This window comes from Mustela erminea, chromosome 7 (assembly GCF_009829155.1).
Source record: "Mustela erminea isolate mMusErm1 chromosome 7, mMusErm1.Pri, whole genome shotgun sequence".
Classification (NCBI taxonomy): Eukaryota; Metazoa; Chordata; class Mammalia; order Carnivora; family Mustelidae; genus Mustela; species Mustela erminea.
Window position 1 is genome coordinate 79,926,608 of NC_045620.1, and position 132,787 is coordinate 80,059,394.

At 45.0% G+C, this 132,787-nt stretch overlaps 1 protein-coding gene and 1 long non-coding RNA gene across 11 annotated transcripts; both read right to left on the minus strand.

Annotated features, from left to right (window-relative positions):
- Positions 1-1,899: 1,899 nt before the first annotated feature.
- On the minus strand, positions 1,900-104,348 carry BCL11A (BAF chromatin remodeling complex subunit BCL11A). 10 transcript variants are annotated; one of them, XM_032352206.1, is made up of 6 exons: positions 103,240-103,319; positions 102,575-102,752; positions 95,312-95,641; positions 17,672-17,773; positions 10,276-12,170; positions 1,900-2,410 (listed from the first exon to the last, which is right to left on the minus strand). In XM_032352206.1, the coding sequence occupies exons 2-6, from the start codon at positions 102,627-102,629 to the stop codon at positions 2,309-2,311; spliced, it is 2,484 nt and encodes an 827-aa protein (XP_032208097.1). In that variant the 5' UTR covers positions 102,630-102,752; positions 103,240-103,319; the 3' UTR covers positions 1,900-2,308. The 10 variants fall into 10 exon arrangements, with proteins under 10 accessions (XP_032208097.1, XP_032208102.1, XP_032208100.1 ...); XM_032352211.1 differs by having other exon boundaries at positions 12,028-12,170; positions 103,240-103,258; XM_032352204.1 differs by having other exon boundaries at positions 2,330-2,410; positions 10,148-12,170.
- A 22,347-nt stretch (positions 104,349-126,695) lies between these two features.
- Positions 126,696-131,198, minus strand: LOC116595623. Its single transcript, XR_004287778.1, has 3 exons — positions 131,053-131,198; positions 127,969-128,076; positions 126,696-127,533 (listed from the first exon to the last, which is right to left on the minus strand). It is a non-coding gene; the product is annotated as an uncharacterized LOC116595623 (long non-coding RNA).
- Between the last annotated feature and the right edge of the window lie 1,589 nt (positions 131,199-132,787).

A 132,787-nucleotide genomic window follows, 5' to 3' on the forward strand; every position in this document is an offset into this window, starting at 1 on the left:
CTTTTAGAGATAGCCATGTATTTTTAATGGATCCAATTATTTATAATTACCCAGTAATTTATAATTATCCATTACTTTCTAACTCTGAGAAGAAAAAAGAGGTAGAGGCAGAAATGTAGACCAGAAATGGAAGTGGAGTGAACACCGAGTGCAGTTACCAAGGCCGACGTTGTTCAAAAAAAATCTTGATTATTTGTTCTGTCTCAGTCCAAAGGGTTTCCCTTTGGAAATGGTGTCGCTTTTTCGAAGTATCAGCAAGGAGCTTAGCACTTTCAGGGAGGATGCTGTCACAGAATCCCTATTGGTCTCAGGTTTCAACAACACAAAAGCAGAGGATGGGGCAGGGAGAGAGTTTCTCTAGGAAATAATTCATGTCTGGAAGACCCAGCCCACCTAGGTGAGAGGAACTTAACTCATCAAGGCCACCTAGTCAATCAGGGTTGTTTATCTGTCATGGAAAAGACACGGGAAAGATGGCAAGGAAGGACCCTTGCTCCAAGCTCCTCCTGCAGTGCCCAGAGCTGTTGGTAGGAAGGGACAATTTTGTGTGACGTGACGTTTGGACATTCTTGACTCTGTGTGTGTGTGCCATACGTGTGTGCATTTATGAACATTTATGACTTGTGTGCTAACACGGGGAGACAGTCTCTTTGATCAGTTATAGAGTTCAGTGAAATCAGCTCTGGACTAGACACCAGAACACCTGGCTTCCCTCCCTCCCCCTCATCGTCCTGGCCTCCGGCAGGCCCTCAACCCTGGCAAGCCTTAGTCTCCTCACCTCTTCCACGAAGTGGAAGTTGTGAGATCTGTCCCGACGAGGATCAGATGAAATAATGTTCATGAGAGCACTGTATGAAGTAGAAGGCAGTACACTACTATAAGAAGTCATTATTTATGATGAATAAGCAGGAAAGAATCCAGATGCCAATTATTTTGCTATCTTCTCACTAGGCTAGGTAATCTAGCCAGAGGGTGGTGAGTGGGTAAGATTTTCCCCACTTACATTCACAGCCAATATGTAAATCTATAATACACAGGTGTCTGAGTTCTATTATTTATAAACCTATTTTAATATGCTATATTGTTTCTAGTTCTCTTCTGGTTCTCCAGGCAATGGAAAACACCCAATTGAGAAAAGTTCTTTTACAAATTAACTGGACCAGAAGGGATTTTTATCACCTGTTTGTAGACCTGACTTATTTGTGTCACTAATTTCTGAGGAATGGATGTCATGATCATAACCATGTGTTCTGATGTGAACCTCCTTCCTCCCCCACTTTCCCCCCCACACCCCCGTATAAAATCTGCCCCAAATTTCCTGACACAGTAATGTAAGTAATAAAGAAGTTTTATGTGTGTTTGTCTGTCTGTATTAAGATATATTTACTAAATGTTTGGGAACCTGAAATTAGAATATTTAATAAGCCACTACTGACATTTATCACCTTCTTTGGGATTTACCACTAACACAGTGACGGTATCTTTCTTGAGCTAAATTAAAAGACAAATTCAAATCCTGCATGGTAGCCACCAAAAGCATATATTTGAAAAACAGAATTCAGCGTGCCATATTATGCATTATTTAATGGTATGCAAATTATAAGTCAGACAGTTAGGAAAACCACACTTCAGCATTAATAAACAGCAACACTACTACTACATTAATTATGATATTGCTATGATTTATTCCCAAGTTTTGCATTTTGATTCTCCTTGAAAATTTATGCCATCTGATAAGCAGTAACCTCTTTCCCCTCCTACACCTCCTACCCATTCCTCAAATCTGTTCTTTCTACCCACCCAATGGATGTCTGCAGGAAACGGGTACAGAAACACAAAGTCATAAGCAGCTGCATTGTCTTATAAGCATTAATAATTAAAGAACAAGCAAACACCACCTAAAGCTCCAACATTTATTGTGTCAATGTTAAGCACACTTTTTAAAAGACAACATAGAATGTATAGAAACAAGGGGTTGGGGGACTCATGCTCATTTCCACAATACGGGTAATTAGGTTGGCTGGTTTCAAAAGGGCCAGGACGCTGCTCGGGACAGCGATGGTCCAGGGGCCCTCTGTAATGGGACTGATTCACTGTTCCAATGTGGGTCTGTTTTTTTGTTTTTACTTTTTATTAAAAAATATAAATAAAATGGCACTGCAGGCCCGGGCAGGGAGGACTCTGCAGGACTCTGTCTTCGCACAACGGCTTCTTGGAGGCTACTGTCAGAAAACATCACAAACTAGCAGGATGACAGACCACGCAGATGTCGGCTGGGCGGCACGCGTCCACCCCGCCCCTGGGGGCTTCAAATTTTCTCAGAACTTAAGGGCTCTCGAGCTTCCATCCGAAAACTGCCACACATCTTGAGCTCTCTGGGTACTACGCCGAATGGGGGTGTGTGAAGAACCTAGAAAGAGGTTGGAGACAGAGGAGGGGAAAAAAAAAAGTACAGGTGTGACTTGGCCCAGTGATTTTCTGTTCTCTAACTAGCTTTTTAAAACTATAACTTAAATCCACCACAGGTTGAGCCACTGGCATCTTAAACATGATTTCAAACTCAGTCCCCTCCCCCACCACATCTCTGACCTCTCTGAGTGCCTTTCCCATGCCTCCCTCCCTGCCTTCCCCACCAGGGACCCAGGCCCGCTACCCGCTTGTATGATAGTCCTAATAAACTCGGGACACACCTGGAAGGAAACACTTTCCCTTATGACTGAGAAAACTGAGTAGGAAACAGTCCTTTGGTTGAGGAGAACAGGGGAGGGAGGGGGGGAAGGGGACATTTCCTTAAAATAATAATAAAATTATAAAGAAACAGAAACTCAAAATTGATGTAAAAGCAGCACAACGAAAACATGAAATGTCATCAAGTTCAACGTCAAAGCAGCCAACGATTTACAAGAGGCGAACAAATCTCTGAAGAGAAAACCAGAACCCAAAATAGTTGCTCCCAAATTGCACCAAAAACTGCCTGTAGTTTCTTTCAAACATGCAGTTTTCTTTTCCTTTTTTTTTTCTTTTTGGTAAGGGGGAAAGGCAATGGTGAAGGGAAGAAGGGAGTGGTTATTTTCCTCCGGGGTTCCTCCCTTGCTGTGTACATTGACTTGAAGCAGCAGAACTGGGAGTCCGGATGTGCCGAGGAAGAGGGCTACCACTGTGGCATTCCAGGGCTCGTTGCCATGGCGACCTGAAGCCTGGGCCTGGGGCCTCCTCTCCCCCGACTTGGCGCCGCAGGAGGCCCAGGGTCTGGAGCTCAGCTGCTCTCCTGAATTCCCCCCGCGCAGTGGAGACCCGGACTGAGGGGCCTCCTGTGTCCAGGTGGGCTGATACCCCCATCGAACCCCTTTGTCCGACCTGCTACCAGTACTGAAAACCCTAACAGACAAAATACAGCATGGACATGTACCACGCTCACCATTATTGAAAAGCACAGCCCCCTATGGGTTTGGGGGTGGGGGGGTGGGTCCTGCGTTAGAGGATTGACTTTGGGGAAATCGTTTAATTTGCCTTTTCTGCTGAATCACAAGGACCTGATATGCGCTCCCTTTAAGTAGTCTTTGCCACTTTTACAGAAAGGAAAAACAGTATTTGGATCAACCACTGGAATTGTGTGTTCAGGCAAGTTTAGGTTCTTAAGCACAATGACCCACGTGAACTGAACTGGTCTCCTTTCCTGTTTGCAAGGGAGGAATTAATCGCATCCCATGACCATAGATGACACTGGGAAACAGAGAGAGAGAGAGAAACAGACCCATCCCCCTAAAGGCTGATTCACTGGCCATGTGTTTTACTAAATGAAACAGAGGGCTAATGGGATAACAAGATGACAGTAAGCAAAAGTGCACACCCAACAACCCATGTCTACCATTTGCAGCTACAGCAGCCCTGAAATAACTGTACATAATCCCAATTCTGGCTATGTGTCCTGATGTCCATTTCTCTAAACATGGGTTCATTTATTCTTAATTGGAAAAGCTGCAGGGCCTTAAGAGACACTTAGGAAAATTTGCTAAGTGCCTTGTGCCTTTTTTAAAAGTTAACAGTCTTTTAAAGGACATTTTTCCAAGCAGGTTTAAAGAATACTGCCAATCCCATCCTCATACTGGCAAAATTCCCACATTTCTTTCTTTTTCTTTTTCTTTTCTTTTTTTTTTAATGGGAAGTTGTCTGAAAAAGAAAAGAGAATGGGATGGGTACATTCTTGAACACACCAGGCCCGGGGACGATGGAGCAACAGAATCATAATGAAGAACACACGACTACAACACAGTCATAAGAAATCATGTTTGTGTGTGCGTACAGAGGGCAAAAGAGGCTTTAAAAAAAAAAAAAAAAGAAAACGCCGTATTTCCTCCCTCACGCTCTGAGCTGAAAGTGTTCAAAAGCAGGACAGGATGGGGCCTGAGGCTCCTCAACTCCTTTTCAGGAAAGCCTGAAATATCCCAGTTTACAAACTTTCAACAAACTTTTAGTGTCTGTGAATAAACCACCTCATTTCCTTATTTCTCCAAATGAAATGATATCTAACCCCCACTGCCGCTTCCTTTCAAATTCTCACTTCAAACATTATGAACATACACAGTACGTACTTATTACATATACAAAAATGGTATTTAAATAAACAGTCCTATCACAGAATGCCCTGGGAAAAACTCAACGACTTCACACTTCCTGCCACGGCTGGTACAAATGAAGAACCAAGTGTTCTGAGCCACCTTTAAAATGTATTGGCTTCAGTCCTTTTGTAGGTCCTAAACAAAGAGAGGGTAGGAAATGGTCTCGGGATAGAGGTAATCCATGCACTGGGAGGGTTTCTAAGTTAAAATCTGTGCGAAGTAGTATTTGCGGTACTCCTGTTTATTAAGTTGTTCTCCAAAGGAAGACAAAAGGGAGCACTTAAGCATTAAGAGTTCAGGTATGTAGAGAACATTCCATCAACACATCGGGGGTTTCACATAAACTGGAGAACTATGAAAAATGTTAACATCCTTAGTATTTCCTCATTTTAAAAAAATCGGGAATTTATCCTCTGTTGGAAATGTTTTTTTGTTATTTTGCATTAATGTTTTTAATTTTGGGGTCCCGGATACAGATGTAATTTTTAAGTTATATTCCTGTTGCCTAGATTTTCAGACTCCTATTGTTCACTCAGCTTCAGAAGTTAGATTTTATAAGAGGGCTTCACTAAGCCAGGAGACTAAGTACCCTGAAGAACGTGTCTCCCAATAAATTTATTTAACTTCGGGACCATGTAAATCAAACATAATCTGTGATTTATCACCAGATGTTTGCACCCCTCCCCATTTCCCATTTGATTGAAGAAATTTGAACATACAAGTAAGTATACAGTATCCACCATTAATTCTGTCTGTCAGGATGCAAAACCCAATTATGCTAAGAGCATCATATACTGAAAAATTAAAACGAACACCGTATATAAAACCTGCACAGCTGCACTCCTGGCTCCTAATAAAAGAGTAATAGGGACACACAGCGGTTTTATGGACATTTAATATGGTGAAGCAGAAGTCATCACATCTAAAACTGGCATGGCCCTGGGGAATATTTCTATCCTGACTAGTACTGTGGATTCAGTTGTGAAGTAACCTAATTCAAAACACAAAAATCGCCTCTCAGTTCACTGCCAATTACCAAGTCCTGCAAGATACGTCCATCTCTATCTATCCCAGCCCCTATTCCCAGCCCCAGACAGACCCTCTCTTCCAGGGTTCCTCTCTGCCTCCACTCCTTAATTCCCACCCAAACTGGCTTTAAAAAAATACACCTCCTTTCTGTGCATTTTAGAAGGATAAAACTATTCTTGCCTCAGATCAAAGGCATTACATGAAAAGGCCACCTCACAGGCACCAGGGCATAAGAACTGAGCAACAAAAATGCTACCACAAGAAGACAACAGAACAGCTTTTGTTTTGGTTTTTACAAAAAGAAGAACAACGTTGTATCCATTCATCTACACTGGGAACAGGGAGACAGGATCAGAGAAGTCTGTGCTTTAATAAAGCAAATAGATGCTGCAGGTTGCAGTATTTGTAAAACTGACAACACAGATTTCTAAGGAGAGCTTTTTTTTTTTTTTTAAATTTTAAATAAGGGACCTAACCTGCTTTCCAAAGACTATGTTTCAATTCATAAATCTGTTGGTTGGGCAAATGATCACTGAAGGTACTTCCCCCCTCATTTGCTATCAGCCAGGAACACAATATTAAAACACCTAAAAGATCTGTCCCATCTTTGGTCCCTAGGACCTCAGAATCACAAGGCAAACACCATCAATCTCAGGAAATCAGTGGCTGATTCCACAGATTAGCCACATCTGGCTAAACTACTGTTTACTTCTCTCTCTCTCTCTCTCTCTCTCTCTCTCTCTGTCTTGTTAACCTGATGCTTTTGTTTCTGGATTTTTATGGGGGGGAAGTGAGGTTATTTTTGGTATGAATTAAGACTCATATGGAAACGAAAGAGCTGATTTAAAAAAAAAAAAAGCTTTTTTACATTATGTTCTAAGATAGGGCAGGGAAGGGAGAATAGAAAAAGAACTTTCAGACAACAAGAACAGCAAAAAATCCAAAAGAAATAAAAGTTTAAGATGCTATTACCAGTAAATTTTTCATTTATATCTGAATGAATTATTGTTAAGTGATGAAGGGAAAGTTTTTAACATCAGACTGAAAACACTTTCCATTTCTTGAAAATTATTCTAGAACTATAAAATCTAAAAACTATTTCCATGTTTTGAGACATGTCTATTTTAATATAGTAAGCACTTTATGTTCCTTTAGGGTATAATACACGCATCAAAATGCCCATAGAAATAATCCTGAAAAAGACTGACTGGCCTTCTCTTAAAACCTGTTATTTTCTTGAAAGTAATTTACAGAGTGTGTCAAATGAGGACACAAGAAGCTTACATTGTGTACTTTAATTTTTTTTATTTTTTTCAATAAAGGGACAAAATGGGTGTATGAACAGGTTAATGCAGACAACTGCCAAAAAAACACAGACAGTGGTTTTTCCAATAGAACTTAACAAAGACCAGAAACAAATACAATAAAAAGCCAGGTTGTAATGACCTTTGGTCATCCAAATAAAAAAAAATAAAAACAAAGAAAAATAAAAGATCAAATTAAGTGCCTCTGTTTTGAACAGGGCACGTAAGCAATAATAAATAGTGACTCCCATAGTAAAAGATAAAATTTCAAGTTACGACAAACAGCTTTCATTACAGGAATAGAAAAGGCCAATAACAAAATATTCTGCATTGCCATTTACAAAAAAGTATTGACTAAAGCGGGCTTTCTCTTTAATATGCTTTGCATATGAAATTCTTTCCAATCTAAATATAAAGCACCATTTAGTTTTTGGCAATGAAAAAAACTGCAAAACATTGTTTTTGTTTTTTTTTTCCTTTTTTTTTTCTTTCTTTCTTTTACTGCATATGAAGGTAAGATGCTGGAATGTAGGGTGATAGAAGGAAAGGGACAAAAAGCACACTACATAACAAACCAACGTTATTAGCTTGCAGTACTGCATACAGTATGGCAGCAGGAAAAAGGAACAAAAAAGGATATGTACAACCCCTATGACAGCCATCCGTGTGACATTCTAGCAGGCTCCCCCAAACCGCCATTATATGGCTTCTCATCTGTACAATGTCACACTTTTTTGTTTGTCTCTTCTTTTTTTTTTTTTTTGAAGCATACAAATAATTTGCACTATATTATCCTGCCAAATTAAAAAAATATACTGTGGCAGCCTGTCTTTTTTTTTTTTTCCACTACCAAAAAAGGTACATTGATACCTTTTAAGAGAACAAGCAACAGTTAAAAATACAAGCTTCAATATAAATACTATAGTGCCTAACACTAGATGAACATTTAATTCAAATACCATTCTAGAAATACAGAAAAAAGACCATAAATGTGTTTTAGCATAGGAATCAACATGAGTGTGCATTTTCCTATATTTAAGTACTATATAATCTTAAACCTTTCCCCAATGTATGTTTTTTTACAACCTGAAGAGCGGTGTGTATCCAAGGCATAGAATTTCCACTACCATTTTTAAATGGATAACAAGTCTTGTAACACCACCAAGACAATGGAACCCTAAAATGCAGTTCCCCCCTAAACATAATGAAGTGTTTTTTAAAAAAATTTTTTTCTTAACATTTATATTTAAAAAAGTTTTGTACAAAAAAATCCTTGCACTGTAGAAGCGAAAGCAATCATTCATTTCTATGTTAAGTGTATTCTGTTTTCCATTCACAGCGCTTGCAATGTTGAGTCCGAGTAAGTAAGCTCATTAGTCAAGTAAATGGCTGGCAAAGGTTTTTTTTAGTTTTTTTTTTTAAAAAATGCTCATCAATGAGATTGTGTTCAATTTTTTTTTTCAGCATTCTTGCAACTTTTCCCTTAAGTATAGACCTGTAAACTGGGAAAATTGTACAGTGCACTTAATTGTCCTATCTGAGCAGGTTTATTTTATACTCAACCTCTGTATCTCTGATTAGAGAAAAGATACAGATATTACAGGCAGAGTCAAGTGCTATTTGAACACCAACTGGGGCAGATGCTAGCTTAATAAAAAAGAAAAAATTAAAAAAATAAAATAAAAACAATGAATCCTCTTCCATGTTAACACAAATAGCACACAGTGTATGGAAAAGAAATGAAGTACAACTTTTAGGGAGCACAGACATATATACTGCTACTCTTAAAATTCTTTCTCTTCTTTTTTAAGAATGTCACATTTAAACACAAGTCTTAAGAATTCATAGTTAATCATCATTGTATCAATATTAGCTTATACACCTGTTCTAGTTTAAAATGGCAAATAGTACCACATTGTGCTAAAAGATCACATATTTTTTTTTCCTGTTACCCTCTGTCAAACCTTATCGTCAGTCTCTTGTTTTTAATATGGTCTACGAGGTCTTAAAGTTTATCGTTTGATTGTCCCTTTGACAACCAAATAGATCTGGATCTATTTCTTTTGGTGCCAGAATTTTCTTAAACAGACATTATTTAAAACAAGTTATCTTCATAAAATGAATTCCTTACTAATGCATTTAATTGTATTCCAGGGCTTTTGCACGTTGCACATTCAATCTAATCATCATTTAAAAAAAATAAAACTTTGGGCAAAACAGCCCGTTTCTTTTAAGCTCTCACCAGGAGCAAAATAGCATTTATACTGGTATAATCAGTTTTGCTTATAAGATTAAACTAAAGGGAGAATGATGATTAACTAGGACATAATGGGTCATATTTTTAGGTAGCCATTGTTGTGAGAAATACAATATAGAATTATATGCTAGGTCCTAAGGTTTCTTACCTCACCCAATGCTGAATTAAGCTACAAGTTTATAACAAGTAGAAAGAACCATCAACGTGGTTTTCATAGATCCAAGGCACTCTTATTTTAAAACCAAATGATAGGATAAACTTGTTTTGTTTTTCTGTTAATTTGTCAATTCAAGGCCTTTTTTTTTTCCTTTCCAATTGATACATTTAACCCTTTAGAGACAGACATTTAGCTCATAGAGATTTCGTTTCAGTGCTGTCCATTCTGTCTGTAGAGGGTTAACCCAAAGACTGTTTTTCCTCCTCACGTTATAAAATAAAACTGTACATGATATGTATTACAGAATGTATGCAGCATGGTCTTTTTCTCTCTCTCTCTCTTTTTCTCTCAGAACGGAACTGGAAACAGCAACATGTTTGCTCAGCAACGAATCGGGGACAATTTAAAATAGCCATAACATACCATACATGCTGTCTAAGTTTAAAAAAAAAAAAACATACACAACATGTAAATTATTGCACAAGAGAAAGGCTCAAAGTTTGCGTAAAATGCAATAGTATTGCCCCATACAGATCATGCATTCAAACGGTGAGAACATAAAGGAAAAAAAGAAAAAGAAAAAAGAAAAAGAAAAAAAAACAGGTGTGCTGGTGACAAGCACTCTCATATTCTTAGCTTCCGTTACTTCTGTTTGTTTGTTTGTTTAATCACATGGGACTAGAAAAAAATCCTACGGGGGAGTGGGGCTGGAGGGCGATGGGGGAGGGGGTGGTGAAAAAAGGAAGTGTCAGGTGGGAGTGAGGGAGGGGTATTAATATACCTCTATTCAGTTTTTATATCATTATTCAACACTCGATCACTGTGCCATTTTTTCATGTGTTTCTCCAGGGTACTGTACACGCTAAAAGGCATCTTACAAATTTCACATTTGTAAACGTCCTTCCCCACCTGGCCATGCGTTTTCATGTGCCTGGTGAGCTTGCTACTCTGGGCACAGGCATAGTTGCACAGCTCGCATTTATAAGGCCTTTCGCCCGTGTGGCTTCTCCTGTGGACAGTGAGATTGCTACAGTTCTTGAAGACTTTCCCACAGTACTCACAAGTGTCGCTGCGTCTGCCCTCTTTTGAGCTGGGCCTGCCCGGGCCCGGACCACTAATATGGGGCGTGCTCCCTCCACTTCCCGTGCCGCTGCGCCCCGAGATCCCTCCGTCCAGCTCCCCGGGCGGCGTGGAGAAGCGCAAGCTCCCGTTCTCCGAGGAGTGCTCCGACGAGGAGGCGAAAGGCGATTGTCTGGAGTCTCCGAAGCTAAGGAAGGGATCTTTGAGCTGCCTGGAGGCCGCGTAGCCAGCGAGCCACTGCGAGTACACGTTCTCCGTGTTGGGCATCGCGGCCGGGGGCAAGTCGAACTCCTTCTCGAGCTTGATGCGCTTGGAGAAGGGGCTCAGCGAGCTGGGGCTGCCCAGCAGCAGCTTTTTGGACAGGCCCCCCGAGGCCGACTCGCCCGGGGAGCAGCCGCGGCCGTTAACAGTGCCATCGTCTATGCGGTCCGACTCGCCGGCCACCGAGTCTTCGTCGCAAGTGTCCCTGTGGCCCTCGGCCTCGGCCAGGTGGCCGCGCTTATGTTTCTCGCCCAGGACCTGGTGGAAGGCCTCGCTGAAGTGCTGCATGGAGCTGAGCACCATGCCCTGCATGACATCAGGCAGGGCGCGGCCCTCGTCGCCCACGCCCACCACCGCGCCCCGCGAGCTGTTCTCGTGGTGGCGCGCCGCCTCCAGGCTCAGCCCGAAGCCGTAGTCCACCCTCTCGCTCTCCGTCAGCTCCTCCTCCTCCTCTTCCTCCTCTTCTTCCTCTTCTTCGTCGTCCTCCTCTTCCTCCTCGTCCCCATTCTCCGGGATCAGGTTGGGGTCGTTCTCGCTCTTGAATTTGGCCACCACAGACTTGAGCGCGCTGCTGGCGCTGCCCACCAGGTCGCTGGTGCCGGGTTCCGGGGAGCTGGCGGTGGAGAGGCCGTCGTCGGACTTGACCGTCATAGGGGACGACTTGTGCATGTGCGTCTTCATGTGGCGCTTCAGCTTGCTGGCCTGCGTGCACGCGTGGTCGCACAGGTTGCACTTGTAGGGCTTCTCGCCCGTGTGGCTGCGCCGGTGCACCACGAGGTTGCTCTGAAATTTGAACGTCTTGCCGCAGAACTCGCATGACTTGGACTTGACCGGGGGCTGGGAGGGAGGAGGGGCGGATTGCAGAGGAGGGAGGGGGGGCGTCGCCAGGAAGGGCGGCTTGCTACCTGGCTGGAATGGTTGCAGTAACCTTTGCATAGGGCTGGGCCGGCCTGGGGACAGCGGTGGGCTAGACGTGTTCCCTGCCAGCTCTCTAAGTCTCCTAGAGAAATCCATGGCGGGAGGCTCCATAGCCATTGGATTCAACCGCAGCACCCTGTCAAAGGCACTCGGGTGATGGGTGGCCAGGGCCATCTCTTCCGCCCCCAGGCGCTCTATGCGGTGGGGGTCCAAGTGATGTCTCGGTGGTGGACTAAACAGGGGGGGAGTGGGTGGAAAGCGCCCTTCGGCCAGGCCGGAAGCCTCTCTCGATACTGATCCTGGTATTCTTAGCAGGTTAAAGGGGTTATTGTCTGCAATATGAATCCCATGGAGAGGTGGCTGGGAAGGACATTCTGCACCTAGTCCTGAAGGGATACCAACCCGCGGGGTCAGGGGACTTCCGTGTTCGCTTTCTAAGTAGATTCTTAATCCATGAGTGTTCTGTGCGTGTTGCAAGAGAAACCATGCACTGGTGAATGGCTGTTTGCAAGTTGTACATGTGTAGCTGCTGGGCTCATCTTTACCTGCAAAATAATACAACACCAACATCAATGTTTCATCACAGAGGAGTGCATTAGCAATTGCTTCTTTATGTTTCACCTCCAGCCTTCCCTGCCCCCAGCCCTCAACCCGAAAGGCCTAAGCCCTCACTGACCTATTCTTCTGCGAGCCTACATTGGTGCCTGGCACATCTGGTGACTGAGGCCCAATAAATATTTGTCCAATCAATCTTTCTGCCATTTCATTCAGTTCTAAGAATTTTAAATCCAATCTCCAAATCAGAAGAATCTGGACCAATTCAAGCTTGGGAATGAGGATCCCTACATTGTAGGGAATCTCAGCAAACATCTGAGCTTTCCAGTCCTTTGCCAGCTGTGGTTTGGGGCAAGCTACTTCATCTCTGTGACTCCGTTTCCTCATTTGTTAAAGGAGGCACTTGGACAAGGTGACCTAAGGGAAACTTCCCTGCTTCCTAAATCCTATCGTTCTATTCTCCCCTGGGTGGCAGGTGAACTTTCTAAAGAGGCAATCATTTCATAGAGATATCAAAAAAGAGAAGGTCAACTCATTACAATTCTCTGTGGGCCTAGAGATGCTTTTAATCTTAGCCGGAAACACACTAATTGTTGATATTGTTAAAAATGAGAAGATATGCATAAAGTAATTCCGTGGAAGAGAGGCTAGCGACATTCTCACCTCCCAGCCTGCGTGAGGATCAGTGAGTCCCAGTTCTGGTTCCACAACTCCCTACAGGGACTCCCCTTTTTATCTCAAGGGACAGTGCAAAAATCTCAAAAGAGAAATTTAATTCGGATTTAACCAACAGGCTGGATCACATCTTTAAGAATTGTCCCCCAGTCAAACAAATGCGAGTCTGGAGAAGTTAGGAGGAGTGGCCGGTGCCAACTTAAGCAGACACAGCATCCTAGTTGAAGAACAGTTAAAGCAGCCAGCACCATGACGGGCAGCAGGCTGAGAAATGCTACACTAGCCTCCTCCTCATTATTTTGAGAGGCTAACAACGTGAACCAAATTATACAACATCCTGCGCCCTCGGCTGAGCCTCAGCTCCAGTTGAGAAAGAAACAGAAAGATACAGTTCAGCTAGTCAACTCTTTGGCCAGTAGCCAAGCCGTCTGGAGAGGGGCCCTGCTTAAGTCACATTATTTCTCTCTCGCTGAAAAGAACCCGAGAGTGGTAAATGCCACTTTGGCAAAGAGGGGCCAGCTTGACTTCACAATCATTCATTTCTGGAGATAGCTAAATTTAAAAATATATATACACCAAGGGAGTAACTAACAGTTTACCAGTCAACGACAGCATTAAAAAGGGCACAAATGTTGGTGGCCAAAGGACAAGGATGAGAAAAATAGATAACTTCCCAGGGATTCCAAAAAAGGCGTGCGTAAAACACAAGCAAGGAATAAACTTGAGCCCGTCTTTTTTTTTTTTTTTTTTTTTAAGATTTTATTTATTTATCTGACAGACAGAGATCATAAGTAGGCACAGAGGCAGTCAGAGAGAGAGGAGGAAGCAGTGCGGGGCTCCATCCCAGGACCCTGGGATCATGACCCAGGACCCTGGGATCATGACCTGAGCGAAGGCAGAGGCTTTAATCCACTGAGCCACCTAGGCACCCTGAGCCAGTCTTTTAAAAGGGGGACTAGACGAATCGCTTAAGGCCCCCAGCTAGTATGTGTCAGTAACTTTTTTTTTAAAGCAAAAAATCCACCATGAAGCTAAAGAGTGGGAATAAGAAAATTAATCAGTTATGATTCCTCCATTTAGCAAGTCAGAAAGAAAAGCTGGCAGGGTCTTCTCAGGAGCCCCAAACACTTGGATTCCAAAACAAGCCAGCCCTGCTCAAGCACTTGTCTGAATAATGGACTCCCTGCCCTGACCTTGTAATTTACTTTACAATGCATTTATAATCTCACTCAATATATCCCACTCCTGGGTAAATCTCTTTAACAAGATTAGATGATAAGATACCAAAATTAGGTTTCCAACATTTGCCTAATGTGGAGGGAGAAAAAAAAAGGCAGAAAGATTTTGAAAGAAAACGCTGACATTAGTATCACATTATCTGCCTATTTTTGTTTGCCTCCTCTCTTCAAAGGGAAATAAAAAGCATCATTGAGAGTATTTTCATAAATTTTTTGTTGTTGTTGAACAATGACTTGGGTCCTAAATAGGCAGGAAAAAACCGATCTGGTTCCAACTAATGTGACCCTCTGTGGCTTTCTCCTTTGCCTCCCTAGGACTCTGTGTTATTATCATACATTTGGCCTGACAATCCAAACTGGATAAGTAAAAAGGAGATTTGTCAGCTGGAACAAGTCCTTAACACTTTCATCACTCCAAATGCCTTAAAATCATATCTTAGATTATAATATTCGATTGAAACTCAGGATTGGACCCATGATTAGCAATGCCAGTTTCGCACACACCATGAACGGGAAGGCCACTGGTGAGTGCCGAAAGGTATCTGGCACAGCTCCAAGGATCTCACCTGCACCCTCCCCAAAAGGCTTAAAGGGGAATCGTCTGTTTGATTTTGCTCTCTGAACTTCCTAAAATTTTGCTTTCAGAGCCAGTGATGTGCTCATGCTCCAGTATGTTCACACCATACTGTTACCCTCTCTTCTCATACATCAGGTCAGAGAAGATGGCATTTCATCTTATAATGAGCATACAACATACAGTTTTCACTATCGCGTTGTAGTATTCCTATCAACTAGATATTCTAGATTGTGAGGGCAGCTAGTGTAATCATAATGTCAATGAGAAGGGCTGTTACGAATGAGACTAAAGATTACCTCAAAAGAGCTGCTTTGAAACTGGTAATTATTACCAGCCCACTAATAGCAAATGATGCATTACAGTTTCACCATATAATCTGTGTTTCACTCGGCTCACACCAGTGCACCATATTATATTACGGTGCTCACAGATTCTCAATTCCTAAACTGCAGTCATCAATAAATGTGTTACTTGCCATAATTTGTGAAATTACTTTGTTCATAACATCTTTGATGGTTTATAAAGACCAGAATTGATTTCCTGCGTGGCAAAATTAGGACTACATTGATTTATTGACGTGTAAAATATAATAATATTCTTCATTTACTCTGACGAAAATCAACTTCTCAATTTGAGAGCCTCATTGGGCATTCACGGGGATTGTTTTGATTTAGAGCAATAAGTGGAGACCTGGCCCCCAGCGCAGGAACTCCAGGCAGCAAACAGTTAAAATCGGCTATTAGCTCACCTACCAGCTGTTATTTTATTTCATTTTACTATATAGGAAGGAATAACCCCATTTTTAGTTTGCCACCAATGCTAAAGAGACCTGTGATCTCAGCCTCAGGATTTAGAAGAACAAGGTCTGACACCAGGGCTCAGAACTAGTCATTTCTTTGGCCCTTAGGTTTCCTATCTGTAAAATGAGCATAAAAACAGTACCTGACAGAACTATGAGGCTTAGATGACAGATGCTTATAAAAGCCACATGTAAGCTACCTGGACCAAGGTGAACATGAGTTTTCCTTACTCCCAGCCTTGATGAGTTCCCTAGCATGATGACCGACCAGGTCGCATGCCCAGAAGGGCTTCCAGAAGAAGGCTGGAATCCAGAATCCAGGCCTCACCTCAGGCCCAGCAGAGGCCTTGGCTAGAGGGCAGCAGGTGGGGGCCACATTAGGGCCCACGACTGTGCTCCACCAGCAGGGAAGCCACAAGGTAAGGGCTAAGTGCTCTGAAAGCCAAGGGGGCAGCTAGTTAAGGCAGCTGAGTGGCCTGGGGGTCAGCTTTGCTCCACAGCTTTCTGGAGTTCCACAACCCATCTCCATATACATTGTTTGGTCACTCCTAAAACTGGTCCTGCCAGCATGGGCACCAGCAATCTAGGCACCCTCCCTTTGCGGGAAGATGGGGAGAAGACAAGGGCTCTGTATCAGGCTCCTAGCTTGCACCCCTCGAACCCAACTCCCTGCCCTTAGGAGGGTCAGTGGAAGAGAGAGAGGATGGAACTGTTTCCCAGGCCATCAGCCAGTGGCCACTCAGCCTCACCCTCCTCTCCACCACCCCAGTCCCCTCTTTCCCCTTCCCTCCACGGGTGGTTCTGTTCCCACGGCCCAGTGCGGGGCCCCAGGCACCCCCAGCCAAACGAGGAGCGCTCTCCCCACCCAGTCAGCATGTAGGGACTGGAAACCATGAGTCCAACCCCCTAAACTCTACAGTCTGTGACCTAAGCCAGCCTTAGGCCCAGCCTGGTGTTGGGGAGGGGGTGGCAGAAGTGGTGTTTTAACCCCTCCACCGCCCAGCCCTCGGGACTGGAGGACTTGTGAAATTCACACAATGAGTCCTTGTTACCTAGGATTACCTAGGAGTTAACAAAACAAACAACTGGCTTCCAATTTGGTCTCAGGGCGCAAGCCCTGCCCTGCAGACACCATTCACTGGATGGTTAGGTCTACCTTACGTCTCCCACCGAATAACCAGGCCCCTCTCTAGCTGAACACCTGCAGCATCTTGTTCTTTTCTTTCCATGACACACTCCCCGTTTCCTTTCTTCTGTCTACAACAGGTTAGTTTTCACACACTTTCCAAGTAAAAATAATATTCCTTAACTAAAGATTAGATGCCACACTTCTTTTTTTCAGGAAGCTGCTTTCTTGTGTTCCGGGTAGAATCAACCCCCACCCCCATCTGACTTTGTAGCCATGCATGACTCATATCATTTGTTACTCCATAGAAAAGCAAACTGAATTACCTTTTAAAACAACATATTTTCAAACACATTTTCACCAACATACAAATCTACATTTCAGAAAAATTTCCCCACCATAAAATTGGTTTGAACAAGTACATGGTATTAGTGGTAGTGATGTGGGTGACGGTGGACTCTTTGAATTTAAGCAACAAGGCTGTGCATTTGTCTCTAAAACTAGGAGAAAAATAAGTAGAAATTGCATATGTATGCACATATATAATGCACCATGTGGATATACAAATATACCATGCTTCAATACACATGGAAATGCACATATAACACACATGAGCACAGCTCTAAAGTAACTCTACATTGACTTCTTTTGGTTCTGGCCTCTGCTAACACGGACTCCATGGAATAAATTCCAAATCCTAAATGAGGCCATGCAAGCAAATGTCCAGCAATAAAATGGGGCCTGAACACACAGATGGTATATGGTCACCAGCAGTGGAGACAGCTAAGACCCTGGGGAGGCCACCTCCCTCGCCCTCCACCCCCCTACCTCCCCCTACCCCCAGGGATGAACTGCTGTCAGTTCTGTCTCCAGTGAGGAAAGGGGAGGAGGAAAAAGGGAGGTGGTGTGGATTGGGGCGGGAGAGAGGGTACCAGTGAGTAATGGAATAATGCAGATGAGAATGCCAATCTGTTTTGAAAGTAACTCTTTTCAGTACTTAAAAAGTAAGGGTAATTTCCAGAAACTCTCAGCTTTATACACACGGACATTTGTAGAAGAAATAATGCTCAACTTACAAATACCCTGCGGGGCATATTCTGCACTCATCCCGGGCGTGGGGATTAGAGCTCCGTGTGCAGAACGAGGGGAGGACAGGCCCCTCCAGTGCAGAAGTTTATCTGTGAAAGAAACCCAAAATCAAGCACTAAAGCTACAAACAATGTGCATCGTAAACCACAGGATATCACATTTCAATTCCATTAAAATAGATTAACATCATTACAACAGCCTTGCAGATAGTTAACAGGCCCAAGGCCTGCATCAAACAAACAGCGATGAAGTTATTTCCACAATTTTGTTTTGTTTTTGATTTTGGTCTTTTTAGACAAAAGAAAAGGGGTTTGTTTTAATGGGGGGGGGGTTGGTCTTTGGTTCCTTTGCTTCTTATTGCTTGTTTATTGTCTTACAATAAGAGACATGTAAATAGCAAGGGGAAAATTGGTAATACTGGGGGTAGACTGCAAAAGGGAGGGGATTTATCTGCAAGGCTGGTTTACATGCATATATTTACTATAAAAGACAAGCCCAAACAAAAAACAATATGTAAGTAGGAAATAAGTGGATCTGTGAATCATTCCTTCTAGAATAGAGAGGCCCATTCTGTCTTCCCTGTCCCATTGCTCCCTCTTCCCAAGCTGTGCTTAGGACAGCGCCTTCAAAGACAGGGAAATCGTGGGCATTGTGGACTTGGTTGGGCAAGAATCTAGAATAGACTCTTCTCTAAAATCGCATCAATGGAATACCCCACATAGACACGGCTTCTTACAACACAAAGCAGTGGAGAATAAAGATTAGACTTCTGGGGTCCAAATAACTTTGGCCAAGTCCACATCTTGAGAGTGAGGAATCCTACTCTTACGTGACAAGGAGAGAACCAAGCACCCAGAAAAAGTGGCCCACCTTCTCCATTCTACTGCACTTGGTCGCTCTCTGGCGAGGAGAAAAGACTTCTCACACTAATAAACATAAATCTAGCAGTAAATCAAGCATTTCTAGCCCTGAGACTTTTGTGAGAAAAGAAATATTTGGTTTGTGCGACCTGGGGATTACATGGTTTATGTGGTAAGTTCCTAGTTTTTCCAAGTCCACCTTGAGCCAACCAAGCATGGAGAGGTCAACCTTGAGACAGAGTGTAGATCGATGGAGCAGGAGATACTCAGTGTGTTCTAGAGGCTGGGAGGTTGTGATGATTGGGGGAGGAGGGAGAGAAGAAAAACAGACTTTGATGGTGAGTAAACAGAGTATGTTTTCCATTAGCTTAATATTAAGAGCACTTAAAAGTGTTGTTGTTAGACTCTAGGATAGCAGGTCTCAAGTGTAAAATACATCCTGTTCTCCTTATAGAGATTCACGCTGCCAAGAACAGCCAGGGCAGTCAGCACAAGGCTCCCTTTCATGGGGAGCCCAGTGGGTAACAATGGCGTGGTGCTCGTGGAAGATCTTATACTCTGTTGTTACCAGGCCTGCAAAGGGGGGGCTGCTCTTGGAGACCATCTCCAGAGACATATCCTCCGCTCTAACTCCAAACAAAATAAATACCACAAAATGAACCCATGAAAAGTGCAAAGACTGGACTTAAAAAAAAAAGTAAGTCTTCATTTGATCGTTTATATTATAAACAGGGTATTGAGAGTAGAGGGTAAAATTCACTGCAGATTTAGTCATTGTGTTTTTCAAAAGAAGTCTGAGAACCCATCTTTGCACTTGCTCTTGCCTTTAGCCATTTCCTAAATTTGCTCAGCATGAGACTAAGATGGAAATCCTTTCCTTAGGAGACCCACACAACTGAGGTAGCTCTGTGACCCTGGCAAAAATGCAGCATGGGACCTGGACCCCTGCCCGGGGACAGTCTGATTTCAAACTCTCTGCCACTTCCTCTGAGAAGAGCCCTGAGGTGCCTTGATAGGCCTCCAGCAAGAAATGGGAGGGCTCTTTGCCTAATCTAGGTCTGACCACTCACATTTACCTTCGGTTGGCAAACCTGTCTACAGACTCGTCAGCCCTGAGCAAGCTGAGCTTCTGGGGGCAGCAGCCTGGTCCACTCTTCCACAAGGCCAGGCCATGTGGCAAAGCAAGGGCTCGTCAAGGACAGTATCTGGGTATCTGGCACCACAACCCTGCTTTTGGCTTTTGAATTCTAAGAAACCTTCAAGATCCTCAAGTCTATGCCTTCATTTTACAGATGGGGAAACTGAGGCCTTGAGAAATTAAGTGGCTGGCCCACAGCTACGCTGACGGTTGAAGTGAAGATCGGAATCGTCTCCTGACTTCCCATCCTGTGCTCTTTTCTGGGATATCCATCCAGCTCTTCCCCGGGTTCCCGCCCAAGAAGTGCCCGTGTGGGGGGCTCCCTTTCTCCTGACCCGTTAAGAGAAAGAATTTCTCCTAACAATGTCTTGGGAGAAAGTCCAACCCAAAGGTGCTCAGTGGGCCTTTTGAAGGTCCAAATAAAACTGACTGAGCTTTAAAATTGGAAACCGACACCTGATCTGCTTCCTGAGCCTCTTAGCTTCCCATGCCCCCACCCCGCACCCCCACACACACCCGCCCCAACCCAGATCTCTCTGCTTTCACCCTCTATCACTGCTTCCCCTGCAGAACTAGCCAGCTAAAGAGAGACAAACTGTTCCTATCAGCCTAACAAGCTATTGACACTGCCTTTCGGAGAGACCCATCCTTGCATTTCTCTTTCTCCAGGAAGAGTGTCAAAACAAAGGCAGTGGGGAACCCCAGCTGACTCTGCAGCCTCTCCCACTGAACACATTCCCCTTGGTAAGTAGACGGCAGTTCTCACTGGAACTGAAAATGCTAAATTGTTAATCGCCTCCCTAGGGTTTAACTTTTTGCAATGATTTCAACATGTTTTAGGCAAAGTCTCACAATGAATGCTTCTAAGCATTGCACTCAACGAGCAGGTCTACCTGCCTGAGCCACCCCTGGCTGAAGGCCTTTGCTCTTCATTTTCCCCAGGGAGTGGTGGGCTAGAAAGTGGGCAGTCTGGCTATTCTCTCTTTCGATTCCTTGGTGGCACTCTCAGGGCAGCAGTTCCAGACTGGAGGCCCAATATCAGCATTCCCTGGGAGCCCGTTGGAAATGCAAATTCTCAGGCCCACCTCAGACTCACTGAATAAACACCTGGGGGTGGGGGCCGGGCAGCAATCGATGTTGAACAACTCCTCCAGGTGATATGTGGGCACAGTTCCAGTTTAATCCTGCTGTCCTAGGACGAGGGAGGCATGGAAGCTGGAAGCATGTTCTTCTGGCAGAGAGCCAGAATGGCTACGAGACTATCGTCTCTTCTGTCTGGGACTCACCTCCTTTAGAACAGTCAAAAACAGAGCAAGCTTGGGACATAGCTAAGAATCCCTTCATGTGGAATCTCAGGGTCACCCTTCTTCAGTGACAGGACAGAGAACAGATCCAAGCTTTCCATCCAACAGGGAATGCTCTTTGCACAAGACAACATCCAGACTGGTTTATGTCTGACAGATGGTGTCCTCACCACTTCCACCAAAGCTGAAATGTTTGAGAAAGCAGCTGTGGCACACGGCAGGGACAGAGTTAGGAGCTGGGCTGTTTCCTTGTCTGGACTCACACATGTAATGTGTTGCCCTCTTCCGGATCAGTCTTTTCAAATGCCTGTATGCTTCTGGCAAAAGGTGTGTTAACCTGTTCTGGTTCACAAAGTTCTCTAGAGACCCAGCATTTCCACTTGGGGCCTTGGAAATGCCTTATGCATTGTTAAGTTGCAATGTGTCTTTACGGCTGAATAAAAAATAATGAATCTTATTTTTCAGGTCTCATTAAAAATCTGCAGTAAATTGGGAATGGTTTTGATTTAATGTTTTACACTGGTCACTTTACATTTCTATATACAATGGGTACCAACTTTGGATGCAGAGCTCTCTCAGCCCTGTGGGATGTCCCTGGAATTTAAGGTCCTTAAATCAAGTTCTAGGTTTCCTCAAGAGCATCTCAAAGACTCCTTTATTATTGCCATGCTGTTTGTTTCTGAAATTAATCACTGGGTATGAAATGCAGCCACACTATAGTCTCCTCATCGACAAGTAATACTGCTGATCTACAAAGGAGCCCAAACAGCTAAGTACAAAGCATCATCTACAACATGCCTGATGACTTTCTGGTGGCCAAGCTTTATCAGGAATTAAACCCCCAGGCCTCTCTAGCGGTGTACACGGATGTATAGATATGTGATATTTACTATAATGTATACACATGTATATGTTTCCTTTCTTGAACGTATGTTTTGTTTTTCTTTTAAAGAGATTTTATTTATTTATTTGACAGAGAAAGAGAGACGGGCACAAGCAGGCGCAGTGGCAGGCAGGAGAAGGAGAAGCAGGCTCCCTACCAAGAAGACAGCCCAATGCCGGGCTCCATCCCAGGACCCTGGGATCAAGCTGAAGGCAGAAACTCAACTGACTGAGCCATCCAGGTATCTTTTGAACATACGTTTTTAGAAAACTTCTCTGTTTTTCCAACTAGGTAGGGCACAAAGGGAACAGAGTTGTCCCCATGTAGAATGGGTTACCTTGGGAAGCTGTTACTTCCCATTCACTCTGGATATTGAAGAAAAGAATGACATGGGGCACCGGGGTGGTTCAGTGTGTTAAGCTTCTGCCTTCAGCTCAGGGAGTGATCCCAGGGTCTTGGGATTGAGCCCTGCATCAGGCTCCCTGCTCTTCGGGAAGCCTGCTTCTCCCTCTCACACTCTCCCTGCTTGTGTTTCCTCTCTCGCTGTCTCTCTCTGTCAAATAAATAAATAAAACCTTTAAAAAAAAAAAAAAAGAAAAGAAAACGAAAAGAATGACAGCCCACCATGATGGGGAGGGAATCTCGATATTGGGTGATAGGCTGAAATAAAGGACCCTGACCCTCTGTTCCAGTTCCAAAATTCTCCAATCCCCTCTTCCCCCAGCCAACTTACCGACTACATTTAAAAATTCATCCTGAAAGTTTAGACGGATTGCTGAATGAACCAATTCCAGTTCTATCAATATTAGTGGATCCAAATAATAAAAGTAACAGTAGGGCCGCTAGTCTGGGACAGGGGCTTCTTTAACTGGAAAGCAAATCTACTAAACGTCTTTCTAGCTCTTGACCTTCCGTTTACAATAGATACCAGCTCCTCTCTGAGATTCTGTGACTTATCACAGTATTATAGAGCAAACATTAGCTATGTCGGTGTCTTGAGTCATGTCAGTCTAAACTGACAATGTGCCAGGTTTATCATCGCTAACAGACTTCTTAATTAACCTTCTGATATTGTCAAAATTGCATTCCCTTTTGTTCTAGAAATGAGCATTTTCCACGAGCATTTTTTCCACCATTGCTTTTTTTACGAGCTGAGGTTTTACCAAATTGTGATGCTCTCTAAAAAGTGTATCCTGTACAGGGGTGCCTGGGTGGGTCACGGGTTAAAGCCTCTGCCTTCGGCTCAGGTCACCATCCCAGGATCCTGGGATCGAGCCCCGCACTGGGTTCTCTGCTCTGTAGGGAGCCTGCTTCCTACTTTCTCTCTGGCTGCCTCTCTGCCTACTTGTGATCTCTGTCAAATAAATAAATAAAATCTTTAAAAAAAAATGTATCCTGTACAAATGAAAGCAAGCAGGAATTCTAGAGATATCACACTGAACAGAATGTCTCTGCTGAAACTTACTCATGATCTCTACGTTCCTTGATACTTCATCACTGACTTCATTTCATCAATTATACATGAAAAACTCTTCTTTTTTGACCAATTCTATACTCTTAGCTGAGCTCTGACTATCTAAAAACTAACTTCACCTTTTGAGTTCTTACCGTAGGAACTCACTGAACGAGGGGAGGAGAGATGCCACTTTCCATGCCCCTTTATCTATAAAAATGCAAAAAATGCGAGCTACCAATCTGTCAGGCCTAAACAAAATTTCTGCAGTCTGTGTCTTTAACATAAGCAAAGCATATAATTCAAAAAAGAAAAAAAAAAAAGAGCTTGCTTTTCTGAAGAATAACGAAACCAAAGACATTGTGCTCCATCTTTGTGTTGAAATGCAGATTTCCCACTAAAAGGCAAATCCTTCATTTCAAAAGGTTGAATAGGATGGTACTTAAAAAAAGAATTCCAGCTGGTTAAATTTAGGGTGTTGAAAAAAGTGCACTCCAATAATATTCTTTGGCTCTGGGCCCAAAGTATTTTCACTTGATTGTGAATTAGATAAATTTTTATTACACTTCAGGCTTTTGCCTTAGAATGGTGGAACTTATCAAGGAGACTGGAAGGGCAGCTATATAAAGACAAATTGTCTTAGGACTTTTTTTTTCCCTTTGTTTAACTGCGTACCTCACTGCGCAAAATGTGTCATCCAGGTTAATTCCATTCATTCATTCTTCCATGCATTCATTCAACAACTATTTACTGAGGGCCTGTGAGGCCCAAAGCAATGGGCCAGCGTCTGCCGGTTAACACAAAGAAAACCCAGACACAGACTTCCCGAGGCAGCCTTCCACTAGTAGAGAAGATAAGGCCTGGACAGAAATCGCTCCACTCCCATGCAGAAAGTGTGTCATGAGAGAGCCACAGATAAACTGCTATAAAAATTCAAAGGAAGAGAAATTACTTCCACTTGAAAGGGAGGAGAGCGGCTTTCAGGCAGAGGTAACTTACGAACTGTACCTGGAGAGCCAAGAGGAAGGACCTTCTAGACAAAAGCAAAAGTAGGTATAGGTGCTCTGAGGAGCAAAGGCCAAGGTGTGCACAGAGCAAATGGGGGCCCAACAGGTAGTTACATTGAAATCAAAATATTGTACACCGATCCGTTGAGTTGGCGACAGAGGATCTGCTCATCTAAATAAACTCTCTGAGGACTTCTGCAAAGTCTTCAGCTTTGACAAGTTCATACTTCCAAATATCACCTTTTCTTCTTCTTCTTCTTTTTTTTTTTTAAAGATTTTATTTATTTATTTGAGAGAGAGACAGTGAGAGAGAGCATGAGTAAGGAGAAGGGCAGAGAGAGAAGCAGACTCCCTGTGGAGCTGGGAGCCTGATGCGGGACTCGATCCCGGGACTCCAGGATCATGACCTGAGCGGAAGGCAGTTGTCCAACCAACTGAGCCACCCAGGCATCCCCAAATATCACATTTTCTTAAAAGAAGCGACACAGCCCTGCGAACGCTTGTGAAACTCTTCACGGAAGTTCGCCTGTCCTGTTTTGTCCCCGCCCCCCACCTCCATTTTTCTCCCCTGATGAATGGTGGGTGGTCCACTGAGGCAGAATTCACTGTTTCATTTCTCTGAGTCAGACAAACAAGTGTTGATAGCCACGTTCTTCTTGGTGGTATTGCCTCCCTGGCTTAAATAATCTATATCAGATGTATCATTGGCAATTTAAGATGGGCTTGTACTTGCAAACACATTTGCAACAAATGACTGTGCAAGAAGTGTGGAGATTTTCATACCCTGCTTTGTCTCTTCAATCACCGACTTGACCTTCCCTCCAAATTTCCCCCTTTCTTCTCTTCAAAGCCACAGGGAAGGCTGGGTCCTTTCACACTCCCCCACCCCCTGCTCTGAGTCCTTCTTTGAGCATTTTGTTTGTCTGGGGTGGAGTGTCCGTGCATGTGTGCGGGCGGGCGTGCGTTTGCACATGTGCACAGGTAGTTTTGCTTTTACCTGGGGTCTTTCTCAGGTTATTTGGGAGAATAGGAGAACTACTTTTAAAGATGCCCAGGCCCATGAGCTGCACTGACCCTCACTCTCAGATTCTTCTCTTCCTTTAGGACGTCAGGGATTCGCTCCTCTGGAGAGGCTGCTGGCATGAAGTCAGGAATCCAGAGTCTTCGATCCCCACTCTGCCACTCACCAGTGGTGCATGACCTTGGCAAATCCCTTCCCCTTTCTGACCCGAAGTGTTCTTGTCCTTAAAAAGAGCAGACTGGATCCGATGGAGGACTCCCTCCAGTTTCCCAGGCCAGTCAGTCTCTCTGAGACCAGATGTAGTAGAGGAGTTTGGGATGCAGTGAAGAGACCGTCTATGGGCCATCCTAAACACTGGCCAGGATGAGCCTGTGCCCCTCATGCCCTTGCAGGGACTAGCAAGAACCTACACACCAGTGTGGGCTGGGTTCAGCTGCCAGCCTAATTCTTCGGCTCAGAAGGTAGGTCTGGTTGTGGATTTCAGCTTCCTGGGACACAATCTTGCCAGGCTCACCTGTCTAAGCTTCAAGGAGGAAACCTAGGTGGGTCCAGAGCCAAAGAGACTGAAGGTCACAGAGAACCAGGAAAAAACTTTCCACAAACTCAGGCTAAATGTCAAGGGAAAAGGTCTCAGCTGTCCGTGCCAGACGGCCAGTGGCAAAGCTCGGCCTCACGCCAGAGCCTGGCACCCACAGCTCGCGAGGGCACACACAGAACTCTAGGAGAGCCAGAGTCCTCTCCCAGCCACCTCAAACCAGGGCAGCAAGGCCCCAGGGTCCAATGGTCCCTGCCTTCAACCAATGTGAAGGTTTCCTGGAAAGCCATGTGTAAAGTGAGTTTCTGTAAACGGAATCGCATTTGCTAACCAACATAATTTCAGAGATGTTTCATCACCCTTCCAGGCCCATCGAAAATTGGCAGGGCTTCTAACATTTTACCTTTTAAGTGCTTCTTCCTCCACCCCCTCCCCAACCTCTCTGTCAAGTAGTTAATGATCTGTAAACAAACACTTTAAATTCAGTGGGGGAGCTCACTATTTAAAGGAACCCTGTGGCGAAACCTTTTGAAAAGTTAACAATCTTTTCTGTAATGTGAAAAATCACCCTCTAATTTATCAGTTGCCATTGATGAGATTTTGTGGGTATTGGGCTTCCTTAAGGTGGGGCTCAGTGCAATACCTCTGTGGTGAGAAGGGGGCAGTGATCCAAGGAGCTGCCCTGAATTCCTTTCTGTCACCCAAACTGTCCAACTTCCCACAAATACACTCACAGACACCACTCATGCCCCCCCCCCACACACACACAGGATAAATGAAGAAAAGGATGGAAAATCATGGTCCCAGACACCTGGATAGCCTTGAAAACCACACTTGAGTTTCTCCTGACTTCAGTATTAGGTGCCTGAGAAGGGTGGAATGAACACTTTGCACTGAAGGGAGGGAAAGGCATTTGGGCCAGGAAGATGGATCCAATGAAACTGACCATTTGCTCAGCAAACGTTTAATTCTGATAACACCAGCCAGAGCAGAAGACTTGTCTATCAAAGCCGGCAGAACACGCAACTCCCAAATTACTCTAAAGAGGCCACCCCCAGCCTTTTTATCTGTGTCAGTTCACGGCAAACATAATTTCTGCCTCCACACCACCATTTTCATCAGTCTCAAGAAAATACCAGAATAAACTTTAAAAAACCCTAGGCTTGGCATTTATAAAGAGACCCTTGATGTTTTCAGGTGTTCTTGGGTGCTGTGGAGGTGGAGGTCAACAGGCTGGGGCAGTGAGGCGCTGGAGAGACGAGGGAGGGCATAGGCATGGTTGACCACCCACGGAGCTGGAGAATTTTCTAGTCTTATCTTCCAGGGCTGATCTGTGCAGCCATTCAAAGGAACGGGGCCCCAAAGGACAGGCAGCCCCAGGAAGGCTGTGTCAAGCCTCCCAGCCTGGCCCTTCTTAAGAAAGGATATCCTTCTTCCCAAAGCATCCTCCTCACATTCTGGCCCTATGGTAATCCTGTGGGATGAGGGAAGGTGTTATCCTCACCTCCTCAAGGAGAAAGCAGAAGGTGCCAAAAGCATCCTGCTGCAGGTCATGAAGGCAGGGCTGGAGCTCAGAGTCCAGTCCACCTTTCTGGGGACCAAGCTTTGCCCCTCATCGGCACTTACCTCAGGAGCCCTCGAGGTGAGCCAAGGCAGGGTGTGTTGTCTAGACACAAGTCTTAATGCCATTTACAGGCAATCACTTGCCTTCCTGGGACTATAAAGTGATGTGTGTGTGTGTGTGTGTGTGTGTGTGTGTGTGCTCACCTGCGTTTCAGGCAGTGGGGAAGGCATAATCTTCAGGTCAAAGGCTCTGTGACAATCTTGGCCAAGAGATTCTTAGAACCAGAACTGGCCATTCTCCAGAATTAAAACCTATTATGTCCTATGGTTAATACAGAAGTGCTCGGAAATTATGAGAACTAATTTAAGGCTTCAAAGCTCTACAAACTAAAAAGAAAAAAAAAATGGTCTAGCAGGTCAGGCTCTGACATTTCTTCAGGAACAAAACTAGGCTGCCCTCTCGCCTGAGGTGAGATTGAATCAAGAAGGGTTCTGGTCCTGTGAGGCCAGGCCTCATCCCAAGGCAGCTAGTCCTTCTTTCAGAAACAGGCCTCTGCCCGCCCACAAGCTCCTCCAACTTCTGCTACCATCTTTCTCAGTCCCTCAGCACCTTCCCTCCTTCTGGGCACAGAGCAGCCAAGCTCTGGCCTCAGCCCTAACCTCCCTGACAGAATCCCACAGAACAAAGGAGAGGAGGACATAGCCTATTTATCTGAGGCCTATTTTCTTGGCTTCCTAGTCATTTTCCTGGCTTTTTCCCCAATTTCTAATCCTTCATTTATACCACTAACCAACCTGGAAAGAATTTCCTGAATAAAAAAGAGATGCCCACATGTATCATCTACACTCATTCAAGAGTTCCCAATCCAGCCACAGGGTGGGTGTTGCTAGCTGTTCTTGGCTTTACTAATTCTGTTGATTCAGCAAGGGTAACACCCAGAGTTATCAGACACCTCCAAGCTCTTCAAACCAAGAACGCACCATCTCAACTCCTTTCTACCCAGTGAACGGGTTCTCTTGGGGCCTCAGCCAGTGGAGACCTGGCCTCCCTGGGCAAAGGGGCCACAATCCCCTGTCCCTATTCCATAAGGATCAAGGGGGGCCTATAGGGGTCCAACACTACAAGGGAGACCCTGGAATCGTTTCGTTGGAATGTCTCTAAGACGGCTGGGGAGATGAGGTCTGAGAGGGTTCGCTTTCCCAGCTGCGCTCTGTTTCCTGGGGGTCCCAACCATGAGACTGACCTAGAGCCACCAGTGTCAGGATCTCTTCTGTCTACCAAGAACGGAGACACTCCACTCTCCTTAACAAGCCCCTCAGGCTGAAATCCTTTTACTTCCAGAGCCTCAACTTTCGACTGCTGGGTAGAAAGCCCCCTCTGTCATGGGCCCACAGATCTCCGCCGCGATGGTGCTCAAACCTTGTCAGGCGGTGGGGAGTGTGGACAGCAGGGCTGACGCAGTTTCAAAGAGGCCGACCAGGCAAGAACCGTCCTGTACTCCTGCCCCAGCTCTAACGCAATAAAATGTCTTTTATCAGTGTAATTCAAGGCAAAGAGTCAAGGGTCTGTCACCATTTTAAAGAGGCTTATTACATGGCCACAAAAATTTGCCTCAGGCTCAAACCTGGCATGTAAGGTATCAGCGTGGGACAGGTTCTTTTGATTTGATTTTATTTTCTTACAAAATCTGAAAATGAAACGCTTCTGTCCCTCCCTTCCACCAACCGTTTTTTGATTTATGGGGAGGAGGAAAGAAATCTGAAGTTGACAGGTTGGGACAACTCCACTCAGCTTTCTCACTCAAAAGCTGCTTTTGTTCAACCATACTTTGCATTTATGGCCCGAGGCTCTTGGCTGACACAGGCTGGCTCCTCAGTGTGAGAGGGCTGTGGACTTCCCCAGGAGGAGGCCCCACTGAGATTAGGGGGGGGGGGGGCTCCTGCACCTAGGGCTGGGGGCACGGGCAGACACTCACAAAGGGCCCTGGATAGACAATGGAGGGGATGACAAAGGCTATGCCATTCCTCCATCTTCAGCTCTGCACTGCATTTCTCCTGGGCCCAGAGTCCCCCGTGATCATCATGCATCCACCGGCACGGGCTCCTCCACTAAACTCCCAGACTTGTGAGAACCAAGACGGTATTGTCCACCTCTCATGGCCCGACACTATCCCAGGCAGAGAAAAGCCTCTTAATAAACAGTCAGAACCTGAGCACTGCTCAGTGGACTTTTCTTCATGTTAGGGAACCCTTTATTCTCCACGAGCTGGCCGGAAGGAGCTGCACAGAGCCAGCAGCGACCAGGGGAACCTTCCCTCCCTGAGGTCACTCCAGTAAATGATTCACTAACCAAGGAACCTCCAGGTCAGCCTTGACCTGGGAGATGATTACAGCCCCTTGAAGGTGGCTGCTGGCCCATCAGTTCACTGTACAATTTTGGCAATCTCTAATTGTATATTTACTCAATGGTTGTTATGGACAATCAGGTTAATAATTCACCTTCCAAATGCCATATAATCACACAGTTAGAAGAGTTACAATCAATGTCAGATTTTCTTAAGTCTTCTAATGAACTGGCCCCAATTACCTAATCTGGGTCCCTTTCCTTTCCCTCTCTCAAATTTTTTTTTTTTTTTTTTAGTAATCTCCCACACTTTCCTCTATTCTCATCCCCCACCTACACCCCTATCTTTCTGCCCCAAGAGAAAGAACAGTGTGAAGTTCTTCAGTTCAAATAATTCTATTTAGAACCCATGGTTTTGCTACACTAAAAGGGCTTAAAAACCAGGCTAGGAAGCTGGCCATGGAAGGTGCAGAAAAGGCTGGCAGGCTGATCTCAGCTGCCTCCCCGTCTCAGATGCAGGAGAACACCTGCAGCCGCCCACACCTCATCACCCATGAGTTGCACCATATCCTGGCGCGGCCCCACGGAGGCCTGGGAAAGAAAGAATGCAAAGGCCTGCTGCGCTCCGTGAGGCCCCAGGCTCCCCAGCCCAAGGCCTGGCAAGGGCTGTGGCATGTGAAACCATGGCTGTGGGCTTCAGAGACAGCCCCACAGATTCCCTGCCTACCCACAGGCCTATGCCCCCACCTCGGCTTGGGACATACTAGAGGGCAAAAAGAAAGAAACGTGCACCCTTACAATAAAAATAGAGCAGGAATCCCAAGAACAGGGCAGACATTCAGACCCCAGGGCCTCGTCTCCATCACTCAAGAGCTAAACCAGGCCCTTCACCCCTTTGTTCTGTGGCTTTAATACAGTATACCTCACCCACCACAAGCAGATGACCCGCTTTCAAAGGCCAACGCAATATCTGTCCTCTCACAAAAGGGCAGTGTGGTCAGCTGACCTGACTCACCAAGCTACACGCTGCGGGGCCTGGCAGGGAAACCCAGGCAAGGCCAGGGTCCTGGAGTACAGCCAGTGAGGGTGGAGAGGGGACCAAGGTGACAGGTCTGTCCACTGCCCACTCCTGGCCAACACTGATTGCAGCATGGACAGTGTTTCTTCTCTGTTTCAATGGGTTGTGACTTTTTTAAAGTTTTCTGGGTTTGGGGTTTTTTTTTTGGATGGTCCACCCCCTCCATCTTTCTCTTTCCTATAAGTGCACACAACCCAGGGTTCCAGTGTTTTTTAAAAGGTGCTTTTTTTGCCCCCACAGATGAGATTCACACCCACCTACCTTCCTTCCTTTCTTCTTCCCTTCCTTCTTCTTTTTTTTTTTTTTTTTTTTAAGTAGGCCCCACACCCAGCACAGACCTCAATGTGGGACTCGAACTCACAACTGCTAGATCAAGACCTGAGTCAAGATCAAAAGTGGACCATGAATGACAGAGCGACCCAGGTACCCCGAGATTAATTTCTTAACAGACCCCCAAGGTGTTGTGGACTCATAAGAGCTCAGCATGCTTGTATAGGAAGTGGACTGGGAAAAACCCTTCCAGCCAGCCCACCATGCTTGTTCTCTAACTCACAAAATCCACCTAGATACAAAGAGCATCCCTGCAGCCTCCAGGTGTTGTAGGAATGGGGATGGCCTAACGTCTCCCAGCAGAGGGCTTGGCTGTCGCTTTCAGATGGAACGTCTTATTCATCAGGGGCACTCCTGACACCCAGAATTAGGGTCAGACTCTTAAGGGGAACATTTGGGACAATTTTGTCTACAGAGCTTAGTTTGGTTGGAGTTTTTGTGTTGTTCGTTCAGGTTGTGGTCTCTTTTCCTCCATAAAAAAATAAATCAATTTGAAGCTGTATTTGTTTCCTGTTCGTGGAGCGGACAGAAGGAGGGTGTGCAGGGGAGGAGGAGTGGGGAGAAGGCTGATAGATGAAGCAGGGCCGAGAATATCCGGAATTGGAGAAAAGTGAGAAAGGGAGATTTTTCTTGGCTTCCAAAGAGTTGTAATTTCTACCGCCACTGCTTAGATCTTGGGCACCAGGCAGAGAGAGTGGGAAAAGGGGCATGTGACAACTTCGCCACAAATCAGGATTTGGCATTTAAATCCACAGGAAGCAAGAAGAATAGAGGGACTTCTTATTTATAGATTTGCAGATGAACTGAATGAGATAACCAGAATGCACTTCTCGTGTATCTGAAGGAGCAATTCCATTTTCAGACTTGGAAAGTTTCCCATAATTGAGTATCACCCGACCCCGGCAGCACACTGCCTCCCAAGGTTAAGATCAGCTTCCTGAAAACCAGGCAGAAGGCTTCGGCTCTGGTGGTAGCTCAACCGTCGTACTTTGAAGGACAGGTTGGTACCACACTACATTTAACTGGATTCAGTTCATCTGATTATACAGTGCCTTGCTTTCTGGAATATGTAATCATCTCTTTCTGATGACATTTTAAATATCCAACTAGACAAATAATTGCAGCAATAATTGATAGCAGAGTCAAGCTGTAAGATCACTGATTGGCAGAGTCCCCACTGAAACAAATCTTTCTTTCACACATTACAGGAATGATGTTTAAATCTAACTTTTGCTGATAAATGCTCAAAATCTGATTTACTGATAAAGACACTGCAAGAAAACCTGCACGTCAGCCTGTGATTATTCTGTAAGCTGTTTGAGAAGAATCAGGCCGCGTGATTTATGTTATTTTATTTCCCATGAACAATTGCAAGGACGGTATGGGTAGTTTGGGGGAGTCCACACAAGCCAAAGAACTACCACCCCAAATGCAGCCCTTCCCGAACCATGGCAGTCAGCCATCAAGGTTTATGGCCCTCTCCTCTTCCAGTGGATATCCCATGGTAGAGAAATGGTCTTGCAAGGGGAGCACCCACAGAGGAAGGCATACAAATGAGCCACGCCACTCAGGCCTCTGAAAGCTGCTTTAAATCAATCAATGCCTCCGACTGGGGTTCAAATACCCTGGCCCTGTGCAAAGACCCGACTCTTTGCACAGGGCCAGGGTCAGGAGGCCTGATCTCAGATGAACACCAAGCTATCTCGGGCAAGTCCTCGGGTACAGCTGCCCCTAGTCAGTTTCTCCATCCAAGCTGAGAACCCTAATCAACTGTCATCTATAGTATGTGTTTTGATTGTAATGTTCAAGTTGGTCTGGTTTGTGGCACCGTGTTCAACAATTCAGACCCCGCAGATTACGTGATGGTCAGAAATAACTTGCAGAAGATGCTTGTCTCTGGGGGACATCAAATGAATGAGCTGGTTTATTAGCAGACACAGATTACAGTCAGGAGAAGCTAAAACAGAGGATGTATCTGAATGCTTCAGCTAGCAACAAAGGCAAGAATTCGGGAATGGGATCTGAGCGTTTGCCCCAAGCACTGGCGTGAGAATTTCTTTTCATTTCCCGCCCCCCCTCTTTTCTTTCCTTCTTGTTCTTTCTTTCTTCCCTCCCTTCTTTCTTTCTTCCTTTTCAGGGCAGAGGGTTGCATCCCCCTCCCCCGCCCCGAAACTGAACCATTATAAGCAAGTTCACCTCACAGCTTCTGTTAAAAATCAGAAGCTTGTTAGATGTAATGATGATCCGCGCCGTGACACTTACGGCATCTGAGGGGGCTTGTCGAACAGCTTTCCTGTAATTTAGAGCTCCCCTGTTAATTAGAAAGCCCTCAGATTTTCTGCAAATGCAGGTCACTATCGACAGCTCACGCTTTTGATGCTTTGCCTGTGACAGTTGTTGGGCTGCCCTTCCAGGAGCTGGCAGGGTTGTCCAAACTCTGACAGTGTCAGAGAATTTAGTCACCATGGCCGCTTTGCAGGAAGTTACATGCAAGGTGACTGTCCCCACACAGTGTCTCCCCACAGCCAGCAAGCCTGACGAAATCTGCATTCACATTCAGCTAAAAATAGCTCAGATTTCAATCCTCTTTCCCACCTGTCTCTTTGCCTTCTCTCTTCCCCTTCTCTTTTCCACCTCTCATCTCTCTTCCTTCCATACTCACTAGCATCTCCCTTCTGTCACCTTTCATCCCGTTACCCCCACCACACACACACACACACACACACACACACACACACACACAGCAGGGTCCTCTGCTATTGAAAATGGTCACATTCACAGAAAGGGAAGTAGGTTTTACAGATAAACCAGGTTGCTTTTTATTGAAATTGCAGTGATTGTGGAACAGAAACTACCTCCTCCAACCTTCTTTTAAAAAAAATTTCTTTTTTTTTTTTTTTTTTTTTGGTGCTGGTCAGCAGCTGCACCTGGTAAGGTGGTGGTCTAGTCTGTACTTTCAGCCTGGCTCACAGGTTTTTTCTTAATGGAAGGGGGACTTTGAAGGGGGAGGAAAAAAAGAAGAGGAAGCAAGGAAAAGTTAACAACTCAAGCAAAAATGCATATGGGGCTGAGGTTTTATGCCCTGATCACCATTCCAATGAAAGACCTCAAAATTATAGGCATTCTCACTTAGGAATAGCTTCTTATAGGATGTGTGCTGGGGTGGACAAGGGGATGGGTGACGCGTCCATGATCATGTATATATAAATCTGTGTTTACTTCATCAAGTTCATATAAATGTCATCATGTTTAGGCCAAAAGGAAATGCTCTGTGGCACTTGCCTAAGACTCGGTCAACAACAAGAACAGTATGTAAGTCAAAATAGGCAATATAAAAACAATTTGCACACCCCCACCAAGAACAAGGGCCAACCCTAGAAAAACAAGCTGTCCCTTGCTTGCCACTATTCCCACGTTGACTTCAAGTTTGATACTGGGCCCAGTTCCCTAAGAAGACCCAATTCTTCCTTGAGGTCCTGCAAACAAACGCGGGCAGCTAAGGGTAATGGGAACCTGGCCTTGCAAGTTGCTGGCTTCTGAAGCGCAGTGAGACGGGATGGGGTGGGATATGCCACCAGCTAGACCGATGAATTCACACAGCCCCCGAATTAGCTAAAGTCACCGCGACCCGGCAGGGTGGAGCAAGGCAACCCCAGCAAGATTCCCAAGGACAGCATCCTCGACAGCCACAGTGGGCCGCTAACCCCAAAGGGGCCCATGTCTCTTCCCACATCCTGCTGCTGTCCGGTTGGCCAGCGGCTTCCAGACACCAGCCCCAGGAAAACCCTCAGTGTCATTAAAGCCAACTGACAAAACAGGATCGTGTGAGCCAGGGCAGATTCCCTATTCCATTACACACCGCCTGTGAGGAAAAAATAAGAAAAAATCTAGACCCATAAAACAACGTGGCAAGTGGCAAAAACCAATCAACTCATTTCAAAAGATGAACCCTTTGTCCAACGTCACCAAGCTGCCGACTATGAGGCTCCTACGAAGCTGTCCCAGCAACCTAGAAATAAGAGACAACGCTTGCTATTCTGAGCTGAGAAGTGAAGTGCCTTCCACTCGGGACTCTCAAACGTGGTCTATAAATACCAGCACCGCCCCTTTGTGAGCCACCAGCTGAGCTCAACCCAGAGAAGGCAAGTGTTTCCCTAAGGTCACACAGCAATTCCAGGCCTTCCAGACAGACACCCTCGCCCAACAGATGGCTTTGTCTTCTCTTGGAAATAGATATTGCTACATCTGATCCCCATTTTCAACAAGACAGGGAATGAGGCTGCACATTTTAGTATTTCCTCTACTTTCTCCAACCTCCTGATCCCCACCCCCACCCACCCACCCCCAGCAACATACAAGGTCTGTTTAGTATTTTTAGGGCTCTGTTTCCATATCTATTCAAAGTTTCTAACACTCCTGTCTGTCGGCAGGTCAATGGGATGGGACAGAGGCAAGCTGTTCTCCATTCTGAAGTGGATTTGACAAAAAGGCTGCTGAAGGTTAAGACATCCTGGGGAGGCTGGTACTGGGGCTTTCAGGGTCACTGCTCTGCAGGTGGATCTTGGCTCATTTCCAGAGAATGACTTGTGATCTGCTCTCTGCCGCACACATCAAATCAAGACACCAACAGCAGCTCTACTGGCCCACGCTGCCCCATTTCGTCTTTGGCAACCATGGCTTCTTCTCACACGATGGAAAAGATGGCGTGCCAAACACGGATGGACCACCGAATGCCCGTATGTGTAGTTAAGTACCAAAGAGAGAAATCCAAGAAACCTCTACTCACTCTACACACACACACACACACACACTTTAAGAAATAATTTCTAAAGACCAACACGTCTTCAATTCATCTGGCCTGAAAAGCCTTGAAACTGCCGCTTTCTACAGATCACCAGCCCTATGGTGGCCTGAGGGTCTCAGGCTTTGAAATCAGTAATGCACAGAAGTCGGTGGGGGTGGGGGAGGCATGACGGATTAGGTGGCAGATGAGAATCAGACAAGTGGAGGCTCCACCCCAACAACAGGATTAGGACTGAAATTTCTTTCAGGAAGAACCTGACACCATTAGACAGTTGACCAAGGCATCACGGGGTGACAGCCAAGCCGCTGGTAGTCACGGACCCACCACGTCCCTTGATGGGATGTTTCCACTCCATGGCCCGGGAATGCCCCTCACAGGCCGACCGAGACTGAGCCCATCTCTGAAAGCTGGCCGCCCCTCTGCCTGCTGCTCACTCCGCCTTTCACGGGTCCGTCCTTTTCTCTGCTAACAGCAATGGAATCAGAACAAATTCATATCTAATTTTGAGATTCTAGTCTATCAGTATCAAAAAGACTCAGGACACTCAAAGCCAGGGCAGACACCCTTTCTCTAAATCTAACTTCTCTATTCAGACATTGCACATTTCCATGAGCACTGAGTCTCCCGGCCTCACGTCCGCTATTTGCCATGGGGCCTCTGCAGCGGCAGCAGGGGGAACACCAGCGCTACACCTCTAAGTGTGTGAAGGTCTAACCTTTTACTCATGTAATGATCTACTTAATATAATATTTTGTCTTTAATCAGAGAAAGAGTAAGATAATTTGATATCCCATAAAACTCCCTAACCTATATTTTGCAAGTCAATTAGCCAGTCCTTTCGCGTTAATGTCACCACATCCCAGGCTGCACCTCTAGCTGGGCTTTGGGGTGTCCACGGCCCACATGCCACACACCAAGAGAGCAAGGAAAAAACTCTGGAGGGAGGCCGTGCGCTGGGCAGTTACCATTTCGTCATCTGCATGGAGATTGGGAAATCATCTCCTCAAATGGAGATTATCTTCCCTTGGGAGCCTTCTGGAGAGCTATAAATAATAGAACATACTAATCAACATTGTATATTAAAAAACGAATACAGAATCAGATCAAGGAAAGACTAAGTTATACTGTTATAAAATGCAAAGCCAAAAAATAAAAAGCAAAAAACCGAAGAGGCATGAGAAAGAAGTGTTAGCTGGTCCCCCTTAAATTTAGCCCTCTTCTCTGGCAGCCAGGCTAGCCTGAATAAGGGTGCTTGGGTAACCATTTCTCACTCCCTTATTTATGAGCCATGGAGTGCAAAAAGCAAAAGGCTTAATTTCAATGCAGCCGTCTCCCCATCAACTAGTCTACCTACAGAAGCTGCGGAAAGGTGAAGACTGGAAATTTATGAACGTTTTATGCAAAATCTGAATACTAATCTGGTCTAAATATATAAGGAAAAACATGAACACGTGGAACAAACCCAAAATACGAAGGGTCCCAACTCCAGCTGTCCTATAACAACTGCTTCTACACATCTTACGACTCAGTTTCCCCTCTCTTAAAATGGAGTTTCCTCACCAAGTCTGGGGAAACATCATGAGAAACAACTGGATTTTAAATTCTTAGAGAGAGCCCTCTCTTTGCTCTTACTTTTGACCTGGTTTTGAAAACACAATAATAATACTTATGAGGAGCTCTCATTATGCAGAAACATGAATATTATCCTGGAAGAGTGTGTCTCATTAGCTGTTAAAAGAAAATGTTTCTTTCTTTCCTTCTAGGAACATGACGAGTGAATCTGGCTATTTCGTCAAAGCTTGTAAAAGACACCTGAGTCATCATTTTACCTGAGCAATTTCTTTTTTTTTTTTTTTTTAAGATTTTATTTATTTATTTGACAGAGATCACAAGTAGTCAGAGAGGCAGGCAGAGAGAGAGGGGGAAGCAGGCTCCCTGCTGAGCAGAGAGCCTGATGTGGGGCTTGATCCCAGGACTCTGGGATCATGACCTGAGCTGAAGGCAGAGGCTTTAACCCACTGAGCCACCCAGGTGCCCCTAACTGTGCAATTTCTTCAAGAATTCAGCCTATGGGATGGGAAAGAGCTGTCTCTGCGGTGTGCTGGGGAATGCCACTGTGCTCTCTCTGATTCCTCTCCTCTGTCCTTGGCAATCCAGTTACGATCTGACAGCATTTAAAGATGACAGTACTCGGGGTAATAGGACAATGCCATAACAGGATTACAGCAAATGTGAAAGGAAGGACACACGTAGGTACTGTCATTTAGGTAATGTCATCTATGATCAGTTTTTGTTTCATTTTTTGCTGACACAGAAGTCAGTATCACTTATACAATTCATTGTAAACCCTGTTAGGGCTGTAAATAGTTTGCTCTCCCGATGAAAGGAAACACCGTTTATACTGCAAGGGGATACGGTAAAACTTCCTAGCTTTGGTTGATGTGACAATAATTAAAAAAAAAAAATTCAAACCAATAGCCAAAGATTCAAAAACAGCCTGAAGTCACTACCACCCAAAATGAATTTATCTTCAAAGAAAGAAGAAAAAATTGCTGTTGGTTAAAAAACAATAGATGGCCACAAAATTTCTGAAGGGTGTCTCAGACCCCAATAACACCGTTGCTTTAGAGAGTTTGGGGAAGGTAAAGTGGAAAACACCTCACTAAATTCACACTGGGGGAGCGGTCAGCACTAGTCGACCTGCCAGTAGGGTCCTTGCCAGTCACTTACACTATTTCTCATTCCATTTCCTTTATGTCATTTCGCCCACAGCACATCCAAATCCACATAATACCAGCCTTTGGAAGTCAGTTCTATTCTACTTTCCAATTAATTTCTGCCACTGTGAGTTTTTCCCCAAAGCCACCAATTCTCCTAGAAGCTGTTATTCCTTTGCAGTGAACACATAGCTGCCCTGTACACCATTAAAATGGTTTCCTTGTTGTCCAGGACAAGGAGCCATGCCACATGCCAAGTGACCAACCACAAACAAAACATGCTTGCTTGACTAACACTTGTCTCAAAAGAAAATTCTGCCTGCAGGAAGAAGTACCGTGAAGGCAGCTGAAGAGATGTTTTGATCATTTCAAATCTGAACAGAGGTGAGTTCTCCTGAATTTTCTGGGCTCGCTAGGGTCTCTGCTTTGTTTGACTTTCTGTGCTTCCCTGGCTAATCTCCTGAGCCCACAGACCTTCTTTCCTTTCCAAATGCCTACCTACCACCTCTTTACTCAACTTTCCTTTTACCCCAACCAAAAAAGTTCTTTAAATTCAGGCTAGCTTACCAACACCCCAAGTAGGAAGATGCTATTAAAGAGAGTTCAGAAGGATAGGGATTTTGGTGCCTGCCTTGTCTCCTCACATCTGAATGATAAATGCCATCATGGATAACTTCCATGCCTGAACAATTCCTCAACATGGATGGTCTGGAGGAGAGGGACAAGAGAACAATGTGGAAGCTAATGGGCTTTTGCTTCCAAACTCCATTCCTGTCAACTCTCCAACCTAATGTGGGTGAAATGAAAACTTTCCAAGACCTAAATGATTCTATACATTGAGAACAGACCCCATTTGCTAATATCTCAAAATGTTTGGTTCCATTCTGCTTGTGAAAGGAAACCCTGCCGTCAACTAAGTGAGAATTTACATATTGACAAAGGAGAACTCAGCATGAAGGACGTTATAGAGAGCATTCCAACAACCTGCCCACCCCAGCCCAGGGCAGACTCCTCCATTTAGGTCTCTGAGAATGCTGCCTTCATCCTCGGCTCAGAACCATTCGACAACCTCCCACAGTCAACAGGATATGGTCTAGCTCCTTAAGCCACCATTCAGAGCTCTATAATCTAGCCTCACACTTCTATTCTAGGTGTAGTTTCCTCTCTGCACCAGTGAAAAAACTCTGCGCAAGCACAAAATCCCTTCCATTCTCATTTCCTTTCTGGCTTTTCTTCTTCCTCCCTGACTTTGTGGAATCCAGCCAATGTTTCAAGGCCCAGCTAAAGGTCTACAAGTCATCTTAGCGTAAGAATCAATCTCTTCCTTCTCCAGCCTCACTGTATGCACCAACCTGAACTCATAGCCAGTCCTCACATCCCTGGTTAGCTCTCCATGCCTCTCCTTAATGCCATGTCTTCTTAAAGCGCTTCTTAAGTGCAGGGACCCTGTCCTCTACTTATTTTAATTTCATTTCAAAGTACCTGGCACGGCATGTGATATGTGATAAACATATATCCTAAGGATTCAATAAATAATGCTTAAATAACTGATTTACCTCCTAAAAGGGAAGTTCTTTTTTCCAAATATCATTTCTGTGCATAATGGTAACTTTAACCATCACTGTACCCACAAACAGTTCCCTTCTGATATCCGTTTGAACTTCCAGATAAAAAAGGCAAGTGGCAGCAACACGTTATGCTACACAAAGATTAGCGTTAATATCCACCCTCTTTAAACAGCCACCCCACACCCTGCAGAAGAGCAGAAAAGAAGTATATATGCTGACCAGAGCGTTTACCAGGCCAGTTGAGTCTGGTTGGCAGAGGTACCAAAAAATAACATCTTTTCAATGTGAAAACCAACTTGAAGGTTGTGCAACTCTCTGGTCTTTTTTTTAAAGTAAATTCTACCCCCCAAAATGGGGCTCAAACTTATGACCTGGAGATCAGTAGGTATGTGGTCTAACTGACTGAGCTAGCCAGGCACCCCACTCTCGACCTGTATTTTAACCATGGTCATCTGCAGAGAAGCAAGGTTCTCAGCAGGAACACACCCTGCATGCAAAAAGCTAAGTTCCAAAAACACAGTTTTAATATGATTTTTAAATCCAGCATCACTAAAAAGGACTTCATCTTTATGCCAGAGAGCAGCAAACATGGACATTCTTGGCCCCCTTTAGCTCCTGGGTATGGTAAAGGGGAGCCTAGCAAAAACTAAGGCAGCAGCTAATGTAACTATTATTTGAAATGTGGCTCTTACTTCTCTAGGCCAGGCAGAATGTTCATATCCAAGTGCCCTGCACATCCCCGCTCCATCCCGATAACCAAGACCTAGAGTCATGCCATGTGGCCAGGTGGAACCCAACACTACTCATGCATGGAGGTGTTCTATGTTAAGGACCCAAATCTAGGCAGCCTTAGCATCAAGCTGGATTCAGAAAATACACCCCAACCAAGTGTGTGAATAAATGAGTAAAGTTCAGGGGTGCCAGGGTGGCTCAGTGGGTTAAGCCTCTGCCTTTGGCTCAGGTCATGATCTTAGGATCCTCAGATTGAGCCCCGCATGCAGCTCTCTGCTCAGCAGGGAGCCTGCTTCCTCCTCTCTCTCTGCCTGTCTCTCTACCTACTAGTGATCTCTGTCAAACAAATAAATAAAATCTTTAAAAAAAAATGAGTAAAGTTCAGATTTCACATTTATGCTGACTACCTTGGAAACTCTGCATGAGAGACAAATTTGGAGAGAAAGATGAATATTAAAAACATATAAAACCTCTCACTTTACAGGAATTCACCAGACAATTATACAGTTGGGATCTCCACCCAAGGAGAAGATACTATCAATGAATAAGACTGATTCAGGCACCCTCTCTGCTTTCTATTTATTAAAGCCCAATGGAATTCTAGGTAACAAACACCTTTACTTTCTCTTTCCCTGATACACGCACAAGTGCTTACCCATTTCTCACATGGGTACACATGCTCCACTTGTGGTGGATGACACCATCTCAGCCTGCCTCTTTCTCTCTCCCAGTCATACCCAACTTCTATGAAATCTCCTCAGAATCCAAAGAACATTCTGAGTTCTAGAAAAAGAACTTTGGTGCCCCACTCAGAGACGGCTGGAGTCTTGAGAAGACACAAACAGTTAAAGGCTTAGAGACAGACAGACAGCCTTCCATGCTGGTCCAACTCAAGTGGTTGGTTTTATTTTTTTATCTTTATTGAGGCATAATTTACATACAATAAAAGTCACTCATTTTAAGTGTACAGAGTTTAATGAATTTTGCCCATTGTATACAGTTGTCTCACCTCCACCAAAATCAAGATAGAGAACATTTCCATGACTCTGAAAAGTTTTTCCATGTCCCTCTTTGCAGTCAACCCTCCCCCCTAATTCTCTGACCCCTTTAAATCATTGATTTTTCTATAATTCCATATAAATGGAATCAAACCACATGCCACCTTTTTTTTTTTTTTTTAAGTAGGCTCCATGCCCAATGTGGGGTTTAATCTCAGGACCCTAAGATCAAGATTGTATGCGCTACTGGCTGAGCCAGCCAGGCACCCCAGCATGTCACCTTTTGTGTTTAATTTCTTTCACTGAGCAGAATGATGCAGAGACTCCATGTTTTTGAAATTATTAATAGTATTACTATTTTGTTTTTATTTATTTATTTATTTATTTATTTTTAAAGATTTTATTTATTTATTTGTCAGGGATAGAGGGAGAGAGAGCGAGCGAGCACAGGCAGACAGAGAGGCAGGCAGAGGCAGAGGGAGAAACAGGCTCTCTGCCGAGCAAGGAGCCCGATGTGGGACTCGATCCCAGGACACTGGGATCATGACCTGAGCCGAAGGCAGCTGCTTAACCAACTGAGCCACCCAGGCGTCCCACTATTTTGTTTTTATACTGAGTATTCCCTTGTATGGCTGTACTACAATTTATCCATTCACCTCCTGATGGACATTTGGGCTGTTACCACGTTTTGACTATTAAAAACAATGCCATCATGAACATTTATGTATGTGTTTGTATGAATGCATGTCTTCATTTCTCCTAGGTAAATACTGAGGGCCACTCAAGTTTTGAGAACAGAGAAAAGGTTTTGAATTTAAGAGTCCAGGGAGCCCCCTTTTTGTCACCCTTCAGTTGCCCCCCACCACCACTCCATTCCCCTGAGTGTTCAGCTCTGAAGTCTGTATTCCAGCCATCTGTTGGGTTCAATTACCAAATGTTACCTTATTCCAAGCAGAAACCTCTCCACTACCCTAAGGAAGTGAGAGAAAGAAACCTCAAAACCCTTTTATAATGAGCATTCGGAGGCCCTGAAATGTGGTATGGAGTGGCCTAAGAGCCCCTCACTAGGTCAGAGAAAGAGGTGGTTGACCTCCCCCATTAGCTATACAGTTGAACAGCAGCCAAGGGTTCTAGAGATGACTTCTACCTTGCCAAAAGGCCTTGGGAAGAAAGACAACCTCAAGGCCTCTCTCAGACAACAGCGCAGGGGGAAACAGCTGCTGCCCAGCGCTGTGGACAGCAGAGAGCCAGGGGAGGAAAGGAAGATTCACCCTCTTTGCCCCTCCCCCACTCTCCTCAGCTGTGACAGGGCAGGGCTGGGAGACAATGGGTGAGCAGGAAGCAGAAGGATCCATCAAGGAGCTAGAGTCTCACAACGGGAGCCATAATGGCCCCAGGCAGCAGCAGAAGCAGATTAAGGGAAGGGGGGGCGGCAAGAGGGGCAGCCATCTTAAATAGAAAGTAACTCAAAAAGAAGCTGAAGAAAACAGAACAAAGACTGTTACTGGCAATAAACTGAGAAAGAGAAAATATAGCCCCATGAGTGACACACACCTACATTACTTAAGACACCTGTGCAAATCCTTACTCCTGGGGCAACAGATCCATTAGCTAAATAAACTGAGGAAGTGTGAGGTGGAGGGATGGTGGTGCTCACAGAATGCTATGGGATAGTGGAAGACGTGGGGCCAGGAGCTGGGAGTCCTGGCTCCTCATCTGTGCATAGCCACTACTTGGCCAGGGGACCATGCCTGGCCTTGTCATGTCTCTGGAAACCTAGTCACCCCACTGTAAACAAGAAGGTTGGAAAAAATGATCACTGATTCCCTAATGCCTTATCGATTTCATGCTGTATTTGCAGAGATTAGGATGTAGGGAGAGGACAGTGAAAATGGCCATAGCTGAAATGAAATATCGAAAGGGAGGAGAAAGTGTTCATTCCAACAACCTAACCTCCATTGATTAGCAAAGCCAGACTTGGGAAGATAGATGCTGGATCTGTGATGACAAATAATTCCCGGCTTTTGGTGCTGCACCACCACACTGCATTTCTTCAGCTAGAATACAAAATGCACTCATCTGAAAAATGGGAATAATAAGAGTATCTGCTTCACAGAGTTTCTAGGGAAATCAAATGAATTAATATTTGGAAAGTACTTACAACAGAGTAAGTGCTCTGTGAAATAAAACACATACCTCCTAGTATTTATTAGTTACACCTCAGCAGAAATGAGGTCATAAGCCCCTTTCCCAAGAGTAATAGAAAGGGAGGAGGGAGAGAACAGAGTGAGAACAATGTGAGGCTGGGGGGGGAGGGAGGAGGGTGTCATTTGGGAACTCAGAGTAGCTGGAACCTGATAGGTGCCTATATATGCAAGTTGGATGGACAGAGAGATGAAAAATGAATGGACAGTGACGAGGTAGGGAGAATGTAGATGGAGGGGGTGGGTCTTAACCTCTCTTAATGTTTTAGGAGGGATGATCTAGTCCACATGGCAATGCACGCAAATAATTTTATTCCCATTGAGAAATAAAATCTAACTTTCCATTAACAAGAGAGTCTTCTGAAAGAGGCCACCTGAGCAAACAGCCACAAACCAGGAAATCTACCAATTCTCTTCCACCCCACCCTTCCCCCCTACCCCAAATGGAAGCCAAACCCTTCCTTGGGGCTTTGATAAAAGCAACTGTTAGCTTGCACCAAACCAATTCTTACAATTGTGTGGACCCTGGGGTGCTCTAAGGGGGGGATGCCGTATCTCTTTACTGGCCAGTGTTGGGTCTATTCTGCACCAGCATCAGCTACCTATTCTTACTTCTGCACCCGGAGTGCACCAGCTATGTATCTCTTCTCAGCCATGTCCCTCTAGATAACCGCCAAGTCCTGCCTAGCTTCCTCTCTTCTCACAGCAGTGGCTCATCCATTAGTACCTCAAAGTAGAGCCCCGAGACGTGAGTCCGGGTTGGCCAGTGGAAGCAGCCGTGTTGTCGTCCAGATTGGGGTGCAGACCTTACGTGTCTGATGTCGCCCCTGTGGTTTGAAAGTTTGGGTCTTACCTGCAAGGAAAAATGTTCCAAAAGGACTTCCCACTGGCACAGAGACATAAAAGATGCTTGGCAAACTCCAAGTCCCTTCCTGCTCAGGAACAGGCAATTCACTGCTCTCCCCACACCCCCCAACCCAAATCCCCAGTCACTGTGGGAGCCCAGGGCAGAGGTGGAGCCCTGCCCATATCACGCTGTACGTGGTACTACCCACTTCTCTGACAGTCTCCACAGTACAAGGACATTTTCGTTCTTCTTTGAATATTTTTTTAAACACCTAAGAAACATGCTACAGAGCTGGGAAAGGCTGGCCGAAAAGGCAGGAACAAACTAGAGAAGGAGGCCAGAGCCACCCTCATACATGAAAACTTAATTGACGATGAAGGCTTTTAGGACAACAGGAGGAGGGATGAATGGAAAGTATGCATCTGCGAGGAAACAGATGGGGAACATGCACTTGCCATGAAATCCCAGAATACTAGGACCACGGAGGGCCCCAGAAGTCAGGAGAACAGATTATGAACTCTACAGTATAAGTCCAATAAAAACATTTAGAGAACGCCTTGCCTGGCAAGGCGGAGCGAGCTGCCACAGACGGTAGAAAGGCCAAGAGCCAACCATCCCAAAGGGGTTATCCTAAAGAGGCAAGCAGCCAGCCCTGTGACGCAGGTGTCCAGGCCACAAACAGGGGCTCTTGGAAACCACTTCCCAGGCAGACAGAGTTGGTGCTGACCATCTGATGATGGGTCTGCTGTTGTCCTCTGCTGTGCTCCACACATGTGGCCAAAGCAAGCTCAGAGTAGCAGCAGGCAGGAGAGCAAGAAGAAAGAGGGCAGCCAGCTTCCACTTTGCTACTGGTTTAAGTAAGACACAGATTTGAGCCGGCTACCTCTTCTGGAAGGGCCTGCTGAGTACCTTTCTCCTCTCGTGTACAACCCTCTCTCCTCACCACCTTCTCCCTCCCACCATCCATCGGGGTCTTGGGCCATTTTGGAGTGTCAACTCCAAATTAAGTTCCAGGACAGCCAACCCTCTGCATTCGCCAGGCTCCCAGGAGGAGTCTTAGGCCTACTCCTTCCTCAAACTCCCCTCACTATATGCAATAGCAGGAGTCCTGAAAAACACTATTACAACCTGAATTTTTGTAAGGCATGGTCTGTTTTCTGATCAACAATGGTACGAGGTGAGTAAATACTGCTTAGCATTCATTTGATTTCTGCCTTCATGACCGTGTCTTCACAGTTACTTCACCAGAGGTCTCGGCTTCCAAAGGGACTGTAGGTTCTCCAAGGGAAGGAAGCATGCCCCCTACTTCTCTCCCAACACTGAGTCCACACAGTGCTTAGCAGACACCGTTGGTCAGCAGATTCTGATTCTCTTTAATTAGCATCTCTGCGCTGGAGCTGGGAGTCTATTTCCTTGCGGTCTTTTTTTTTCTCTACCAAAGTCCTTCCATGGAGTAGTTAATGACCTGTAAACACTCACTCTGCTACAGAAACATTCCACTGCAAAGAATACCACTGTGGGGCCTTTTGTAAAGTGAAAAAAAATCTTTGGTAAAACAAAGTATCACCTTTTTCCTGCTCTATGTGATGCATTCAGATTTTTCACAGTATGTATAACTAGTATTCAAGGATAGAGAAGCCATAGTCAAGTCACATCCTAGACACTAGCCCTCCATTTTTAAGTCAGGGGAATAGCAGAAAGTGTTGACATCTCGACTCAAACACCAGCTCTTGAGTTGAACTGGAATGTTCCAAGGAAACAAATTCATGGCCTCCGCAATCAGGAGTCAGCTAGAGCCTTGGTCAGTTACACCTACCTCCTTGGCATGGGAATGATAATGGCCATGACAGTGATGATGATGATGACGATGACAGCTTCCACTGAAGGACACTTTGCAATTTATGGAGCACTTTAACAAACTTCACTTCCTTTGAAGGCCTTCCAGGCCAGCCTTCTTCTCCCCCTTTCCATGTGCTACCACCTTATCCTCTGTACACATTTCCCCCAGAGGACTCCGTGGCCTCCTTTGTCCCATTTTTCCCTTTGCCAATGACCAGAGAATTGCTCAAAATGGTTTGTGCACAATCCTAAATGAAGCCACTTGCTCGGCCGAGGGCCATCATGAGAACCCATAAAGGTCTGGGTATTGAAGCTACCAGGCACAAAACGGACAGGCCCAAGGAGGTGAGGGACTGGGATCCACAAGGCAGCGCTCAGAGAGCTGGGTCTGGTTCTCTGGAAAAGGACACTGTCCTGAGAAAGGCGGGAGGTGAGTCAGAAGTCCCTGAAGGTGGGGGGAATTGGGTCAGATTCTAAGCAAGAAGGGCCCCTGGTAGATGGGTGTGTGGTTCTTGAAGGGGACACCACAGCCCTGAGTGCAGAGGTGGCAAGTGGAGATAATGCCCACAGCGATAACCAGCAGGGCCCTGGCAGGAGAGAGCTTGGACACTGCGGGCTAGGCACAGCCTCAGGGACAGCTTACAGGCCATGTGGCAGTGTGCTCCAAGGAGATCTCCTCCCCATGGTGACCCCTATCAGGGCCGACCAAGCACACAGATGCACACTCGGGCTGGGCTGGACACAGGGGTCCCTGCAAGGTTGCAGGGTGCGCACTGAGGACGTGGGGAAGGACAGCCTCTAAGCACTGCACCATCCTGATACCAAGAAGGCACCATGAAGCACTGGGGTACCCTCTACCCACTTCCCTTCCTAGAACTGGCCTGGGACAACCATAACATAGCCCCCTCTGGCACCTGCCTTTGTCTTCAAATTCTGGCAGCAAATAGGTCTAGTGTGCTGAAGAGAAATCAGCAGGGGTGATGTGACCTACCCGTCTATTCACCTATGTATGTGAGCAGGAAAGAGAGGGAAACAGGCCGATGGAGGACAAGGAGGCCAGAAGCCAATGGGGCGGCAGAGGTCATCTCTAGGCCTAAGGCTATCCGGGACCCGCCCTATTGTTGGCCAGGTTGCCGATTCTCTGAAGGGCCTGGAGACTTTGTTGCTAAGGGAAGCCTCTCGAATTTATGTGCGAACATATGTACTTTACATACAGATCTGAATCACCAATAAACCTCGATCAAACTCAGATGATTGTCCAACTCCTGCAGAAACGACTTTTCTTTACTAGAACAGGAAGCAGGTAGCGTGAGGGGTGTGAGGCATAGGCAGCCTAACTTCCCCATATTCCCTTCCTCCGATTCTCTCCGAAAATGGGCATCGAAAGGGAAGAACGCTACAACAACAAACCCATTTACCTTCACCTTTTCTGGGAGATGACCCGGGGGCCTGTCCCCAAGACTCGGTTTCCCAGGGCGGCCATCATCCTCTCCCACCTGCTGGGCCAAGCCCGTGAGCTGGAGAACAGTGTCTGGCCACAGAGGCTGGGGGAGCAGGGGGAGCTCAGGCCAGACGCCACTCTGGGCAACGTCGGGGGACAGTGCCCTCCAGTGCTGAGGCTAAAGTCAGGAGACGGCCAGGCCTATGCCTTCCAGAACAATACGCTTTGGGGAAGATACACATTCTGTAACATCTCCGAGAGAAAGTCAAGCAGAACACTTCTTCCCAGGGGACACGAAAGTTAATTATCCCCATTTTACAGATAAGGAGCCTGAGGCTCCACAGAGTGGATCAGCTTGTTTCAGGGCACCTAGCCAGCGGGGGAACGAACCCAGATACGCCTGGCTTTCAGGCCCAAACTCCTCCAACATGTGGCCTTCTGAAGACTAACCAGCCTGACCTACTCACCAGCCCCAGGTATGGGTGTCAGTGAGCCACAGGGACCACTAGATCCCCAAGACAAAAGCATGGACCAAGGTGAGGAAAAGTGCCCCCCTTCCAACGGGGTAGCTCTGAGGCTGCACCTAGGCCCCACGGGGTGGTAGGGAAGGGGGTCTGCCTCAGTTCTCTCTCTCTCCTCCTCTTCTTCTCAAGCCCTAACCTTCAAGACTCCAAGACCCTGTGTTTGTCGCCCACACACAGCTCCAGCAGCTGGCCAGCCTCCAGGAGGACGGAGACTCTGAGAGAGCAGGCGCCAACCTGACTCCTCCGAGGGCAGGCCCGTCCAGGCCAGCCCTCCAGCCAGGGCACCCACCCCACTGCCAGGCAGTTTGCTCTGCAGCTGGCTTTTGTCTCTCTCTGGTCTGCTGAGGCTCCCCTTGCTCCTTCTCCTCCTTTCGGTCCTCTGCCCAGGCCTGCCTGAGGCTGCTTGCCAGAGCGATGGCATGTCAGGGCTATGCCCAGGGCGCTGAGGGTTGGGACTCCCACAGTCCCACTTCTCTGCCCAGGATGGAAAACCCAGAGGCCTGGAAAGTTCTCCCCAGAACTTGTATGCCTGAGGTGGCAAAGGGGCTAGTGCTGGGAGATAGGACCCTGAAAGGAAGACTTCCCAAGCCCAGCCAGGGTGGGGAGGAGGAGGGGGGACAGGTGAGGCCCCCTGGGACTAGTTTCTTCAGGCAGAGTGCCTCTGACTTTAGCCTGTGAACCACACCCCTGTGGGCTGACAGACATGCCTTCAGAGCAGAGTGGGGGAGTGGCCACAGCTGAGCCAGGGCACTAAGCCCTGGCGGGAAGGCACACTGGAGCAGGCAGCCTACTGTCTCTGTGGCTGGGAAACAAGGAAGGGGAGGCCCTGTGAATGATGGGGGAAGAGTGGGAAGGACGAAGGGTACCCCATTCCTCCCCACCCCTTGGGACCAAGTCCAGAGCCTGGGCGGTGGCTTGAGAGGCAACACCTGGGAGCAGTCGAGGTATAAGGCTGCCAGGCCGGGAACATCAGCCTGGAGTTCAGAATGGGGTGCGTGGGTTCAAGCTCTGGTGGGTCAGCAAGGTGAGCACTCAGCATCCCTAGAACTAGGTAGATGGACTCTAGAATCTTCATCTCCAACCCCCTCCCGGCTGTGCAACCCAGAGCAACTCTCTAAGGTCCCTGAGCCTCAGTCTATCCATCCGTAAAATGTGCCTGACAATACTGCAGGGGCTACTGCCTATTTTCACCATAAACACCTTTCTAGCAAACATTTTCACCCCCATAACTAATTGGCCGTAAGGCAATTTTGCCACTTTAAGAGAGAAAATCACAAAAAAATTTTAAAAAGGGAACATTCGTCGAGAAGGACATAACAAAACATGAAAAATGAATAACAAAATTAAAGACTTTATTGCAAAATACAAAATATTCGAATACATTCCAAATGTATAATGTTGATGATTCATGGTAATATGGTGCAAATAACTGATTTTATTTTGTGGATTGTAGCTAAACATTTGTCTTCGAAGTCTTTCATTCATAGTATTATACATATTTTTGCTTGTTGATTCATCTCGTTCACCATCCCACTTCTTCTCTTGCTAAATTTTCTTCCTTCATTAAGAGAGGCATCTGTTTCCAAATACTAGGATGTTTATCTGTAACTGGGCTTCGTACTGCGTTGTGAAAGCCTTCTACACTGCTATTCGTTCTTGGCATATTGTCACTTGTCAGTTGATAGTTGTTCCAAAGTTCTATAGGAAATGGGGGTTCAAAACTCTACACCACCATAGAGACCATTATGAGAGCTGAGATTTGTATCATATAAAAATGGGAGGACTGCCTCAATGGAGAAATGAAACCAAACTGTCAACCAGTTTTTTTGTTTTTCTTTTTTTGTTTTTTACCTTTTATGGTAAAACTGCCTTAGGGCCAATTAGGTATGCAGCAAATATGCTTGCAGCGAAGAGGTCTATGGCGAAGACGTTTACAGTGAAATGACCTAGGAAAAAAATAAGTGTCTGGAGCTCAGGAGCTGTTGGAGCTTGGTAATCTAGCAGAGTGGGCTCACAAGCACTTCTTTCTCTCTCTTTCTTCCATGGGGAAAACCTACACTGCTTGGCCCAACAACAATGGTCTCCGAACACCACACGAGCCCCTCCCCAACAAGACGCATTGGCGCATCATCCAAAACAAGACCCGTTTTTGGAAAAACATCAGTTAAGTATCCAGTTTTGCACCTATTTACATCATTGTTCTGGAAATCCTTCCATCCTTCTGCTCCATATTCAATGGCAGCCAAGTTCATTCATTTGCTCCACACATGTGTTGTTAATGGCAGGGAGAAGAAAACGAAATTAGCCTCAGTCCCTGCCCTCGAGGAGCTCACAGTCTAGCAGCTCTAACCCTCACTGATCAGTAAACAGATGTCTAAGGGTCCCAGGGAGCCATGGATTCTTTGGGGAAATGGTCGCTTTGGTAATAGAATTAGCCACTTCCATGTTCTCTCCCAGGTGCTCACCTGAAGCGATAAAGGCCTTCCAAAATGCTATATCGTCTCCTTAATTACAGTAATGGGCTCCTCTCACATGAAAATTTAAGCAAGGGGAGCTGGAAGACACACTCTGAGAAGTTATGCCGGCCTCTCTGTGTTCCAGAAGGGCCTCTTCCGGTTATTTTACCAGTGAGTGATGGGGTAATGTCCCACTCTTTTCTACAAAACCTGTGTCGCACGAGGTGAGATCCCAGGCTAACAGGGTTTCAGGGAGGGAAGGCCAGATCAAAAATAAGCCTCGCTCCACAGAGAAGCTTTACCACCGGCAGTCCTGGAAAACTGACAGCTTTGCGTGTTGTAACAACACAACCCAAGATGATCAGAATCGTATAAATATTTGTACAGATACTTATCAGAGCAACAATCAGGTATCAGGTCCCTCCAAGTGAGCTGATGTGCTTATAGTTTATTGTCCCGATCTGTGAAAGTTGCGACAGAGTGGTGTGTGGTGCGACAAAGCACCACAGAGCAAATCTGCTGAGGTCTAGAGTCAGGGAGTAGGTAAATAGTGGAAGCGCCTTGGCTTCCGTCTCTGGCTCTCTTCTACGGACTGTGAGCAAATGGAAAAATAAACCATCGGAAAAAGTCTCAGCCTAATAAAACGACAGACAGAATAACTTCTTGGTGGAATTCAGAAGGGTAGCTCATTGCGTTCTTGCTAGCACGTATTTGCACTTTGCCATCACACACTTTGTACATACGACTCCCAGATCTCAGGTATTGCTCCAGAATTGTCCCCAGGCGGCTTCCTCCCCTTATCTTCCTCCTACATCAAAAAGTAGGGTTCACATCCAATCCCATCCTTTCTTGTGTTAAAATACGCACTCAAGAAAGACCAATTAAAAAAAAATTAGCTCTCATCATGGTAATAGAGTAGAGCAGAAAAAGCACTCAGCTGCTAACCAAAAGACATAAATTCTCGTCCTGTCACTAGGAAGCCAGGTGACCAGGAGGAGGCACTTAATCTCAAAGAGAGTCAAGTTTCTCATGGGTAAAATGAGATGGGGTGTGAGGGGGACGGCGTGAGCAAGACATGAGAGAACACTGGTCCATCCGGGGCTCCGGGGACAGTGAGGCTCGTTGCTTACTCTCTTCCAACATCCACCTGTCTTGAAGGGCCCAGGGCTGCTACTTGCTTGGAGTAAAACCAATATGTCTGTCATGTTAATATGCATGGAATGTGTTTTAAAAAGGATCAAAGCTAGTCATGAAGGTATCTGTGGGGAAGGAAGCAGCCCCAGATCCACTCATAACATTTGCCTCAGGGGTGGGAGCAGGGATGGGGGCCGCATCCTCCACACTGGGTCACCAACAAGCCCAGAAGGGAGGGGCCGCAATCCCCCAATCATGTTGGCCCCATTCTGGAGCCTCGGCAGTCTCCAAGCAGGTAGAAGGACGGACTGAGGTCTGACCAGGAAAACCGAGAGAGACACGGAGGCAGCTGCAAAGGAACCCCAGTTCTCCAGGGACTGACTTCTTACTAAAATCCTCACGCTGCCACCCACTTCGGCCTGGACAGCCAGCTGAGGCCCCAGACTTCTCCCTGGGAGAGAGCCACCCCTTGCTTCCTTTGAGCGCCATGACAACTTCCCCTGTACCTTCTCCTCCATCTGTTCCCAGGACAGGGCAGAAGCTGTCCACCTACGGGTTAGATTCCCCGTGCACAGCCCAAGGCTGGAAAGGCCTGTGTGCCATCCAAGCTCCTACCCCAGTGGCTGTTTCGGGGTTTACGGCGGTTTTCCACACCCAGCATTTCCGACCCAGCTCTGAAAGACTCTGTCAAACACCCAGATGGCTCTGCCAGAGTGACATTTTGGAAGGACTCATTTATCCTGTCAGAAGATCTAGGGGACAGGATACAAACCCAGCACCCATTGAGAGCACCCACACCATTCGGGAGCTTTCATCAGAGTTTAATTTTCTGCAAAGTTTTTAAAATGCAACAATAATTTGCATTCATCTAAGCCTTCTGAGAAGTGATTATCAACTGTTTACTGATTTAAAAAAAAAAAAAAAGCAGGTGGAGGAGGAGGAGGAGGAAAGAAGTAAAAGACCTGAGTGAAAGACCCAACGAGACGGAAACCCCACACTTGTCACTGCCTGCGGGAAGCATTCATGGCTTTAGGTGGCACATTCCAAGAACTCTGAAAAGCATCCTTCAGCCTACACCACCCCTGGACCACAGGGGTCTGGTCTCCTTTTCCATTCACACTAGCTCTTACATAAAACAGAGATGCCCACTGAGCCTTCACACAAGCCAACAGGGCCTAGGGCTCACACTAGCAGCTTCCCCAACGCCACACACAGCTGCCTACTGGCACATGTGCAGGGGTGACGATGAAGGCACACAGGCTTCCAGAGGCTTGTCTGGCCCACCCTGTCCTTTCTAAGTTGCCTCGGGGCTTCATCCAGCCCAGCCACCCACTGCAAAGAGAGAAGAGGCCACCAATCCGGAGACCAGAATATTACACGAGCTTGAGCCTTCCACCCTGCCAGTCTGCTTCCCCAAAGAGGAAGATATAATGAAACAAACAAGCCAACCTCTAACTACTTGCAGTTTTTGTATTTACACGAATGTTCTCCTTGCAATCGGAGCTCGGCATCCCTGAACCCAGGAAAAGTGAAGTCAAATAAGACCAAGTGTGCGGAAAAAACCAGCTCCGTGTCCGGCTCCCCCAAACCCTCCTTTTCTGAGCCTTCCCTCGGCATTGCAGGGAATCGGGTGTAAGCCCAAGAAACAGCGACTGCTTTTTACCAGGAACTGCACCTGGGGTATTTGCTGAGAAGCTTCTCCAGCTTAACATTCCCCTGGTGCTTAGGGGTTACAGGAATTAATTCATGGAAGTATACAGAAAGGCTGAATGTCAGGCACATTTCTGCCTCTGCAGACCTTCAAAGATCATCCTAATTCTCATCACCTGGCTCCCCTACCAGGAAGCACTTCCACTGGCGTATCCCTGCTCCCAACTGTTCAAACAGACCTTCCACCAAAAAGCAGCCTTCCTTCTGCAAGCCCCAAATGTCTGTCCTGTGGGCGGGCTGTGGACCCGATGGAGGGCCAGGAGGGAGGAGTCCTGGGTCCAAACCCTAAGTCTAGCCCCTAGCTGTGTAAGACCAGACATGCCCTTTAACCTCTTTGGGCTTCATATGCCACCTCTTCTGTTTTTTCACAAGTTAACTCATGAGGTAAGGCTCAAATCTGACAATGCTCATCAAAGGGCTTATTCAAGAACCTTATAAATGTACTGTGATTTTATTGCCATTCTCATTATTAAGAGCACAGTAGATATTTGAAAGGGATGGGTCCAATTTTTCATAAACCAAAAAAGCGAGAGGGTTGGACAGAAAGAAGGGAACAGGTACCAAGAAATTGCTTCAAGGTCGTCCCTTGGAACCCCATTCTTCCAGATTCTTCCAAATGCCTACAGCGGTAATAACAGCCCCAAAAGAACATACCACTTTGTCAGGACTTGCAGGTAAAATGTGTTGGAGCAGCTGTCAACTTGGGGAAAATCACTCATCAGGTAGTCAACCGAATGGGGCTGTTTTCAGCTGGACAAACACTGCATCTGCAACCAGGAATGAGTGCTTTCCTGTCCTTCCCTTGGGGGCCAGACCAACCCTCCTTCACCTTCTTGTCCCAACCAGCAGGACTCCTTCCCCTCGAACGCACAGCTGCCCACCCTTCCTTCCAGCTCCCCCAGCTCTCTTTCAGTGGACTGAGACCCCCTGGCTAAAGCAAGGGTATTTTGAAATCACAAGCCCTCCCAGCCACCCCCACCTCTGAGAGGCAAGGGACCCAAGGTGGCCACTCAGTGCTGAGGAGGGTAAGCCTCCAGCTGGGTCTTGAATTTTAGATGAAGTCATTCATGGCTGACTCCCAAGGGGAAGGGCCAACTACAGATATGGCCAGGAACAAATCCACCTGAGGGAGCGGGGGACAGTATCCCCCAGAACAACGGTGGGCCGAAGACTCCGCATCCGGAGAACACCCAGCAGCTACAGCAAACCCACCTGATCTCCCTGCCAGACGCTGCGAGGGAGGCACGGTGGCATTTGGTAAATAACCCACATAGGGTGCTGCAGGGGACGGGACACCACGCTAGGCTCCGCAGCCCGGTGAAACCAGATGGCGTCAGAAGACAATGAATGACTCATAGGCAAAGAATCTGCTGTTAGTACACCTAAATATCCCTTTTTGCGAGCAATCACTTGACACCCACCACACTAAATCACCGAGAGGTGGGAAGGAGCACCCGGGCCCCAAATAACTTGTCACCTTACCCAAATGCCAGCTCTCCCACTTCGTCCAAGTGTGTGGACGGTGGCTGACTGGGGGCCTGGGGCTCCAGCCCCCTCCCAGAACTCCCTCTGCATCAGAGGAAGCCACCTTCACAGGCAACAGCTGTGGGCTGATGTACCACACCTTACGCCCCAGGGCTCTCCTTGCCAGGGGCTTCCACCCTGGTGGGGTGTGGGGGGGAATGTCCTGGAACCCTGACACAGCCTTCCTCGGATTCCAGACAGAGCTGGCTTGGAGAGCCACAGAGATGACCCAAATGTGCCAAGCCTTGACCCTCCAAAGTGACAAAGGCCTCACTAGACTGCATCTTGTCTCCTTGGGCTCAGCAAGCCGGCCCAAGTGGGCAGGCTGCCACCCAGAAAAGTGCCACCCTAACGCCTTTGTGTATCTCTGCTCAGAGGCCTATGATAAAGACGAAAGGCGGCGCACAAAGGAAATGGAGGTGCCCAGCAGCCTCTGAGAGTGTGAAGGCAGCATCTACCACGGATGCTGAAGCCCCCTCATGTTTCCTTCCAAACGCCTGATCTATATCCATTTCTCTGTCAGCAACCTCAAATAATGTCTATAATGCTGAGATTTACACATGTGTACTTATAAACGTTATTTTATTATAGCGTCTGCCAAACTACCTTTCCACGTAAACATTCAATTAATGTAATTAAATTGCTACCTGATAGCATTATCTAATTTAACTCGGGATCCAAACTATTGAAAAGCATGTGCCTTTTAACACCCTGACTGGTAAGGCACGTGATGAGCAGAGCTATAAACATGTTGGCATAACTGAGCGGTTTAAAAATAAATTAGCAAACTATAAAAATAAACAGTTACATACATATGTACTCAATTATGAACTAACTCTAATTTTTGTTCTGAAATACTGTCTTTGACCTTAGTCATAAACAAGCACTATTAAAAAAACATAATATCTCAACAGACAGGAGGCCAAGGATTAAATGCTCTTCCAGTCGAGCAGAATGTGAAAGAAGGCACCAAGAAAGGAAGGAAGGAAGGAAGGAAGGAAGGAAAAAGGAAAGGGAAAGGAGGGGAGGGGGTGGGAGGGGAGAAACAGAGGGAGGAAGGGAGGGAGAAAGGCAGGGAAGGGCCTATCTTGATTGAAAAGCTCAAAAAAATGTCTACAAAACATACAAAGACTGCTGTGCTCTTGTTCCTTCTGTTTGAGCCAGAAAAGTTAAAACCTGGTGAAGTACTTTTGCATTTTCAGATGTTTGGGAGTCTCTCAAGAAAAGAGGGCAGGCAAGGGGAAGCCTGATTTCCAAATGCAGCTGTTTCAACAGTTCTCAGGCTACATAACTGTGTCTGCCGTACAGGGCTGCCTCCCCACCTGAACTAAGCTTGCTGTCCTAAGTCTGCTACTGTCTCTAAGTCCTGAGCTTTTCTAAGACATATGGCAGAAATGTGGAAATTGTCTTCCAAACAGCATAAGACAGAAAAGGGGGGTGGAAGGGGGAAGGAAGAAGCAAAATCAAGCTGTTGAAACTGTATACAGGACACGTTTTCACACTAATCCAGTGCTCCGGTAACAAAGGACAGCATACTATGGGATAATTACTATGGATTATTATTACTGTTTCTAAAGCAAAAGAAAAAAAAATTCACAAAAGACATATTACACACGCAGATTTCTAAAGCTTTAAAATCATATGGTCTTCAGTGTTCGTTCCTATGGGGTTACGGGTAATGCCCTAACTGAGCAGGGCAGATGCAAACACAAAAAAGAAATCACAATAAACCTGAAATACTCTGATGTCATGGTGCTTACTACCCTTTATTTCACAAACAAAAGTAGTTGAGCAACAGCTAAGTAGTTATTCATCTCAAAGAGCCAACCGAACATGCCGACTGCCCCAGGGATGTCTACCCTTCCCCCTCCATCCAAACAACAACTACAAAAAATTACATAAATAAAAAATAGGAGGAAACTCAAACTCAGCCACACTTGTTTTCGAATGTGGCAGACAAGGCATGATGTGAAAGAGGTGCCAGAGAAAATCCTCTTGGGGGACACAGAATTACGCCCCAGGCCATTGTCCCCGCCATAGTGAAGGGGGCCAATAGGGCAGCCCAGCCCCTAAGTCTGACATTTTCAAAAACAAGGAGGTTGCCAGCTGCTGTGAGACAAACATCCCCAAGACACATTTTTTAAAGGAATGCAGTTGTTAAGTTTATGGAACAGCTAATGCGGAACTGTGCTGGGCTTTTAAACCTTTCTGAAGAGGACAGTGTTTTCCTCTGGATGGAAAGGATATGCCTTGTGGGCAAGGGATCTCAGGCACCTCAGCAAACTGGTCAAGGAGCGGTATAGCTATGAGAAGAAAGATGTCAGCAACCCATGCCAGCTTGATTCAGGAAGAGGCTGGTGCTTACACATCTGGGACCGCGGGAAAGGCTGGAGATCTTTGGATTTCCCCTAAAGCGTCTTTGACAACAGGCTGAATCTTTAAGCTGGCAGCCTAGACCTTTCTGTGGGTTCTTCCTTGGGCCACCTTGGATTCCAGAATAATCTGTCCTACATGTAGCAAAGCCAGCACCATGGAAGAGATAAAGAGAAAACTAAAGCCTGCCTGTATGGATGTTAATAAACTCAAGCTCTAAATGCTGTTACTGAATAAGGTCTTTTGAGACTTGAGGGCAAAGGAGTGCCTCCTATGATAAGGAGTCTTCTGCTAGCTAAAGATGCTCACCTATGAATCCTAAAGCCTAGAAGCACCCCCACCCACCACCAAAATAACTCAAATAAAAATGCTCACTCTTATCAAAGTCCTAACATCACCAGCTTTTGGTCTAAAGATTCAAACTGAGGTCAGTGCAAAAAAGCAATTTGTTTGATTCAGGCCCTTGCAAATTACCCCCAAATAATTTACTTCATCTCAGCTTTGGCTGGCTTCGGTGGAATAAGAATTCCAAGAATTATTTTACTTTTCCATTAGAGGGCTCTCCTCTCTCCTTTCAAGGAAAAACACTCTATCTGCCAGCCAGCTTCTTTCCAGGAATGGGGAAAGGGAGGCGGAGGACCTATGGAAAGGAGGACAACAGATTTCCATAAGAAATTCCAAAGCTCAGGCTGAGCAGCAGATCTGGGTACAGCAGAGCCACAGAGAAATCTTCAGAAAAGGACTCTTTACAACGTATAAGACACAGTGGCCGTGGGTGAATTCCTGATAATCCTCCGGTACCTGGGGAGGGTGAAGTCCAGGGAAAGATGCAGCTCAGATACGGACTGTCAAATCCCATGGTTCACCAGCAGCCCCTGATGATTTACCTGAGCTCTGAGAAAACAAGCTGAGGAAAAGAAATGCAAGACACAAAGCACATATTTCTGAGTCAAAAGATCAAGTTGTCTTTGGTAGCTAACAAATAATAGAGAAAGAAATGGAACAAAACAGCTCCAAAAAAGCACCTTTTCTAAACAACTACAAGTTAGAGCTTGACCTAAGCCATCTCAGCTCCCAGCAGTCTACTGGAGGTCTCTCAGCTGCCCCATGAGGGTCATACTCCTTTCCCTCCCAACCCTCCCTGAGCAGGACAGGCTAACAGCCACCTGTGGCCCAAAGCAGAAGAGGAAGAGAAGCCCCACAGCTTGGAACAAGCACCTCCATCCTCTCAAACACTTCCCAGGACCTTCTTCAACCCAGGACACAGCAATTCCATCCTTCTGGTCACCAAGCCAGACATCTTAGGGTCCACCTTGACTCCTCCACCAACTCTCCCAGCCCATGCCCAATCTGTTGGCGATCCCTTTTCATTTCACCTTCAAAACATTTCCAGAATCTAGCCTCCTCTCACATGTCCATACTCCCAGTCTGAGCTGCCATCATAGGGCCTGGATTTTGGCAACAGCCTCCTGAATACTTCTGCCTCACCTCCCCACACACAAGTCTCAAAAAGCAGCCAAAGTGACCTTCTGGAAACCTAAGTCACATGAGGTCACTCCTCCGGTGGCTTTCTCTTAGAGTCAAAGCCAGAGTCCTCACAATGGCTGACAAGGCACTGGACTCCTGTCCCTTGGACTTCAGCTGCCACCCACCTCCTTTACTCCTCCGCTTGGACACCAAGGGCCCCCTGTTCCTCCTCCAACCAAAGTCTTTGCATTTGCTCTTCTTCTGGCATAGAACCCTCCTCCCCCCAGAAATCCATATGGCTGATTGTCTCATTCCTTGGAGCCTTTGCTTCCCTAACCATCCTATTTAAAGTGTGCCCACCACACATTCCCTATCCCTCATCCCCGCCTTACTTTTCTCCAAAGCAGTCTGATCCTATTCTGATACACTATATAATTCACATGTTTATTCATTTACTGTCTGTCTCCCCAGCTAGAATAGGAGCACCACAAGGTCAGGGATTTTTTAATGCTTTGATCATTGCTATGTGCTCAACACCAAGAACAGTTCCTGGCACATGGCAAGCGTTCAAAAAACGTGTTGAAAAATGAATGAGGGAACCTTTAGAATCCCAAACTGCCAGGAGGCCACTCAACACCCTATCTATAAAACCATCAGGCAGCCAGACCTGGGGTCACTTTGGCTTTGGAGTCTGAGTTTCTGCCAAATTCCATTTTCCCCATAGGCCCCGAGGCCCAGAGGGAATAGCATTTTGCATTGTAACATAAAGGGGTTCAGCTGGTTTGGGAAAGTAAAAAGAAGGGGGGGCGCTCTTGAGAGAGGCCAATCAAGATCAAATTGGAACCTTTTCCCTAAGGCATAGGAGGAGCCTCCAGAGGGAGAAGCTAAGGGCCTGGGGAGGTACCCACCAGCAGCAGCTCTTCAGAGCTCCTCCAGCTCAGAGATCCGTGCAAACACACCCCCGTCTCTGCCACCCATGTGTCCAGGCACTCTGAGATGCACATACTCAGCCCCAAGGCTGTGTGGGAGCATGGGGCCAGCTTCTTTCAGAGCATCACTCATCCCGTTTGTGCTTTCAGACTCCCCCTCCTCCCGGTAGAGATAGGCATTGGGAGCAGGGGCAGAGGGCGGGGAGGGGCAGTCTGGTAGAGGGACAAAGCACCTGAGAGCCTGAGATCAGCCAGAACAGCTAAAGTACCTTTTCCCACCCTGGTGTACATTTTGACAGGTGAATAAATGCTCCCCAGTAGGCAATAACAAGGAGAAGTCTGAATTAAAAGAACTTGCCAATTTGAAAAGTAATGCCATTCTATGTGACTCCACTCTATTCTGTTACCAATAAAACACTTAAAGATGCTATTCATGCAGACATAAAGTGCTAATGGCCACTTGTTAACATGTTTCATAATGCTAATATTTCCCTCTGATTTCCGACAGTTCTTTTTTTCTTCTTCCTTCTTTTTTGGGGCTATTTTAAGTTAACAGAGCGCTAATCTGATTTGAAACTGAAGGCTTAAAGAGGGACTCTCTACATAACTGCGCTACTAATGACAACCGTTGCTTTACATGTTGCACCGTTTCATGAAAACAATCATCACTCAGTCAACGGACTTTCCAAGCCACAGAAGAGCTATAATACGTTGAAAATGCAGGAGGCATAGGAGAAGCTCATAATGTAAGACACTGGTGGGGAGGAGTGTCACTAATTCTTTCCCAAGCTTTGTGCACTTTGTCTCCATGGAGGCAAGAACAGGAGGACCGGGTAAAACGAGTGAGAATTCTTTTCAGAACAAACAAATAAATAAGAATATGAGGTGCTTCCCTTGCTGCCCCCAACTCACCAAGCTGGCCTTCCAGTAACTGGGACAAGCATCCAAATGCCAAAGAAAGGTATGGCTCAGTGCTTAGGACTAACTGGGCCAAAGATCCAGGAAGTCTTCCCAGGACATACAAGAGTCTCAGCTGACTCCAAAATGAGAATGTGTGCGGCAACCAGGGGCTACAACTTCATCCACACGACTCGGAAGGCTCAGAAACACCTGAAGTGGGTGCAGCAGCAGAAGTTCTATGCGCACCTTCCCTGGGGAGTTAGTTGTCCCAAGGGGAAGTGTGCTTACCTAGGATGCTCTAAAGGGGGCAATTCAGAGGCATCTAGATCCCCACACATTAAGGTTGAGTTGCCAAAGGCAGCTCCTTGACCTGCTAAAAAGAGCATGACTTTGGGACTGGGAAACACCTATCTGGGTTTGTGGCTGAGGGTGGCTGGGCCAAGCCACTTGCCTTCTCTTTGCCTGTGTGCTTTAGATTTTTCTGGCTGCATGCCTGGCCATTGGGTATAAGGGATTTGTCCCTCTTCTTCCCCCTCTCCCAACACACACACTCTATGAGAGGAAACTTGTCTGGTCTTGCTCACCTCTGCATGTCTAACCCCCAGCACAGTGCTGGGCATAGAGTAAGTGTTCAATAAACACATGCTGAATAAAAACCAAAATGAGATGAGATGGCCTCTGCCCCTCCTCTCAGCTCTCATTCTCTGGTCCTGTGAAAACAAAAGCCCTGAATAACTCCATGTTGTTTATCTAATTCAAGAGGCTTCCGCAATGTAGGCATCAGGGCATCCCCGTTACTAGAGATGGGTTCAGTGCCTGGAGAGGTTCACCGTCTGGTGAAGATGGTTTATTTTCTTTCAGTTTCTCAACTATGAGTCACCTTGAAGGAGGGGTAGGAGAACAGTCAGGTTTTACTGCAACACATCTAAAGTTAAGGAGTACACTTGACCACACAGCCCACCCACATGATATCCTTTTGGATGACACAGGAGAAAAGCGTTTTACCACTTAGCCATCTCAGAGATGAACTTCGCCCAAAAACAGACACCCAGGGCACAGCTCACAGGTCGCATCTGACCACACCACCATCTCTGGTTACCCCCAAGAGAGGCAGTGTATGGACAGCCCACCTAACAGCCACCTTTTTTTTTTTTTAATAAAATATTTATTTATTTGACAGAGAGATAGATCACAAATAGGCAGAGTAGCAAGCAGAGAGAAGGAGAAGCAGGCTCCTTACTGAGCAGAGAGCCCGATGCGGGGCTCGATCCCAGGACCCCAGGACCATGACCTGAGCTGAAGGCAGAGGCTTTAACCCTCTGAGCCACCCAGACGCCCCTAACAGCCACCTTTTAAGAAGTTTCAGGGATAGGAAGGACCTATCCCCGCCAGCACGAAAATCCATGGGACACAAATCCTTGGTGAATTTGTCTTTCTCATTCGCCACAACTCTTTGAAATGCTCTCCCCTGGAAGGAGGAGGACCAGAGTAAGGGACTCACATGCTAATTAGGTTTGCAGCACCCCCTATCACTCCCCAGTCCCATGTCTATGCAGTGGACACCACAAGATGTTAGAAGGTGGGACAAGGAATTTCGTGCTAGGAGTGACACTAAATGGAGCCCCTGCCCCCAGGGCCCAGTCCTCAGGGGTGCTCGAGACCTGGTGGTAAGGCAGATGCTGCTTCCATGCCCCTGTTGAGGCTATGTTGCAGAAGCCACTGGCCAGGCTCCCTAAGGCCAGGCACCCATAGGAGCACCTTCACCAGGGGGTGGGTGCTGGCTCTGTTTCTAGCAAGAACTCCTGCTTCTTCTCTCTTGTTGGAGCGTATCTTCAAGTCCTGCCAGGACCTTCCTTGTCCTGGCCTCTCCCTTCTAGATTCCATCTCCAGCCGAGGGCTGGCAGCCTGCTCCCATCCACAACAGAACCAACTCATTCCTTGGCCAGGATGGCGGAAAAAAAAAAAAAAAAGTCTCCTGCCACAACTAACACCCCACCCCCATGATGCCAATATCTGGGAAATTGAGGAGTAACACCTAGCTCTTGAATACAGCACAGCTGCGTCCACACTAGCAAAGGGGTCCTGTGGGCAGGAGACCCATTTTTCTCAATAGGCCAGCAACTCACTGCCTTCCACAGACAAGCAACTCCATGGAAGAGAATCTTCCTGGTCTGTGTGGGGGGGAAGACCTGGATTCGAGTTTCACTGTCTTGAATTCTGTAAAGCCACAGTCCTAAATCTCCAAAGAAGGAATTGGAGGAGAGGCAGGAAGGCAGCCTGGCCTGAGGGAGGCATGGAAGGTAGGCTGACCTGGGCTGGGGCCAAGGCAGAGCACAAAGACCTCTGGTCACCTCAGCCGTTTCCTCCTGGACTTCACTAAGAGCACTTCTGGCCAGCAGTGCTCCCGAAGGTTCTCAAGGGGAATGCTTTCATGCGGGACCACCTCCCCTACCATGAGACAGGTCACAGCTGCCCTGGTCACGGATGGGACAGCAGCGCTGAGCCCAGTCCTGTTGAGCAACCCAGTTCTGGCCAGGCCTGGGACTTGGAGAACAGACCATCTAAACATAAACTTCAACTGGAATTTTTTTTCCTTAGGAAAGAAATCAGAGCTGTACAAATAAATCTAGTTGGTCTGGATGACTCTCTTCACAACACTGCAAGGGAAACACGCCACAAGAGTTAGTGAATTCCATGGATAAGAGAGGATTTCCCTACTCAAATATCAAGGGTCTTGCATACACATACACCAGAAAGAAAGAATCCCCATTTTAACCCCAGCCAGCATCAGCCAGAGCTATCTGAAGAAAAGCAGTACTCCCTCCCTTCTGAACACGGGCTATGCTCCCTCTGGTATGTTCTACTCCCGGCTTCCCTCACTCCCAGGGTATCCCTAGCTGTCGTCCTCAGTGTTTGCCCAGCCCTGACGAGCCTCCCCCACACAACTTCCAGGCAGGAAGGGGCAGAGCTATAAGCAAAGAGCTCGTGGCTCGGTCAAGAGAAAAGGTGTCAGCCAGTGAAGGCCTCGAAGACGACACACCGGCACACCCGTCCCAACCCCTCCATATCTTTGTCTACAGGGAAAAAGAGGAAAGTAAACTCACTTAGCCTCTGTGCCTTTCCCCCCTACGGAGCCAAGCTCCAATACAAAGCCTGGCCTTTCAATTTTCAATCAGTCAGCCAGAACAAAGAATGAACTAAAGACCATATATGAACCAACATTATGTGAGGCATGAAAATACAAAAACAAAACAAAACAAAACATGATCCCTGCCTTCCAAAAGGTTCTAGTTTGGGCAGCAAGAAATACTAGCCTCCAGGAGGCAGCGCAAATACTACTGACACCCTCTCATTAACCTCAGAGCCCCACTGGTTCCAAGGGGCACAAAGGGGTTGCAGCCACTTCCTGACAAGAGGCAGGACTTTGCTGGGTCCCCACTCATATGCTCCTAGTGACTTGGGGGAGTAGCCTTGAAGCCATCCAGCTCAGGGAAAGGCAAGCCAGAACTAAGCACTCAGTGCCTATGTATGGGACCAGGCCATCTCTTTATTCCTTGAAACCCAGCTGGGTGCTTTCAGGCCAAGAGTATGAGGTGGCAAACAGAGGGCCACATGGAAGCGGGGTCTGACATGGAGGCAGGGCCGGCCAACAGACGCCTCATGCCTCAATCTCCAAGCTTCCCTATTTGTGCTCCTGACAGGAGACAGGAGGCTAAAATTCCCAAGCCACTTGGCCTACGGTGAGGTCATACAGTGGGGATTACCAAGTTACCTCCGGGCTGGGCAGACCAGGAAGTGATCAAATCAGTCTGACAAAGATCCAGTCAGGGGATGTTCTCTGGGCTCTGTTGGGCCAACACCCATGGAGGGTCGGGGGCTACAAATGCCTTGCAGAGGGCAGGCGGTCCCTTTTCTCACCACTTCGTACACATCTTAACTGACCAAACGGGGGTACAAAAACCGGGAGGCAGGGCTGAAAATCTAGCCTGTGGCTATTAGCCTGCCATTACTCATGCCATGTTTGTGTGTTCTGAAATGCTTTCCCATGTCCGTAATGCTTTTCATCTCATCCTACACACTTGCGGTCACCTCTCCTCACCCCAGCACACAGAGAAGATACGCTTTTCATATGCACTTCGGTTTTGTTTTCCCTGTTTTTCTTCAAGATTTTATTTATTTATCTTAGAGAGAGAGAGAGAGCACAAGCACAGGGAGCGGCAGGCAGAGGGAGAGGGCAAAGCAGGCTCCCCACTCAGCAGGGAGCCCAGCGTGGGGCTTGATCCCAGGACCCTGGGATGACGACCTGAGCCGAAGGCAGCCGCTTAACCAACTGAGCCACCCAGGTGCTCCAGTTTTGTTTTACTATTAAACATAATGACCAACTCCTATTACTATAACATACGTTGTGCTGGAGACTTTTAAAAGACATGACTTTGCTGGCTCCCAGGTAATCTGGGCTCTGCTCCTCCAAAGCCTACGTTCTCCAGATGTCAGCAGAAAGTTATGAACAGCTCTCTTACCAGCAGTGAGGCAAGAAAGGCCACTCACTGTATTTCTCAGCCTCCATGAACAGAGTCACTGGGAGAGGAGCCAGGAGGGAGGAGGCAGTCTCAGAGATAGGATCATAACCCCCCGACCCCTGGTGAAGCAGAGAGATGGCTGGGGGCTTAGGATAGGAGTGGAGAACTAGGTTCAGTATGAAAGATGGCTGAAGAAGGCAACCCTCTCCGGTCCCCTCCCTCTTTGGGAGCTTTGTAGTATCCCTTTACTATCACTCAATAAACTTTGCATTGCCGGGAAAAAAAAAAAAAAAAAAGATAGCTGAAGAAGCTCTAGAATTCCTCATGGACATGGAGCTGAACGTGAATGTCTGCTTTTTATTAAAAAAGTAAGCAACATACCTGAGTGCAGATCTCAGGGTAAGGAATGTGGAAAACGCCAAGTATCTTACCAGTGTGCTCTATAGTAATCAGACTGGTGTTCCAGTAAAAGATCCGGGAAGGTTAGAACCAGGAGGTTCTAAAGAGGCGCACAAAAATAATAGACCTGTGAATTCAAGTTCAGGGAACAGAGATTATTCAGGAAGGAGAAGTGGCAGGGAGCAGAGCAAAGGATTCTAAAATATGAGGGGTTTCAGCTCAAAGCTGGTGGTAAGAAATGTGGTCTTGGGGTACCTGGGCGGCTCAGTGGGTTAAGCCTCTGCCTTCAGCTTGGGTCATGATCTCAGGGTCCTGGGATCAAGTCCTGCATCGGGCTCTCTGCTCCAAAGGGAGCCTGCTTTCTTCCCCTCTCTGCCTGCCTCTCTGCCTACTTGTGATCTCTATCCATCAAATAAATAAATAAAATCTTTAAAAAAAAAAAGAGAGAAAGAAAGAAATGCAGTCTTCTCTGGAATGAAGAGGAAATGGGTCTAAACTGAAGCATAAGAGATTTAAAGTAGACAAAAAGGAAGGATTTCCTGCTATTGAGAGATGTCTTTAAAAAGAGAACACATGTGGAGGAGGAAGAGGTTGAGCTGGTCAGTTCTTGAGACCCATCTGTCACCGAGAGGGTACGGGTTCCCCCACCACCCCAGGTCCACCCCACCCATACGTTCAATGATCCGGATAAAAATGCCAACTGTTCCATGTGCACATGGCGCAAACCTCAGAACTACCACTCTGCAGGAGCCCTATCAGGAAACATGGCCGCCGAGCCAGCCCGAAACAGGGCAGGGAAAGAAGGAGGCCTTGAGGAAAGGGCACAGCACAGGACCACAGCACGGGTCTTTCTCAGCAAAGTTCCATCTCTCAGAGGCATTCCAGCCATCACACATAAAGGCATTGGGGCGGGGGCAGGGGCGGTTTAGCATGAGTCTCTCAACCAAAGCACAGCAGGGCCAACCTGGGTCCTGCTGGGTGAGGAGAGGCTCTACAAGTCAGGAGAGCAAGTCAGGGTAAGGGTGTGAGGCCTGGGCTCTGGGCCAATTCTATCACCACTTAGTGAGTGGCCTTTAGGCCAATCATCGTCCCTCCTCAGCCTCAACCTTCCTCATCTGTATAATGAGATGGTTGATAATAGGACTTCATGACTCTATGTCTGCAAAGAACATGTACCATGAATACTTACTTCCCCCTTTTATGAAGGACACTAGGCTCAAAAAACTGTACTTTTGTCTCTGATTGCTCAGCTACTCTGGTCAAAAAGGAGTAAGAGCCTTGCCCTCAGAATCAATTTTAAGGAAAGGGAGACATTTCTTTCAAGCACTTAAAAAAAAAAAATAGGTAGGTTCAGGTTTCTGTATCAAGATTCCCTCCAGCAAGGCTGGGTGGGGCTCCGGTCATCTTGTCTGGGTCCCTCCATCACACCTGCTGAGCTCCCCTATCCCGTTAAGACATTGAGAGCAAAGCCCACTGCATCAGACCTCGAGATCCACATGGGAGTGATGCAGCCCAATACAAAGTGAGTCCAAATAATTTTGTTACTACTTAGTACAGATAAAACGTGTTTACTTCGTGTCTGTGTTAGAGCCAACACAAGATGATGCCTACAAAATGACATTCCCAGTCACCTGAATTTCAACATGCTTACTCAAGTGGAGACTAGGAGGTGGGGCCAGCCAGAAGCTGCACATAGGAGGGCATCGCACATGAAAATGTCAGTTTCTCATACACGCAGACACGGGGGGACAAGGCGAGAAGCATCGCACACAATCTGAGAATCGCCACCCACCAGGGGTGGGTGAGAGACAACACACAAACCCATCAGGGAATGCTGAGGAAAATTCAAGAGCCCACTTATCATCCCTGCGTTCCTTGAAAAGTCCATCCAGAACCAGGATGTAAAAGGAGGGGCCGTGGGCACTCCTGAGGACGCAGCAGGCACTGCTCAGGCAAGCTGGACAGACCATCAACATGCCGCTGCTCCATGGGCAAGAGTTAAGATGCAGTCGCTCACAGCAGCCATTGATTGGGCTGCTTGTCACTGACCTTCTGCCATCTGACTTGAGACTGCAGCCACAGTACCACCAAATCACGTCTTCCCATGACCCACGACAACAGGAGAGTTGGTCCTTTGAAAGAGCTATGGAACACATCTCTCAACCCTTGAGGAGAAAGATGAAGAGAAGTGGGATTTCTCAGTCCTGATACTCTGATAGGTAACACCAGGCCAAGAAGTTTCCGGTCTCCCCAAGACACCAAGGGCCCCTTTCGAATACAGGCCACACACACACACACACACACACACACACACACACACACAGTAGGTGTAAACGCAGAATAAGAAAAAGCCTAAGAACCATGAGAGTTTGGTATATGAGTATCAACATCTTTAAAGCATTTTGCAGCCTTCTTGATTCTATAACCTCCATATTGAGAGACATAAAACACAAGACATTACACCTGTCAGGTGCTGTGCCCTGAACTATCTGCAGGCAGCTGAAAGTCAGTACATCAGACTTTTAACGACGTGAAAGTTAAAGATTAAAAACATGTTGGAACGCTTACTTTATGCGGTGCCAAAAATGTGTCTGTAACCTGTTAGGGGAGATGGGTGTGGAGCATCCGAAGAGAAGGATGACGGCACTCACGCCGCAGAGAGAGGGCCAGGTCCCCGCCCACTGGCCCGCTTCCCTTCCTGCCATCCTTCCTTCCTTCGGAGGGAAATTCCTCCTGAAATCAGACATGCTTTGCAACAGCAGTAGGTGAATGGCCCCAGAGAGTGAGGCTGGAGCCTCTGGAATTCTGGGCAGATTTCTGACGCCAATTCTATTCCGACCCACGAGGTCACAGCCACTGGGTTAGACGTTCACGTGGGCATGGGAATGTGGTTCCAAAGAAGAGGCCACCAGGTCACATCCTGTATTCCCTTGAATTACTCCAATGACAATAAAAACCAGTGAAAGCAGAGCCACTTTTGCAGGGCCTTCCATCTGCCAATCTCTAACTTAAGACTTCATGGTTATGCCCAGTTAACTCTCTCTTGACACGGATTATCAAAAATTTGCATCTCCTTGCTCTCCCCTCTTTCTAGCAGAAAACTCATGTCACTGGTAAGCAATGTCTGTACCTCCTTCAATGTCCTCCGCTTAACTTGTCATTTATGGCTGTACACACATAGGCACAAATGTGTATCTGATGTAGCGTGTTGCTTCTTTTTTCCAAAAATTGAAAAATTCAGAAAGCCAAAGATAACATAATATACCTTGAATGGCATGTCCTATGGATAGAAGCCAAAACAACAACAACAATGTGCAAAATTATGCACGAGTATTAAAATTTTCCTCAAAAGTTCCCAGGCAAATGGGTGCCTCTTTAATTTTCACCCTTACAATAAACTCTTCTGCAGGTTTTGTTTATTTTGAGGAAACATTTCACTTTTTTTTTTTCAAGACATGAGGTGTGAATGATGCAAAACAGTATTTGGATATGTAAACTGAATTATTTGCATAATGTATTTCTAATCAGTGAGTATAAATTCTGGTGTCTGAAGAACTGAAATCAAGTGCCACAGAATTTTTTAAAATCCAGATTATAAAAGCAAAGAGCATTGCCCTTTGGTGGAACATTGTACACATTTGCATTCTGTTTATAAGAAGAAGTTATCCACGCAGACTTTTCTGAAGAATTTTAAATGTGATGTTGATGTACACTGCCTTGCTGTGTACTCCACTCAACAATGGAGGCCCAAAGGTCCTAAATTCATAGGCATGACCACAACCAAGAACCAAAGAAAGCAAAGACATTTGACTCTAAAAGAGAAGACCTTCCCCACAAGCCCCACATTGGTGTGCCTGCTGGACCTACGGGAGTCTGAGATAAAAGGCAGGACAGGGGATTAGCCACACCTCCTGCCGATCCCACCCATCACATCATCTTGGTCACCATGCTGGAATGAGCCCGAAGTCATCTACACCCTTCCGTTGGTTTCCATTGGTGTTTTCACGCACGCTTAGCCCCTTTGCAGAAAAACAGTGACGTGTGTGCAGATAGTACAAAGATTATTCTAGCTTTGTACACTCCCTTCTGTCAACAAGCAAAATAAAACCAAGTTAGAGAAATAATTTGTGTGAAAAACACTTTTTTGGGAAGGGATGCAACCGCAGAGAAGAGATAATGGAGGTGTACCCAGTGGCCAGCCCCAGGCGATAACACGCTCCCCATTCCCACAATGGTGGCTGGTCGGGGCCTTCACCACCCCGGAGTCACCTGCACGCTCAGCACCCCCATAGGTGCACACGCGAGCGCCCGTGCACAGACAGAGTTTCTTGCGAGTGCCAGGTTACATTTCGACAGCAGCTGGTCCTATTGTCTACTGCCAGCGAAGCCAAACCAGCCTAAAATTTAATTTAATCGGCTGTAAACCCAAGTGTCAGGCACTTCGATGGCAGCTAAAAGCGCCACTCTCAGATAACTGAGTGACACTTGCTAATAATAGCCTCTCCATGAAGTGAGCAGGAGCGGACATTTTGTGAAACCAGAGGGACCTCGGCCTGGGAATGGCTCGGGGAGGCTGGTCTCAGCTCCCAGCAGCAGATGCAGCAGAGACCAGGCCCACCGCACCTCTAATGAGACTGGCTGCACTAGGACCACCAGGGACCTCACTTTCAAGTGAAACAGCCACATCCGGGGGCTTTTGCTAAACAGAACAGAGCCCCTTTAAAGTTCTGCCATCATTGGCCTGCATACCCATCTTCCAGAGGCTGTGCCCCAGAGCTCCCTCCACTGTGCTGTGGTCCCCCCTCTTCCTGAGAGCATGGTCAGCTTCCTCTCGGGGAAAACATCTTTCTCAAACAGCCAGAGCTCAACGGCCACAGGAAGACCCAAGAGCCTTATCTTCCTCAACACTGCCAGGTAAATGGGCATTTCCCACCAGCTCTTGCCAACACCCACCACAAAGAAAAGAGGCACCAGTGCTGGAACTCAACAAAACTCCACCTCCAACTCCTCTTCACATGCTGAAACAAATGTTGGCAATCTTCTTCCAGGAGAATGAAGCACACTTTACAGTGAAGACTCTAAGAGGAAACCTCCCTTACCGGTGAACTTTCCAGAGACAAGACTTGAGTTCACAAGTACTTTCTTCCCTAAAGGATACCTGCTCCCTCACTACCTCTGAGCCGAACTCTTAGTGAAGAAACAAACATCCACTGAACAAGGCCATTCTGTTCTTGAGCAGTGAGGCAGCACCTTTATTTTTGGGAAAATCTCACATACATACAGCAGTACGGGGAATGGTATAAATCAACTCCCAAGTATGTGTCGTCCAACTTCAAACACTAGCAACTCACAGCCAAACTTGTTTTATCTATAACCTTACTGCCAACCCTGCCCACTGGATTTTTTATATTAACTCTAGACATCCTATCATTTCATCACCAAATACTTCAGTATGTATTTTAAAAGCTAAAGACTTCTTTTTTTTTTTAACCACAAAATCATTCTCACACCTAAAAAAATTAAAGTGACAGTAATTCCTTATCATTAAGTAGAGGAGTTACTTTAGACTCAGAAATACTTCTCTGCATCTAGGTCCTGCTTTGGAGGACCCCTTCCACCAAGGTTCAAGACTATAGCTGCCAAGAAAAGCATTCGGAGACTTACACTCTCTAAAAAGGGTCATGGACCTTGTTTTAAAGCCACCCAGCACTTCAGCCCAAACTCCTCCTTGTGGTCCCTTGCCCTCTTTGGGGCCAAATGCACCCCCTGGGAGTCCTCTGTGAGAGTCCTCACCCCTCTCAACATCCCATTTCCTGCGTCTTCCTCATTCCCTACTCTGTGACCCATCATTGCTTTAGGCAAGCAGGTACATTCCCAGTGTTCAGAACTAGTATTTATTTTTCTTCGAAGAAAGTGTTCTCCTGGACAGTTCCGTACAGAATTCATTCACAGAGCATGTCTTGGATATACAGCTGACTAGATATGTCAGTTATGTTCCAAATGGGTTTTCACAGGTCAAGGTTCTGCAGGCAAGAGCAAATACTATTTTTAGACAGGATAAGGTCACAATGCTTTTAGAGACAGTGAGGTCTACAATAAAACCTATTGATCAGCCTCTGGAACTAGTGCTCCAGAGAGACACAGAGATTGAAACAAAAATTGCCTGGCCGTTTTCTCTGTGGACTCGGTGGGTAAAAGCTTGTTGGACTTAATATCTTTCAGGATATAAAATAAGTAAGAAGTAACTGTGCACAGAGTACTGAAGTCCATTTAACCAGATGCAGAGGCGGGTCAGGAAACACTCTCATGGCAGAACTCTGCAACAAGGGTTATCGCCACCAAGAGAAAGACCAGCCTCAACTCTGTGAAGACAAAGGGTTCAGGCCACCATCCAGGAGTTCACCTTGCAACTGGTATCTCTAAATCAGAAACTGTGCCCCTTAGTCTAGGGGTATGTGAACAACAGACCCTCAAAGACAAACAGCATGAAACAGATTTTCATCAAATAGGAATTTGATGAAAAGAGGTATTCGTATGGATGACTTTTTAGAATTTTTATACTACTTAATGGAAAATTGGAAGGTCTTCCCACTCTCTCTCAATCTTTCTCTCTCTACCTATATAGAGTATATATATATATACACACATACATATACATATATACACACACAAACACATTTGTGTGATATACACATACTATATATCTGTGTATGTATATATGTGTGTATACATGTAGTACATATGTGTAAGTGTGTGTGTGTGTGTGTGTGTGTGTGTGTGTTACATCTTATGATGATAGTTTTACTGTATTTGGAGGGTTTTTTTTTTCCCCAAAGGGATATGTCTTTTACAGGTGTACAACACAAGACTCCGGTAAGAAAAATCATTCATTGCCATTGAAACTTGAGAAATAGATTGAGAAATCATATAAACACTCAGGAACCCAGGCAAATGAATCATGAAGGCACAGAAAACCACTGGAAAGTTATTTAACTAGCCTGACCATTCACGAATTTACTGAGATATTAACAACAAACCCTAAAGAATTTACTTAAGTCAAACAGAAGCTTTAAATAGAGACATTAACATAATGTACTATCACATCTTAAACTTCAGCCGGAGATCTCAAACTCTGAAGCCAATTATGTCCCCACAACTACTCCTCCATTATCAGCAGTGCTGGATTGTTTTGGAGATGTGGGACCACAGGACCTCGTGTGAAAACCTGTAGGGTATCTTCATTTATCATCTGCTCCCGTCTCACAGCCCAGCTCGCAAACAAAATATGCCACGGTAAACATAATCCATATATCACATTGTGACACAGCTGACCCCATTAGTGAGCCAAGACTGTCCTAGCGGTAGCACCCTATCACACATTAACAATACACCGCTGATACATTTGCACAATACAATGCCGGGTGGAGGGAGAGGAGAGCCTATCGGGCTACGAAATCCTAAACTTCGTATCTGAATACATATTTTGTTGCCTATCTCTTTGGCATGACTGCCGTGGTGCTTTCTGTTCAAGTAATAACCGAAGGGGAAAGTAGTACTTCGGGGTGGCTCCCGTTCATTCAGTCTGCCCATTATCTTCTTCGGTTTGAGTCAGGGCTCAACTTTTTCTTTTCCCTGTTTGTTTTTTTAGCGTTTTGTTTTGTTTTGTTTTTCTGCCAGAGACAGAAGAGAAGGCAAAATTTGAAACAGCTGATTATCAGTGCCCTAATAGAGCACTCCTAATAAAAATCCCCCAAAACATTATAAATTAAAGAGGCAGTAATTTAAATAAATTGCTTTTTGATGGAAGCTATAGATCTCAAGAGTGCCTGAGTTCTACAAGGAACATGTATCCCACAACTGGTCCATTTCCCCCCTCTTCTTAGCACATGGGTTAACAGAAGAAAGTTTTAAATAATCACTACCCAAAGGGAAATTCTGAATGCTGTTTATCAGCATGCTTCTGAAAACATCATTTTATATCGAATTTCATGCGATGCATAGATGGTATTTGCTGGACAGTGTGGAAAACAGAAACATCCGTGATAAAAGTCAATGGTAAACACCAAGTTTAGAAAATGGACTGCAAAGATCACATGTCCCAGAACAGGCCATATGCTTTTACCTACATGATGAATAAAAAAAGAACATTTTCCCTCAATTTATGCTGTCTTCAACACTAACAGAGGGAGAGTTCTTCTAAACATGTTGCATTGGATGCCTTTAACAAGCAAGAATTTGTAACTCCAAGAACTCAGCATATGTAGGCTATGTCCATACAGAGAAACCAGCTTTTGGGGGAGGAAGAAGGAAAATATCACTGAATTCAGTCAGTTAATTGAATTTAAAATACCTGGTTGTTTAAATTCAACTGATTTCTTTGTCAAACGTATTTCTATTTTGACATAGCTACAGTTGCCCAAAAAAGCAAGCTTGGAAAAAATACACATTACACTCCTTAGAGTTTATATTAAAAAAACACACACACACACACACAAAACAGCTTGCAACAATTAAAAGACAGAGAAATCTTGTAAGGCTGGAAACTTCTGTGAATTATCACCATTCCATTATACCATGCTTCAATTTTACTTCCAGCAATCTGAAAGTTGCTCTTAAGCTTTCTGCAGAGGGATCATGAGCCCAAGCCTTAATCTCCACCCTAGCTCCTACCTTTGAGGCAAATAAAGAAAATATTCTGTCCTCTCTGCAGGCAAGCCCCATTCAGCAATGGGATTCCAAAAAGAGCAGAAAGGAGAGGAAGCAGGCAATCTGCCTACGGTGTTCAGGGTACGCTGGTACAGGACAGGGACTTGGAGATGCACCAGCTCCTAACCACCCATTCCATAGACAAGGAAACTAAAGTGAAGAAAACCCAAAGTCTCACTGCTCAGAGTTAGAACCCAGGCATACTGGTTGCTGGACCAGTGTCTTCCTGCTCCCATTGAAAGTCAAAATTTGGTTCTGGAAAAATCCCCAAAGACCTCAATCGCTACCCCACACTCCCAACTCATTGTGGTCATTTTTCCACTGCCTTCGTGGAAGAGGAAACTTCTAGTTATTGGGCATTGACAAATTTTTATATTCTCTCTCTTTCTGTTTAACTTTATTGTGTGGTAATCAAAAATTGTTTATCATAATGCTGTCAAATGGACTGTCTTCCTATTACAGGCAGATAATGATATCTCCTAGTGGAAAATGGTAACAGGGCTGGAAATAAGGATGACTTTCTTTCTTTTTTTTACATTTTAAACACTACAGTTTTTTCTACAACAATGATTTCACAGTCTAGGTACAAAACAGGTAGGGTTTCTCTCATTCTTAATTTCTGCAAAATCTAGATTGACTCAAATTCAGAATCTGGTGAAAATCCCGTATTTGAGGATGATGTAGTCTAGCAGAAAGCTCTGGATTGGCTCTATTTTGTTCTTTTTCCCCCACCCCCCCCCCAACAATTTTTAAATAGTTTTCATTTAGGATTTCAACTTTGGATTGGATTGTGCCGATGCCAAAGTCTCTATACATCTAATCAATCAATAAATAAGACAAACAAAGCAGCATATGTTTATCCTTTACATTTGGGAAGTGTACATTAATTACTGTGGATTGTCTCCTATGCATCTCCCCGCCCCCCAACCCCGCTGCGTCGCAGACAGCAGTGCTCGAAAGGGTCCGCAAAATAAAAATGTATGGGGTAATTAAATGGATATTTATAATTAGAACTTAATAATTTGCATCAGGGACAAATGAGCTCTGATTTTAATCTGCAGCATATTTAGATTAGCCTGAAGATAGTGTAATTTGGTGGTTTTATAGGCCTCCTCTCGGATTATGAAATAATACCAAGCCTTCCAAGACGGCGCGTCCGTGTCAGGAGTGTGTTAAAGAAGAAGATGCAATGAAAATGTTTGACAACGTGAAAGCAGCCATAAATTACATGACAACTGTGTAAAAGTCATGATGAAACAAATAAAGGGCTGACCTATAATGCGTCTGATTCATTGTGACACGCACAGCTCCCTGCACTAATCTTTGCCCAGCCAACGCATTCTTAAGCGGGGAACTACTTAGCACCGGGAACGTTGTAAATTATCACTAGTCAACAGCATTGATTTTTAGTCGACATTTCAATCAGGTTGAAGTAGAAATACTACCCAGCTCATCCAACAGCCTCTTAACCAGTCCGCTGCCCCTCTGCGGGCTCCTCGGTTATGGCTTTGTTAAATTTCCATTGCTCTCACCATTCAATATTTATTATAGCGTTGCCACATCCAGGCACTTGGCCTGAAGGGTCACCGGCCTGCCTCTTGGGACATTAAATTCGTGCTTACCTTAATGAAGGCAGAACCAAAAAAGAAAAAGAAACAAAAGGCCACCATCAGAGAGCTGGCCTGATTTTCAAGAGAATGGGGAGAACACGAGAGGGGAAAAATAGGGCCTCGAAAGCAATGGTATTCCTTTTATCATTTCTGCTTTTCAGTCTGGGAATAAAACTCAGAGCTTCTCTCCTGGGGTAATCGGGGAAGACTGCTATAGTCCCGAGCGGTGGGGGGGGCAGCCAGACCCAACGTGGAGAACCAGGGGAAGAGGCGAGTGCAAAGGAAGCAAGGACCCAGTCCCAGGGCAGAGTGAGAACTGACGTGTAAGGTTTGGGGTTCTTCATCCACATGTATTCTCACCCCAAACTCAGAAGACCTCCTGGATCCAGGCCCATGGCTACCCCTTGGTGGTGGATCTGAGCACCTCCCTGGGTTCAAATGGAGGAGAAGAGCCATGAAGAGTGAGCAGCGCTCCCAGCCTTGTCACCACTGAAGGCACCTCTTCAGGTCCCCCACCACACAGACTGCCACACACAGTAGGCGCCTCCTCGCTACCCAGTGGGCTCTGAAATTATACCAATGGTGGTCCATGGTGGCCCAGCCGATTCAAAAGAATGGGTAATAAAAAGGAAAACCCTGACATTTGGTTTTGGAATACATTATGCAATCCCTCTGCAATGAACCTCAGGTCTTGCTTCAGCAAATATTAATGGTGTCAGAGCAGCCTGCAGAGTGACTAGGGGAGGCCACCATGCACTTGAAAACTTGCCTCGGGGAAAGCCACATGTGGATCATATGGAGTTGCCGACTGCAGTTTCCATTCAAAAATTTTCTCAGGTCTCTTAATGTGCTTTCCGAACTTGCCTCACCACAGAACTTATTCAGCCAATAATGAAAACCTCCTAGCAGATTATTTACCCCCCAGCACTCCCAACATACACATATACACATACACACACCCTCATACACTCTCACACTCTCCTGCTCAGACCCTAATTCTGATGGTGCCTGCTCTTTAAAGGTGTGGTTGGTGAAACGAATGCGGGAGAGACAACGAACAGAAACGCTGGGAGCACAGTTTCACCAGCCCTTAAAAGTCCTAGCTTGGTTTCTTGGTCAGCCTACGGCTATCTTCTAACCGAGTCACATGCAAATAGTAAAACCTCTTTCCCGTTCTTCACAGGACCCTCGCCCCATTTCTGCCTTACTCTGGACAGATGGAGAAGTGACTACTTGCAAAGCAGAATTCCTCACATGGCAACTCTTTCCAATAGCTCCAAGGCTCCGCCAATATGCCCAGGACAGCCGCCCAGGAACTGGATGAGAACATTCTTCTCTTTCCCAGAAGACTAAAAAACTTGACCACAGAACCCACAGGAGGGCCAACCAGCCAGGACCAGAGCTTCCCACCCAACTGGTGCCCAACTCCACTGCAGAAAGCTGCAAACATTTTGAGGAGGTGACACAGGATAATGCCTGGAAGTCAAAGGATTAAACCCCTAATGACTGCGAACCTTCAGGAAAATTACTTAACCCTTGGGGGAACCCAACTGCCTCCTCTACCAAATGGGGCTAACAGGACCTCCTTTCTGGGGTTGCTGTGGAACGGAGAGACAACGCGTCAGACACACAGCATAGCAATGGCAACTCTGAGTGCATCCTGTGTGACAGGTAATTTATGTGCTTTCTCTCATTCACCCCTCGAACCCACCTTATGAGGGAGGTGCTTTGGGTTATCTGCATTGCACAAAGGTTAAACGCTTTGCCCAAACTCTCCAGCCAGCCAGTGGTAAAGCAGGAATCTGAAACCAGAGTGACTGTGTCACATATGCAGGCATACTCACCTGGTAATGCTGCCCATGTCTGTAGGGAGAGAGGCCAAGCCTGAGGGAGCTGCCAATGAGCAGAAGCCCCTCCAATCGCCCCACCTCACCAGATCTACAATGGCTACTAACTGTTCCCACCCAATAGCCCCTTACCAACAGGCTCCACGCACCCTGATGCAGAAGGAGGCGCTGAGCCCCTTCGAACCCTCCCTGCCCTGCTCACCTCTCATCCCAACCTACTACCCCCACACTGTGAGGAACTACGTTGAGACCCCAGTCCCCAGTTCTTCTGGAAAAGGAAAGTGCTAAGCCATGAGTCAGAATCATAATAATAACTGGCTTTCCTCAAGTGCTTACCGCGAACCAGAACCAGGCAAGCATTCTCATGCAATGCTAATGATGTCCCCCATGGGGGTGGGGTCCTATGACTACCCCCATGTTACAGATGAAGAAATGGAAACTCAGAGAGATGGAGAAATCTGCCCAAGTTCACACAATTAGAAATGGCAGCACTTCACCATTTTATTTCATGTATGCCCGCCCAGAAGCTGAAGAAGAGGGAGAAAAGGAAATGAAAGGAGATAACCATATTTTTAAGGGCTTATTTCCCTCTCTTTCAGCCGCACTTCCCCATGTTACCACGCAGGTCACAAAAGAACGTAGATGGGAATGAAAACAGCATCAAGGAGCTTGGCTGAGTGTTTTGGGTTATCTGTGGGATGAGTCCAGAGGCCTCCAAATTTCCCACTTTCTATTTGCTACTAGATAAGGAGAAAAAGTCTACCTCCCTTGCTGAGGCTTCAGCCTGGGGAAGCAAACATGATTTTATCCTATTTTATGTGGCTGTTCACAATAGTGCCTTTTCAAGTCTATGACGGGGAAAAAAAATCTTTTATTGTGTGAACTGCGTTCTGGACAGGCCCCCAAACCACCTGGAAGCCCGAGTGTCCCCTAGGTAGAATGCTATGAACCCAGCTTTAGCGCCAGCAAGTTCCTCTGGTGGGAACCAGAACATGCCTCCCGCCAGTAAGTAACAGGGAAATTCAATTACCTCGCCACTTGTGGCAGGAGGGCAAAGACTGCACATTAAAAGAGCTAAAAATGTCAGGAAGTTATTGGGCTGATGACTCTTGCTTGCCAACACTCATAAGTGAATGCATAATGTCATAATAAACTAAAAAACACAGAAACAGACCAAAGAAGATAAGATAATTGAGAATAAAACAAGCCCAGACACATGGGTTTGCCATCAGCCCTGCACGAGGAAGAAACGCTGGGCTTCCAACCCGGGTGCTTGCTTCCCCACCTCGGGCCTTTCCTGGGCCTTGCTGGTGTATTACCCTTCCCAGCCACCAAGAGCCCAGTTCACAGGTCTTTCCCAACAGGGAGTTTAACTTTAGCCATTAAAAAAAGAAGAACGCGCTCGCACCCATTCCTTACCGCGCGCAGGCCCGCAGGCCCCACCCCGCCCGTGCTGAGCACACGTAGGCCAAAGCGCAAGCGCTCACACACGCTGCTCTCCTGAACACGCCGAACCCTTCCCGTCCGGGGCCCTCGGGTTACTGGCGTTATCACAACTCTTTTTTTCCCAATGGCAAGCCAGGAAAGATGATAGAACCTGTGCGTGTAGCCAAAAGACTGGCCTCAACTGGTTCAGAGGGGGGAAAAAATTGAGCCGTGTGTCTTTTTTTTTCTCTCTCTTGCCTTTAGCCAAAGACCTGGGAGCATTTGATGTACAGTCAGCAGGTATTTTTTTTTTTTTTAAAGAAAGAAAAAAGGAAGGAAAAAAAAAAAAAACAAAAACACTGAAAAGGCTTGGCTGCACTGGGGCCCTGACATGCTCTCATCTAAAGCTTGGCCCTCGGCCAAGTTCATCTGTTAATGGACAGCCACAACCAAGGCCTGCACCTCCCCCACCTCCCCGACTCCTCTGTGTTCTCCTACCTCTTTCGAGCTCCTAAAAACTAGACATCGATTATGTCTGTGCTTTTCCCTTTCTATTCAAGATAAACAAAGTGCTTCAAGTTCAGGGCACACCCTGGGACCCTTGACAAAACAATCTATCATTCTGTCTGCTAAACCAGTCTGGCTACACCACGGCCGCGAGAGCAACGCTCCCAATGTACAATTTTCCCTTTGTGTTTCTTCCCTCTTGCCACTAACCTCTTTTCTTTACCACCTTCTCTGGAGCAGATGGACTTGACCACTTTGCTTAAGCCCCTCCTGGTAACCTCAGAAATTAAAGAAAAGATCAGAGCCCCTGGTAGCCATCCTACAGCCCAGGTTTTCCTCCTTTCCCTGTGTGGCCCCCATGTCCCTCGGACACAAACACATGATTCCCATTGGACCCACATAATCCTTTCAACCCTCTCACCACAGACACCCAGAAAATAAATTTAATGCAAGAAATGTCCCTTCTTTTGCTCCCTGCAAGATTATTTTAAGTGAGTTTTGTTTTAAATCATAGCCATTAATTTAGCCTGACTTGCAATTAAATGCAAATACACTTTTTACAACCAGTACGGAATGTATTAATTATAACTACAAATGGTCAAATGAGAGCACAGTCCCTCCTAAAAATATTAATAAAATACATAATAAATAATATTAATGAAACAAAAATAGATTCATAAGCCTTGGCCAGGGCTTTTATTATTTCACGCAAGGGGAAATCCAGCCAGTGAAACTTGCTGCACATACTTTGTGGCAGGACTCTGGCCAACCACTACCACTGAACTCCAAAGACTCTGTTTGGAGGGGGTGGGGGGAGGTGGTGCTCTGGTGTTGGGGGTTCTGTGCAGACTCCCCTTTAAGAGGCTGAGCGATGGCCACAGGGCACAAGGCAAAGCCCATAACATCTCATACAGCTTTCCCATGTGGTCAGGGAAAGTAACCCACAGGCAGCTTCCCCTTCCTAAGGCAGCTTGGCTCTTATTTCAGTGCCCACCCCTCCCCTCAAATAAATCCCCTAGACCCAAGGGAAATGAGCCCAGCTAAATTAAGGGCTCAGGAATCTCACCCCACCTCAGCACCCTCTACTGCACCAGCACCAGAAGCCACCTTTCCCCCTTACACTCCCCCCACACCACCAGACCCCTGTTAACCTGTCTCCACATCGCACAGCCCCTTGCCTCAACCCCCACCCCCGCCTCCCCCACTCCCTACCCCCGCCTTTCCCCCCAAACCCAACACACCCACCGCACAATCGAATCTAATTAAGATCAGGAAGAAATTTGCATTTTCTTTTCACTGTACCCCCAGTAATCACAGAAGTTCTTCAAATTTTGAGAATTTTGTTCCTCTGCTAATTATTTCCCTCATTTTGCATTTCAAGGCACAAAGACAGTCTATCTCACTGGTGGTCTATTAATAGTTTGAAGTTTTGAGCATCAGAAGGTGGGGTGAGGTTTTTTTTTTTTTTTCCTTTTTAAAACGATTCTGTCATTTCTAGTTTTGTAAAAAGGTTTTTTTGTGGTTGTTGTTGTTAGCGGTGGTGAATTTAATGTTTCTTCCACTAGATAGTTTAGCTGTGCCATTCTGTGTGTTATGATTTGATCTTCCCCTACTTTACTGATCTACAGAACCTTGGTATGTGAATGGCAGAGGGAAGGAAGGAAGGAAGGAAAAGGAATGGAGGGAGGGAAGAAGGAAGGGAAGAAAGAAAAAAATTAAGAAAAGACTGAAAGAAAGAACGAAAGAAAGAAAATTCCTTGGCATAAGTACATGTTTGCTGATCAAATTTCAGATCATGTGTTGTTCATTATTATGACTTTACTTGAAAAACAGTTTGCCACAGTGAGATGGATTCACTTTATATGCTTTCTACCCCTCCACTCCCTTTAAGTACTTTGAAAAACAGTACAATTTTTTTAAGGTACATTTAAAGCATGAACTGGTTTGGATTAAAACAATGTTTTCAACATCCGTAAATTCCCTCAAAATACATTTTTAAAAGACTTATGCAAAGCCACACATGATTTTGAGGGACCTAATGAGATTGTCCCACCAACAAAATTTAATGGTGATTTAAGAAATTCTAATACTTTTCATTTACTTCCCATAGAATTATTTGTGTACTTGACACATTTATACAGTTTCTCCATTATATAACAATCTACTCTGGGTACACTAGATTATGCCAATCTATTAGAATGAAATTTGTACTCCATATAAGCAGAAGTTTCCAGTCGGTTTTGACTTACCATTATGTTTCAATGTAAAGTGTTATTATAGCTGAGTATAAAGCACAGCTACTCCGTGCTCACGGTTTTTAACTCTAATACTGTAATCTTTCTGGCTGCTTCTAGGGCTGTGTCAGTGTTTACATTCCTGGAAGTTAAATAAACCGACATGGCAAAACTCCTGGATAGACTGAATAATAAGGCCTGTGATGACTAAATTGTTTACTTTTTACCTTGTTAGGATCCCTTTCTTGTAAAGTTTGGAGGAGAGACAGAGAAAGAAGGAATGAAGAAGGGTGATATGAGATAGAAAGAGAGAGATTTACACACTGGCTTCCATATGTCACAAAGACCTTCCTACCCACAAGCAACGTGATTGAAGCATAGCGCATGAGTTAGTTTTGCCTGTTTCGTTTTGGTGTGTTTTCTTAAATAGCTGGTCATCTGAATACCCCTTTCTCTGTTGCCCTCCCCCCAATAAAAAGTATGAACACTTTTTTGCCCATTTTCAAATAGCAAATTATCCATTAGATTTCATCATATCTTAGTAAAGCAATTACATCAAGAAAATGATAGCGCGTGTGGAATCAATTATGCATGCAGTTGGCCGGAGACCAAAGGCTGTGAAGTCGGAGAGGGCAGAATCGCTCGACACACACAAATAAAAAGCCCCTGGATCTCACAGATGGACCCCATCAGTTCATCTTACTGCCTAAAAAGTTCATGCACTTAATAATTTATTTGTGTTCTGGATACTGTTTCCCAGCTGAATATTAACAACTTTGAACTGCAGCATGCTTTTAGCATGGTATGGATGGAAGTCATGGTAGGGCAGTGTGAGGGTCCCTCGGAGGTTAAAACTGTAGTTATGTTTCTTACACACTGTTCGTTTTCCATCACAATTTATTTTCTTTCATTAAACATTCCTTTTAATCAGAATATCAGTTTCTGTGTTCTGATTCTGCTTGTTAACCAGTGATAAACTCATAGACCAAAGAGGAGCATCAATAATACAGCACGGGCCACTCAACAGCAAGGGCAAATAACCAAAATCACAGGCTCTCAAAAATCGGAAACCGTTAGTTAGCACCTTGTTTTCACAACCAGGGCACTCGTGCACCTTGAAGGAGGCACCCGGGAGCCCAGGGACCAAGATTTACTCTCATGACTAGGGGAGGACACAGACAGAGCCGCGGAGAGCAGAAGCCGACGAGGCCACAGGAAAACTTCCTTGAGCTCAAAAGTAATGAAGTCAGCCAAACCCAAGCCCAGGACGTGTGGGTGCTAGGCACATACTGAAAGAAGAAACCCAAAGCATTGTTGCAAAGGTCTGTCTGTACTTTGTAGCCATCTCTCTTCCAAAGGAGAAGCCTGATGTCTTAATATGCTGGAAAATTCAAGTCTCCCTGACATCAAACTGCTTAACAATGAAACTGCCCGACAACTTTCGCGGGGTAACAGGGACAGGCAGCACGTATTTCCCCACAGATCTGGATGTGCCTCAATCATACACTTGAATTTCACAGTCATCTCCCCAAATGAGAACGACTTCCAGCCAACACTTCCACAAACTGTACTTAACATTAAAAGAAAACGGCTAAAACATATGTAATTACTCAAGGTTAGACTTCTAATTCCTCAATTCACTAAAGGAAACTTGGCAAGAAGATGCATCATTTTGCTCCTTTCTGCTGGGGCATCTGAGGAGGAGAGCCACTGAGGCAGCTAATACACAAAACATGATCAAAAGTGATTAACAACAGCTTCATATGCAAATTGCATTAATGAAGGAGTGCAAAGTCATCATGTAAATTAAATATGTCAAATCTCTTGGTGAACTTTCAATCTTGAGAAGAAAAAACACTGCTTTAATTTTTTTACATCATCAATTTTGCAAGATTGAAAATCTAAGAATCTTGGTGCTATAAACAATTTTCACCTTTTTTTTCTCCTTCAGTAGGCTGACAGGCCAGCCTGATGTGCACCGAATGTACATGTTAATAGGCCAATCAAAAATGCAAAACAATTCGCAATTACTGGAAGGACCTAATGGTCATTAGAATTTACAACTAGGTAATGAACTGAAGTCTGCCCACACCATGCATATTCATAAAGCAATTTAGCCTTTGAAGATTAAAGAAGTGCTTAAAATTCAAATGAGCTTTAGCAAATTATCAGTAAGATTCATCCAAAAAGCAAAGGGTTTTTCTTCCTATGATTTCCTCATTTTTTTAATGCAAAATTGTTATATCTTCCAGACTGAGCTTAAACTAAACATTGAGCTTCTAGTGAAGCCAAAGGGGCTAAGAGACAAACAGAGGCTGCAAACATCATTACGGACTTTGTTCATAAAACTAAGCCCTTAAGAGCCAAACCTATCTCTAAACATGGTAATTTATCAAAAACAGCCCAGAGTTGCGCATAGGCAATATACTGCACAGGCCTCCAACAAAACAGATTAACACGAGTCCCACCACCCTCCCAAAAAGCCTTTTTCCCCTCAAGTTGAGTCTCCTGTGTAAACATCCACTGGGGTATAAAAACAGCTTTTTCATCGCCTTAGAGTGGCATTCGTTTTAGAAGTTTCTGCTTCCAAAAGGAAAAGAACAAGAAAGGAGAGGATACGAGGCAGAGGAGCGAGATCTGGTTTACTTCTGAGGAGTGAAAATCCTGTCGTTGGGTATTTATCTTCCTGGGGGTTCCCCCCATCCTACACTGGCAGCATGTAATTCAAGAGGAACAGGTCACACAGACAACAGCTGACATTCAGAAAGTCGTGGTGTCCACCCTCTCACCCCCCACCCCAGTTATTACATAGTGGGAATTTTAATTTTTATGCTTCCCAATGACAAGTATGGAGAAGAATTTATCTCATACCTTGAATGCTAACTCACACCTTACTAACCTCATGATATTTAAGAAATTCTAGTGAGAGAATTCCCAGTGAATGCCTCCTCTTCCCCCATCCCATACACCCAACCCAAATGAAAGTCCTATCTCGGCTAGTGTACAGGTCAGACTGAGAATAACAGCTCGGAAAGGACCACGTGCCGTGCTTACTGCTCCGCATCTGGACCCAAAAGACTCTCTGCCTGGGTGATTGTGTCAAACCCTCACTGAAAATACTCCAGTAACTTCTCTCTGCCATTCTTTACCCCCCACAGGCCTCCCCCAACCCTCCCACCTACCCTACCTCCAGCCTCAGACATTTTCCCAGAAGGGATCGTCCTACCTGAAAGGCAGGTATACCAAGGAAGTACGAAAGAGGAGACGAGAGAAGGGGGCAAAAAACCCCAGGTACTATCCCTGATCCCTTAGCTCTCTTATCCCTGGGCCCTGCTCACAAATGTGCCCCATTTTAACATTTATTAGAAAGAATCGGATGCAGAGCTGCGTGTAACACACATTCACAACCATCTGTATGAGCCACAGGTCCACAGTCCTGACCAATTCCGTTTGACACTAATGTTACTCTACATGAGTAGAGTTCAATGAGGGTTGATATGGGATGTGACAGAGTAAATCAGAATTAGATTAAAAACAAAAGTTTAGAAACTGATGCTACACTGCCGAGCAAATGGGACCTGAAGGCCAAATTTCCCCTAACTGCCTTCAAGTCATTTTCCCTATTAGAGCGTTTGCCTGCCACCCCCTTGCTGGCAGCACCGCAATCACATCAGAAAGGAGAATGGAATGCATACAGGAAGACTTGAGATGTTCCTCTTTAGATACAATACCTATACCTTTAATATATAGCAATTAACTTCTGGTCAGGAGTCTGCAGGCAGCAAGCTGTCCCAAGCAGATAGGGGGGAGAGGGGGCCCAGAGCTGGGACAAGCACAAAAGACAGGTCCGACAACAATGCCTGCTGTCAGCAGCTGAATTATTTTTATACAGGAATTTTTATCTCTATTGTACAAACAAGTACGTGTCTGTGCAGACTTGTTAAGCAATCCACTTGTATGTAGAATAAGATTTTTTTTTCTTTCTTGCTACCAGTCACACAGCTCCAAGATCAGAAGAAATACATAGTCTTTGAAGCTGCTCAAATGTTTTAGTTAAAAGGACAGCAGTTGTTTTCAAAGATCCAAGAGTATCTTTATCAGAATTAAATTTTTCCTTATTGATTTTTTTCCCCTTAACATAACAAAAACATAACATGAGAAGGTTACGATTTATTATTAAAAATTTTCGCAGCCTTTAAATCATTCTTCAGTAGCCAATGTTCACTTTTAAATATAAAAGAATAGTTGTGGGGTGTGTGTGTGTGTGTGTGTGTGTGTGTGTGTGTTAATCCTAGGGTAGAATGGAGTAGGAGAAACTCGTGAGATTTAAGATTTAACATTGGTTAACGTATTGTTTTAGCTGTGAACCCAAAGACTTGTGGAGGAAGGGGCTAAAAAGGGCAGTAAATGGTTCATTTCGAGCTGCCCCTTAAATGTAAATAAATGGTGAAGTCATGGTAACCCCTGAGTCAGTAAGGGGAAATGCTTCAGAGTTTTGTTTTGTTGTTTTCTTTTTTTTTTTTTTAACCCAAAAAGAAACTCGATATTTAAAAATGTAAAAAGATCAAACATGGCATGTAGGGCCTTGTGCTCCATCTAAGGTAAGAATCCAAGCTACACCTTTTTTCTCTAAAAATTAACAGATGTGATTTTTTTTGCAGTTTTTTTATGCATCATTACATACCAAGAAAGTGAATAACTGATGAATATGAATTTAAATGCCCTGATGCTTAGCATGAGGCTTCCTTGTGTTTTGCAGAAAATTCAAAAAGAAAACTGAAACCAGAGGGCGGGGGACACAACAGCACCTGTGTTCTTTTTGAAAGCACCTTCACAGGCTTCACAATAATTCCATTCTTCATTTTAATGGGAGTTTTTAATCAGTGGACTCACCTGTATCTAAAACTCAGATCAAATTGTAGGTGTAATTGTTCATTGCCAATGCTCACAAGAGTGAAGATACAAACACAAACGCATTGTGAGTGACCCGAGGTCCCCAGGTATCCCCTTCATCAACAGGCCTGCTCCACAGTCCCACTGGGAATTCCCTGGCGGGGCTGGTTCCATTCGGCAAAACAGGCTGCCAACCCTATCTGGAAAAGGGTGTGCTGGGCGCCTTCTCACCTCTTTTACAGGAAGTTTAAATCTGATCATCTCACCTTTAGTGGATATAATTTGTTGCTTAGCACTCTACGAACTTGGTATTTTATCTCTGCAGAGAGATCAAAAAGAAAAAAAAAAAAAAGGAGGGCAGAAGGAGCAAGTTGCAGCCCTGGGCAGCCCGCCTGCACGGTGCCTTGTCCCAGAGCGGCCACCTGGTCAGGTAAGCCTTCTAGGGGCGTTGCATCAGATCCGCTCACATCAGTCTCCAGGGTGAACCCGGAGATGAAACACTCTGGTTCCCTGTCTGTAAACTTCTCATTCACCAGTTCTTGGCAGCTTATTTTTTCCAAGTGTTTTGTTTCAGGAAACGTGTGTATTTTCTTTTGTACATTTTGTGGATTTACCACAACTGGTTCTGACAGCTGTTGATTCTGTTAAATGAACACATTATAAAAAATCCTCTTTAAAATCTCAAGCAACAGTGGACTCAAAAATAATGGTGAAATGTTTTAATGGAGTTCCAGCTGAAAATTGGTTAGAGGAAAAAAAAAAAAGTATAACTGAAGGGACAGAAGTCCTTTAAGTCAGCAGTAGATCTGAACCGAATGTCTGTGTGTGTGTGTGTGTGTGTGTGCGTGCGTGCGCGAGCGCATGTGTGCGCGTGCGCACGCGTGTGTGTGTGTCTGTGTCTCTGTGTGTGTGTGTTTAATGGGGAGAGAGGGGTGTTGCAAATCACCACAAATATTTACACTGTATTCCCTTTGTTCAAATCACATACTTTTAACAGGAAAAGCTGGAGCTGCGGCTATTTAAAATTTTAAATATTCAAACGCCTGTAATTAACCATATGAAACAAATTATGTCGCATTTCTCCATACCACACATGCAAAAAATTCTGGTGGTGGGTTGGGAGGTGGCAGAGTTGGGGAGACAACTCCATGAGGAGGAAAGGATGATGTTTTCATTTTGCTATAGATCAAAGGAGAACAAGAATGGAAACTGTAGCATATCGAGCATTTTTACATTGCTGTCTCTCACACTGGGCTATCTAAGTTTACACAATTCCCCAGACTAGCTGCATATTAAGCTTGCTGTGTACAGCTTTATTACGGTGCGGTGGTGGAAGGAGCATTAATATTCCGGCTCCGCATCTGACACGGCATTTACATGCGCCCATCTGAGCGGCACCTGAGTGCTCCTCCAAGGTGCAGTAACTGTGCGCCTATTGTAAAGGCAAATGAAGCTCACCTATTCCCTGCTGGGGTCAGAAGTGACCTCACCACCCCCCATGCTTCAAATCCTTCCCTTGCCAGCCTAACTCAATGCCATCGCAGAATGACGAATGAGCTCAGAAATAGACCCCAAGTTACTAACCCTGCTAAGAACAGCAAAAGCCTTTGCTGAAATGTTTTAAAAATGCATAGGGAGTGCAGCTGGCCAGTAAAAAGCAGAGAGGCAGATTCCAGTGAACCCAATATGGAATACGTTACATTCTAAAACTGATTAGAAATACAGTCTGATGTTTACTGGCTTCAAATTGAGTCTGGCATCAAGCATACTGGCTTTAATAATGCTGGCATTTTTTTTTTATTATTATTATTTTAAACCCGCCTTTGGTCTCTGGGAGCACATGTGGAGAGCTAAAGCATTCTTATTCGTCAGGTTACATTTCCTGGAAATTAAGTTTGTGACAGAAAATGACTCTAGTAGCAATAATATGGTTCGTGCTCAAATTAATTAGGTCATTGTTGTAAAAACTACATGGCAAATTACAAAGGTAAATTTACTGATATTGGCCAGAGCCTCTATACCCTATAACTGAAAGGGAGAAGCAGTTTAAGGACGCTTATTTACCTGGGTAGGAGGAAAGAACAGAGGAGGGAGCGATACAATGGCCAATTTTCTATTTGTCATTGCAAATAAAAGTACTGGTTATTAGCCGTTAAATTACATAGTCTGAACATATTTATGAACTTTATTAATGTTCTCCAAATTGACACATAAAATAAAAACCTGCTTGATTTGAGACAGTGTTAAAAATGGGCACTAAGTTAAAATCTTTTTCTTTTTTAATCCTTGTAATAACAACACTGCTGACATAACCATGACCCAAATGAAATCTGAACAAGCAGAAAGGTACTAAAGATCCTTGGTGATTAAATCTGTTGCTAAAAAAGTGGCGAGGTGCCAGGCTGGGTCCAGTTGGATGCTAAGTGCTTTTTATTGCACGAAGCTAGTACTACGGTATGTAAAAACAGACTTGGGCTTGGGGTAAATTTTGTCAAATGATTCCTTTGTGCAGTAAAGGGTGTGAACAGACCAACCAAAGTACATTAAATTCACATTGAATGCCGCAATCTCGGTGCACTTCCCTAGCTGTGCTACTTTGGTTCTATTTCATGTTTTTCCCCAAAGGAAAGCCAAACTTTTCTTCCTTTCTTACTGACTAGTGTGCACAGCCACCATTCATCCATTCTCCCTCCCTAAATACTTTCACTTAAGAAATCACGGAATTCTGAAAAATCCTTCCCTAAGATTTGCACGTTTGATACTCCAATTTAGTCCTCCCACATTATCCAAACTACATTGAGGCTGCGGTGTGAAATTAATGATTTTCCAGGACTTGAAAATGTGCCATTAATATGCATCCAGCTCCCCTCTTCCCTGAGCTTAAGGTTCGCTGTCCTGACATTGCCTGCCCGTTTCTACACCCAGTTGCATTTTCCAGCCCATGGGCAGCTCCACAATTAAATGCCACATTCACAAGGAGAAAGGTGTGCAAAACAGATTTCAGATCCTTTAAAGTAAAAGGCACAACTTGCAGACGCAAGGAATGGGGTGATTTAAGAAATTACAGGACTGTTTTTTTAAGCATTCACAGAATGAACACAGAGAATGGGAAGGAAACTTTCCCCCTCTGCTCCTGTTCTTGAAGTGAATACATATTTGTGTTTCCAATAAAAGGCCATTTTTACATTAACTGTCTGTAACAGCAGGAGACTGAAAAACTAACACAATCTCTACATCACACACAGGATGATCTTCATATCACGTGGCCCTATTCTCAAAACTATTATTTATAAAAGACAACTAGAAAAATGCACAATACATCTTTTCTGTGTCACCGAAAGGGTAATGTCTGAAAAACTTTGGGACCTTTGGGATCTTCCACATTTTAGATTTTTTTTTTTTTTTCCTTTTTGGCTTTCCGAAGCAAATTTAGCAGCCATGCGGGCCACTGTGTTTAATTAAGCTTTCAAAAGTCCTCTGACAATGCCAACAATTGTAAGACACTTCTGTGGCTCAATCATGCAATCACTGTGACAGTTCTATTTACAATTTGTCTTAGAGAGAGTTTCTCTGACATTGTACTTTGACAAAACATCCAAGCTGCCAGTTCACAACCTTTCTCGGTCTTATTTACAAATACAGCTTGTATATAGGACTCCCAGACTCATGAACATGAGTCTTTGGGTAGTGGCCTCACAAACACAGGCTCCCAGTGAAAATCCCAGATATATATAAGGAAACAATATTCTCTATTCTCTGGATTCAAAAGGTAAGTAAAATGTTCACCAGCACATTAGGGTTTTTTTTGTTTTGTCTTTGTTTTTTTATTTGCTGTTTGCTTTTTCAGCTACCATGCTAAAAATTCACTTCAGAAGTCAGTGGTTTTTATTCAGAATCACATGAATAAAGAGAAATTAAAAATAAGTAGTCATACTAGGATACTATAACTTATAGTCTCATTTACAATTACACCATGAGGTACACAAATACTTTCCCAAATCCAGTCTGAGCTAGGGAAAGAATTAGAACGGGTACAAAAGGAAAAGGCAAGTTGATTTGCTAGATTCTGAAAAGCTTAAGTATGTTATACTTGATTTACCTTTAAGTAACATGCTGCTGTATTTCTGTTTTGAATTAGTATTTCTCCCACCATTAGAGTAACTATCTTACATATTCTTATCCAGTGATGAGGTATATTGCCTAAGCAAATAATTTTGAAATACCCTGATATAAAGGCCTATGCTCATGATTTTAAGGAGAAAAAAATAGTATTTATCAATGGCAGTAGACTTGACTACATTTTATAGCACTGGTCATATTTTCTCCCATTCTCTTAAAAAGCTAACTTCATGACAGCCCAATCCTAATTTGAAGATTTCTGTGCATAATAAGCCAAAACCTCAAATCTGACATTGTGGGATTATATTTTTGGCCTTTTCTGTAACTGAACAGCAGTTTCCCACTCACTACTCTTTGAGTAGTATTTCCCCCATCATAAAATAGGAGACTAGAAAACACAGCAACACCCCTATTAAAAGGCCTCACTGCCAGTCACAGGCTACTCATACCTCATGGTGAGTATCTGACCCACAAATATATGCACTGGGCCCCCCACAATATAACCTGCTCATTTCCAGTTAAACGGGTACTATTGCAATGGTCTCAATGGATCACAGTCACACAATATTTTGAATATCTGAATGAAATGAAAAAGCAACCCGATTAACAGCGATGTGTTAATGCACGTACAGGTGGGAAGTACTAGAGCCCAGCCCCTTCTATTAGCCAGGTAAAAATCATCCCTTCTAAAAAAACACTCATCTTGGAGAGGCCTGTGTCCAGTCAAAATGCATATCACTTTACTAAGGATTTAAAGAACTCTACCTTATTCTCCTATCTGAAAGCCCCCAAATTCTAAGCTTTATTTATCTTAAGAAAATCTGTCACTGTTTTATTCCTGCTTCCTGCCTATAAAATGGCACAGAACACAGTGAGCTCAAATCCAACTTACATCACTTTAATAAAGCCTTTCCTATACAGCGCTCTTAAATGACTACTTTTATGTGGTTGCCAAACATATTCTTCTAGAGATTCATCAATAGATCTCTCTCCTAATACGGAGCACTGCTTCTCCTTTCTTTTTTGTGACACAATTCAAATATCTACTGAGTGATTATTCTTATTGTTTCCTTCCTTGCCATAAAAAGAAAAGCAGACTTGGAACTCGGAAGACATGCTGGAGAGAAATGGGCTAGTAATAGTGCACAGCCGTCTTCCAATACTTCCCTTCAGAAACACCTGAGGGCCAGGGCATCTTAATTTATGTGCAATGGTAGAATGTTATTTCACCATAGGAAACTCTTAATTCATTACTTGAATTATGAGAAGTTGTGATTCTACTTACTGACATCTCGCTTTGAGATGTGACCACGCTATTTATGTTCAGCCAGTTCCAGGGTGGGAACAGGTGATTAAACACAATGAAAGGAATCAAGGCTTTGTAATTATTTGTGCATGAAAGGTTTACCTCACCTGGGTTGCAGCGCTGGTGCGCCCATTGAATATCTTAGCTACCTTACACTGCTTTTCATCTCAGTGAAATCATTTAGTATTAGCACTCTAAAACATATTTTAAATTTGCTTTCTTTTTTCTTTCTTTTGTGTTTGTTTTCATTCTTGTTTTTGGCAGGGTGGGGTGCTTCTCTAGGCTCTGCTATTACACTAGGTTTTAAGAAAAAAAAAAAAAAACCTTCACGACAACCAGAAGTTAAGGAAAATATCTTTTCTTTCCTTATGTAGATTCACAACAAAGTAAAAAGCTTTCACTATAGTGCCTTTCCCCCAGCGTTTAGATTCCTCTTCTAAGTACAGAAGCACAGAATTTTGGAGCTGGTTAATCTGAGAGTGAATAACCTATTTGGGACCTCAGTAAGAAGTGTGGTTTTAATTCCTGCTTGACAGACACTGTGTTTTGTCTTTTAAACGAGCAGCTCGATATGTAAATACAATGTTACATCACGCAAGTGTTACTCCATATTTGGTGATTTAGAAAGGCTTTGGATCTCCGAAGACGACAAATCCCCTTCCGCCTGCTCTTGCTTCATTAATCATGCCTTACGTTTTCCTTCCAGTCACAAGACAGCACATGGAAATGGTCATTGCCATATCCTACTGGGGGGGGGGGTGGCGTGAACAGGGAGCGGGGGTATGAAATCTTAACCTACATGTCACATAAGCTAACTGTGGCGGATTCTAGAAAAATATTTTATAAATGCAGCTTCTCTGGTACAGATTTCTCATTTCACTAAACGAAAAGTATCTGAGGGTTATTACAGAAAGCATTAAAAAAAGAAGAAGAAAAAGAAGAAAGAAAGAAAGAAAATGCCACGTTTGATTTTAATGATCAAATTCAGAGGGGGAAAGGAGAAATAATACGACATTTAATCCCCTCTGGACCACTGACCTACTACAGTTCAACTCTGTGGTCAAACTAGGTCAGAAAGACAAGTTTCAGTGAATCAATTGATTATATGCACTATCTTTCCTAAAACTGAACAAACCTTCTGCCTTTTACGGGAGGGGGCAGGGGGAAACAGAAGAAAGGGACCCACCAACAGGCTTGGCATTTTTGTCACCACATATTCTGCATTCACTCTGTCTTGAGTGTTAAGCCACTGTTGTTTCACAAAAACACATTTTAAGGGTGACTATATAGGGTTGCTGTTTATCACTTAGAGTAGGGATTTAAGTCCCTCTGTTAGCCGCTAATTCCTTTTCCCCGTGAGCTGCTCAGAAACCCACACACCTAGCTACTTCTCTGCTAAAGTTAACCGAAGGAAGGAGAGCTGCTGAATATGTGTATGTATTTTTCCAAGAGAATTTTTACATTGTGTTATAGCAGAAACAGGGGAAGTCTGGACTGGACATTTGTAAGGGTGACATGTGGTTGTGTAAACCACAAACAAAATCAAGATACATCTGTCAAAACCACATCAGAGACAAGAGAGAGCACAGAGAAGCATTTATCATTTAGCTGAGGAGGCAGGATGCAGGGAGCAGCCGTTCCTGTCAAACCAACCTTTTGAAATTTCCAACATGCCCTTAAACTTTTCGAGTAAGCATGTCTGTGCGCTTCAGCAACTGCCCTCTCTACTCTGGCCTGGCCAGTCGAAAATGGCATCTTAAAGTCAAGGTCACGGTGTCATCCCACCACGGGGCTGTGTTTAATTACAGCCCCATACGGGCTGACAGCCAATATGGATCCAAGGCTAGCCCTGAAGCTCAGTTAACTCTTTCTACCCACTCCAAAACACCCTGCCAGCCCACCCCACTTCATGGAAGCCTTGAGGACTAACTGTACCCCTAGGGAGGTCTGACTAGGTATTCTGAATCAAAGAGGTCATCGGCCCAACTACCAAATGTCTGTGTGGCCACTTTTGCCTCCAACTGGTCACCATGGCTAGAGATGGACAGTGGAAACTGGGCCGCATATAGTAAGGTTCAACACTTAAAAATGAGAAGGGGAGAAAAAAAGGAAGAGAAATTCAGCATCAGTAGACCCAGATAGAGGGTATCAGATGTGTGTAGCACCTACATCTGACTCAGTGAAGTAGAAAATATTTATTTTTTTGTGTTCTGGACGGAAGCAATAGGAATGATTATTTTAACATTACAGGGCTGTCATGGACAGTTCACCTGGAGAAATACAGAAAGCACTTCACCACTCCTTAGTGCTTTGGCTACAGCACCTCTGAAAATGAAAAGAAAACATGCAAACAGCTTTTCTCCTTGCTTCTCATTTACCTGCTATGTGTTCCTGTTTGGGGCAAATTCCTCTAGATGACGTTGATAAACAATCGTCATCCTCTGGCGTGACCTGGATGCCAACCTCCACGGGATTGGATGCTTTTTTCATCTCGATTGGTGAAGGGGAAGGTGGCTTATCCACAGCTTTTTCTAAGCAGAGACTGCCATTGCATTGTTTCCGTTTGTGCTCGATAAAAATAAGAATGTCCCCCAATGGGAAGTTCATCTGGCACTGCCCACACGTGAGGAGGTCATGGTCCCCTTCTGGAGCTCCCAAAGGGCCGTGGTCTGGTTCATCATCTGTAAGAATGGCTTCAAGAGGTTCGGCTGTGGTTGGAGAAACAAAAGCACAATTATTAGAGCGCCAGAGAAGAGAGAAATAGGGGAAATACATTCTCAACCCCACCCCATCCCGCCACATTAAATAAAGTGTTTCTGGTTTCCTTCATATATTACCCAGAAACCATGAGCACCTAAAACATATAAGGATATGAAGGTTATCAACAAGAAAGCAAATTTATCAATGAGGCAAATCATCATATACTTAAAGAAAACTCTCTGACTTGCCTAACTCCTGAGAAGACACACACACACACACACACACACACACACACACACACACTATAAACTGTATCTGGTTTGCAAGTTTAGAAACAATGTTAACTGTTAAATAAATCCTTAAGGCAGGGAATATAAAGAAAGCTTAAATAATAACTACCCCCCAAACTGGTAAAAACATGGACTGAAACCAAATTTGTTTCTTTTTTCGTAGAGACTAAGTTGTCCATTGTGCCAGAGAATAAAAGGGGAGGTGGATAAATACACGTACCCTTTGTGTGTGAATGTATATACTCCAAAGTACACAGAGACATAACTACATAAATTAGAAAGCTACTATATCACACAGAAAATGTGCCACATGTACACCGCCATAATAAGAAAACGACTGCATTCACCTGTGAAACGGATCTAAATAATAATCATAACACAGCATAATTCATACTGCCAAAAACCTTTCTGATCTTACACTCAGCAGTGCCACAAAATCAAAGAAATACCAAATTCACTGGCAATTCTTCTCAGACACATTAGCTAAATGGGATACTTTTGAGTACTTAAGAAAATAAGCCAATTAGTCATTTTTTCATTCGGAAGAAAGGAATGCCTAAAATATTCTAAACATGTTTGCACTTGGTGGCCTCCATCACGTAAAAATCAGAATGGTCAAGCAAACGCCACATTTCAGAACAAGGCTGAGAAGTCCTTTCTTTAGACTTGAAATACTTCGCCTAATGTTGTCAAAGTTGACTAATTTTCTGAATGAGCTCCAAAACGCTTCATTATGGGACTATTTCTACACACATAATCACCAGTGGACGGTATAACAAGGTAGATATGTCTTTCATTCCTGTTTCCTTTTTTTTTTTTTAACTTTGCACCAAAATACTCTAGCATCTCATTTGAACAGCTTCTATCATTTTTTAACCTTCCAAAGGGAAAAAGAGAGTTGGTAAGTCTCTGCTCCTGAAACTATATGCTTACTCTAGCCAAAAAAAAAAAAAAAAAAAAAAAAAAAAAAATCACAAAATAAAAAACACATCCAGGATGCTGCCAGTTAATAAAACTGAAGCAGAAAATGTACAAGTCTTAAACAGTTAATCAGTCTGACCTTCTTTAGCAAGCTGCCAATTTCACATTTAATGAACTTAAAGCCACAGAGAATCAAAAAATAGATTTTAATTTGAGTGTAGAATATTGGAACCGATTTTGATAAAGTGCAAAAATCCAGTGAACTCAGGTTAAATTTATTTCAACCCTACCCAGGCTGAATATTGAGGGGGAAGATCTGGAGTAACTCCCAGATGTGCTGGGTGAAATAATATTGAGAGAGCCCTGCCTAGCTGCACCTGTGCTCAAGTAGGACATGTCATAATTTCTAGCCTCTGGTACTCCTACTAATTTAACATAAGGTCACCACAGGAATATGAAGGTTATATTCCCACTAATAAAGACAGCAAGGTAAGCACTTATGTTTCTTTGCCCAACATACTGACCAAAAGATAAATACAGAATACTACATGCACGCTTTTCAAATAAAAGGAGATAAACGTAAGTGCTTTTGCATTATGCCTCTATGTCATTTTTCTCCTACATTTGCTTTCATTTTGACCAAGAGAGGAACCGAATAAGTAAGTCATCTCCAAGATCCCTGCTATTTGAATTAAAGGTTTTTAATCCACATCAACAAATGTGGCTTTTGTTGTTGTTGTTGAGCATTAATTACAAGTGCTGAGGTTCACAGATTGAAGAAAGACTCAGAGATAATATATTTTGCTTCATTAAAGTTAGTACTACGTAGAACCTTTGCAAAAAAAAAAAAAATTTTTTTTTTGAACTCCACCATTAAGATCCTTTCTTTTTTTTTTTTTTTTTTAATCTCCAAGGCCTGATATATTTCTGAAAGTGGAAATATTATTTAGGAGCAAAAGGAAATATTCTCCTAGGTATCAAATAGTTAAAGGTAATGCGGTGCAAACAGACTTGGTTAAAGTCTTCTAAATGTAGTGACTGAACTGATTTACAATCAAAACCAGGAAATGAAGTGGTAATTCAGAGGTTGCTGATTACACCTCCACATTTCACCTAATTAATTTTATAGGAGGCAAAGTTCTTGAAAATAACAAGATGATCAAATGTACAGATATAAAACCTGTAACCTCAACATTTTCTATGCTCTTAACGTAAATTATTGCTAATTAACAAGAATTATATCCTAATGTATGAAATATGTCTAACATCGGGCTTCTTGCAAAACATTTGGCTAGTAATGTTCAGAGAAATACCAAAAGGTGTTCTTCTTATTGCTGCTATATTATTAAAAATGAGTCGAAGTGGGGCACAAAGAAAATATGAAAATACAAATCTCTTGGTGTAGTCTACTGATTTGCATTGACATCTTTTCTCAGTGGTAATCAACATTTCCTTTCTGGGCATCTGATAATTTCTCTGTATTTTAATGCAAATTCCTCTTTCCCTAAAAACATTCCTAACCTCAGCCATTTTACCCCCTCCCTCAATTCAACTCCATCCTCCTTCGCCCCCACAATACCATCGTTTCTAAGCTCCGGCCTAAACCTCCCGCTACAAAGCGGGGAGTCCAGGATTGAAGTGGAAGGGAGTGGGCAAATAATCATAATAATTAGCTGCGAATTCTCTACAAGAGGAGAAAGAAATGCAAAATAAAATGCTTCTGCGTTAAAACAGCAAAACAGACTGGAACGTCTCAATGCCCCAGCGGCTGACTGAGATCTCCTTCCTCTGTGCAGTTGTAAAGGAATAAATTTAAAGAAGGAAAAAAAAAAAAAGCTTTAGAAGAAATGTAGGGAAGGAGCAAGAGAAACGAGGGCTGCTGGGGGAATGGGAGGGGGAAAAGGAGGTATGCCTTCAAGTTTGCTTTCCAAGTCCTTCCTTTTGATTGTCTTAACAGGGTAAGGAAGCAAACCTAGTCTGAAATGCCGAGAGGAAAAGCAAAGAAACAAAAGCGAAGGCTAGGGCGACAGGCCCGGGGCAGGGGACCCGGCGGGGGCGGGCTTTGCAGAAAGTGAAGTTGGGCGCCGGGACTCTGAGGCACAAAGCAAGCAGCTTGCTGGCTGCAGTCTCCGGCAGCACTCGCTGCAGACACGTGCAGCAGCGGCTGCCGGTCCGTGGGGCTCGGGCCAGGCCGGAGGCGACCGGCAGCCAGGGGCCCCTACTGCCGCGTCCACCGCGGTACCACCCTGCCTCAGCGTGAGCACTGTTCCCAGACCCCGCCAGTTGGAGAAATGGGAAGTGGGGCTTGGGAAACTCGGCCGGTTAACCTGGTGTAGTCTCGGTATCACCACACACACACCTCAAGCGCGGGCCCTGAAATTCATTCTGTGTCCCCAGGCTCACACTTTTTACTTTGGGGGAATCTCTGCAAATGCGTTTCTCCCGCAATTCCGGGCACGAGTGTGCGCAGCGCGGCGGCGGCTGCGGTTATTCATTATTAATGATGCTGCTAGCCCGCATCATTATGATGATAACTATTACTATTGTTGTGATTTCGGGCTCTGAGGCGAGAGCTGCAGGAGGCGGGGGAGCCAAGTGTCGGGCTGCAGACCGCGGTGCAAGCCCGCCGTAGCCGCCGTTGTCCGTGCTTTGCGCGAGGGTGTGGGGGTAGAAGTGAATCGGGAGACTAAGTGCAAACTTGCTCGAGCCCGCCCTTTGGCCTTGCCTCGAAGGCTGAGAGTGCATACTCCTTTCCCCCCCTACCAAAAATGCCTGCCCCCAAAGAGAAAACTGCACCCCACTCAGCGGCCGGCGCACCGGGTTGTCAGCCGCGCTCCCAGCGCCTCTCCGCAGCCCTGGCCAGAAGCATTTTTAAAGTCAAAATGAAGAACAAAGACATAAGGGGTGATGGGGGGAGAAAGGGAATTCTGCCTAACCGTCCGTTTCCCCCACCCCCACCCTCGCAAAGCTCGTCCCTCCCAGGCGGAGAAACGCAGAGTGGGGGAGGCTCTGGTACAGGTTCAAGTTCGCTGAGCTTTCTTGATCTTGTTCTGCCTCCTAGCGACCGAATGGCTCAGTCAGCACAAGAAGCGGAGGACTGGGGGGAGGGGGGTCTTGAAGACCGGAATGGCTCCCGCCCCCTCTGCGCACCCAGAAAATGAGAAAGAAGCGGCCCCCGCACCCCCTCCATACTAGTCCTTTAACCCAAAGACCGCACTGAGACTAGGCGAGAGGCCGGCTAAACCCACCCAGCTTGGAGTGTTCAGAGATGGACCCGGGGTGGGTGGGGGACAGGGGAGCAGCCCGGACTGCACGCCTTAGTCCGTCCTTTGAGCCCCAGTGCATCCTTCCGAAGAAGGGCCCGGCTTTCCCGAGTCCTGCGAACACTGCCCTTCCTTCCCGCCGGTACCTGGCCGGGCTGTAACTTCACACCGCCGCGCGCCGTGTCTGCTCCGCATCCGGCGCGGCCGGGGGAGTGGGGGGCGGGGGAGAGCGACGAGGGAGGGATGCGCGGGGGTGGGGAGAGGGAGGGCCCCGCAACGTGCCGGGGCGGGGGAGCTTCCGAAGTGTGTGACAAGTTCCAGGGCCTAGTGAAAAATTCAACTCCTTATGCGCACCCCCAACCCTTTAATAAATATAAAACAGCGTGTAAGTGATGGTTTTAAATTGCATCAAAAATTAAAATAAGGGTCACGAATGAGGAGGGGAAGGAATGTGGGCCCTCTCACGCCTTTCTTTCCCCGGCTGCCAAACTTTCCTAAGTGCCCACCGCCCGCCTTTCCGGACGCACTCAGTTAGCCAGGACCCAGTAATCCACCCACCACCCCCATAAAGGCTCAAAAGGACCACCGCCACCACCACTGACCAAGACGGCCCGGGTTAGAGGGCAGGAACTGAAGGGTGGGGTGCTCGGAGTACGGAGATCCAACACTCCCCCAAAACATACACGGACATACTACTCTGCCCACTTCCCCAACCCCCACTCCCCCCCCCCCACACCTGGCCAGGCAGAGCTCGGGAGGCTGGGGCTAGCGGCCAGACCCGGTGGGAGCGGGGCAAGGAAAGCACGTGGTGACCTCCCCGCGGTCCGGAGCTGCGGACAAGAACGTCGGGGGGTGGGGTAGGGGGGAGCAGAGTGCTTTTTCAGTTGCTTTGAAAAATAAAAATGCTTCGCAAAGCTGAGTTTCTCCCCAACCGATTTCGCAGTCTGGTGGGCTGGGAGGACGTCTGGGCATTGTGCTGGGGGCGAGAGTGCACTGTGGACCCGGCTGGCGCGGAGTCGCCGCTCGGCCTGCCGCTGTGCGGGCTGGCAGACTGCTGGCGCGGGGTGGGCGATCCCGAGCAGGGCGGGGGCGCGGCGAGGCCCGGCGAGGCCCGGGCGAGGCCCCGCCGCCGCCGCCGCCCGCTCCCGGGCTGCCGCGCCGCGCTCGGTCCTCTGTCTGTTTGTTGGCAGGAGGCTCCCGCACACGCGGTGCTTGTAAACATTCAGACACGAGATTTTTCCCAATCAAAATCCACTTCCACTTTTTTTGAAAATCTTCCAAAAAATAGTAAGAGGAGGGAGTTCCTCGCTCCCTCTCCATGCCGACGGCGCTCTAAGTTTGCAACTAAAAGGGTTTTAGGAAGGGGGTAATTGTATTTTCCCCCCTCTAATAGAGATTGAGATTTTTGCAGGGGGGGGTGGGGGAGTCAAAGAGGAGAGCGTCGCAGAAAACGGCTGGCTGAGCGTTTGGCTTCTGTTTGGGGGCAAGAAATTTTACATCCTCTTGCCTTGTTTTATTTTTGTTTTTATTTTTATCTTATTTTTCACGTCTTTTCGCCGCCACTGAGGTTCGGCGGGGAGGGGCGGGCAGCAGGAACCCAAGCGGCTGCCGCTCGAGCGCCCTCCCTCCATCTCCCGCTTGCCCCGGGCCCTTGCTCCTGCACTTCGGCGGCGGAGGCGCGGAAGGGCAAGCGCGAGGAGCCCGCACAAAAGGCAGCGGGACAAACACCCACCTCGGGACGGAACAAAAGGCGGCAGCGCCGGCCGAGACTCTCGTCCTTCCCGGTCGCCAAGCTCTCCCGGCCGCCGCGGCCCCTCTCCACACTCAGCAGGCTCCAGAGCGCCGGGGGGCCCCCTCCCACAATCCCACTTTCTCACTATTGTGGAGATGACTACTTTCCTCCAGATGCACACTTGACCGTGAGCGCGCTGCTGTCCGAGGGCCAGTCTCACCTCTTTTCTCCCAGGGAATTGTTTTTTTGGCTTGGGCCCCCTCCTCCCGCCCCGTTTTCCTTCCTTCGGTGAGTGCAAGCAACCCCCCTTTTCCCCTTCAGCTCCCTCCTCTAGGTTTGCAAGAGAGTTGTTCGCATCCATAGCATTGTTCATTATTTTGCAAAATTGGAGGGGAAATCATTGCATTCCTTATCGAAAAGCGAAATAAAGCAGTAGAAAGCATGAAAGAGGAGGAGTCAAATTTTTGTAAATTAAATAAAAATTAAAAGGTGCGTGCTATCCCAAAAGTGTACGTACGGCTGTGGTTCGGGATAGGAGGAGGTTTGTTTTTTGTTTGTTTGTTTGTTTGTTTTTTTCCTCCCTTTAAGCTCTTTTATCCCGACTCTCGGAGGTTCATCTCGTGAAAAAATTTAAAAATGCATGCACACACCCCTCTCTCCCCCTCGCTCTTACTTCTCGTCCTGCGCGCTCTCGTGATTATTAATAATTATTATTACTATTATTGGGTTACTTACGCGAGAATTCCCGTTTGCTTAAGTGCTGGGGTTTGCCTTGCTTGCGGCGAGACATGGTGGGCTGCGGGGCGGGCGGCGGCGGCGGCGGCGGCGGCGGCGGGCGGACGACGGCTCGGTTCACATCGGGAGAGCCGGGTTAGAAAGAAGGAGACTCCAGAGAAAATATCTTCATCAGTGCCTTTTGACATCCAAAATAAATTAGAAATAATACAAAGATGGCGCAGGGAAGATGAATTGTGGGAGAGCCGTCATGGCTTTTTTTTTTTTTTTAAGCAAAAAAAAAAAAAAAAAGAGAGAGAGAGAGAGAGAGAGGAGAGAGATAGAGGGAGAGAGAGAGAGAGAGAGATGAAAAAAATGGCAAAAGCCCCCCTGAGCTGCAAGTTCAAGTGCGGACGTGACGTCCCTGCGAACTTGAACGTCAGGAGTCTGGATGGACAGAGACACACAAAACATGGGCAGGGCGAGCAGGAGAGAAGGGGAGGAGGGAAGGGGAAGCTCACACCAATGGACACACATCAGGGGCTGGACATGAAAAAGAGACCAGGACAAGCCAATGGCCAGTGCGGGGCGGGGGAGGTGCGGGGCGGGGGGCTCCGCAGACGCCAGACGCGGCCCCCGGGGGAGGGGCGGGCGGAGGGGAGGGGGCGCTGGGGCCTCGGGCTCACCAGTGGCCGCAGCTAGCGCGGTGGCGGCAGCGTGGCCGGGAGAAAAGAAAGGGGCGGCGGGGTTGGGGGGGAGCAGGGTGCGGGCGGCGAGACGTGCGCCCTGCTCCCCCCGCCCCGGACGCGGACCCTAAAATGAAAGATTACTTTAAAAAAAAAAAAAAAAAAAGCATGAGTGTACGGCTAGTCTGTAGCCTGGGTCCCGGGAAGCGCGGGCTGAGCGAAGCCAGGTAGAGTTACTCCCGGACACCCTCCTCCGTGCGCACACCCACTTCCCCTCACCGCCGAGCGGCTGCCGCGCTCGCTCCCCGCGTGCGGACGCCCGGGGCCGTAGTGAAAGCCAGGAGCTTGGAGGCTGCGCTCGGGAAACTTTGCCTGAGGAGAGGATAGCAAAGAAAAATCACCCGAAGTTGAGAGCTGAGCCTCCAAGTTACTGCTCCGCAGCGGGGACGGGGAGGCGGGAGGAAGCGCGCGGCAAAACGGAGTCCAGCCCAAGTTTGGAGGGTTGCGGGCCGGGAAAGGCAGCTCCGGGGCCTCTAGGTGCCGGGGCAGCCTGGAGAGAGGGGGCTAGGGCGAGGGAGGCGGCGCAGGCCAGAGCTGGAGGGCACCCACAAGGCCGAGCCGGGGGCTAGGCGGGGGTGGGGGGTGGGGGGAAGCTGGGATCTGAGCGCCCTGACAAGCCTTTGGGTCTGAATGAAACTGGGAGCACGGACTCGGGGCTTCCAAGGGTCGCAAAGATAGAGACCAAGGAATAAAGAACGAGGAGCCAGACTAGGGGACACGTTCCAGCCCCCAGAGAGGAGTGCCGCGGCCCGGGGCGAGGAAGGCGCCGAGGCGTCCACCTCACCGAGCGGCCGCGGGCCAGAGGACAAAGCGCCGGCAGTCCCGAGAGTTCCAGTCCCTGGGAACCGGCTCCGGGCGCCGCGGGAGGTCCTCGAGCCGGGTCCCAGGGATGGACACACCCCCTCCCACTCAAAAGCAACTGCTAAAGCACAGAGGAACGGAAAGAAAAATGTTTCTTACAGGCAGGGCACAACTAGTCCTGTGCTGTTACCCGGGGAAAGAAAATGGGGAATGAAGAGAGAGCGACTGGCTCTCAGGAGCAGCTGGGGAGACCACGGTGGTGGGGTGACCGCCCTGGGTCAAAGCCGCGCTGCTCAGGCGCCCAGAGCCAAGGCGCAAACCCTGGCGCCTACCGGCCCCTCCGGCCTTTCCACAGACGTTCCCGGGAAATTAAAGAAGACCTGTTGGAAATAAACTCCTGTCTCTTTAATGCACACACGCGCTCGGTCGCGCACACACGCGCGCACACACACACACACACACAGACACGCGCGCGCGCGCGCGCGCGCGTGCTGCCGCTGTCAAAAAGCGGGCTTCACTCTGGCGTGGGATACTTTCAGTTTTACGTAAAATGTACAGCAACAGCACCCCCTGCGATTGGAAAGTTTATTCAGAAACGTGTCTGCAAAGTCCCCCGGCGTCTCCCGCCTCCCAGCCTCCCCGCCTGCCAGCGCCACCCTGTAGCCTCAGCCGCCGCTGCCGCCGCCACCGAGACCGCGTTGCGATTCCAAATCAGGAAGGGCAGGGGAGGGGGAGAGGCAAACGGACTCAAGTCTGAAGGAGGCGCGGAGGGTGCAGGGTGGAGGCGGGTCGCTGCGGTCCGCGAGACTCGGAGCTGCAGGTGGACGTGTGTGAGTGTGTGTCTGCAGAGCGAGGAGCCTTCCTTCCCTCTCCTCCAAGCGGCTCCACAACCCCTCGCGTCTTCTCTTCCCCTCCTCAGTCTTAGGGACGTCGTTTCCGTCGTTTCCCCACCTGGCTGGGGGCTTTATTGCCTTAAGATGAAGCCTCCGGCTTGCAAGCGCGCACCCACTCCCCGCCGCGCCGGTGAGCGGCTGTTTATTCTCGTGTTGTCTTAGTAAAGTTTCAAACCTATTAGAAAATGACTGGCTTGCCTGGCTCCGCGAAGCTTCGGGCCCCACTAAGGAAGGCAGAGAGGTTTTGATGCTCAACATGAGGAGAAATGTGTGCTGAACTGCGTTGCGTAAATGTGTTTTGTTGTTATTGTTTCTCTCCAGCTTTGGGGGGGAGCACTCAAATCCTGTTTAAAAAGCAGGAAGATTAACTTGCAGTAAAGCTCTGTAATGTGTGGGTTACACTATTTCCCCTTTTTCATGAGTTCTTCAGAGCAGGTCGGCATCTCCCACTACTGTCTTTTTTCTTCTTCTTCTTCCTGTTCTTCTTGTCCTGCCTCCTCCTCCTCCTTCTGTCCTCCTCCTTTTCTCCTCCTCCTCCTTCCTCCTCCTCCTCCCCTTCCTCCTCCCCCTTCTACACCTCCTCCTCCGCTTCATTTTCTTCTTCTTCTTCTTCATCATCTTCTTCATCTTCTTTGTCTTTTTAAACTAGCCTCAGAGCAACCAAAAGAGTGTCATTGCACGGGAGGGGTCGGCGTGGAGAAGAATGGTTGGAGGGAAGGTGAGGAGAGGGAAGAATAAAGTGCAACTGGGAGGTCTTTGTAAAATAAATAAATAAAATAAAAGCCTCTTCAGGTAACAACAGTGATTCAGATTCTTTTGGAACCGAGTTTTTCAAATTTAAGTATTTCCCCCATCCATCCATAAAAGTCCATATATAGAGAAGGTATATAAATGGGTGAATGTGTGTTGTGGAAATATATATGTATGATTTATATATAATGGTGTGTATAAAGCTTTTCAGGGTTGGCTGTAGTGTAAAAAGTAATGACTTTATTACCTCTGAAAGGTTCTGTGGTTCACATTTAACAGTCTTATGAATTACAATTCATTACACAATTGTGTGCTCTCTAACACCGGCACCCTATCAGGGCTGCTATCTGTTGTTATTTCCAATAAATAACTGGCAACATTTTATTGATTTTCTTTTTTAAAAAAAATCATAGGAAATTAAGCACTTAGTTACAAGTAGATCTGCTATGTTATTGCACTTGTTTCACATTCCAGGGGGTTCCTTCCAAAACCACATCTTAAAACATACATTAAAAACCCAGTTTTGCAGCTGCTTTCCCTAGGTGCCAAAGGAGAGGTAAGCAGCGACGTTTCCACCATTAACATACGTTTAATTTCACCACCATAAAATGCCCAGAGTGAAATAGGAACTGCCCTGCGCTCCCGCCCCTCCCCCAGCCTGATTTCACCCAGTCCAGAAAACCTGGGGCTGTGTATTGGCATTTGATCCCTCTTCGTCGCGGACCGCCACTGCCGGTCCCTCGTGCTTGCGGGTCAGAGTGACGCCCCCTCCTTCATTGCCGCTGGATGCTCGCTAAAGCGCTCAAAAGTGGGAGGAGGAGGAGGGTTTGTATGTGTGTTAAAGAAAGAAAAATGTGTTGTTTTAAGAGGTTTAAAAATATTACATAAGTATTGATTAATGATGCAAATGCTTTTGTAGAGGGGTGAAAGGTCACTTTAAAAGCGCACACTTGGATACACAATAAGTATATTTACCTTCCCAAAGTGGCTTTTAGAAAGTAATAAATTATGACAACGTTAAAATTATTTTCTGGCCATTCAGTTAACTTAATTTGGAGCAGTAAAACCTTTGTTAATTACGCTCCGTGGGCTCTTTCCCAAACCTTTGGTGAAGACACTGAATGTAAACTCCAGGCCAACAGACGACCCCTCCTCTCCCCTCCTCCCCCTTTTTATCTTGCCCGCGGAGGAGACTCCCCAGGACTTCCTGCAGTATATATTCTGCCTCTGATCTCCGTACTTAATAGCCAAGTCCTGGTTTATGCTTTATAATGTGTTGACAAGTTTTCTAACAGACTTTCTGAAATAATGCACATATATTCACGTCGGTTAGAAACCCACCGTATTTTTAGAGTCGAGTAGATCTATACCCTAATGCAGAGAGAGAGTGTAAATCATAGAGGATTTCATAGTCCTTTCAGTAGTTTTCGGTATGAAGTATGAGCCGCGTGGCCTCCAGACGTAACCTTTTAGAAAAAAAGACAGTGCTTTTATTTTATGGTGTAAAGTGCTTTTAGCTCCAGGGCTCTGAACGTGAATGTGGTCAACAAACAGCTCCAAGAGGGAGACTTAATGCAGTCCCAGCCCTCGCGCGGAGGATCGCCTGGTGCGGGGGACTCGGGCGGAGCTGGAGAATGAAGGGTTAAAGGTCTGTCTCGATGGAAACTACAAGATTAAAATAAAATATTCACTGTCTGCCTTTAGGGGGAAACACCTTTATAGGCTTAAAGATAAATAAATGAATGATTGAATGAATGGTTAAAAATTGTTACAATCAGTCCCACCTTACTTTGGACTTCTTTCTTTTTTCCTTTTTTCTTCTCTTTCTTTTCTTTTTTTCTTTCCTTCTTTTTCTTTCCTCTTTCCTCCTTCTCCTTCTCCCTTTGCCTCTTCTTCTTCCTCCCCTCCCTCCTCTTCCTTCTCCTCCTCCTCCTTCTCCCCCTCCCCCCCTTCTTCTTTTTCTTCTTTTTGGCCTAATAGCAGCTCAGAAAATAGAGAATGGGCAGTCAGCTTGATAAAAATAAAACTTGGGATTAGATTCTATACTTGACATAGGTTTTGCATTCCGAATACTTGAGGGTGGGAGTCTAGGGTGTCTTGAAGATGAGGAAAAAATTAATTTTAAAAAAGGAGGAGGTTGTGTGTGAGAAGGGGGTGGACTTTATGTGGGTCCCCTAAAGGGAAAGGTGAAAAGAATGGGCCACAAACCCCTCTTCTTCCTAGCCTCCCTCAACCCCCATCTCTCTGTAACATTTCTTCCCCCTTTCTTGCCACTGTCATCCAGAGCTGAGGACCTAAGGAGGCCCCTGGCGAGTAGTGTCTACACCTTATGCAAGGGCAGACATCCCCCAGAAAGTTCCTGGGGAAACAGTTGGTTTGGCATTTCTCTAGAGGCTCCCTGGGCCTTTAGCTGGCTGGCAGGCTACTTCATCCCCCTGATTGTCCTGCCCAAAAAAAAAGAAAGAAAAGAAAGAAGGGAGGTAGGGAGGGAAAGAAGGAGGGAAGAAGGGAGGGAGGCAGTGAGGAAGGAAGGGAGAAAGGGGGGAAAAGAAAGAACGAGAAAGCTGAATCTGCTCTAAATAAGTCTATACTTGCCTCTAGACTGGGCTGATGTGTGCTGAGTCAATAATGTATGGGTAGGGGGAAGCAGTCTCACCATTTAAGTAGGAGGCCCTTTTGAAGACAAGAGGGAGTTCTGGTTATTAACACTGCTAGGTAAAATATTTAATTTGGTTCCCTACCATTGACATTAAAGACAGGTGTTGGACAATAAAGCCAGTCCAATGTACTGCTTTAAAAACATATAAAATTCATATACAGTAGATGCTCAATAAATGGTTTTGGAGTGAATAAGTGAATAAATCCTATTACCATGTGAATGAAACCAACATGACCATTCAAATTCTACTAATTTGCCCCAGAGACCAATAAGGCTTTGATCAGGCAACCCTATTATAAGACCTAATTTTAACCTAAAAGTGATTCCCACCAAGGATGGTGACTTCAAAAAGATCACCCCAAATATTAGAGCAACTGAACAGTTAAGAATACAGTGCAAGATAGTTCCATCATCTCCAGCAGCCTACATAATCAGATATCTTCCAAATAAACCAATATCAAGAATCCAATATTGAAAGATTCATTTTTTTAATACTGTTTTTTGGATCTGCACAAATCTGGTTTCCCAAAGGAGAGCACTTCTAAAGGAAAAAATACGATCAGGACAACCCCCCCCCCCAAATATAGATATAGATATATCAAACTTAATTTTCTGCACTCCTCTTTGATTCTTTTTCTTTTAACAAGGGAATAATTTTTTCAGGACAAGTTTTTCATACCCAATCACACCCAATCACAAAACAAGCCTCACCTATTTGCTTCTTTGGGCAGGGGGAGGGATAAATAAAAGGAAAAAACAACATCACACACACACACACACACACACACACACACACACACACATCTGTTCTGACATTTTGTACAGCAAGTTTCAGCCCAATGTGATTTAAAACAATGTGAGTTAAAAACCTCTTAAAATTTGGGTTTATAATGGAAACGCTGACAGACTCTTAATTATAGCAGCCCTGCCAGACACGGCTATAATGAAATAGTTGTGCTTTCATTACTATAGAGGCACTATAGTTAAGGGTCTGTCAGTGTTTCTATTATAAACCTCAAGTTTAAGAGGTTTATAACTTGGGCGATTTAAATGGCACTGGGTGGAATTTAAGTTATCAGTCCAGATGTGAAGTTGTTTTATAAAAGACAGAATAACTTAGCTGAGAAAGCTTTTGGAAAATTCTCCCTCTCTCTCTCTCCCTCTTCCTCTTCCCCATCCCACTCCTTCCCTCTTATCCTCCTTCTCTTCCTCATAGAACATCACAGAAATGTTTTTAGTGGTTTCAGATGGTCTTATTGTCAACTTCTAGCTATATAACTTCACAGTCTAAAAGGAAATTTTATAGGCAGTTAGTCCTTTATTTGGACAAGTACTTTTTGCTATTATTATAAGTTTTTATTATTTTATCATCCTAGAATATACATACATATGAACAGAGAGAGGGAGGAAGAGAGAGAAATAGGAAGAGAGAGATGGAGAGAAACAACTAAAATTCAGACTATATATCAAGGAATGTTGCAACCTCAGATTCATACACAGATTCTGTGTTACTTTCTGATAAAAAGTATAAATTTACCAAAGAGAAATAAAGCACTTTAGATCTCCTTTATCTAGTCTATCAACAATGTGATAAAAAATAAAAGAGGTATTAACATCTTATTTCAGAAAGTTGTGTCTTCCTGGATCAACTGATTTGCTCAGAAAGTAACAGTCAGCATTGAGCTACCCAAGGACCATGTGTACACAAACATGAGTTATTTCTCTGCTTGATTTTGTTCACAGATCAATGAAGGATGTACCTTGGATTATCTAATGAGTCAGAGTTTTGCAGTATGTTCTATTAACCTGGTATACTACCAATATAATATGTAATTAATGTTTGTTAGTGAGGATGTGGCTGATTCTATCATAAGGAAAACAAGAATGATGGGTGATAATGGACGTGATGGTGGTGGAGATGACAATGATGACCATGGGAGTGAGTGATAGGGATGGTGGTGCTTTCTCAAGTTAATATGTCCATGAGAGGGCAGTAAGAATGAGAGGTAAGATGAAGGTAAAAGGCTCAAGCCCAGGGCGCCTGGGTGGCTCAGTGGGTTAAGCTGCTGCCTTCTGCTCAGGTCATGATCTCAGGACCCTGAGATTGAGCCCCGCATCAGGCTCTCTGCTCAGCAAGGAGCCTGCTTCCTCCTCTCTCTCTGTCTGCCTCTTTGCCTACTTGTGATCTCTGTCAAATAAATAAATAAAAATCTTAAAAAAAAAAAAACCAAAAAACTCAAGCCCTTGCTTCTCCAATTCTTGTTGTTTGGATGAGTTCAAATGAAGTTTTCAAAAGCACGCTGCCCTGTGCCCCTTCCCCGCACACAACAAGGTGTGGCCATGGCTGGGCGTTGTTAGCAGGCCCTAAGGACTTCATGCAGAAGGACCCACCAAGAACTGTGGGGCCACCACATCTGCATTCAGAAATCTTTCACTTCCAGAAGAAGAGCAGTTCATTTTCCTCTGTTCCCCCTTAAGAAAATCAGACCACCAAACCAGGCCATCAGCTATCATTAGAGCCTTGATAATTCTCTCCTCATAATAGCTTTAGTTGGTCTCTTCTGGCATTAGTTAGGTGACAGAAGAGAAGTAGTCATCAAGACTTGTCACCAAGCTCCAGTTCCTTCTCTGCCAATTTCTCATAAACCCCGCAAATGTGTAGCCCCACAACCACTCCAGAATTATACCAACCCTTCTTCGAGATCACTGAATAGTTGGGACTGTTCTGGTCCCTTTTTCAGAAATTAAGACACCTTTTTTTCTCTAATAGTTAATCATCGGTATTTGTTTTTCCTGCCAAATTCAGCAAAAGGAACTTTTCCTGTAGAAAATGCCTATCCTTATTTCATCTTTCTTTGGCAGCCTGGTAGAGGATAAACAAATCTCTCTTGTCTCCCATTTCTGCTTATATACAATTTGCCTGTTTTCTTTCTCTTGCTCTTAGAAAAAAAATAAAAATTCTTTGCCCAAGGTCAGTTATCTAGCCTCCAGGTTCCTATAACATGAAGAATCTCATCCTAAGAATTGTTATTCTTTTTTTATGGAGCACCGCACCGAGACATGAGACATGGTCTGTGCTCTTGGATGGCTTTTATTTTTAAGACACTAGGGTGCACATAACACAGGCACAAGCTATCCCATAAAGTTCATGAGTCACACACGCCAAAACCATACCGATGCACACTATCATCCTTGCCTTATATAACCTTTGGCTTCACATTGCTGATTTGAATAGTTCTAAACCTTTTGCAAAGACCTGTTTGAGGGAACACCACTCTGGTCATTTCTGACACAATTTTTTGGGGGGGAGTAAGATGTTATTTATTTATTTATTTATTTGACAGAGAGAGAGAGATCACAAGTAGGCAGAGGCGGGTGGGGGGGGGAAGGCTCCCTGCTGAGCAGAGAGCTTGACACAGGGCTCTATCCAAGGACCCTGAGATCATGACCTGAGCCAAAGGCAGAGGCTTAACCCACTTAGCCACCCAGGTGCCCCCTGACACAAGATTTTTATTTTCTAGAGAAAGAACTTGTTTTCCCAAAAATGACAATGGTAAATAATGAGGTCTGGTCATGAATATCTGTGATAATCTATTGTTTTCCATTTTTATGATGTTCTAAAATAACGTGTTACTTTTGAGAAATGGGTTTTCTCTACTACATTCGTTTTGTAGGCAATACTATAGGTTATTTCTAGCATGCATTTGTGAGTGCATGTTTCACTCTTTAAAACGACACGGTTTCACTTCCCTAACACAGAGTGGGCATTTAATACATTTCTTGAATCAAGGAATGAATTTCACAAATGCATTTTCAGATGCTGCTGCAGGTAAGAAAGATATAAGTATTTGTGTCTGCTCATTAATAAATTAAATATGCATACAGTGGAAAATTATATTATTTCACTTTTTAAATAGTTAAGAAGTATAGGCCATTTGCACTATCTAACTGACACATTATAAACTGCAAGCCCATTTGTGTCAGGTGGAAACAATTGCATGTCTCTCTGTGTATATTTCACATAATAACTTATGTCATAAAAACCACCGCCACTGCCTCATGCCTCACTCGGGTCCTGGGTTGTCAGTGCTTATAGGGCAAAGCCTCTGTCATTTTCATCATTTCTCCCCCTCACCACAGAGTAGGACCTTAGGAAAAGCTCTTGTATGTGAATAAAGACTTACAAAGTAGACCACTCAGATTTTCAGGAACTTCAAAATCCTATCTACCCTGGATTACAATGTGGTTTTTTTTTTTTTTTTTTTTGCTCTCAGTTCTCAGATTTTGAAATGCAATAAAATATTCAAATAGCTCAAATCCAAATGCATTATAACACACAGTAACTCTGAGGAATTAATTCTGGAGCCCGATTCTTCACATACTACCTTCTTCCATATCAAGACCTGTTCTAGTTGGTTCTAGCATGGCTCATGGAGTCTTATATTGGCACCCACTTGCCTACCTATTCCAGTGATTTCTGTGGTCTTGCTTAAGGAGTGAGGGAAGTGTCAGCATGTACTCTTCACATAAGATGGGAAAAGAACCATGACACTCTCCTGAAAAGACTGAATCTTGAACTCCAAACTTAATTAGTAGATAAAAACACAAGATTAGTGGATTTTCAAAAGAAACTCCATTTGGGACTGTAATCATGCGGTGGGGGGAAGCATACATATTAATTATTTGGATATTAAGCACTTAAAGGAATTTTGCTGAAGATTACAGATCTTTTGTATGTGTTGAATTAATAATTCTAGAAAATTTAAATATGCTCATTCTTAAACATGTTTTACAGGAAGTCAACTCTTCTTCATGGGAATCTACAACTTTCATTTTTTTCCTTTTATTTTAGCATAAATAAATCACACTGAAAAGCAGCTGCAAACTAAAAAGGAACTACTCCTTTAAAAAAAAATTGACATAATTTTAGTTCTACTAACATCTTTAGAATTCCAAGCTGGATTGTTTTATTGCCACTGATCTTCACATTTAAAGGTTTCAAACTCTTTAAAGCTAATATGACAAAGAGACAAATTTTAAGCTAAGTCCAGGCTTGTGTTTTTAGCTAATTTACCCTCAGTAAGACTAACATGATATCTTGTTTGTAGAAACATTCAAAGTTAATATACTTCTGATAACGTTAAGAAGTCGCGATTCATTACTCCCAATTTTTAAATATTCTAGAAGGAAGACACTTTTCACTATGGGAGCCGAAAGGGGCAAAAGAGCCCTGATTTTTAGATTGTATCTTTTCTTCCTTTTTTTTAGGGACAAGGGATCAACCAGTAGCAAGTAAATCAATCTGAATCTTGAGGTATGTATATATATATATATTTTTTTTTTCAACATAATATCAAGTGCCTAAACATTGTGGATACACTAGCACTGAAATAATAAGATAATGGCAGTAATTATTTTAATAAGAATTTTCCTAGCCCGAAAAACAGATAGATATATCACTTAATGTTGCCCTGAAAGGTAGTACTAAGTACATACACAGTTGTGGTGACTAATGTGTACTAAGAGAATCTTTCCGCTAGCATTTTGGACACTTATGTCGCCACATATTATTGATAGCACATATTAATTTTACTTCATGGCATCTTTGTTTTGTAAAGTCTAATTGCAGGAAAAATTCTTTTCACCCCCTAGATTTCGATAGACGGGCTACAGAGAAGGCTGTATGTGGTGGAGGTCCACTATCACTAAAGAGGTTTGCTGATGATTGAGGTAACAGTTCTGGGAACCCTGTTCACTGGCCTCTTAAGACGGAAGGCAATTAAGTACAACAGACTTGTGTTAAAATCAGGATGAGGTCCTGATGAAGATACATGGAAACCAAACAACTTGGAATTCAAGTCTCCGCCCCATATTCCTGTGTTCAGGTATTGCCAACTGAAGATTGCCCAAAGCCTTTCACTGAACTCAAGCCCCTAATCAAATATCACACAGACTGCATCTTGGTCCTGAGGCAGAGATAACATTGGATCTTTCTGGGTGTAATTTCAATTGTGATGCTTAGTTTGGCAGAATGCTTTGCAGAGGTGAAGAGAGTAACAGAAATCTGGCATCCTGAACCAAACACACCTGAGTGGCCCATGTACTGTTTCCATAAAGAAGGTCAAAAAGGGCTGTGAGGAAAGGTGTATCAAAGGTATCCTTGAAACTCAGAGCCAATAAAAATGAAACTATTCTCTTCTGAGACCTAATTAACTTTTATATCCAAAGCTACACTGCACATTTGTTCATTGCTTACGACTGGGATGAAAAAAATATATGTGCCATGGAACCAGGCTTTGAAATGATCTATTGGGTGGCTTTTCTGTGTCTGTAAGGAATTTTCTGTTCTTTAGAGGTATTCATTCAATGAATAAGTAAGTCTATGCTAATTTTTTTCTCAAGATGTTAAGTATTTTCCTATATCTATTTTCAAGGAATCAGGGACTTAGTCCAATAACTTCCAAAATATTCCCTTCAAATCCTAAAACAAAACCACAACAAAAATGTTCCAGAAACAAATTTCATGCTACAGGCTTTGCAAGGATTAGTCTCCTATTAGACTCACTGTTCCTATATGATCCTTTTTCATGTTTTAAAGGAGGATATATATTTTTCTGTTACCTTTCCTGACTGTAAAGCAATCCCAGGAACCTGCAGGAGGCACCATAAATATGCAAATTTCTGAGAGATAACTGTTTTCAGTGGCTATGCCTCCAAGTAGTCCGGGAAACAGGAGAGCTGAAGCTGCCTACTTCCAAGTAATTCGTATGTTGGTGGTGCCCCCTGCTGCAATCACAGGTTGTCCAAGAAAGGGAGAATAAAATGGAGAAACATTTAGATCTGGTTAATATGTGAAATAAATGCCCACCACCCCCAGCCATACCCACATTCAGAGTTCCTTCTGCCAGTCACAGATATACTTCAAACACTTTCCTCGGCCTAAAATTGTAAAGATTTGCTTTTATCTCAAAACCTTTAAATATGCAGGTTACACAGGAATAGGTATTATTTTCAAAAACAAAACAAAATACACCATACCAAGATCTGCCACCATATTTTTTAAAGACTGAAATATCTTAAGAATTTCCTAGAGGTTACCTAATGATAATAAATTCTGAATGAGAAGAATATCATCCTACTCACTAGGAGATGGGAGTAGGAAGGGAAAAGTTAACGTGTTAACAGTGTGTAGAGCTATTATTCAGTTTTAAATGGCTTTATTTATTGAAGGAAAATTTTGTGGGCCATTAGCTCATAGTGTGGACTGGACATTTTGATATTCAAAAATAAAATGAAATAAAATAAATAAATGAAACATTGGAAAACTGATTGCCGTAGCTCTACAGTCACTGTTGCAAATTTTCATATTAAGACTTGGTGGGGGGGGGGTTGGTGATAGAACAGAATAACAGGATACAATTCAGACCTGTGCCGGTCTATTGAATACATAATATGCATTTTTAAATTGCCTGAATATATATTCACATGACAGAATCTAATGGGTTTAGGAGGAGCCCTCGCTCTTGATCAAATCATAAAAACTGTTATAAACTTGTCTATCACATCAGGTCACACACACTTCTTTTAAAACTGTTTTTGTCTTGTTTAAATACTAGAATAGGAATATGTAAAGGAAATTAAACCTTAATAAACCCCCAAACCCTCAGTTAGGTGTTAGAATCTCTAGATAGAGCCACAAAGGTAAGCCTTGATGACACAGATACTTCTACTATTGGACACTCCCCAATCTTCCCCAATGCCCCAAAGTCCCCCACCCGCAAGCTTTGCTATTTTTTACCATCAGTTTCAAACCTGCAGGCTCTCTCCTAGTGTAAACCTCTTACAGTGGCTGTAGTGGAGTTTGAATTTCACCTTAGCTTCGCACTTCATTTTCATATTCAGATCTTCGCAGCTAGAGCACAGTAGAGGACTGAGGAAATTACCTATATAATTTTAGCAATGAGTCTGCCTTTATCTGCATCACCCAGGAATCTTGTATCCTGTCTGTAGAGCCCTGGCCTGAGAGCCTGTGAGAAGAGAGAAGGAGAGGAACTGGTGGATATTAGTTACCAGGCAGAACGAATTAGAAATACATCTTGATAGTAAAGGTGTCCATCTTTCCCTTATTCAAAACTTAAACAAGCTCCCATTATTCTATATGATGAGGAGAATTTTTAAGCCCCTGCTCTGGACTTTATTGCTACAGAAGGTGAACCGTGAAAAAAAGAAAGCCAGTGCACAAAACAGCAGTTGGGAATCGAAGCTCCTCTTTACCAGAACCCCTGCCATATATGTTCTGTCACTCACCTTCTAGACACTCAGTACAACCATTCAATCTATTGAATCAAGAGACTGTTTGATCTTATCTGCATCTGTGAGCTGACTGTCAACCTACTTAGGCTGCATATTAAATCATCTATAGTAGCTGTATCAAGCTGGGATGATCTGTTAATTCTAAATTTATTAACCCTTGGAGTGCAGTCATCATGTTTAATCTAGTGTAGCCCACATTTATTTTACAAGACTAAATCCTTCTTTAAGATAGGGCTATGCTGTAGGTTAAAAACAGCTAATGTGGGTTTCATTATGATAATTGGGGGTAGAGACTGTCTGAAAAATATAAGTGCGGCTACCCTAACAGGCTATGTATGTCTAGTCCCAAGCACTCTTCCTAGGCTGAGTTTGCCTGTGAGATGAAATTTTCTCCAGAAACTGTTCTGTCTCTAAAAAGAATGCAAAAGGAAAAAGAGGGTGGGGAAGAAGTGAGAGAGGAGGCAGGCCTCTGACAGATTTCCAGTGTCCAAAGCCAGAAAGACTGATTTCCATGGTAGTGCCAACCGCCAATGTAATGCTTGTGGAATAAATTTCCAAAGGCACACACCTAGCAGAAGAGGCTAACAAAATTCCTTAAGTGAGTCAAACTTCTTGATCAGTAAGGACCACCTATTTCTGGAGAGAACAGCTTCCCCCCCCCCCCCACATACACCCTTTCCAAAGAAGAATTTCAAGCAATTCAAAATACAAGGTAGTTCTGTTGAAAAGAAAAAAAAAAAGTTCATTTAATATGTTAATCTGTTTGTTCTTCAGACAGGAAAAAAAAAAAAAGATATCCATCTCTTCTACTTGCCCATTACTGATGTTATCAACATATTCATAGCTTTTCTTTCAGACACAAACTGCTAGGCATGCTCCCTTTTTTGGTAACCACGTGCCTGATATCTCTCTAATGTAGCCTAATAACAATTTTAGCATTCAGATGAAGCGATTTCATTCTGTGACTGCCTTTTCTATTAGATTTGATTTTGAGAAGCCCCAGTGGGTGCCTTCGAGGCAGAGATCTATCTGTGAGGCTGCTACCGACTCAATAGCAGCCTGGGCTAACCTTGACCTTTCCCGAGACCCCGCTCCATCTGGTGCCAGCCTGCTTTCCACCGCCCCCCCCCCCTTTCTTGCTTCATAGTCAACATTGATCAAGGCAGAACGGAGCGCCTCGTCTCCTGGAAGGGCTGGGCAGGCTCAGGAGGACAGCACATTTCAGTATATGGAAATGATCAAGCTTCTTATGCAATCATAAATCTACATAGGAGTCTTGTGATTTGATATTTCATTCACCTCTAAAGATTTTTTTTCTCCCTCCCAACAGGGATTTATAAGCTCTGTAAGAGCTCCCGGACAACGGCTTTCCCCAACACCTGGAAATTATCAAGCTTGCTGCTTGCTGAATGATGCTAACAGCTCTAATGCTGCAAATTCATTTTTAACAACTCACTGGCTTTTATCTAGGATTTGCGTGTGTGTGTGTGTGTGTGTGTGTGTGCACGCACGCTAGTGCGCGCGTGCGCGTCTTTCCTTAAGAAAAAATCTACCAAAGCAATGGACAGTATCAAAGACACCAAAATCAAATCTGACTGGAATATCCTACATCTCCACACCCATCTCCATTATGTATTTGTAGATAGATAGTTTTTCTTTTTTTCTATTTGTGTATTCTGTCCCCTTCAACTGCTTAAGAGGGCAGAGATAAAGAGGAAAAAGGAGAAAGAGTAAAGAGAGAGAGATGGAAAGATGCCAGAGAGGTAACTGGATGTAACATTTGAATTGAGCTTGAAACCTATCTCTCCCCTCCCCAGGCCACATTCCTCCTTTCCCCAAACCCACCCAAATGGCTCCTTCTCAAATCACCCACTACAGTACACAGATGCCTCCTCTGCCTCACACTCTCTTTCTTTCCTCTTCTTCTGTCTGTCTCAGGGGCTGGGTGGTAAAGAGGCTGACTGAGGGGGAGTCACGTGGGCAGCCCGTGGGCAGCGGCGGCAGCAGCTCAAAAGAAATTGACTGACTGGCCGCTTGGGCGCATTTCAATATATGGAAATGACCAGAGGCTTCTGCAATAAATCAGCACTCAACACTTTGTCATTTTTCTAGTTCTGCTTCATTTTCCTATTTTCCTCTTTTTCTCACAGAAGCCTCATTTCTTGTATTTTACTCTCCTGCGTCTCTTCTCACCTCCAACCCTCCCCCACCCTCTCCAAATATTGGCGCATCCTCGCCAAACGCCCCCCCCCCCTTTCTGTTCTCTGGCTCCCCTGTAATTGGAAACATCCGGTCGACGACAATTGTTTCCTTTCCCTTTAATTTTTTCCCCCCTAACAACATCGGGCAGTGTTTGCTGCCGTGCTTCAGATTTTCTTCGACCACAGACGCCCGGGATGCGCTTACTCAATCCTCAGGACCGGGACCTCAAGCCCCTTGTGATGAAGAAAAAAGAAAGACACGGTCCTTCTTTCACCTTTCCCCATCCCAGCGCCCGCTCCCACCCTCGAGGAGTTCCCTTAGCAAACTTAAAAGAATATCAGAAGCAACTTGTGCCGTGAAATGCCCGGGATAGCGCTAGGGGGTAGCCAGAAGAAAAGGGAGGGTTGTAGTGGGAATCTAAGTGGGTTTGCAGGTTACTGCTTTTCTTTTGCAGATCCTGTGGTGCCCTCCACCTAACCCTGCCCCTATGCCTCGGGTCTTTTTTGAACTAAAGCCGCGCATCCCTGCAATCTGCAATTACTCTGGATGTTTCTCAGGAGCTCAACACAGCCTGAATTTCGTGGCGCTCACAAAAGCGAAATTAGCAAAACCCCATTAGCGCGCCGGTTTTTGTGTTGTGTTGTGTTGCTTTTTTAACTTCGGTGCAGATGCAACCATTACCTAGCTTCCTCCACCCCCTCTCCCGGCTCCTACTTGAGATTTCTAATCTTTCAACTTGGGACTCTCTCTTGTCGACTGGGCAGCCTCTCTTTTTCCTTTCGCTTGGATCTGGGAACAATAGGCATGTAAAGGGTCAGTGGGCATCACCCTATAAAGCTCAGAACCTAATTAATTTTATTAAAGGAGGATCTGTTTATGCAATATGACAGCCTGGGGGAATTAACCATTTGAGTACACAGACGCTGTTCAGACACCAGAGATTGCCTCTTCACATCATAAGCTTATACTTCCTGCCCCATTTGATGCTGGGCGGCACCGTGATCCGGGTCTGGTTTTTTGTTTGACCTCGTGAAGAGCTTGTCTAAACCCGGGGTTCTGCACAATTCGAGGGACGCCCAGAAAATCCATATATTCCCATTGCCAGATGACAGTTGAAGTGCCCACCCATTCACAGTTAGCTGCAGTGACGGCTCAAAAGGTCTCACTATTGGGAATGTGGGGGGTGAACCTCTCACTGAGACCTAAAGTGGATATTTGGAAATATTCTACTTGAAAATCAAATTGTATGAAATCCAATATGCCTTCTCAACAGCAAAGGAAAATGTAACCATTTTAAGTTGTTATTTTTTATTTTTTCCTGCCACTCTGGCAATTTGAAATACATTTTTAATAACCTCCTGGAAAAAAAAATTTAATAGTTCAGACATATTGTTCCTTAATATCTTTGTGTATTCCTTAATTGCCCAAACAAAGTTTATTTCATTTACAAAGGCTAACTTTATGTCTCCTGGGAATTCTAATGTCATAGGTTTTTTCTTTTTTTTTTAATCATCACCTTGGATTTTGTTCAACAGGGATCTAGAAATGTATAGCATATGTATAGAAATAGATATGATAAAATATTCAAGAGCTCTCTGAAGGAAAATGTGCTTGAAAATAACCCCCTCTTTTATGGAATTTGTTTTGATTTAGATCTATAGATAGTAAAAAGAATGAAAGAAACTGTGAATTACACTGAATATAAGATGTTTATCACTTTAATATTACACTTCCTAGCTTCCATATTACAGGGCTTTAGAATACTCCCAAACTTTCAGATTGAAGCTCTGCCTTATACGGTCTGCGGTCTGTCTGGAAAGACCTGCCAGCACATGCCAGCTAAAAATGAGTGTCAATTAATAATAATAAAAAAGATCCCTTATTCCTACACTCATGTAATTTAACAGGTTTGCAGAGGAACATAGGATGACAACAGTTGTGAGAACATTCCAATATATGCAGTTCTAACAGCTTTCATTCTAAGACGGCAAAGGTTCCTAAAATAGAATGGCTTAACATTTCTTTTTTATATTAAAAGTCCAATCTACACTTCACATAAAATGTTTTTTTATCACAAAAATATTTGTCTCTAACAAAATGCACTTTTTGTTCTACCAAAAAAGCAAACATCTTGAAACAGATTCTCCCAGCTTTTTACAGTTCCCCATTGCAATTTTCTGTACTATTTTCAACTGCCCCCTCCCCCATATGAGATACTCTGAACACTGGAATAAAAATAATTACAATTGAAATACTGAACTGGAATGTCCTGTTTCCCAATATTGCTAACAAATTCTCTAATTCTTAAACTGCTCTCTGTTGGAACTAGGCAAATTGGGGAACTTACACTGATATTTCTAAGTGCAGTTTGTTGTTTTAAAAACATATTGTACTGATTAATAAAAATGTGAAATAATTTGAGTTACAAATTTTGAACTACAAATCGCCATCTGCTCAAATGGGGGAAAACCAAAAATTGCCGAATATATTTTCTCACCTCTTTTTTTCATGATAACATAAACAACATTCCTGAATAATTAAAAAAAGAAACTGACTACACTTAATGCATTTTTATAGTTCAACAACTGCTTGGTGAGTCCACCTTCTCAAACGTGCAATTATTTTTTTTCTTAATTACTTACATATGTTCTATCAGAAGATGCAGGTTCTAGTGCTTTTCCTGCATATTGTTCAAATCTGTTTAGCTCTATCTATTAGATTACAAGCAAGCCTCTGGGTTGATGTGGGAAAATAGACAGCAATGTGCAGGAACCCCAACTTGGTCTTAGATGTTAACTACGTCAGAGACCTAAGAAAACACTCACAGTATCCTCTGAGGGTAAGGAGAAAATAAAACAAATTTCCATGAACCCAGAACCTGGAGGGAAAAGGGATAACCCATCAAATAGAGACATAGATACAAAAAAGGGTGATAAACAATTTAGCTTATTATTTATGGGAAAGAAAGTGGGGGGGGGCATAGATCTGCCATCCATGGCTACTGAAAGCAGTTGTTGACGTCTGGCAAACAGGATCTAGTGGAATTTACTAGCCCACCAGCAGAAACCGCGAAAAATCATCTAGGATGGGCCAAATTGTTGGCTTTGAAGCAAGGAAGAGGACAAGCAGGACTCACCAGGGCAAGGAGTTGAACAGGAGTTCCACCACAGAGTCGAACATCCTGCTTTTTAAACCCTATCCCAGGCTCAGACATAACAGAAAAGCACGTTGACTTTTAATCATCCTAAGAATAAAGAACTCCAATTCTGTTCAGTTAATCATAGAATAATATGATCACTTTTTTTTTTCTTTCCTTTTCTAAAACCCTGACTATTCTGGGGCAGGGGTGGGAGGAGACATGCTCCTTTTTATTGTAGAGAGACATTTGCGCCATGATCCGAAAGCCAAAACCTCCTAAGTCATGCCTGCATTTATCGGGCTGTGTCAGGCAGAGGGAAGAGGAGCCAAATCTGTCCAGTTTCAGTGCAGGTAAAAGTCAGGCTGTGAATCCCCAAGGCCGTGGGAAGGATGTAGAAGTTGCTTTCATCACCTTGGAATGAGGTGGAAGGGAATGAAGAACTGTCTCCAGATAACCCTCAACATCAGTTGCTTTCTCTCTCGTTCTACTCCAAGTGTGATTCCTGGAACATGGCAGCTGTTGCTTTTGTTTTGTTTTGCTTTTAATTCATAACCGATGTCTCTAATTTATAGAATATTGAATACTGTGCATGATGTGAAGTAGGCAGGCCTCTTATTTGGAGTGTATTACCAGGTCTTTTGTCTGCCACACCCAGGCTCCTGTATCAAGTGTAGAGGGGAATGAAGACAAGTTAAAAATAAATAAATAAATAAATAAATAAATAAATAAATTTATTTCATGTCCCCATGTCCCCAAGGGCTTCATGGTCCAGGGGAGAAATTGACACACATCTGGCCACAAAACAAGTCAGACTGAGGATGGGAAATAAAGGAGAGATCAAGGAGGGGATCCCAAAGCAGGGGATTTCTCAGCTCCTGGGGAAGGGTGGGTAGAGCTTTGGTTGGTGGGAAGATGTGGTAAGAGCACTCAGGAAGCAAGGACTTGCCTGAGCCACGACCAGGCACACAAACGGGAGTGGTTAGTTTGGGACTATAGTTCACCTGGTGTATCTAGAGCACAGAGTGGAGTGGCAGGAAGATGTCTGGAGAGAGAGATTGGGGCAAGTTTGGGAGGGGCCTCAAATGTCAGGCTTCATAGTCTTGACCAAATTCCATAAGCAGTGGAAAACCATCTGAGGTTTTTGAGAAGGGTGGGGGTGGCACGCTCTTTGGAGAAATAAAACCTGGAGGCAATTTGGAGGATGGCTTGAAGCAAGTTGTTCTCTGCCATTGAACCTATTTTCCTGTTCGCCAATCTACAGAAGAAGAGGTCCATATGCAAATGACGCAACTTGGATGGAACATTATCGTGGCTTTCTCCTTCATAATTGAAGATGATGCTCTCGACAGTGATTTCTATTTACATGCACAGGATGACTGACTTTCGAAATCTTCACATATAAAAATCTGTTCTTTGAATGCTTCTATATTTGAAATCTTAATGTCAAGAATCTAATTTGCCTTTCCCCGTGTGAGTCCCAAAAGTGTTTACCTCCAACCCTTACTCCTTCCCCTGACCCAATCTGCCAAAAAGGAAGACCCAGATTCATTCTTTTCTACCTCGAAAGAATAAAGAGCGGAAGGTATCAAAGCCTTCGAACCACCCAATCATATTTATTCAGCATCCTCTATAAGCATAGCCCTTTGCTAAACCCTTTTTTTAAAAAGATGAACCCAAACACAGATTTTAAGAAAACAAGGATGAATAAATAATACAGGTCATTATCCTTTTTTTTTTTTTTTTAAACCTTAAATCAAATAACTGGAGAGTAGCTATTGTGATCTAATCGCTGGTTGGGTGGTGCTCTGGTTTTAGCACAACATTCCTAGTACAGCCAAGCTGCGTTCTGTAAATTAAAAACCTTTTAAAAATTAGATTCTATCTTTACAGGGCTGGAGAGACCAATTTATGGAAATTGGACCATGAGGTTTCGTGGCTTTTGTTTTATTTCTCTGGTTCCACCCAGTAGAAAATACCAGTATGAAAAATGGGATACCATGCTGCATTTCAGATAGACTTCTGCTAATTAGCAAATTACCCTGTCTCATCATAAGGGCTGCCAGCATTGTTTTAGTACGGGTCTGCTAATATTCCATTCTGAAGGCCTTAATTTAAAAATCTTGTATCTTGGCTGCTAAAGTCACTGCAGGCTGAATCTTGTCAAACAGGAGGAGACTTTGTTTTCCAGTCCTGGACATGGAGCATAATGGTGTCATTTTAAAATGCCTGGAATGCGTGTGTGTGGAGCTGGGGGAGAGACAAGAAAATTGTCTTTAAATGCTTTCCTTTTAGCACACCTTTGCTGTGATCCCAGATCAGAACCTAGTTCTCTTGAGAATGAAGACTTGCTTTGACATTTTCAGTGAGGAAAATCTCAAGTAACCCATATGGATTTCTCATGCAGGATTTAGCCAAAATATATATTTATATGAGATTTAAACAAAGTCGTTTCTATTGTAACATTTACAATCATTATCGGTTTCTCTGTTAAATTATGTGTTTTGGTTTAAATTAAATCTACTGTCAATAAGAATGAACAAAAAGTGTGGATTCCAGTTATGTAAACACATATTCATATGTGTATTGGCAAATTTAACATAATACATTAAAATATACAGTACGTCCACTTTAACTAACATCAAAAGTGAATAATTATGGTCTGACTTTTGGAAAATGCTAGGAGGAGAATCAGACTTACATCCATAATTCCATTTTCAACTATTCCATTGTGACTTGGTATTATTTTTATATGCTTCCCTACTTCAAATATCAGATAGTAGAAGATTTCATTCATCTGACATATCATATATACCACAGTGTCAAGGCCGAATGCAAAAGAGGATAGCCCGAGAAAGCATTGAGCCTGAACCCCAGATCATCAGGTTTCACTTTCTATGTTTAGGGAATTATTTTAATGTAGATTGTAATGTAGATTACATTATTTTAATGTAGATTGGTGCATGGATATGATATTAGTCAAAAGAAGTGATACTTATAAAAAGCTATATCCCTTGGTAACAATTTAACTCAGAAAATTAGTCTTGCTAATTTTTCTCTTTTTGCTAGCTGTACTTTCAGAAGGGGTATATGTTGTAGGCAACTTCGGTTTAAATGTAAAAGCTGATTAATCCCCTGAGTTATTCTTTAAATTACAGACCCATAAGTGTGGCTTTTCATCCTTGGCAAAAATTTAAAAGTATCAACTTAAAATTTAAACCCATCTCTATCTAAGAAACAAGTTTAATAGTTTACAGTCTACGGCAATTTAAGTGTGATGACTACTTCTGGGCTCTGTAAGCATTCATTAGCTTACTTTTCTCCCATTAGCTTGCAATAAAAATAATAATATTTGCCATTTAGTAGGGACTTTTCACCCTCAAAGTGCTTCACAGGCATCAAGTGGTTTATTTATTAATAATCTATGTTTCTGCCTAATAAACTAGATTTCTATTTACAATCAAAGGGAAAATTAGAAAATGTTCTGCGTGTGGTGAGTAAAAGGAGTTGCTAACAGACTATCAAATTACATATTTATTTTGCCCTGCCCATTATAATTAGATAGGTTTCTGCCAGCCATTAAAAATGTCAGGGTCCTAGGCAATGAAGTATAGAAGTCTGTTTCATGTCTGTTTGTTTTTCTGATTTGGTAGGAAGTAGGTTTTTTTCAAAGTTTTTACCCCTCAATTTACTGATGTAAAAGAAAACTTGGTTTCAGATACTATAGATTAGACATCAAAGAGATTTCTTTTCATTTGGATTTATAAGAACATATCAGCAGCTCCATTCTGGAGCGGGAGCAGGGAGCCCTCTAGAACTCCTAGGGTGTCAGCTCAGAGGCCCTGGCTTGGGTTCTGCTCCAACCAGAGTAGGAACTGCAAACAAATATTTTAAAGACCCATGGCCTCCAGGACATTTGAATTTTGCAGTCTTCAGCTCTGGCTTCAGGACAGTGGGTGTGGGTGGGTAGGGGTTAGCACTGCTCCTCAGTAGGTGACCTCTACAGGGGAAATCAAATAAGCTGGCCAGGGGGTGAGGGGGGAGTGGTATTCAATGACATCCACAGACACAGCCATAATGCACCTTGAATACATCTTCACACTGTTTTTCAAATTGACCTTCTCATTTCAAGACATGCTCTTCCCTAAAAAGGAATATTTAGTTAGAACCACTTATGCTTCTCTTTGGACTTGGCCATCCAGAATTCTCATGAGGAGCATCAGAAATGCTTGCTTTCAGGAAATTCCTTTGAGAAGGCACAGCATAAAACGAAGGTACTGACTGGTTTACCAAGAGGTTTAAAATGGCTCAGTGTCCAGCAACTGAAATATATAAATACACAAAACAGCAGACAGCCCTCACACATTGAGAAACACATTGTATTAGCACTGTGTACTCTCTCTCTCTTTTTTTTTTTTTAAAGATTTTATTTATTTATTTGACAGAGATCACAAGTAGGCAGAGAGGCAGGCAGAGAGAAAGAGAGAGAGAGAGAGAGAGAGAGAGAGAGAGAGAGAGGAGGAAGTAGGCTCCCTGCTGAGCAGAGAGCCTGACGCGGGACTCGATCCCAGGACCCTGGAATCATGACCCGAGCCGAAGGCAGAGGCCTAAAGCCACTGAACCACCCAGGCGCCCCCTGTGTACTCTCTCTTAAGGCTTAGAGATGATTATGATAATGGGATATTACCTTACGTGTGGTGATACTTTACAGTATTTTTGCATGCACTTTCCTTTTCAATTAATTATACTTTGATCTCCTTTCACATTGATTTTGGCTTGTTTGCTCTTTAATATTTTTATTGTGTTTCTTCTAACTGATAAGAATGGAGTAGTGTAAACAACATCCCCATATGTTTGCACAATGCTGCCTTGTTATAATTAAGTGTGTTTTTCAAAGGTCTCTAAGCCAGCCATAAAAATTTGCTCAAAGCTAAGCTTGAAATGTTAGGGTCTGCTCCTGTGGGTGAACTCTTTCAAACACCATAAGAACCTGAATTTTGATCATTTGAAAACATAGACGCTGAAAACAAACCCTCAGAGAGGATTTCTGTCTCACAAAGCGATTTGGTCCACCTCCCACTATTATTTGTGCAAAGAATGGATGTGTTCAGAAGTTAATTTTGGTCCTTTTAAATGGCTGAACAGAAGCGTGTGAGGCAGAAATAGACCTTCTGATTCACCTTCAGTTTTAAAAGCGCTAATTTCTGCCTTCTGAGTGCCTTTAGAACAACTTGTCCCCATCTTTGGCATGAGAAAGCTGGTTTCCAGTAAGAGGGGAGGAGACACAGAGAGAGCCATCCCCCTCACCCTGCACACGTGCCACCCATCTAATGCTCTTTCTGAAGAAGGCAGAGAATTCTTTGCAAAATTGCCACAGGCAGGACAGAAGTGGAAGGACATCACTATTTCACAAGGCCTTCTGATGAACAGCCAGTGACTGTGTCTCCTCAAGGCAGGACTTTAACTTCCCTTTATGAGTCCTGTGGAAACAGAAGACTTAGTGGCCAGGACAACTCACCTCTCTCTACAGAAAGCCATTTGCTCTCTTGTCCCTCATTTCTTTACAAAATCAGCATTCATACAAAACAGAATTGCGAAGTTGGCCAGGAAAGGGAACAAAATTGCAATTCAATTGCTTTTTTTACGTTTTGTAAAATAATGGCAATAAATTAAATAATCATAATATTTAGCTGTGTAAACTGGCTTCTGCCACTTGCACAGTTACTTCTTTTCATGAGGAAGGTTGCTTTACATACCAATAGGTGTTTTTAAAAATTATCTCAATGTCTATTTAGACATGCTGCTCCAGGAAGGTCTTCTGGTTTTTTCAGTTGAAATTAATATTTGCTAATAAAAGAACTGTCAGGGCTTTGAAGTAAACATTCATTTATGTACCCAAAAGAACAGAACGTCACCAGTTTTCATCTGCGCACTGTCCCTCGGTCCCAGTCAGTCAGCAATCCACATAGCTGCCATGCTGGCCAGAGGTGGGCATCAAGCTCAAGATGACAGGGAGCTACCTCCTTGAAAAAAGGACACAGAATAGCGAATCAATTCCTTTTACCAGCCCTATATGCTCCTGGCAAAAATAAAGGCAGTGTGTGGGCTGGATTCTGCTTTTACTCATAAAGTTGAAGGTGTTGGCTATAAGAACGGCTGTCAAAAGGCGTTTGTACCATAACCCATGAGAATTCAGGGGAGGGGGAGACTCCAGAGGAAAAACTCAATCTCACACCTACTAAATTTTCATATCTATTTCAGGCATAAATGGATTCTAAAATTTTGTGGCTTGAAAAAAAAAAAGTTCAGTGAACACAGCAGAAACTGCTACACTGAGACATTTCAACCTGGAGAACTGGAAGCTGCGATGGATGGGGATCATGGAGCCTCCCTGGGCATGTTTATGGTCATAGTCCCAATCACGCATCACTGATGGCATTATCAGCCAGGAGCGGCACCCCAAAGGCACCCGGGCCCTAAATTCTCTTCTCAGGCCTTCTCTCCTGCCCCTGCCTTGCTTTCTCAGGAAGGCTCAGGCAATAATTAAAAAAAAAAATGAGATTTTTGTAATACTTTTCAAGGATTACCAAGTCAATTATGGAGAGGGAGAAAAATAAAGGGGAACTAGTTGAGCATCCCATGCTAGGGCACATTCAATTCAAACAGCTCCCAGGGAGTTAAAATTCTCTCTATATGGTGAACAGTGGGTGCCTACATGTCGCTGGCAAGCCCACAGCAGTTTAAGGTAATATTTCGGTCAGCAGGTGTAGACCCCAAATGAACAGTGGTTTAAGACCTGGATTGTGAGAGGCAGACATGTGCCAAAATTAGAAAAGCATTCTCCGGCTATTATTTAACATTCTACATATGTGAGATACAGAATGAAAGAATGAGAATTATCTTAAAATCCCTGCTAAAGCAGGGCCTGCTTTCTCAAGGCAATCTCAAGCTTTAGTAGTTCAGACAGATTCTCTAGCTGACAATTAATATTAATGGGTAGATTTCACAATGTGGCATTATCACACAGGAGATGGGTGGGCACACCATCTGGGTTTTGGCAGGTATTAGATGTAATCAAAGGGATTACGTGGCTCAGGGAGAAATAGAAAACCTTAGTTTGTTTAGTCTCTTGCCTCTTTTGTTTGGACGCAGCTCTAGGTGTGCTTAACTATTTTCCCCCTTGTCCTTTATTTGTGGTTGGGAACATCTCCAGGGGAAAAACAAAACAAAACAAAAAGGGATGGACAACCCACAAAGATAGTTTGGATATGGTATCACAGCCCATTTTTCCCTCTCATATAAATTCACCAAATATTTACTGAAAGCCTACTATGGGCAAGGAGCCCCACCAAGACACTTCCACCAGCTTTCCCTCTACAAGGATGTCAGTGTGCACAGGTCGATTTCTGGATACTTTAGAATAGGTTAAAGGGCACTCTGAATCTGCAAAGATAATACAAGACAATTTCTTGGCCCATCTTTACCCCTTCCCTCATTTACCTCCAACACACACACACACACACACACACACACACACACCCCAATGTTTTTAAAAGATCAAAAGGGAGAATCCACCTCAGATTGTAGAATCCACATCGTCGGATTGCTATTGGAAATGTTCAATAAACTAGATGAATAAACCAGACCTATTGAGCTGTACATGTTTATGCTCAATAAAAATAAATGGAAGTTGTTGATCGGTGTACACTCTTGGAGGAGACCGGTGATTAGGCAGTTTTGGGCTGCAGGTAACTTGTGAATTTTACATTTCACTACCTCCTTGAACATAAAAGGGACAATGATGAGTGAGAAGTCGGCTTGCAACCTCAGACATTCTGCCCACGAAGAAATACTTCTAATCCTCCAGTTTCCCGATCAGGAAGTGTCTTCCATCCCACGGATACACACTCTCCGAACCTGCAGTGATACTGTCTTACTGGTTTTTTTTTCATTATTTATCACATACCCAGGAAGAACAGCAGGAACAGAACCCCAGCCTCCACCAGCCAGTGATGCAGGCACAGGCCCTCCTCCGGGCCTGGTTACAAGCACACAGGACTAAAGAAGAGCCCAAATTCTGCTGAAGTTGTTTCTGAGTTTGATTAACTTGTCTCAGGAAGCCCAGCATGTGAGAGGTGTATGCTAAGTCACATGACAGTGATTATGAGCCCCAGTTTTCTCTAAATACAGATCAAGTTGGGCCAGTCCCACTTGGCAATAGCAGCAGGGTCTTTTAAAGATCCATTTCCTCTTTACCTTTTTTCCAATTCACCTTACCCAGCACAGAGCTCACCCCCTACTCATCTCCCCAAACAACCAGGATAAACTCGGCTAACACCCCTTTTTCTTTCTCCCAGTCCAGCTACTTCCAACGCATCTTCTCGGGCAACAGGCACGCGCTCCATCCTTTATGTGAATCTAAAATTTTGATCTTAACAGCGTAACTACGTATTCAACCGCCCAGACAAAGTTGAGCCCTTAAGGGTCCAAAGCGGGTAGCAGGGTCCAAAGGGCACGGCCATGTACCTACATGCATGGAAGCACATGCGGCTCCTCTAAGTTCATTAAAATTAAATACAATTAAAAATTTAGTTCTTCGGCCACACTTCAAGCACTCAGTAGTTAGTTACATGGGGCTCACGACTACCAAATACTGGACCATGAGGATACAGTACATTTCCATCATCGCAGAAAGTTCTACGGTATAGTGGGACTAAAGGCCAAGAGAGCAGAGAAGTTTTCCTGAACCCTGCAGATGAGAGCCCGGGATCCAGACCCAGGCGCTCACTAGTTTGCACTTAAATCTAAATGCTCTCTCCTTCTCTGCCTTTGTGACACCCAGTTCCTACCGCATTTCAAGAGGGGAGTCAGGGCCATGGTGAAAAGCCTCCACAGAGCGGAATTCTGGGGCAAATTCTTTGCTAAGGGGAGGACGGCAGGGAAGCTTCCCGGGCAGGCGTTTGGGTCCCACTCCGGCGCTGCCAGCTTCTCGCCCTTACCCTCAGCTCCAGCCCGGCCAGGCTCCGAGCGTGGGAGCCGGGTCGGGACTCGGGTGGATGCTTGCCCGCGCCGCCTGCGCCCGGCGTCCTCTCGCCTGTCCTTTAGCACAAGGGCGGGCAGCGCAGGACAAAGGCGCAGGCGGCAGCTGCCCGGATCGGCGCGCAGGGGCGGCCTCGGCCACCCGGAGCGCCCGCCGCCTCCGCGGCCCGGCGGGGGAGGCCCGGCGCCCGCCTTTGTCTGCGCCACCGCGGAGGGCCGGGTCCGCAGGAAGCGCGCGCCATCGTGCGGCCGGAGCCGGGCACTGCAGCCCCGGAGGCGAGGCGCGACCTTCGCGCGGCCAGAACCCTCAAGCTTGGCCGGAACCCTCGCGGGGCCGGCGGTGTCATCGCGACAGCGACCGCTTCCGCGGCTCGGGTGCGTTCCACGAGCTACGCTGTGCGTCAGGGAAACGCATCGCACTTCTCATAAAGGCGTCTGAGGTAAGGCCAACAGAAAAAGTAGAAGGTGGACATACTTGTCTCCGTAGAATGAGTAAAAAGAATCCAGTCAGATCAAGAACCCTTGTTAGTATGGTTGCTTGCGTCTGTGTGGAACAGCTCTGAGGCGTCGCAGAAGAAACTGGGTCGAGTACTTGCCCGGTGAGCTAAGACGGCCGCGGGTCTGGGAACCAATGTGAAAGGGTGGCTCCTGGTTCTTCCGACTCTTGTGCCAAAAGCACATCTTTCCTGTTCAAAAGGAAAGCGTCTGGTAACATAAAGATACGTTTAATACAATGTGTCTGTGGTATGCACCACGTGCGGAGGTGGCTGGAGCCAGAGATGAGGCAAATAGTTAAGCACACCAGCTTCCTGCGCTCCGGGGACCCAGAGTCTCCACAGACGACCGCACAAGTCACAGGAAGGGAGTTAGCCCGCATGTCCCACGGCCCTTGGTCAAGAGGAGGTTTTCCTGGGGTGAAGGACCCTGTTCAGCAGGTGAGGCTCTTGCAGTCTTACTTGGTGAGGATGCAGAATGTATCCGTTGTCTTCACTTGGTGGACCAAACGCCTCTCACATGGCTTTTGCCTCAGAAATTGCTCACTGGGGAAGATAAGCAGAAAAGGAGCATTGACCCCCTGGCTTACTTTCGAAGGCAGAAGTACAGTGATGCTCTATCTCTTTCCAACTCAGTCTTCCCTCCTAAACCTCCAACTCCATCTTCCAGCATGGATTCCAACAAATTAAACCTACGAGGTCATTTAGCAAGTTAGAATTGGTTACGGTTAAGCTTCCAATCCCCACAGCCTTGATTCTGTCACATATTTGTTGAACTGGGCCTTGTGACACGGATGCAAACAAGACTGGCCCCCAAGAGCATTAAATCTAGCCAAGGAGTCAAGGTATGTGCCACAGACGAGTAGAGCTCTTCCAGGCGGGGACTATTCCATCAACCTCTTGGTGATCCCAGGGCCCAGTCTAATTTCATTGAACCAAACTCTAAACTTGTTCTTTATTTACCCTGGAAGGGCTCCATGAGGTCAAAGAAATGATAGGACAGGAAGATCAGCTTCCCAGCAGTTGGGCTGGACAGAGTATGCTGGGCAGCAGGGTTTCAAACTAGGGTTTGAAAGAGTCTCTCCTGATTTGTAAAGAAGACTTAATCTCCATGCAAAGGGGAAACAGCTAGAGTCCCTGAGAGCAGGGACCGAGGAAAGAAGGCCTCGCCCAAGAGAGAATCCAGCCAGGCTGCTAAAGC

What these genes read in the sequence shown, in the direction of transcription:
- BCL11A (XM_032352204.1), bottom strand. Translation starts at nt 102,629, where the DNA reads ATGTCTCGCCGCAAGCAAGGCAAACCCCAGCACTTAAGCAAACGGGAA. An exon ending in AAGCAAACGGGAATTCTCGC is followed by an intron (nt 95,642 to 102,574) that starts GTAAGTAACCCA and finishes CTCCAACCACAG; the next exon opens with CCGAACCTCTTGAAGCCATT. An exon ending in CAAACAGGAACACATAGCAG is followed by an intron (nt 17,774 to 95,311) that starts GTAAATGAGAAG and finishes TTTCTTTCACAG; the next exon opens with ATAAACTTCTGCACTGGAGG.